The sequence below is a fragment of the Salvelinus namaycush genome, chromosome 30 (assembly GCF_016432855.1).
Source record: "Salvelinus namaycush isolate Seneca chromosome 30, SaNama_1.0, whole genome shotgun sequence".
Lineage (NCBI taxonomy): Eukaryota > Metazoa > Chordata > Actinopteri > Salmoniformes > Salmonidae > Salvelinus > Salvelinus namaycush.
Genome location: NC_052336.1, coordinates 24,871,269 through 25,015,447, shown reverse-complemented (window position 1 = coordinate 25,015,447; position 144,179 = coordinate 24,871,269). Strand labels below are relative to the sequence as shown.

At 44.0% G+C, this 144,179-nt stretch overlaps 1 protein-coding gene across 1 annotated transcript; it reads right to left on the bottom strand.

The window, feature by feature from the left end:
* Window positions 1–62,123: 62,123 nt before the first annotated feature.
* On the bottom strand, window positions 62,124–120,517 carry LOC120025073 (A disintegrin and metalloproteinase with thrombospondin motifs 18-like). Its single transcript, XM_038969508.1, has 28 exons — window positions 120,315–120,517; window positions 120,094–120,233; window positions 119,510–119,727; window positions 119,186–119,364; window positions 118,720–118,998; window positions 118,095–118,283; window positions 117,018–117,070; window positions 107,755–108,074; window positions 92,670–92,937; window positions 91,959–92,158; window positions 91,661–91,744; window positions 91,403–91,553; window positions 90,459–90,564; window positions 89,175–89,312; window positions 88,882–89,035; window positions 87,823–87,918; window positions 87,104–87,252; window positions 79,358–79,530; window positions 77,556–77,686; window positions 77,206–77,329; window positions 76,183–76,427; window positions 70,044–70,164; window positions 69,332–69,458; window positions 64,658–64,862; window positions 63,621–63,815; window positions 62,993–63,226; window positions 62,401–62,533; window positions 62,124–62,254 (listed from the first exon to the last, which is right to left on the bottom strand). Exons 1-28 carry the CDS (start codon window positions 120,515–120,517, stop codon window positions 62,124–62,126), a joined length of 4,746 nt encoding a protein of 1,581 aa, XP_038825436.1.
* Window positions 120,518–144,179: the final 23,662 nt, after the last annotated feature.

Here is a 144,179-nt window from a genome sequence, read left to right as displayed (position 1 = left end):
TAAGGAATTTTCTTCCAGTAGCCATCATGTGGTGCTATAGGTGGTGCTATCTTGGTGGGGGGGGGGGGGGGGGGGGGGGGAATGGAACGTGAGATGCATGCCAGCAAAGCCACTACACAACACAACACTATACAATACATTAATTGCACTATACCGGTGACAAACGGTGCCCACAATCTGTTAGGGCTTACATAAAGCTGTCCCAACAGCAGTCCCAACATCTTACGACTGCTACACCTGGCTATCAGCGGAGCCTTGTCTTGCAGCAAAACAGTTCATTCAGCCTCATTTACTTCCTTTTGAAAAAACATAGCTGATATGGCTGACTTGCTTAAACAAATGTGGTTTCTAATGACAATTGGCACAAGCGAATAAGAGGCAATCCGTAATTTTGATTAAGACATTAATGAGCGAGCTTGGACGGACGTAGTCAATATATCTATTTGTTTAGCACTTTTGAAATGTACAGCGACAGGATTCAGAACATGCACCGTTCTTACAGTGTTCTCCTGTACACCAAGTCAGAACCGTAGGATAAATAAAGGGGGCATATAAGCAGACAATAAAAGCTCCTACAATATTCAATGATTACATTTCTCTAAAACAGGTTATAGGCTACATGTGCACCACCAAGTCAGAACAGTAGGCAAAATGAAGAGGGGTAAATACACCAAATTGCTAGGGTGAGGCACATGGGCTACTGTACTAAAAGTCTTACTACACAACATACACTTAGTATTACTTAGTATCTTAGCTACAGTATACATAACTCCCTGGCATATTACATAATTTATGCAGCAGCATACAATACATTTTTGGACTCAACTTGTTGTGCTGTGCTCAATTGAACAGGAAGGTGGCGCTGCAGTCAAAGTCTGGCATTCGCCTACCGAGTGGCGCAGTGGTCTAAGGCCATTAGAGATTCTGGGTTCGAGTCCAGGCTCTGTCGCTGCCGGCCGCGACCGGGATACGCATGGGGCGGCGCATAATTGGCCCAGCATCATCCAGGTTAGGGGAAGGTTTGGCCGGCAGCGATGTCCTTGTCCCATCGCGCACTAGCGACTCCTGTGGCGGACGCAGTGCAGGCTGACACGGTCGCCAGGTGCACGGTGTTTCCTCCGACACATTGGTGCGGCTGGCTTCCGGGTTAAGTGGGCATTGTGTCAAGAAGCAGTGCGGCTTGGTTGGGTTGTGTTTCAGAGGACGCACGGCTCTTAACCTTCGCCTCTATCGCGTCCGTACGGGAATTGCAGCGATGAGACAAGACTGTAACTACCAATTGGATACCACAAAATTGGGGAGAAAAAGAGGTTAAAAAAATTATGATAAATAAATCAATTCTGGCATTCTCTAGATTTATGGTGCTTTCAAGACAACTGGGAACTCGGAAAAAAACAGGGTTGAATCATGATATCGTCATTGATCTTCAGATCGTAGCTCTAGAAAGAGGCTGGATTTACAATTCCGAGTTGGATGACAGTTCAAAACATATTTTCCCCGTCGGAGCTTGTTTATTCCCGACTTCCCAGTTGTCTTGAACTCACTGAAGTCAAGTTTTCACAGTTCCGAGTTAACAGTTGGTTTGAGCGTGACACAAATCATGCTTCATTGACAGCATGGCCAATATTGAATGTTTATCATTTTAAACTTGGAAAAAAAGCCCCTTAATCACAGCCACTCCACTGAATAGCAGGCTAGTGATTGCTTTGCCATGCTTGCAGTTAGCCACTGTCACTGATTCCTTCCAAACCAATCATTGTTGAATTTGCGATTTGTGTAATGATTAATGTCCAATGGCTGATGAGCACCAATACGTTTTAACTATAATTTCTCTGCGTTATTTCTCTGCATATGACAAGGATTAAAAAGGATTTGCCAGTAGATTGTCAACTTGATTCATGATGACTGCTGACTAAGATTTTGAAAGTATGATGTTGACATGATCAGTCCAATCAAAGCTACTGTACATATGTGATTTGATGTAATTTTATATGTGGCCAATTACCTTGAGCCTTCTTGGATGGGCACTTCTAATGTAACTCTATGGCAGCACCTAAGGGGCCAGAATGTTCTAGCTCTATGCTTAGACTTGACGGTGAAAAGAAGAAATTAAGATATCTTAAAAGTGGGGAAGAGACTGAGGAACATTCTAGAAGAATAATATGTCATCAGGATATACAGAGATATGTGATGTTTGGTGCCATAGATTGTGATAGGATCATGGCAGACTGACTGGCAACTGTCTGAGCTATGGGTAACAACAAAGAAAGAGGACAGCCTTGGGGAGAACTTCTGGAGCTGGAGAACTGACAGGAGCATATGTTTCCAATTAGAACCATTGCAGATGGATTGGCTTAAAGGTTTTGGATCATTCATATAAAGTAATCACCAATAACCATGTGGTGTAACACTTCCCAGAAATTATGCCATTCTTGGTGATCAAAAGCCTTCTTTGCATCAAGTGAGAGAATTGCATTATGAGACTCAGCACTTTCTGATGTTTCGATGACATAGAGGAGGCGGCGAACATGACCAGCCGCAAGGCTGGATCCAGGTGCAGAGAGGAGACCAGACCAGACGAGGAATCAGCAGTTATGTATAAACATAATACTTTACTGAGAACCTGTAAAGGAAGGATCACAGTAACACAGGGAAACCAACAACCGCCAAGTCTCAAAAACTCACTCAGGAGACAAACTCACACGGCACATAATTCAATCTTCAGCAAAGGACTACAGAAAACACACCTCTTTTAACAGGGAGATCATAATGAGTAATAGGACACACCTGGGTGTCGTTAATGTCTCTAGGACGGTCTCTGCCGCCCTCTGGTGACAGGTGGAACCATGACAGTTTGGTCATTATGAACTAGAATGGTCAGAAAGGGTTTGAGGTGAGATGCCAACATCTTGGCATACAGTTTACTGTCTGCATGCAGCAGAGATAGGGGGCAATAGTAGCTAAAACATTCAGAAGGGTCTTTGTCCTTCTATAAAAGCAATCAAATAATAGCAATATTATCATTTTGTTCGTGACAGCAGAGTGAATCATATCTAATAAGAATGGACGTAATTGGTGCCAGAACCTGATGTAAAATTCAGGTGGTATGCCATCCAGCCCCGGAGATGTACCTTTATTCATATTTTGGGTGGTATTTTTGTTATACCTCTGACAGTGTTATAGCGGCATCTAATGAGTGGAAGGCATCCGAGGAAAGGCATGAGAGCTGTAAAGGGTTTAAAAAGAAATTACACGCTTGTTCACTGTAGGTCACATCTGAGCAGTACAAATTGAAATAACTAATGTCTGAAATGTATTATTAATTTCAGTTGGGTTTGTAGTAGTGCTCCCATTAGGTAATTTAATTGACGCAATGTTTGAAATCAAGTAAATGACTAGGTTATGCACTATTTAGATGCACATTTTGTCTTGTTCTATGTGTAAGGAAATTTGCTCGGTGTCTAAGTAACTGGTTGAGATATTTTGTCAGTAGCTCTCGCTGTAAAATTAAATCTGATGTGGCGGTCGTGCATATTCTGTTCAAGGACCGCTATTTTGTTTTCTAAGGCAAATGCAATGCTTTTATCTTTGACAAAGCCCTTTACAGCATTTGACAACATGCAAGGATCCTCCACAGATGGTTTATCAATACTTATAAATTTAATGAATTGCTCTTCCATTTCTCTTACGATTCATTCGTCCTGCAGTAGGGTTGAATTGAAGCGCCAACGGAGAGCTCGGGTTTTCCCACCAGGGAAACAACATTTTACAACTAACTGCTCTGTGATTGGACAGTGCCACATGTAAAATATCAATGTCAGTTGACTTCCCAATTAGATGCCTGGAAGCAAAAATATAATCTATACAGAAAATATTCTACATTATGTTGTGATGAGAAAAAGGTACATTCTCTGGCAGATGGATTTGTAGTATGCCAAACATCGATGACAGCACAGCGCAGCCCATTTTCTCAGAGCTGAGGATGGAAGTAGCTGTTTTTTTCCTTCAGTTAAGCCAGCTCTGTCCAATCCGTGTAGCCAGACAGCATTAAAGTCGCCACCTATGATTAGGCTGACAAATCAAGACTTAATGTGGTTAGCTCCATATAAAATTTCATGTAAAAAAGGTTTGGTGTATAGACCGAGACCATTGCTATATTCTTTCCATTTAACATCATTTTGATGTAAGCTATTCTTCCCTCAGAATCGTTCCCACCTCAGAGATTGATGCACTAAAAGAGCAGACTGTCAAGCACAAAATACAAGTTTTAGCAAAAATGTGATGGATCATTTAATTAAGCTCATGTAGTTACATTCACAAGGATTATCTAAACTTCATACCCTCTTCACAGTTCAGGATTGGATACAGCAAGTTCATGAACATTCATTGCAGTTATTGGCATAACCAGTGGGCAAGGACAGTCTTTGTTTGTAAATAAAGTTAGCTAACCAGCTGGCTGATCACAGCCTTCTTCCTCCAGAGACGTAACAAACTTCTTTGCTTCGAATATGTTGTGAAAAATACGTTGTTCAGCTCCATACACCAGCTTGATAGTAGCCAGGTACAGAAGGAAAGCATCGTAGCTAAAGCCCCTCACACGGTTCATGATCAGTTCGCTCTGGTTGCGGCACTTGTAATTGGCTCCAAACCTGAGAGTGAAACCCGCGATCTCCACAGGTGATTTCCTTATTCCTTGAGGATCCTGTCTAGGGCTGTGAAGCACAGGCATTTCATGACCAGGACTCTGGGAGTAGCCGTTGATTGTCTAGACTGGCTGATTCGGTGTGCCCTCCTGATTTATGGCTGTCCAGACAGGGATGGGAACCATCTGGGAAGGTTTTCAGTCAGGTAAGCCAGTGTGTTGTTATTTTCTTATCCTTCTCTCAAGTTGATAATGCGTTGATTATACCGTCTATTTCTGTCCTCGAGCATGGATCATTTTGCTTAAAAAATTATTGATTTTATCAAGGCACAGTTTCTCAGATTTCTTTACCACCGCCTTTAGCTTTGCACTGCCAGAGTGCAGGCCCTGGATGTCCTCGGTATGCTGGACTAAACATCCCCTTCATACTGTCCAGCTTGTTCTCCGAAATAGCAAATTGTGCCTTCGATTTCTCCTCAGCCACTTGAAAATACTTTTCAAGAGTTGTCTAGATGAATTTGGCTAGGTTGAGGTTGGCGGTGGAGCTGCCAGGTGTGTTAGATTGCTCTGGTTGTGGAGAAATCGCAGGTGGATCATCAGGTGGCTCAGCAAAGACGGGCTCTTGATTGGTGTTGGCTGTGTCTTTCATTGTGTTTCTTAGCAGCCATTTTTGTTTTTGTTGTTAGCATTTTAGGAGCAATGTTCAAGTTTGTAGCTTGTAGTTTATAGCTTGTAGAAGGGGTAGTTTGCCTAAAGTTTGGTTAAACAAAGGGAGATCAGGGAACAGATCTATTCCGCCATCTTACTCATGCCACACTGTTGTATTGTTGTAACTATGTGTTCCAATGTTTTACCTTTACACCAGTTGTCCTCTTTAGTCCCTGAATGAAAACAGATCGAAAAGGATTATTTGCAACATTTGTCATTAGCTGGCTAGCAAGATCACCAATTCAGGATAAATCCTTCATAATTGACACATTCCTGAATTTACAATTAGTTGTTCGCATAAACATGACGAGATCACTTACCATCTAGCTAGGTAGCTAACGTTAGCCAATGGTAGCTAGCTTGGCTAGAGGGATGACTCGGCATTGAATGTCCTGATAGAATTTAACATTCATATGAAAGTATGTATGTTGATTAACATATTAACATAATTTGTTGAATAAATAAACGTAATATTCAAATTTCACAAAGTTATTGTTTATTCTTCTAGAACAATGTTGCACATGAATTGGCAGTTTTGACGTCGCCAAGGAGCCTTGTCATGATGTCATCACGCTATGCGTTACCTGCCGCTGGGTTCAAGACAATTGGGAACTCTGAAATCTTCAGTCCTTATGCTGCGTTCATAAACAAGTGAGAAGGTGGTATTTACTACATACGACCTCTGACATCACCCACTAAGGAAATGACCTCGGCAGTTAAATGCAAAAAACCTGTATAAAAAACAATATATTAATATGTTTTTTGACACTTTAACTTTTTTACAACCATGATAGCTGTGCTTTTAGTTTATGGTTGACGCAGCTTGTTGGCCATTAGCCCTTGATACATTAGACATAAGAGTCATTGGGCAAAGGCCGTTCTGTACAGTTTTGTTTAGAGCCCTGGCGTTCAGTCTGAACATTATCATGCATCACTTGCAGTTTTGGAAGCATAAGGACCTTATCTTTCATATCAGCGAGAAATCATTTTGAAAATACAAAAGGTTACATTGATACACAACTTTATAGGGTTAGTGTTAGTGTTCCCACACGGCAATATCTCCATGTCACAGCATGTGTTTTTTATTTATTTTTATTTTTAATTTTATCCCCTTTTCTCCCCAATTTTCGTGGTATCCAATCGCTAGTAATTACTATCTTGTCTCATCGCTACAACTCCCGTACGGGCTCGGGAGAGACGAAGGTCGAAACACATGCGTCCTCCGAAACACAACCCAACCAAGCCGCACTGCTTCTTAACACAGCGCGCCTCCAACCCGGAAGCCAGCCGCACCAATGTGTCGGAGGAAACACCGTGCACCCGCCCCCCTCGGTTAGCGCGCACTGCGCCCGGCCCGCCACAGGAGTCACTGGAGCACGATGAGACAAGGATATCCCTACCGGCCAAACCCTCCCTAACCCGGACGACGCTAAGCCAATTGTGCGTCGCCCCACGGACCTCCCGGTCGCGGCCGGCTGCGACAGAGCCTGGGCGCGAACCCAGAGACTCTGGTGGCGCAGCTAGCACTGCGATGCAGTGCTCTAGACCACTGTGCCTCCCGGGAGGCCCACAGCATGTGTTTATTGAAGACAGAGGTACCACCTGTGCTAGTTATCTGTCCAGCATGCTCCGAACACCTGTGTGTAACAGAAAAAGTCCATCAGAAACATGTTGTCGCTGGAAAATACTGTACACTGCGACTGTGAAAAAGCCAGTTAAATCAGTGTACAGTAAGTGTACAGTGCATTCGGAAACTATTCAGACCCTTTGACTTTTTCCACATTTTGATATGTTACAGCCATATTCTAAAATTGAGACTGGTGTTTTGCGTGTACTATTTAATGAAGCTGCCAGTTGAGGACTTGTGAGGCATCTGTTTCTCAAATTAGACATTCAAATATATTTGTCCTCTTGCTCAGTTGTGCACCGGGGCCTCCCACTCCTCTTTCTATTCTGGTTAGAGCCAGTTTGCGCAGTTCTGTGAAGGGAGTAGTACACAGCGTTGTACGAGATCTTCAGTTTCTTGGCAAATTCTCGCATGGAATAGCCTTCATTTCTCAGAACAAGAATAGACTGACGAGTTTCAGAAGAAAGGTCTTTGTTTCGGGCCATTTTGAGCCTGTAATCAAACCCCCAAATGCTGATGCTCCAGATACTGAACTAGTCTAAAGAATGACAGTTTTATTGCTTATTTAATCAGAACATCAGTTTTCAGCTGTGCTAACATAACTGCATTATGATCAATTAGCCTTTTAAAATAATAAACTTGGATTAGGTAACACAACGTGCCATTGGAACACAGGAGTGATGGTTGCTGATAATGGGCCTCTGTACACCTATATACATATTCCATAAAAAATCTGCAGTTTCCAGCTAAAATAGCCATTTACAACATTAGCAATGTCTACACTGTATTTCTGATCAATTTGATGTTATTTTAATGGACAGAAAATGTGCTTATCTTTCAAAAACAAGGACATTTCTAAGTAACCCCAAACTTTTGAACAGTAGTGTACCTACATACAAATATACATAAACATGGATACAGTTGAAGTCGGACATTTACATACACTTAGGTTGGAGTCATTAAAACTCGTTTATCAACAACTCCACAAATTTCTTGTTAACAAACTATAGTTTTGGCAAGTCGGTTAGGACATCTACTTTGTGCATGACACAAGTAAGTTTTCCAACAATTGTTTACAGACAGATTATTTCACTTATAATTCACTGTATCACAATTCCAGTGGGTCAGAAGTTTACATACACTAAGTTGACTGTGCCTTTATACAGCTTGGAAAATTCCAGAAAATTATGTAATGTCTTTGGAAGCTTCTGATAGGCTAATTGACATAATTTGAGTCAATTGGAGGTGTAACTGTGGATGTATTTCAAGGCCTACCTTCAAACTCAGTGCCTCTTTGCTTGACATCATGGGAAAAATAAAAATAAATCTGCCAAGACCTGAACGCCATGTTCATCTGTACAAACAATAGTACGCAAGTATAAACACCATGGGACCACGCAGCCGCCATACCGCTCAGGAAGGATACGCGTTCTGTCTTTGTTGCAAAAAGTGCAAATCAAGCCCAGAACAACAACAAAGGACCTTGTGAAGATGCTGGTGGAAACAGGTACAAAAGTATCTATATCCACAGTAAAATGATTCCTATATCGACGTAACCTGAAAGGCCTCTCAGAAAGGAAAGAGTGGTGTAACATCTCAGAAGTGTCACGTTCTGACCTTAGTTCCTTTTTTATGTCTTTGTGTTAGTTTGGTCAGAGCGTGAGTTGGGGTGGGTAGTCTATGTTCTTTTTTCTATGTTATTTTATTTCTGTGTTTGGCCTGGTATGGTTCTCAATCAGAGGCAGCTGTCGATCATTGTCTCTGATTGAGAATCATACTTAGGTAGCCTGTTTTCCCCATTTTGGTTGTGGGTGTTTATTTTCTGTTTTAGTGTCTGTTCACCTTGCAGAACTGTTTCGTTTTCTCCTCGGTGTTATTTTTGTGTAGTGTTCAGTTTCAATGAAATGATGACGAACACTTACCACGCTGCTTTTTGGTCCTCTTCTCCTTCACCAGACGAGAATCGTTACACACAGCAAGAACTGGCAAACCTGGTACGGTCCATGAGGAGGTGATGCACTGCAGTACTTAATGCAGCTGGTGGCCACACCAGATACTGACTGTTACTTTTGATTTTGACCCCCCCTCCTTGTTCAGGGACACATTACTCCATATCTGTTAGTCACATGTCTGTGGAACTTGTTCAGTTTATGTCTCAGTTGTTGAATATTCTTATGTTCATGCAAATATTTACACATGTTAAGTTTGCTGAAAATTAACACAGTTGACAGTGAGAGGACGTTTCTTTTTTTGCTGAGTTTATATTACTTTTTGGATCACAAAAAATGCTACTTTTACACTACCATGTAGTTTAACATTAACATGGTTTAACAGGGATGTGGACATATCCCCAAAGACCCATCAGACATAACCCACCAGCTTTATTTTTGCACCCCAGTATTTCTACTTGCACATCATCATCTGCACATCTATCACTCCAGTGTTACTGCTATATTGTAATTATACCACCACTATGGTCTATTTATTGCCTTACCTCCCAAATCTTATTTCATTTGCACACACTGTGTATAGATTTTTCTATTGTGTTACTGACTGTACGATTGTTTATCCCATGTGTTACTCTGTGTTGTCTTTTGTCGCACTGCTTTGCGTTATCTTGGCCAGGTCACAGTTGTAAATGAAAACTTGTTCTCAACTGGCCTACCTGGTTAAATAAAGGTGAAATACATATCTTTTTTTAAATAGTGAGGAAACAGCAGAGGGAGCAGCCCTCTATCCACATCAACGGGACAGTAGTGGAGAAGGTGGAACGTTTTAAGTTCCTCGGCGTACACATCACAGACAAGTTGAAATGGTCCACCCACACAGACAGCCTGGTGAAGAAGGCGCAGCAGCGCCTCTTCAACCTCAGGAGGCTGAAGAAATTTGGCTTGTCACCAAAAACACTCACAAACATTTACAGATGCACAATCAAGATCATCCTGTCGGGCTGTATCACCGCCTGGTACAGCAACTGCGCCCACAACCGTAAGGCTCTCCAGAGGGTAGTGAGGTCTGCACAATGCATCACCTGAGGCAAACTACCTGCCCTCCAGGACACCTACACCACCCGATGTCAAAGGAAGGCCAAAAAGATCATCAAGGACAACAACCACCCGAGCCACTGCCTGTTCACCCCGTTATCATCCAGAAGGAAAGGTCAGTACAGGTGCATCAAAGCTGGGACCGAGAGACTGAAATGCAGCTTCTATCTCAAGGCCATCAGACTGTTAAACAGCCACCACTAACATTGAGTGGCTGCTGCCAACATACTGACTCAAATCTCTAGCCACTTTAATAATTAAAAATTGGATGTAATAAATGTATCACTAGCCACTTTAAACAATGCCACTTTATATAATGTTTACAATGCCTACATTACTCATCTCATATGTATATACTCTACTCTATACCATTTACTGCGTCTTGCCTATGCCGTTCGGCCATCGCTCATCCATATATTTTATGTACATATTCTTATTAATTCCTTTACACTTGTGTGTATAAGGTAGTTGTTATGAAATTGTTAGATTACTTGTTAGATATTACTGCATGGTCGGAACTTGAAGCACAAGCATTTCGCTACACTCACATTAACATCTGCTAACCATGTGTATGTGACAAATAACATTTGATTTGATTTGATTAGTACACATAGTTTGGTTTTAATCCAGAGAGGCTAGAAAAAGTATCTAGATCCTGTATGAGGCTGTGGAGGGTTTCTAATTGTGGATTTAAAAGAAAACATGAATCATCAGCTTACAATGATACCTTTGTTTTTAAGCCATGGATTTCTAATCCCTTCATATTTTTGTTGGATCTAATTTAATTTTAACAGCTAACATTTCAATGGCAAATAATAAATAAATGTGCCGAAAGCGGACAACCTTGTTTTACTCCTTTTGACAGTTTAAAACTTTCTGAGATGTAGCCATTATTTACTATTTTACACCTAGGTTTACTATACATAACTTTAACCCATTTTATAAGAGATTCTCCAAAATTGAAATAATCCAGGCATTTATATATAAACTCAAGTCGTACTTTATCAAAAGATTTTTCAAAGTCAGCTATGAAAACCAGGCCTGGTTTCCCCAATATTTCATAGTGTTGTTGTTTCCAGTACTTGCCTTATATTATCTCAAATGTATTGTCCATGTAAAAAACCTGTTTGATTAGGATGAATAATATCTGACAAAACCTTTTTAATTCTATGTGCCAAGCATTTAGCTAGAATTTTTGCATCACAACACTGAAGTGTAAGAGGCCTCCATTTTTTTAAATGGACTGGATCTTTATATATACCACTTGGATCCTGTTTCAGTAATAATGAAATCAGACATTCTTGTTGAGTGTCCGATAATCTACAATTTATGTGGAAGTGGTTAAAACATTCAATAATGGTCCTCTGAGTATATCAAAAAAAGTTTGGTATACCTCCACTGGTATGTCACCCAGCCCTGGAGTTTTCAAGGACTTAAAGGCTTTAATTGCATCAAGAAGTTCCTCTTTTGTAATTTGGCCTTCACATGAGTCTTTCTGTACAGCTGTTAATTTTACATTATTTACAGGAAAAAAATCCATACAATTAGCTTCGGTTAGTGGAGATGGTGGAGACTGAAACGAAAACATATGTTTAAAGTACTTTACTTCCTCTTTCAAAATATCGTTCGGTGAATCATGAGTAACTCCATCATTTGTAACAAGTTTTAGTTCAAAAAAATTGGTAGCATTTCTATGTTGAAGATTGAAAAATTATTTGGTGCATTTTTCCCCATATTCCTTCCAGTTCGCTTTATTTTTTATAATCTATTACACTGGATCTTTCTTGAATAAGTTCCTCCATTTCTTTTTGTTTTTCCTCTAACTTACTCTGAGCCTCTATAGTAGATTGTTTTTATGGCTATCTATCTGTACTGTTAGTCCTTCAATTTCCTTTGTTAATATGGACTCTTTTGACCTAAATTGCTTTTGTTTTATAGATGAGAACTGAACTGCGTGGCCTCCTAGGGCACATTTAAAAGTGTCCCATACTATAAGGGGATCTGCTGTACCTATGTTATGTCAGAAAAAGTCAGTTATAAATTCTTCGGTCCTAGTTAAAAACAAGTTATCATCCAGTAGGCTTTGATTAAATTTCCAATATCCTCGCCCACATGGAAATTCTGCGAGAGTAATATATAATTATGTGATGGTCCGACCGCATTCTGTCCCCTATCAACACTTTTTAAACTTTTGATGCCAGAGAGAATGTCATAAGAAAGTAATCAAGACGACTAGCTTGATTAAGCCTCTGCCATGTATATCTCACTAGGTCAGGGTATTTAAGTTTCAGAGTATTCATGATATACCTTGGCCTCTTGTGCATTATGCCTGTATTGTCTGATAATCTCACTGTTTTAATATCCAAACATTCATTGAACATTTAAACTTGTTTCCGCTGTGACGATAATCATCAACACTTGGGAGTAGTTTTTCAAACAAACCTTCATTACTTGTTATGACATTTGCCTAATAATGATAATATTTGTCTGCTGTTTTCCGAAAAGCAGGAAATTAGTATGAGCAGCATTGAGGCAAGACGAGCATCTCCCTTTCAGACCTTTCATTCTCTTTCTTCTTCAAAGGAGCAGGGTGCTTATGACACTGAGATGAGAGTCTTGTATTCCTGAACCTCTTGCCACAGAGTCTTTCATGCCCACATTTATGTATCAGTGTCAGCGCTGGGTTCACCCTGGTTTCAAAAAGACTTTGAGCAACTTTCACAGTCAGTGCTGAGTTCTGACTTTTTACCTGGTTACCATAAAAGGAAATAAAATAAAATGTGAGGGCCTCCTTGAGTGAGGTGTTGCAGTGCCTACCTTCTCCTCATGAAAACATGTATTCCAACAGAGCTTGCTCACACTGGCACACACGCACGCACACATGTGCCAACACACTGAGACATAAAATGTACCTCTAACAGTGAAAGTTCTAAAGACCACAATAACTTTGTTCATGAGATAATACCTAGCCTCTACAGAATTCCTTATGCATTTGGCAATTAAGGACACCTGTTTAACTGCCCAATTAGCTCATCCATCATTTAGGATAAAAATAAGTGAAATCAAATCAAATTTTATTAGTCACATGCACCGAATACAACAGGTGTAGGTAGACCTTACAGTGAAATACTTACTTACGAACCCCTAACCAACAATGCAGTTTAAAAGAAAAATCTAGATAAAAAATGCAAATAAGAATAAGGAATAAAAGTAACAAGTAATTAAAGATCAGCAGTAAAATAACAATAGCGAGACTATATACAGGGGGGGGGGGGGTACTGGTACAGAGTCAATGTGCGGGGGTTAGTCAAGGTAATTGAGGTAATATGTATATGTAGGTGGGGGGCAATGCAAATAGTCTGGGTAGCCATGTGATTAGATGTTCAAATAAACCAGAGCATATTTTCGTATCTTAACCTGTGCACAGGTGTTTAAATATAATGTGTTGCATTAGTGAGTCACTACACTACACATCTGTCCTTGGTTTTGTCCTGACCTCCTATGTGAAGAGGTTACCGAACATTTGAAGTGAGATACCTATAAGTTCATGTTTAAGAAGTTGAACAAATATAAAAGGGAGAGGCAGATGCTATCAAGCAACAACATTATGTGAAATTCTTTTTGCATTTTTTAGTATGGTATGTTTCAGGGTGGATTTCAATATGCACTACATGACGTCCTTGTATGACATTATAAACAGCATAGCCACTTGTAGCCGTATTCAATTAAAGCCATTTGATTTTACCAAAGAAATGTGAGTCATGAAAGATGCACCACAATTTCTTGAGGATTAGATAGGATGTTGACAATAGCAATGCTGTTTGACGGAGGTACTGTGAGTCAAAGTGGAGCTACATCAGAGTTCTATTTCATTTTTCAAGGCTAGATCATACCATAATTCAGCAGATGCTAAGGGCCTTTCAAGAAAGAAATTGAATCTGGCCTGAAGACGAATGAAACTCGTTGTACTGAATAAATGTCAATATCAATTGCCAGAGTATCTTGACATACAACACACATGGTCTTTCACAGCATATTGCGATTGTACACCATAATCACCTAATAATATATGAAAATGATAACCTGGAAAGGCCTCACAGCTTAAGTGCATTTCGGCTCTTGGTTCTGTTCCCTATCACCTGTACCCCACTGTGCTCTGTGAATCCGAAAAGGAAATGTGAACAGCATGCCTGTGAAATGGCATTTAAACAGAGCTTTTCCTTTTCTAATTGCTCACAGGCTAATAACGTTGTTGCTTTAGAAAACAGACTGCTCTAAAGAAACCTTATAAATGCGTTCCACATTGTTAGACATTCCACTGTCTTTATTTAGTGTCCACAGTAGGTTCACTGCCCAATATTAACATACATCTACCCCATTTTGTCTTTTATAATTCTCATTATTTTATCTGGTGAGTTTCATTTAGAATGTAGTTCTTTTTAGTTTCTGTAATTTCTTTCATTGAAAGGGTGCTCTTTTTTTCATCTGCTTTGACTAATGGCAAGCTCATTGCTTGTTATATTTGACTTATCTGACAAACAGTGTGTTGTGTAATTTCAACGCAAATGATCTCATTAGCTTCCTTTGATATAACTTGTGTCGGCTTGAGAGAGATGAGGAGTAGGAGGAGAAGGAGGTGCATGTCGGGGAGAGGAGATAACAGTTTGCCTGCTCAAGCGTAGGGTTCAAACGAGTGTTTGAGGGAACAACCTGTTTTCTCTTGATAAAGTGTATGATTCATAAACCACAAAGGGCATTCCTGCCCGTATCTTGATGTAACTGCAGCCATGTTTCAGGTTTGACAGGTCAATCTCCATGACAAACATTGCTTTTAACAGAGATCTCAGTGACAGACATGGTGGTAGGGGACGAAATTGGTGGAAAGAAAGTGGGGGGGGAAAATGGGCAGACAATTGTTCTGAGAGAAAGTGCAAAGTGAGCGCAATATGGCAGGCATAAAGACAAAAGCTCAAAGGTGAAAGTAAGTCTGAACTGCATCAGAGATATGGTACAGCATGCCATGAATACAAGCTCACATTCTCACACACACCTTTCACAGAAACCCACACTGTTCATTAATGCGGCATCTCACAATCTCTTTTGTTCTGGTTTAATTTCACTGATCTGAGGCGATAACATTATAGCGCCACCAAGTGTTTGGAGGAGGTATGGTAAGATGGAAATGAACAAAGAAGAAATATACCATGTGCATGTATCCAAAAGTACAGTTTCTGGGAGGTGAGGAAAATAGTTGGTGTTCTCGTAATATGTCCGTGTTTTGTATAGGCATTTTGTAAATAAATAAAAACGAGTACATTTTTGTATTTGTATTTTTTTTTTTACATCATCACAAATGTCCACATAAGGTTATACTGTGTGTATGTGATAATGCATGTCATAGTACCACTTCAAAGAAGGATTCCAATACTCTGGTAATTTTAGGTCAGCCTGGCCCAGTCTGAAAGGAGCACATTTGAGAGGTATTGAGCTAGGTCAGAGAGCTCTACCCTCTTAGGGATCACTGTGCCCTCGTCTATTTCCTGCTCTCTCCAACCCCCCTACTCTGCTCTCTACTAGTCAATCTTCCTTCTCATATTTTTTTTCTGACTTCCTCCTGCCTACTGAAAGAGGAGTCACAATTTTAGCATGGCTCTGAAGAAGTCGGATGAAATAGAATACCAAATACATTAGGTGAAAGGTACTGCCGGTACTGATGAATGCCAAATCGACCAGCAATCATGCTGTTGGGGAAATTGATCCCAGCTTGGTCATTTCTGTGGTGCCGGTCAGCGTGAGCCCTGCTGCCTGCCCTGTCACAATAGTATGCTCTGTAATATGTCAGTTGTCACACATGTTATCACAACGTCAGTTCCAAGGTTGTAGCTGTTCATGCAAATGTGAGTTGATTGTGCTAGTTCTAATCTAAGTGGATTCTGCCTACAGAACCCTGTCACATTTACTCATGTTACCCATGGTGCTGGTCTTCTGGGTTTGCAGTGTAAATAATACAGTTGTATCGTTCTGCAAATTACCAAAGAACTTATCACTTATTCATTGTACCGTATCACAAGAACTGCTCAAACTGTACAAAAGCTTTTAATAAATCAGAGTCTTTTGTTTAATGAACTTGGAAGAGTACCAGATCTGAAAATTAACCAACAGTGTTTGTTTTTCCTGTGAGTGTCCGCTTTCCACTCTCTCTCTCTCTGCAGAGAGGGTGAGCTGGTGTTTTGTTTGCTGGCTCTCTTTTTGATTTCTCTCTCAGCTTGGTTCTACTTTCATAAAAGAATGAATGTGTTCATCGTGAGTCACTGGGAGATGTGGCTCACCAGGAGACCCCATGAGAAAATTATGGAGCTTTTTTGACAAATGCATATGCACAATGGAGGGGCTTACAACGTAGAGGTGAGCCCAGACGGGTCCACAGGCAAAACACGTGTGCACGCACGCACACACACACACACACCTCAAAAGTAATTTAGACGATCGAAGAGCAATGGGAGTTGTGCTATATTTGAGCCCTCCACAGTAGACCTGCAGTAATTGAAGACATGTCACGTATGGTCCTGGATTTAATTGGCCAGTCTAACTCTCAAATGTCATTTGAAGTGCAGTTTGGGGTCCATCTAAAATGTAAACACACAGCAGTTAAGAGACTGAGTTAACGTCGCAGCGCAGTACATTTTTAGGAGCTCCCTTGAAAATGATCATCTGCTCCTTATTCGCTGCTGCCTGTATGACCCTGGCATCCATTTTCTGCCTGGCTGAACCTGATTCTGATCTTTGGCCACAGGGCTCTGAAACTACAGGTAGAGTATTCCTTTAGAGTGTGTGGTAGAGAAACCGGGAGACTGATACCCAAGATATAAGAAACCTTAACCTCGGTTTCATATCTAAACCATGATGAGAATATATAATGAGAACAGATGTTTTGGTATGTTTTTTTAGCTAGTGAGTAGTCCTCTGAGTACATGTGCTCCATAAATGTAGTCATTGAGTAAAATTATAACCACATAGGCAATAAGTAGGAACAGTGGCAGATTAAGGTATAGGCGACATGGGCAGCCGCCCAGGGCAGCATCTTGCCGGGGGCGGCACATGGCGCCGGCACAAAAAAAATCGGAATGGTGACATTTGCCCCATCAGTTTTCTGTCGCTCATTTGTACGTCACGTCATTGATATCATGTCACCGTGTGGGACTGTGGGTCAGTTAACCTTGTCGGAGTGGGCGCCCTGATTCTAGTTTGTGAGCTAGGCAGGCTACTGCCTGGCAAGGTCTCCTACTCAGAAGTACGAGCAGGGGAGGGGGGCGGGTGTAGGTTGACTTCAGGTCTCCCCACTGGAAGCCCAAGGTAGGGGGAGTGGGGGAATCTATCAAATAGCGCACCTCTAACTTTGTACAGTACTAATGCAATGAGTAAAATCAGTCACACGACGAAATGCTACAAAATAAACCACAATTCATTCATAATACTGTGAATATATAGTTTCACAGATAAATTGTTGCATTTTTTTCTGGTTTGTGCGAAATCGTTAAGAATGACATAAAACCAGTCTGCACACCACCAAGGTGAATTGGTTTAGTCTTGACTCTTGGTTGACAGTGTCCACAGTGGATGATTATGTCATGTGCTGAGGGTGATGGAGGTTGTTTGTATCGTTCTATAACCAGGAATATATCTTCCATATTCTTCTCCTTTTAGCAAGCAGTTCCCCTTGTAGTACTGTCCAGGGCGTATCGTTTTATTGGCAAAGAACCCAATCCTGCAGACGGCTGATCGCTCCCTCAGCCCACCAGTTGTGAGCAAGTTAATCATTTTAGATCAGGCTAAGAACATCCCCCAAGGGGAGGCTGGGGTTCTGCTGTCGAGGGATTATTCAAGTTTGGGGAATACTGTCCCTTTATCGCTCACCAGCTTCTTTACAGAAGCTCCTCTCGGGCTGCCTGTCAGTTCAAAGCCCTTGAGTTTGGATGGTTTTATCAATGGTGATCCTCCCACTATTACATAGACCCCCCATCTCTCTCCGCCTTCCCTTTTTGCTGATAATTCCTCATTGTGAGAATGAAAAAAAGTTATCACTGTTAAAACCTGGGTAATTTTGAGCTTCACTTAGTAATGGTTCCTTTTTTCTGTCTGTGGCCTTGTCCCACATTCCAACCTCGCCCGTACCAGTATGCTGACATGGTCTGTGCTGAAATAATATTATTCATTTGTGAATCGTGGCCTATTCTCAGCCAGCGGCACCGGCTGGTACAGTGAGACAGTAGTTTGCAGCGAAATGCATCTGAGGGCCATTGTACTTACTGAAGGTTATCGTCATTTTCTTCTCATCCCCACTCTATAAACTCATCCTTTTCTCAACAGAGGATTAGCACATGTATTATCTGTGTGACCTCAGAGCTGAGGGTCTGAGGGCCATCCTGTCTATGGTTTTTAATTCCCCAGGGGGCACAGAAAGGAGGGGAAGCAGTGTCACGTGGAGGGTAAGCAAACCAGACCATGAGCTCAACATATCTGGATGGGGGCACAGAACGGGAGAGTAACAAAGGCCTGGATTTTGATTGGCAATTATAGTGGAGCCCAGGCACAATGAGGCTGTGGATTTTATTTTTGTCTCTCTGTCTTTTAATCACATTGCGCGCCCTCTCAGACAATGAATTCATGTCCCACTTTTTCTTCTTCTTTTTTTCATGTGGCTTTAATAATGGTGGGTAATACAATTTACAGGCACGGTCTTAAAATTTAAATAAGGAGACTGAAGGAATGAAAGGCTCGGGATGTCTGTGGAGAGTTGCTGGTGCAGATGGGAGAGAGGAAGAAAGTGTATAGGGATATGATAAGCCCACACTCTTAGATGTCAGCCGGGGAGTTCAGGTAGGTTTTTAAGCACACTGTTTATTAGCTGCAAGTTTTGCCCTTTTATTCTTTTGTGGTTAGGGCTGATCATGATCAAAAGACTCCGATGAATCATGTACGATTGCCGTAGGATAAAAACTGAAATAAATAAAAGTTTTTACGGTTTTACCTTTTGAAATCTGAAAAGTTGCTTCAGAATAACTGACAGAAATACTTATATTTAATTGATCGCTAGGCCTAGCATTCACTAGCTAGCAACACTAGCTCTGTTCTGGCTGTCTTTGAAACACTATCACTATATGTAATTATACTCAACATCCCAGTTCTCCATATCAGCATGGATCCACAGAGAGAATCCAGAAAAAAACTTGTTACGTTGGTAAACCGTAAAGGCAAACTAAACTCAAATTAAGCTCTAGTCTGCAGAATAATGTGCTGTGATTATGTTGGCAATGCAAGGGTTAACATCTAGCATCTAACCTAATAATGTCCCTGTCCAATACATCATCCCTGAATTCGATTAAAGCTGTGATTTATTTATTTGTTTAGCAGTGAGACCCTGCTGTCATTATTTTCTCTGGTAAATAATTCAATAAAAATGTCAGCTCCCTCTCTAGTCGACATTAAAATGATGTGTAATAAAGATAGTGAAGCCATGCAGCAGCACACGGGTGCAGTGCTCAGGACTAGCACAAGAAGCAGCAATAACCCTTGTTCTTAACTTCTCTCTACGTATGGGCAGCAGTTGTCTTTTGATTGTTACTGCTGTGGGACAGAGAGGCAACCACCAACCCGTGTGTCCCTCTGCACCTCTTCTTTCTAAGCCGGCCCACCAGGAGCCAGTTCTAATCTCTTGTAGGTATGGGGAAGGCTTTGGAGCGGCTGGTTGCAAAAAAAAAGCCATTGGCACTCAGGGGACCATTTCTCCTCTAGAAGTGGCTGCTAGACAATAATTGCGGCAAGTCTGGTAGGTGAGAGGGAATATGACAATCTGAGATGGCAAATAGATTTTTGCTCTGCATGGAGCTGAGGCTCACATAAACAAGGAGAGAAAAAATAATTAGTTGAATGGGGAGAGGAAGCTGGTGTTCAATTGAGCAGGGTGGTATTGTATCAATTCCTGTTGCAGAAAGCATACAAATATTACAGAGAGGTATTTCAGACGCCTCTCAATAGGAATGTTTCATCACACAGAATATAATTCCCAAACAATGTTGTTAAAACAACCTTTCCTCGCAAATTAATATAGTTTCCCGTTAAGATACATCTATTTTTTTTTTTTACTTCAACTGCTTGGAAACTATGGGGATTCATACAATTGTGGCATTCCATTTCAAAGATTCAAAGAAACGTACACATAGCTTTCATAGCCTTCAATACGGCATATTTATCGCTTCAGTATGGTGGAGGCCTGACATTTTTCTTCTGAGGTTTTCTATAGGTGTCGTGTCATATTGTGCTCATCCAACACATTTTTCTCTTGCGGGAAACCCATTGTCTCAGTAAAAAGCATCTCATTTTATTCTTCGACTTGTTTACTTGTTTTAATGTGACTGATGCTTGCTTTGTTGAACAGTTGTGGAGCGTGACAGTGCTGTGCCGAGCTTGTGTAGTTTGGCGAAGAAAGGGAGAATTTTACATTTGATGTTGGGGACTCTTTCATATGAGACTTAATGACTCATCGCCAGCTGCCATAATTGCTCTTTCTGATTTTAATAAGAAATTGGACATAATACCATCTTAATGTGCAGTGTCGTGAACACTGCATTTTAGAAATCCTTCCCTTTTTAGCTATGATAATAACGGTAATTACAAAGATTATGCTTTAATTGCTAGGGGGATAAATTACGTTTTTTTTTCTCCCCTATCTACCAGCTCTCTCATTGTGTAGTCTTGCAACAGGTTGCATCAGACATTAAAGGAATATTTGAACATACAAACTGGTCATATACAACTACAGCAATGTCAGAATTCAACAAATGATTGAGGATTTTATTCAACCTGTATGAACCTTTACTGTTAAGACACATTTTTTCATTGAAGTTCTTGCAATTTCAGATTAAAAAAACAAAAAAATTCTATCACACATATGTATCTATTGTTACTGGTTGTTAGCTATAACCTCATCATTTGAAATCAATTATTGAAAGAGAGCTGTCTGGATGTAACACACAAAACAATATAATCTACAGTAACGAGATTTGTCTTAATATCATCCATTTGTTTGTTTGTTTCAACATGTACTGGATGGAACATCTGAAAACAATGTTCGACCTTGGAGTTAGTTATTTTTGCCAGAATGCAATCCTGGGTAAGAAAGACCAGTGTTTGCAATTAAAATTGAATCTCATTACGTGCTTCTTTGAAGAAATAGGGAAAAATATTTACACAACGCACACACATAAACACACCGACAGATTACTCTGTCATACACACCTAGACTGCACATTTTTCTATTCCAGACCAGTAATTATGAACTTGGTGCCATCCGTTTGACAGGCTCATTCCTCTCCTCTTTGAGGATATCTGACGGGAACATCACCTTAGAGCTGGGGTGTCAGCTTTGAAAACTGTCTGATGGCTCTTCAGAAAGAGACCTCATGCCCGTGGTGAGGTGAAAGCCTATTGTTTTGTTTATTTAATATCAACAGTGCCGTGACAATCTCAATAAAGGGCCATTGGGCTTCTTTATCTGCGTTACGGCACTGGGGATTGGTGTCATTGGAATTCTCCCTATTCAGGCTTTGAAAGCATTTTCTCCTGAAGCATGTGAGGGGAATACAGTTGAGTTTCTGCCACAAAGGGCATTGCATTAAAAAGCCATACCTCTGCTGGGTGACCTTTCACTGCACTGGGAGGTTGGCAAATTCCCTTTGGACACCTCGTCTGGCACTGTGATGGGAATGGCTCATGTGGTCAATAGATTCCAAATCAGGGATTCAAGGTGCAAAGTCAAAGACCATCCAGGCAAATGGCAACTTGTTTTGAGCCATTTCTATTGAAGCTCTCTCTGGGTGACTAGATGGTATGAATGCATGTTGGGGGCAAACAAGACTAAACGTATAAATTAAGACCCCACAGGAACAGAGGATGCTCAAACTGCTTCCTGCTCTGTTGCTAAGACAGATGTCCTCTCGAGTCTGTGCTCATTCAAGTAAGGTAAGCATTTCACCGTTAGTCTACAACAGTTGTTTACGAAGCATGTGACAAATAACATTAGATTTATTCGATTTTATTCTAAATGCATGCTTTTTAAATACATGAATCTGCTCCATGTACTGTATCGCCATACAAAGTATTACATGGTTTTATATAGATTTTGCTTATTCTTTGCGAAGCCCTATAAAATTGATTTGTAGATCTTTATGCAGATTCATCTTTCGATCATGGGGTGCCGATGATGTCAACAGATTTCATTGGGCATGTACTAACAGCCAGGGCCGGCCCCAAGCATAAGCGACATAAGCGCTCTCCTAGGGCCCCAGGTATATATATATTTATACTTTTTGGAACTCAATCTGTTGAGAGTCAGAACAGTAGAATACACCAGGTTCATTTTCAACATTTGTTTTGCGAATCAGCAGTTTTTTTCTTGTTTGGTCAGATACTGACAGTTACTCAGTTAGCCCATGTCAGCTAACAATTTTTTAGATTGGTAAATTAGTCTAGCCGGGCCTCCCGAGTGGTGCAGTGGTCTAAGGCACTGCATCGCAGTGCTAGAGGCGTCACTACAGACCCGTGTTTGATCCAAGGCTATGTTCCAGCCGGGCCGCGACTGGGAGACCCGTGAGGTGGCGCACAACTGGCCCAGCGTGTCCAGGTTAGGGGATGCTTTGGCCGGCCGGGATATACTTGTCCCATCATGCTCTAGCGCTGACTTCGGTCGCCAGGTGTTCGGTGTTTCCTCCGACACATTGGTGCAGCTGGCTTCCGGGTTAAGCGAGCAGTGTGTCAAGAAGCAGTGTAGCTTGGTAGGGTTGTGTTTCGGAGGACGTATGGCTCTCGACCTTCGCCTCTCTGAGTCCGTACGGGAGTTTCAGCGATGGGACAAGACTGTAACTACCAATTGGATATCACGAAATTGTGGAGAAAAAGGGGTAAAAAAAAGTACTAAATAAATAAATAAAAATTTGTTTAACCATTTATCTAAACTTGTAGTAATCTTGGTCGAATTATCGACCGGGCCACTAAAATGTTTTGCCTGTGAGGTGGTGGGGCCCCCCAACAAAATGTTGCTTAAGGCCCCCAAAAGGCTAGGCCCTGCTCACAGCACACGGCAAAAGCCTTCACACCTCACCTATAATCTTATATTTACACACTTTACAATTGGAGGGTCTACATTGTCATTATGAAACTGGAACCTTACAATTTTCTGAATTAACAAGGTAGATACATCAAACATTTCTTGCCTCATTATAGCTTGTAATGTGTCAGTTGTAGGTTTTAGGGTTGAAGATTGAGAGAAAAGAACAGGAATTGCACTTAATCCTGTGACAATTTAGCGTTTCAGCATGCATGTGACTTAATGAGTCATGGGACAAGATGAATAACCATACATACATCGCTGTAGAAATTTTTAAAAGAAGCTTCAAAATATGCTTAATCCTGTTCTTAAGTGTTTTGAAGGAAAGCATTACTGTCACATTTGTTTTCGTAAATACATGCTGAATCTGTGCATTTCTCTATTGTATTCGACAATGGGATATCATAAACAAGATTATGTTAGACATCAAAATTTGATATATTTGGTACATGCTGGAGAATAATTTTCCCACTTGAGATAGTCATAATTATGTAGAAAAGATGTTACCATCACCCTTCAGGGATCAGGACATTATTTAATATCCAGTCTTGTGGTAGGCCTACAGACACTCTTCAAATGAGCTCACTCACTCAGTCACACATTAGTATATCAGCTAGATAGACACATAATAAGACCGACTCTAATATATGTATTCAACGTTTGTTTTTGTGACATAACAAAAGGAATTTTATGAACGTCTCTTAAGGCAAATCATTGTTAGTTGTCAGGCTCCTGTCCATCATTATCCATGTCTCTTTCAGTGCACATTATCAATATCACACAATACCCAATGTGGTTGAACATATCCTGACGCCTCAAGGGGAATCAGAACTGGTTACAGAAATCATTTTCTTTCTCGTGGAATCTTCCAAGTTTCTTATGTCTGCATAGATTCACCTTGTCTCATGAACCATATCTTCCAGGCCTTACTAGTATTAAAACAATTATATCAGTGTTCACCTCAAGCTAGGCTTAAAGTGTTTTTACCTTGTTAAAACAGCACGTTTTTTTTATAATTAAGATCCCCTGCAGCTGTTGTTGACCTATTCCTCCTTGCCGAGAAACTGCTTCGCAGGGAATCAAAGGGAAGAGTTCCCACCTCAAATGTTAATCACAGTCTCTTTCCTGAACTGTTAGCAGCATGAGTGGGCTTGCCGATGGTGAATATGTGTGAAAAGAATGCAATCTTTGTACTTGATCTATTTTTCTCCCCCTGTTCACTTAGTGAAGACGTAAGGACTCTCACAGTCAGGTACATTTGGGCCTTAATGATGTCATGGTGAGGCCAGCTCGATGCTGAGCTGACCTTGATGAACACATACTTTGTTTTTACAGATGCAATTCTGTACAAAACATTGAGACATCTATTGCAGACGTTATTAATACAATTCTCTCAGAGCCCCAATTAAATATACAAACATGCAGAAAGACTCAAACTCTTGGTATGCACCAACCACCTGAGAGTTGGCACTACCTACTGTATGTATATGACTAAAGAGTTCAGCACTGACACTGTAATGACACTTTCTGCTCACATGAGGTTAGGAGAACATTTCTGGGGCAGATGTCCTTGTCAGCCAAGAAGATAGCATTAGCAACAATGATCAAATCCACTGAAGATCTCAAATTCACTAGCTTCATATTCGGCTGTGTGTATGTAAGATCCCAATATGCCCGTAACTTAAATGAACTGTCAGAGAAGAAACAGATTCTACCAAGAGAGTTGAAAATCAAATATGAGTATGCAGAATACTCAGAAATGCCAGAATATACAGAATAGATATCAGATGGATATATTGAACAAGCATATCCCTCGACTCAGGCAACAAATAAATGAGTCAGGCTCTCTCTCCCTCTTTCACCTTCTTACTTCCTCTCTCACTCACACAGCTGCATGCACCTGCACAACCGTAAGCACAGCCACTCTCAAATACACACACTACTGTAATTCACACACTGTTTTGCCAAGTGTGTTGTGTGAGCCAAAGTGAGATAGGATTAGGCAACAACAGAGCACAGCAGCCAGGGAGAACATCTGGCCCTCATCAGGGTGGATCAACAGGGGGCTTGGAACAGGGCAGCAGATGGTGGAGAGGTTTCCACACAATGGGGAAAGCCTCCCAGCCCAGACCCACAATCCCGACACACACTTAGCCTGTCTACTACTACCGGCTAACAAAGACAGACCCATAGTAACTCAATGAGCATCTTTCTACCTCTGTCATACTCCAAAAGAGAAGAGCATTACAAATTCACACATAAATGCAACCTCGTTCACTTTGGAAGCTGTGGCAAGCTGACATTTTCAACAACACTTATTTGAGGACCTAAAATGATCAACGTTGAGAGAGAACCAGGTACTTGATGACAATAAACATAAGGGTTTGTTTTGTTTAATTCATTTTTAATAACCTTATATGTCTCTGTGGTTTATCTTTGAGTTAGAACACCGTACACAGTTCAGGAAAATGAAAGGAAAAGCGTTATATAGCATAAACAAGGGCACAGCAACTGATTTTCAGCATCCATAAGATCTATGTTATGGACAGCACATAGTTTCACATAGAGTTTACATGGGAGGGGGGGATATGGCATTTTCATAAAAATGTAGGTAAAATGTGGTAATTAAAAGTGTTAATTTCCTCATTTATATAAAACATGACTTTCTAATTAAGCAATTCTGTCATTTAAATGGCCGTCAAACTAGAATTGGCAGGGGAAATTGTATTGCTCATGCAGTGAGTCATTCCCATTCAACCTCTAGTATCTTACACTGTCAAATGTCACAGCCCTCTTCCTCAATTACTATTGGAGGCCTAAACCAAATTGGTTTGAGTGAGTAATCTGTGAGCAATCCGTGTTTGCTGAGGCTAAGGGAATGAGACTGAGAGGCTGTAGCAGCCCTGCCTCTAGGCAGCTGCTTTCTGCATTCCAGAATCGAGCAAGAGCAATTAACAGTTCTATTGCCTTTTCCCAGCACTTGACTGTGTTTGCTGTGTGCCATTAGCAGCGGGTATCACCTGTCAATGGACGCCCAGTCTCCCTGCCTCTACCCAGCCCCCAAGACTCGAGCTGTGATTGATGACAGGTCAGCCAGAGACAGCCCTCTGAATTTTCTATTCTTCCACAGGGAAATTTCTCATTTCTTAGAAGTCCATTTCCATTTTTGCAACAAGACAGCGTGCTAAGTTTATATATTACTCTGGTCCCAGGCGCTGAATTGTGATGAATTGTGCCACACATTGGACAGGAAAAATATTAATTTGTGGAACTTTATTGTTTGCTTTTTTTCCTCCTTGTCAGGGGGCCTACTTACAACAAAATGTAAATTTAAGTTGGCATGACATTCTTATTCAGATAAACGCAACGGAGCCTTCCCTGCGGTACCTACACCGTTAAGACTGTCACTTTGACATTGTGTTATTACTGGGGTCTATAGCTTTTTAAAATACAAAACTTGTATCCTATTTGACGCGGCATTGGCTTCAAAGGGGTTATTTGTCATCATACAGATTTATGCTGTCATTCGGAGACATTTATATCACTTTAAGCTCTTTGGGTGTTCTACTTGTGGATAGCAATACCTCAGTGACAACAGCCTAGAATGAGACTGCAATGATTGTGACTGCTTTAATGTTATAGCTATGCTCCAAGAAATCAGCATCTGGTGATGAGATGTGGCCAATACCACTCCTATTGACTTTAGTAATCTACAGGTTCAGTATAGGGAGATGGATTTTTTCCATCTGGATTTGGAACAGGAATAAGTAAACATACTTTGAGAGAGATTTAGAGTTCTATGATTGACAGTGTTATCCATCTACACACCTGCGGACGTTCAGAGAAGCCGCATTGCACAATTGAGTTTTTCTACCACAAAAATAAATAAACTTGCCCTCTGTAGTTCTCTAACGTATATTTACCTCCATAGACGTGAAACAATTCCCATCAGAATAGATAGTGAACTACTTTTCTTTGAGTGTTGAAATACGAATGTTGAATACTAGCTGACAGGGTTACAAAGGTTTTGTCCCCTGACGCCCTGATGGTTGCAAATCGATTCCTGACACCCCTGCCAGCCGTGATCTTGTCATATCCCGACATGGAGGTCTGGAGAGCAAGAGACCATAAAAGCTCTCATTGCATCCAAAAAATAAGTAAAATCATACTACTGAACACACTAAAATAAATAAGGATTCCAATGACTGCATTACTAGTGTGTCCAGAAGTGACCTAATTCAGCCATCATTATACTGTAAGTACATTTTCTTCCTACAAATTGCCAATTTCTTAAGCTAACCATGGTCCACCTGGGGGCAGGAAGAGTATGTTTAAACATGATTTACAGCAAATTACTTCCACTGGAGGGCACAGGGCTGCTGTACTGAAATCACACTGGAAAAGTGAAATGATAGAAATATATGTAGAATATGAGGATACAGTATATCATCTTTCGGATACCTTGGCTCTACAGTATATGTCCAATCCTAGTCAGACTGATTATTCCACTTGTTTACCCACACTACAAACTAAACTGCAGAGGCAGCATGAGTCTACAGAAGTATGAATGAGGTTTGTGTCGGCGCTTTCTGGTGCATAAGGGCTTGATGCACATGTAGTGTTTGATGACGTCCACATTACACCCCATTGTGAGGAAAAGTGCTGAATTAGTCACCTGGTCTAGAGAGCAGACGTTAGTACTAGTGGGCCTTGTTTCCCAGAGCCTTCCTAGTGGGACGTATCTTTAAGTGTTTCCCAAAACACTATGGCAAACGCTCTCTTTGCGTGGTTGTTTGGGAAACATTTAACGATGATAGAACATTTTGTAGATGCTAATGACTGCAGGAAATGAAGATGCAGAAAATTAAGCCCTGTTAATTTGTGTCTCTTTTAAGAAGGAGTGTGATAGGTGAATATTGGTAGTGCAGGCTAGAACCCAGTTTTGGTCGTCTGGGTTACAAACCCGCATTTTGTCTTGGTCAATTAGTTTTGATCGAAATTTTGAAAGATGAACCCATTTTGTAATGTAATTTGTAGCGTAGTATCGTCTTTATACATAATCGATTCCTACTATTCCTCTCACCCTCTTTTTCTCTCTCGCACACACCCACCCACCCACTCACACACACAAACACACACAAGGGAGCTGACAGAATGCTGTTCCCCCGCCCCCTGAGTGCCCTTCTCAGAGCCTCTGTCAGGACATCTTACTGCTGCCCGGTCTGAGAAGGCCACACAGCTTTGTCACCTAAAGAAATAAAAGTCACAGTTGATTTACCTGACGAGGGCTCTTTGTTTGGGCTACCCTTGACCGCGTACTGTATACCTTTTCGGGCTGGTGCAATGTTCCCTCCTTCCTGCCCTAGCTCTTTCCTTATTCAAAGGGTGCTCTGTTTTGGCAACAGTTCAGCTCAGTGGTGCTCAATCTTTTTAGAGGGTGATGTGGATTCTGAAGGTTCCCTGTGACCACCCACAACCCACAATCCCCCCCCACCCCCCCTCCTCCCAGCCTCACACACAGTCAAAGTGACATTTCCTCAAGGTTGTGGTATGCAATGGTTGATCACTTGCATGACAAATAATCAGTATTTATATGATACAGAAAACCCTGTAGCAGAACAACACATCTGTAATGTACAGTGTAGATGTCTCTTGGAAACAATTAGATTTCAACTATGTATGTGCCCTGTGGTCTTGGTAATGCATGGGTCACAGCCCTTGTCCGCTCCTATTCCCTCCCTTTAGTTCAGAGCCAGGCTCAGGGTTTTGCTTTCGCAGTTCACATAGTTTACATAGTTTAACTACTGTTTTTGCCTCTACAATGTCTTAGACAGCTTTGTCTATGTAATGTTAAAGGTCACAAGCCATGTTACGTCTGCATGTTAATTGCTTTGTAGTTGCTTATAGCATTGTTGGCATAACAAACTTTTCCTGGACAGCTCCGTTACATCATCCCAGAATCAATTGTCTAGGATCGAGGGCATTGAAAAGCTACATTGGGAAAAAAATGAAGGGATAATGGGAAATCATTCACTGGTATTGGACATCAAAGATACTAAGACTTTCAGTGAGCACTTCATGGACGTGTGATGACATTCAAGGCACATTTCTGTCTCATGCGCATTATCTGCATTCAAACCCAGACTAAGCCGACCATCTCTGAATCACTCAGATTTCCTCAAGTTTATGTCCTGATGTAATTGTGTTTTATCGATTCGGCTTTGCCTTGACACCTGGATATCTCAGTAAACGGGCTGCAAAGACACAGTGGGTTTACCTGTATGAATAAAAATAATTCAACGTAGGTATTACATTTCTGAGATTGACTTTCAAGTGTTGATCTCCCCCCTCTGCAAGTGTTATTGATGTTACCAGACAGCAGGCTAATGGGGTCCTATACTAATGCTTTGTTAACCTACTAGGCTGGGCATGCCCTATTGGGCATTCTCTTCTAAATGAAATGTATGGAATATATTGAGAAAACATTAAATTACTGTACATATTTGTAATCTGGATCCACATGTCATCTTTGGCACACAAAGTTGAATCTTCTCTGAAATTGATCATATGCATGCTAACATGTAACGATTTTTATAAAACAGAGTTGCCAGAATTACATTCCCTAGTGTTGTGTTAGTTCAGTAACAGGGTCAAGCCAAGGCATTTCAAAGTACTGACAAAGACACACCAGTAGGCTGACTAGCCATTAAACCACAACTCAGATAGACAGCAACAGAGATATCCCTCAGACCCACATCAGCTCATTCCCTCTCGATATATAATACAATAAATTGCCATTTCTTATCTCCAATTCCTTTTTTTTCTGTTATTTTCCTTGAAGTGCTCGTGTCTTTCATGGTTCCAAGAAGGGCTCGTGAGCTGCAGTCTGTCACTGGGACCAAGAGTCACAGGGCTTTGAGAGTGGAGCTGAGACTCCATAGGGTCCTGAGATTGCTTTTGAACACAGATCTACCTGCACACTCGCCAGCAGTCGCTATGTACATCTTAAAGGCGTCCTTAAAGTGCCCTCTTCCTTGCTGCAGCGAATGGGAGCACGCATTAAGGGGATAGCTTAAAAGGCAGGTAGAGCCCTTGCGTGTGTGTGTGTGTCTCCAAGGTAATTCCACAACAATGTGGATGGACTTCAATGGCATCCAGAGCATTAATGATAGATGTAAGTCCCAGTTCTCAGTTTTATTGACTGTCCAGTCAACAACTCAAGAGGCTTTGCCCTAGTAACTCCCTCAACCACAATTACATCGCTGTAACTAACCATCAACTGGAATTATCTTACTCTGACTTCAGAGCAGACACATTCTCCTTCCCCAGAGGACACATGGCTAGGGTTTGACTGTCGAAACTACTCACCTTTGTATTTGTATTTGTATTTATTACGGATCCCCATTAGTTCCTGCCAAAGCAGCAGCTACTCTTCCTGGGGTTCAGCAAAATGAAGGCAGTTTATAGAATTTTAAAAACATTACAATACATTCACAGATTTCACAACACACTGTTTATTCAATGGTTAATAACAATTTCCAATAAATTTTTCTCAAATAAATACTTAGATAATACTTGTGGTTGTCTGCCATGGTCTGAAAAACAACAAGAAGGAGGAGGTAGGGAAACGTATTGTAGAGCGAATACTTTGTCCTACCAGTGAACGGGATTGGCCCTTGGAGAGCTGAGCAGTGTCTGGCAGTGAAGTCAGGGGGAAAAATGGTGTGGCAGCATAAATTAGCACCTGAGCCCAGAGAAATCTGATCCACTGTGCCGAGCACATTCTGATGGCATCTGTATGCTCAGAGTCATTCCATTATCACACCAGAGGAAAAACACATACGTGTTGGTGCCTGTCTGTGTACGTGTCCTTTAAATATAAACCGTTGTTCCAGTAACATGGTACAACATGGGTGGCTCTTTTCCAAGTACAGAGGCCCACAGTAATATTCTCCCTCCATTTATCAATATTTTCCAACTGATTTCCTTAACCGTATTTGCATGTATTCGGAAGCTTTTAAAAATACAAATAAATGTGTTACTCTGTATCATTAAATATAATGTTACACAAGGGTGTCCTTGGGTTGGAACAGGGATATTGGAAAAATTACCCTGAGTAATAGAGTGTAGAAGTTAGTGCTAACATCAGACTGTGATTCTCTTGTTATTGAGTGTTTCATATTGGTAAGAGTTTAAGTGTTGTCGGAACTAATAGAGCTGGTGCTGCGATTGGTCCCTGGGGCAGGAAGAGGCAATACTCAGAAACTAAATCTGTAGGAGGCTGCCTTCTGCAGAGCTAACTGATGGACTTTGAGTAATTAGAGCTGCTATTTCCAAAATGCCTATAAAAGAGTTCCTTTACATCTGGTCTGAGATGCTTTGTTTATTAAAACAATATTGGAAACCTGATCTTATACTACCTGGATGTTAGGCTGTGCAGAACTGTAGTCAGACGTCTCATCATTAATATGACATGTATTTGTCTAGAGAGTTGTTTAAGAATTAATTACCATGCTTTCTCATTCGTGAAAGAGTGATTTGCCAGGTGGAGCTGGATGAAATGAATATGGAGGGATGGGCTGAAATGATATTGCCATGATAAACACACGGTCGGACCTGATCCATCAGAGAAGACAAGCCTGTAGATGTGAAATACACCAGTAGTGGCTCCTCCTATTTACATGAAATGATTAAATGTGTCCTTCATGGAGAATGCCAGAGTATTGGACAGCTCCCATTGACTATGCCGTCTTGCCTCTGTCGGCTGCACTTTGTGATGTCTAAATGTTGCCTTGACTGACTGCAGAATCTAAGAGAAGAGAGTAAGATATGCTAGAACAGCACTAAATACGGAGTTTTAATAATAAACCTTCAGTACTGTTCTTCAGAAAGTTCTCGATCAATACTATTCTTGAAAAGCAGACTTTTTTTACGGCAGTGAATGATAATTTGAATTGATTCCAATAGATCCGTGTCAAACATTATTCATCTTGTGGACAAAAGTATCCCTATGGCAAAATAAATATCTGGATTGCAAGCAAAGAGGCATGAGAGAGTTAGCTGCTTGCTACTGGCATGGTCTAAGGTTCATAATGAGAGACTGAGAAAAAAACATGGCCAGATATCACTTCCCTCCACTGAGATCATTTATTAGCCTGTCAGCCGGCATCTCGTACTTAATTCATTCCACAATCATTTAACTAAGTGCAAGAAGTATTTACATGTTTAATGCTGCCATAAACAATATTGACCCTACAGGTACACAGTTTTCAGAATTACAAACTCATTGCCTAGCAAGCAGATCAAGTTACAGAGATATGTACATTGAGTGCTTTTTTCCCTCCACTATGGAGACTTCTGTGATACTTTTCCAGTTCCATGGGGACATTTTTTATGGAGACATTAGTAGAGACACTAATATCTATCTTAATAACAAAACTCTAGTTCATCCAGAGTCTGTGCTACGAGATAGAAATGATATCATAAACATGATCGGTCTGAGGATCATGTGTCAGTTTCATCACAGAGCTTAAAGAACCTTAATCATATCAGACGAGTGTAAGGTTTTATATTCCATCCGCATCACTTATTGTGCCTGATAATCCCACCTCAATGAATGAGCTGAATATCAGAAATGAATTACTGCCAGACTCTGTCATATCATGCTGTTGATGCCGTGGATTTATCACGCTGGGTTTATTTCTGCCTTTGCCTATGGAGCCATTGTATTGCCTGGGTCTCTGCGGTATGACTCCTAGGTAATAGCTCCGTAACTTGGCATTTTACAAGCGCGAATGAAGCTACACTGGGGACATTTGAACAGCGTGAAAAAGACAGCACATTGTACAGACTCTATCACTCAAATGTTTCAACTGTCACTGATAGCGCCATTGTTACTCCGTCTAATTGTACTACCTATGTATTTACAGGGCTGTTACGTTAGCAAGTAACAACCATTCCTCTAATAGCTTAAAGTCACATGCTTCTACATATTGGATTTAAAGTCGTGTTGAAGAAAAACAACAGAGTGTGACGCTGACTAGTGCACCAAGCAACATAAGAATCTGCACTCACAGCTGTGTCAACAGACTACTGAAACGTTACCATTTTTAATATGTCTACATATTTACTGTTTTGGGTCCAGTCTGTGGCGTGTTGCACTGGAAGTGTGGTTCTGGGAGGCGATAATGAGAGTATTTCTTGTGGTTCAGCGTGTAAACACTGGAGGAGACTGAACTCTGGCAGTAGCCATTCCCATTTGGCTCAATTAGGCCTGAAACTGAGACCATCAATGGCACTGGCCTTTATGGGAGCACGGCTGTTGGCGATTGGTGGTGCACAGACCAAAACAAAATGGGAACAATCAACGTCCATAATTAGTTGGCCTGAGAGGGTGCAATGGTATGTTTGGTATGTTTTCACTTGGCTTAACCAAGCAGAGAAATTCAGATGAATGCATATAGCCTCCAGGAAAAGAAAACAAAGCATTGCCGTTACCCCAATATCGCATTAGCGTCCTACATATAGGGGTAGTCATTCCACAAATTGAATTCCATGGGAGCGGTTGGATATGATGAAAATCTAGAATCATTTTTAGATGAGGGTTTAGGGGCAGAAGATGCACAGGGAGTGAGAAAAGCACAACCTATCATCCCCTTTAATGTGGTGTCAGTATGGAAACATGGGGACGGTTGGAAGCTTAGCCCAGCACCAGGGTGTCTGAGATCTGGATTGGGATGTGAAGGCTTTTGGCAGCCTATGGAGAGAGCAGCAGATGTGACAGAGGATTGCTACCCTGTCTCCTCCACAGCATGGCCTTCACACTCCCTTCTCACTCCTGCCTGCCCTAGCCTGGGTGAGTTCATTGGCTCTGGGCCCTCTTCCTCAGCACAGGGCTTCTAGTGGGGCAAATCAATGGTCATTTGACTGTGCTACTGGTGGGCAATGAGGAGTAGGTGGTGTGAGGTTTGGGCCTCAGTACTCCTGGTGTACTCACAGAAGGTAGCAGGTCTAATGATGGAGATTATTGCATATTTGGGAATGGATGCCAAGTGGAAGAGGGGGGTTTAGGTGCCCCGGGGGTGGCGGGGAGTTGGAACTAGATCACAAAAGCTGGATTGGCAGACCTAATCCCCCACTGCCACCCCCCTACCCACCATCCACCCACTACCCCCTACCCATGTCCTGTGATACAGAGATATTAAAATGCGGGGTATAATGAAAGTGCACAAGACTTGCATTACAAGCATGGATCTGGAGGGATAATGGAGTCACTTGATGCAGAGCAGCAAACGGTATCGTGTAGCACCACATGAATAGCAATGGACTGTACCTTTTAGACCAATCATGTATAGTAGAAGTGTCTCTGGTGAGTGGTGTGTGACTCACATTTGACAGAAATTAAAAGTGAAAATGTATTAGCAATGTCGGGATATTTCCATTTGTTCCATCTCTCCCATTGGTTTCAGATCTCACTGTGTGTCATTGTGTGGGGTTCTTCTGGGGCTAAGTCCACTACTCGGTTGTCCAACAATACTGGGTTGAAACAGTATCTTAAACAAGATGCATTGTTATTAATAATTTAGTGTATTCACCTTATTTATCTTTCAATACAATATTTACTTGTTGTCAAATGCATTTCAGGGTTTTTCATCGTGAGTATTCACTAAACACAGGCTTGGCGCTACACTTTGGCAACAGTCTACAGTGTTAATGTTTGATGAACGCCACATTAGGCCAGTCTCATTTTTTTTGTCAAACTCTATTGATAACTGTTTATGGCTTTTACTTGTCATAGTCTCTCTCAGGAAGGAAATGTCTTTCCGGAGTTGTTTTCCTCTGAGGGCGGTTTGGGGGGGATTGAATCAGGCAAGAGAAAATGGGTCACTCACTTTGATCACACTGCTGCAAGTCTAATACTTCATTCAGATGGTTTTTTCTCTCCTTGTGTGCACATGCGTAGCCTACCGTGGCAAATGAACACAAACACTGATTCAATTAGCCGTCATTGGACGACCATAAGATCATGTTATTCATGTCTCTGTTTCTGTAACTACCTTGTGGCCAAAGACCATTCTGCTTAATGGATATTCATTAAAATGTTTATAGTTTCTTGCTTCTTTACACCTCATAAAGAGCGAAATTGTGTTTTCTTGCTTTTTAGATTGGGTGAGGTGGGGGTTGGTGGCCCTCCGCTCCACAGACATGTTAAACACAATTAGAGCAGTGCAGAGGGACGGTATGGCTGTCATGTCGCCTGTTATTGTGTTACAGTGGTGCCTGTTCAGACGGCGGAGTGCCCTGTATACACGATTTGCGTTCCCCTAGGGCCGTCGCTGTTTAACACGTTCAAAGCACAAACAGTGCAACGCACGATTCCATGCCGACAGAGCCCTCGCTTGTGCTGAAGTGAAATTTACAGTACGTGATGTTATTGGGCTGTAATGGTTTGGAGGTTGATTCATGTAGACTGCAGTGCTTTCGCTTGTTTACCACACAAAAGTCAAGTGTCACCAGTCTCCAGCAAAAAGTGGAGCAAGCCGTCTAGGTTTGTCTGAGGCTATTGTGTCATTTAATCAGTTCACATGACTGGTCAGTAAGTTTTCACTGTGGCAACCTTTGTCTCTATATTATTCAAATCAAATAATCATAATAAAGGGTGTATACATTTTTTTTTGTGTGTAAGATATTGGTGGTTTAAAAAATGTATAATTATGCTTATGAAATTATTCTGGAACCCATTGCAAGTGAAAAATAAACTCATACCCCGGAAAGTAGTAGCCTATCTGTTTTTAGCACGATGAGACTAATCGGACCGGCTACATTACCAAAATGCCAGAAGAAAACCCAGTGTGTAGTTTGACAGACAGCAGAGGTCATAGCCCCATTTCTCTGGCTACGGGGCAAATGTGCACAATTCGTTTGTAGGAAATATTGACAGTATGATTTGCATGTCTGCCATGATGGTGGGAAGTGGTTGATAGGAATGACAGAGAAATAGAGTATGATAGCTCCTAGAATCCTGGTGGGACGATTTAGGACAACAAATGACCCAATAAGCGCCCATAGGCTGTGACTGACAATGATGTTCAAGCTTTGTGTTTTCTGTTGCAATCATCAACCAGAAATACTAGGGTCCTATACAAGCAGTTACATTTTTTTCCTGATTCCTTTTCTGTTTAGTTTTTTCCCAAATTCCGTTTTCTCCAGGTTTCATTTTTTCCCAGTTTTCAGTCTCAAAATAACCATTTTTTCATATAAAAACCTCTCGATTTGATGTTTTATCTCCACAACAATGCTTAAACCACATCAGCAGACCACTTTTGAGGTCTGGGAAAAATCAAAGAAACCTTTCATTCAAGTGCACACAAGCCAGAGACCATTGTTTGGTTAGAGATATTTCTGTAGTGCTCATGTGATTGAATGGCCACTGGATTGATGAAAATAATCATGACATCATTCTACCAGGTACGCATAGGCTACTTTGTAGTTAACATTTCATTGAGGAGGTTTTTGGGAAAAGCCTTTGCATTTTTACCAGACGATGGCTATCAATAGCATCATCGCTAACAGCTACACAAAGGGTAGACATATACCGTTTCAGAAAGTTGCAGGACAATACGACTCACTAATGCATATTGTTGATGTCTTACAGTATGATTAACTTGGAAAATGCTTGAATTTTCAAACATGTTCGATACATTTAGTGTATTTCCAACTAAGTTCAATATGTTTTTGAACATTGTTGAATTTCATTTTAAGGTCTGGATTCCTTGATTCCGTCCGCATTCTCCGCAACGCAGGTTTTATAGCAGGTTGGCATTTATTGGGATAACTCATGTACTGGAGGCAGCTGCAGGGTAGTCACTAGCTGGCACAGCCACAAAGTCATCAAATCAAATGTTAAACCTAACCCTAACCTTAACTCTAACTTTATCACACTGTTAACCTTATGTCTATCCCTAACCTTAAATTCATTCCCAACGCACCATATTGGTCAGTGTGCTACGGGCTCCTTGGGACGTCCATAACCTAAAGCCTAATCCTAACTTGAACCACTACCCTTACCCTTACCCAAAGCTCCAGACTTCCTCTGTGGAGATGGGAGAACCTTCCAGAAGGACAACCATCTCTGCAGCACCACCAACCAGGCCTTTATGGTAGAGTGGACAGGCTGAAGCCAATCCTCAGTAAAAGGCACATAACAGCCCACTTGGAGATTGCCAAAAGGCTCCTAAAGGACACAAACCATGAGAAACAAGATTCTCTAGTCTGATGAAACCAAGATTGAACTATTTGGCCTAAATGCCAAACGTCACGTCTGGAGGAAACCTGGCTCCATCCCTACGGTGAAGCATGGTGGTGGCAGCATCATGCTGTGGGGACGTTTTTCAGCTGCAGGGACTGGGACACTAGTCAGTATCGAAGGAAAGATGACCTAAGCAAAGTACAGAGAGATCCTTGATGAAAACCTGTTCCGAGTGCTCAGGATCTCAGACTGGTGTGAAGGTTCACCTTCCAAAAGGACAACGACCCTAAGCACACAGCCAAGACAACGCATGAGTGACTTCGGGACAAGTCTCTGAATGTCCTTGAGTGGCCCAGCCAGAGCCCGGACTTGAACTCGATTGAACATCTCTGGAGAGACCTGAAAATAGCTGTGCAGCGACTTCCCCATCCAACCTGACAGAGGATCTGCAGAAAAGAATAGGAGAAACTCCCCAAATACAGGCGTACCAAGCTTGTAGCGTCATACCCAAGAAGACTCGAGGCTGTAATCACCGACAAAGGTGCTTCAAGAAGGTACTGCGTAAAGGATCTGAATACTTATGTAAATGACTACCTCATGAAACTGATTGAGAGATTGCCAAGAGGGTGCAAAGCTGTCATCAAGGCAAAGGGTGGCTACTTTGAAGAATCTCAAATATAAAATACATTTTTATTTATTTAACGATTTTTGGTTACTACATGATTCCATATGTGTTATTTCATAGTTTTGATGTCTTCACTATTATTCTACAATGTAGCCAATAGTAAAAATAAAGAAAAACCCTGGAATGAGTAGGTGTATCCGAACTTTTGACTGGGACTGTATACATATGTATATACATTAAAACAAGATACTAAGTAGTTCAAACAAGACAGTATCTTAGTAGAAAAACATATATATATTCAAATGAGATACTAATTCGTTTTAACGAGATACTAAGTCGTCCGGACAAGATCCCAGATCATTTAATGGGCCAACAAGATCTCGTGGTTTTACCAAATTGACTTCAGATTTTGACGCTTATCCATGTTTCTCCAAACATCAAATTTCAAAGTTGCTCCAATCATCAAATGTCGAAGAAGAAATGCTCCGGTTGGAACGTTAATGGATATATATGATAACAACATCCTGAAGATTGATTCTCTACTAAGTTTGACCAGTTTATTCGACCTGGAATATAACTTTTTGAAGTTTTCGTCCGACGTTTGCCTGCATCTGCGCGAGTGTTTGGACACGTGTACTACACATGCTAGCAAAATTAGCTAATTGGACATAAGTAATGGACATTATCGAACAAAACAATGATTTATTGTGGAACTAGGATTCCCTGGCACTGCATTCTGATGAAGATAATCAAAGGTAAGGGAATATTTATGATGTAATTTCGTATTTCTGTTGACTCCAACATGGCGGAGAAATGTTGTTACATCTGAGCGCCGTCTCAGATTATTGCATGGTGTGCTTTTTACGTACATTTTTTTTTAAATCTGACACAGCGGTTGCATTAGGAACAAGTGTATCTTTAATTATATGTAAAACATGTATCTTTCATCAAAGTTTATGATGAGTATTTCTGTTATTTGATGTGGCTCTCTGTAATTACTCCGGATATTTTGGAGGCATTTCTGAACATGGCGCCAATGTAAACCGAGATTTGTGGATATAAATATGCACATTATCGAATAAAACATAAATGTATTGTGTAACATGATGTCATATGAGTGTCATCTGATGAAGATGTTCAAAGGTTAGTGATTCATTTTATCTCTATTTCTGGTTTTTGTTACTACTATCTTTTGCTGGGGAAATGGCTGTGTTTTTCTGTGGCTATGTACTGAGCTAACATAATTGTTTGGTGTGCTTTCCCCGCAAATCCTTTTTGAAATCAGACGTGTTGGCTGGATTCACAACATGTGTAGCTTTAATTTGGTGTCTTTCATGTGTGATTTCATGAAAGATTGATTTTTATAGTAATATATTTGAATTTGGCGCTCTACATTTTTTCTGGATTTTGGCCAAGTGGGACGCTAACGTCCCACCTATCCTAGAGAATTTAAGTTTATGCTGTAGCAATTTTCGTCGTCGGATGAAGAGTAGTCGGACCAAAGCGCAGCGTGGTAAGTGTTCATGTTGTATTTTTATTAAAACAGAACACTAAACAAAAATAACAAAGAGAAGGAACGAAAACGAAACAGTCCTGTAAGGTGCAGCAACACAAAACAGAAAACAACTACCCACAAAACACAGGTGGGAAAAGGCTACCTAAGTATGGTTCTCAATCAGAGACAACGATAGACAGCTGCCTCTGATTGAGAACCACACCCGGCCAAACACATAGAAATAGAAAACATAGAACAAAAACATAGAATGCCCACCCCAACTCACGCCCTGACCAACCACAATAGAGACTTAAAAAGGATCTAATGTCAGGGCGTGACATATGCATTCATTCCAAATGGTTAAGGTAAGGTATACATGTGCTACACATAGAATTTCTATGAATTTCTCCCCTATTTGGAAGCTAGGTGAATTGCAACAGCAGTAGACAAATCTTCCCCCTCCCCGCATCCCATTTCCCAGTAACATGGCGGAGACTCACACTTAAACCATTTACTTTCGGTTTTGGTCCACCAGCTTCAAACAGCTGTTAAAAACAATATTTTTTGTTATTGAAATATATTTCACAGCGATGTAGATGGTAAAATGATTCCCTCCACTATTCAGTGCTTATTTTCTCACATAAACTGAAATTGAGCAAACAGTGTAGAATTTGAGCAACCAGGAAATGAGAGAGTGATTTCTACGTTGGCCATTTGACCCCATTTCCACTAGATAACATAGCCACAAAGTCAAAACAGCTTTTCTATTTTGACAACAGATGCCGGCCCGGCGGGAGAAATCAACAGGCAAATATCACAGCCAATCACAACACTGGCGGTTAAGTAATACTGTGAAACAATATCCTTCCATGATTACTGAAGATATACTATGGATATTCAAAATTACAATGCAAATATTCAAAGCAATCCTATGTGTAGCACCTTTAAGGTTTTGGGATAAGGTTAAAACAAAACAAAAATTAAACAAGTGTTTACCACTGGGATTGAAGACGCAACCCTTGGAAGGATGATGCTGAGCAGGATGAGCAACCCAGGATGTCAAAAACATTACTTTGAAATTTTGACGTTTGAAGAAACGTGGATAAACATCAGAATATGAAGTCAAAATGGTAAAACCGTGAGATCTTGTTTACCCACTTACATGAGCTGGCATTCAAAAGCAGCCCTGCTGCAGGCTATCAAATAACCTTCAAAGAATAATCTTATCAATGGATGGAATCAGTGAATGAATGTCTGCAGCAATGGTCTGACAAGCACAACTCGCGCTGCATAACAAATGAGGCCTAATTAGACAAAAGTACAATTAAGTCGTTCGAACGAGATACTAAGTCAATCGAACAAGATACTAAGTCGTTCGGACAAGATCATTCCAATAGTCTAATTTATTCAAAAAACTTGCCTTGCGCTTTTTTCACCATGCGTCACTAGTCAATGTTCGCGCATTATTGTTAATCCTGCGTCTTCTCACCTAGGTGAGAAACATCTTGGTTCTGTTTACTGATTGTTTGGGTCAGTGGAGAGACACAGATCTTGGCCAATCAACTATCCCTTACATGAATTTGAAATAAATCTGCTGGACTAGCCTACTGTTATAATCGTTAGAGCCCAACGGACTGTGAAAAGGCAACAAGCACTCTCTAAACCAGAGGATAAGCATGAGAAAGAAAGAGGGAATGAGAGATAGAATCAGGACGTTAGACTACATTTTATCTGGTGGTATTGTAGTAGCTTGATAAGTAGCTTGCTAATTAGCTTACAGGACTGCATTTGTAGGCAGTGAACTTTAACTCCATAATGTACAGTCTGAGGATGTGCTGTTAACTCAAGGATAAGATATCCTTATCACCCACAAATTGATGGAATATTTGGCAACGTCTAACAGCTTTTGCACTTGTAGCTGTGTTCTGCTCTAACCAGCTGGGCTACCAAAGTTGCAACAGGAAAGTAATGCGCTTGCTTAACGATTGACTTCTACAGGCCTAAAGCAAACTCCAAGAAACAAACGCTTCAAACTGTATTTGTATTCAACCATCATATAGAGAGGAGAAGGAGAGGGGCGCTCTGGTAGTTAATGCACTGAGGACTGGAGAGGTAGGACAAGCCTTTTAGGTTAAAAGGTTTCACACCAAAAGGAATGGGGGGGTATGTTGAAGGTCAAAACCATTGAGGAAAAGAAAGAAGAAACTTGTGGATTTGAGCTCAATCCCTGTTTCCCTGCATGTGGTAGAGGGCCCAGGTACTCTCTGGCCCTTTAATGATTAATCAATACAATACGTCCTAAATTCCCAGGCCTATCTGTTCAGATATTTAAGGGCTAACGCAAAAAAAGACCCATCATCCATCTGGAAAATGTGACAAGGAAAGGTCGATATTTTTTCTGCGAGTGGCCTGGTTACAGATTGATCGCACCTGACCAGAGCTGAGGTGATGTGCTGTTTAGAGGGAGCTGAGAGTGAGCTGCTGCTCAGACGCTCATTAAAACAGAATGGAAGCCAAACATCTGGAGCCAGATATGTGGGAATAGATCATCTTACATCCCATGATGAAAAACAGGCCCTCTGTCATCTCTATCTACCTCATCTCTGATGCTGGTATGCTCTCTATCTTAGTTACTCTGTGTTTTGTTCTCTGTCTGACTATCTCTCCTAGCACCAGTCAGTGAGATCCTCTTGCTTTAATTCTGAAAGGCTGTTTATTTGGTGTTTGAGCACTGGCAAAGAAACTAGAAAGTTCATTATGAGGGGTTTTGTGATACTTTTCACAGAGCACGGCTAGATCCCATTTAGCCACTCTGTGAAGCTGGTGACTCTCCAAGACTCTTGTATTTGATCTCTCCCCTGAGAATGTCTTATTCCCATGCTTGATGTATATCCGCATGCACAGCACCTCATTATATCAGAATCAGACGGCAACAATATGAATCACGAGCACACAGGAAAGCCAAATAACGTATTCAAAGGCCAGGCATATCTTTAAGAGACGTAAATAATAGACTTATTTGACTAAAGGGTTTTAATGCCCACTTATCCGGGAAAATGAGAAATGGGCTGGGGATTAGTCTTTTTATATATATATATATATATATATATATATATATATATATATATATATATATATATATATATATGTGTTGAGCCTTCGAATATTTTCTGCCTCATTCTTTCAAAATGCTAGCTACATTAGAGCATACGGCTAGGGATTTGCTGCATGTTGTCCCCATTTCACAACAAGCAAACGATTGCATATGCCGCACAAAGGATCAAGCTGCGATTATCACCGCAAAACTATAACAAACAATGGGCACATATGCACACAAGCACAGGCGCACGCACATGCGCGCACCACCATAGAAAGAGGCATAGCCACTTGCATGAGGCTGGTATCTGTTGAAGGACAACCATTATTTGCCATTTAGTTATGAAGACCAATCAAAATGATCAAACAACATATAATTCAAGATTGTAAGAGTTCATCAATCGCTAGCTACCTCTTTCATCTATAGTATTCACAAAGACCATAAAAGAGGCATGATCTAACAACAATAGCACACCTCACTCTTAGAGGAACCAAGGTGATGCACTGCCATCTTGTGAAAGAATGATAAGTAGACCTTCGATCTCAGAGTCTGAGACTATAATGGAAAACCTGGCAGCCCTTATCCATTAGCTGCTCCTAGTTTTAGGTAACATCGAATGTTAGGGGTTCTTTTATGTGTGTACACATTCTTTGTCCTCATGCTTGATGGATTCATCTACAGCTCCTCGGCTGTGTCTGTGTTCCACTGTTCCTATCCCTGCGTGTTGCAGGTAAGTCGGAGGTGTTTTATCCCCACTACTGTCATAGCAATGGGACTTAAAGCTCACATGAAAAGACCACTTGGAACTATTTTGATGTGCATTAGTATGGTAATTGTGTGCTCTGTATGTTAGCCTCTCATCTGTGAAAATGTCAAGGCTAATCTGTCTGATTTCTAAGGAAGGGAGTGATGATTAACAACAAAACGTGCTGTGTTTTCCTGTAAGTCTAAAACAAGGGACGGAACAGGATCCCTTGGTTATCAGATTCCATCCACAACGCCAGCTTTTAGCATCTCTCTATCCGCTTTCTCACTCACTCTCTCTCTCTTTCATCCCCTCTCAGTCTGCTGCGTGTGCAGTAAATCAGACTTTAAGAGCCATAGCACTGATGCGCTCTATCAAAATCTTATTATCAGCCTGCACACACTTTACACTGGATTACTATATTCAGCTGCACATAATGCATCTGTGCTGGGGTTATCTACATGGACACTCTCGTTAAGAGAGACGGGTAGCATTTACAACCAGGCTCACACAAATATCCAGCCCTACGGTACAGTATGTTGCTGTGTTAAAAGTCAAAGGAGGGTGGTTGGATCGCAAATGAAACTCTCAGCATAGCAGAAGGAGTTTTTAAAATGGCTGAAATGACCACACAACCCGTGAATGGTGCTGCCCGTACCGCTCTTGATTATAATACCCAATAAAGCAGCCAGAGGATGAGCGAGCACAAAGCCAAGGTTAATGTGGAGATGGAGGGTGGCGATACACACACTCACAATCGGCGAAAGGGACCCTGATGACTTTTCATTTCCAATGTTCATCTTGTTATCTGTAATTGTTAAGGGATGATATGAAAGAGTCAGAGGCGCTAATAACCATTTGTGTGACAGCCCCGCAAATTGATGCTTATGGTCCACCACAGACGAGCAGAGGTCGAGGGAGAGAGGCTGTGGGTGGGAGGAGAGGTAAAATGCAACACAATTATGAAAATGGTCATTACATAATGCAATTTTGTTGCATTGACAAATCATGTGGTTTTGACCAGGCAAAGGTATTTGCAATGAAGATGGTAGACTGCAGGGCCCTCAATAAAGGCACACTCATAGTGCACACAATAATGATGTGCTATTATTATTAGAGGATGTGAACATAAGATAAGTCATGAAAAGAATATTGATTTAAGAATTGGCGCTGCTGAAATCCCAGAATTCAAAGGCTCTCCCATTAATATCATTTGTGCCAATGCTCTACTCCTTTACTCAGCCCTAATGCGGTTAACATACATCTCTAGTGAATTCACCAGTTTAATCATTATTCATTATTAACAGGTTTGATTACTTTGTTGTTGAGTTATCATTTAGATAGTGCTATAACACTATACTTGCCACTACTGAGCCCGATCCACCATCCTCTCTCCTCCTGTAATGCATAGTATCCAGAGCTGGTCTCAGAGCTGGTCTCAGCTGCTGCTGTCTCCACCAGTGGATGAAGTGTGGGGGAAAGGTCAGTCTAACTGAGGAAGTGGAGAACAGACAGATTCTAAAGGTCTGTGGCATTGTCAGGGTGTCTGGGAAGGAAAAATAATAACAGTGGATGTGGTTGACACATACTGTATGTTTGTTCATTCGGGATTGGTTTGACAGCTGTGATGTCATAGCATAACACTGAAGACTATGGTGGGCTTTCTGGAATTAGAAATCACATTTGCAGTCACAAATATTTTGACTTGGGGATCCATGTTAGATTCCTCCCAGGTCTCTGTGGGGAAGAAAGCTGTGATCACTGAGGGAAGCCTGGAGATATAATATAGAACATGGTTTTCCAGCTGCAAACACAAATTAGATGTGGATAAAAATAGATACATAGAGAGGGAGGAGATGGTTGTGGTCCCAGAAGATATCAAATGTGTGTGTGTGTGTGTGTGTGTGTGTGTGTGTGTGTGTGTGTGTGTGTGTGTGTGTGTGTGTGTGTGTGTGTGTGTGTGTGTGTGTGTGTGTGTGTGTGTGTGTGTGTGTGTGTGTGTGTGTGTGTGTGTGTGCGTGTGTGTGTTTGGTTTTACTATCCTTGTGGGGACCAGAAGTCCTCATAAGTTTAGTAAAACAAGGAAAATTCGGACAAGTGGAGACATTTCTCCGGTCTCCACAAGGAAAAAGGCTGTTTTAGGCTTAGGCGTTAGGTTTAGGGTTGGTGTTAGTAGTTAGGGAAAATTTGATTTTAAATGTTTTGGTCCCCACAAGGACAGTAAAACAAACATGTGTGTGCAGTGTTGTACCACTAGAGACCGGTCTAGGACTTGAGTCCGGTCTCAGTCTTGTCTGCGGTCTTGGACAATGATGACTCATAATGTCTTCCCGAGACCACCAGCGGAGTAAAAAACTCATAATTATCAGCCCCCGTTCAGTCAACGCATAAAACCGCTTTGTTAGGCCAAATATCCACACTCTTTTCATGACACATTTTACACATATTCATAAAGTACTCTTCCTACTTTACTCATAACGAGTGGTGTAAAGTACTTCAGTAAAAATACTTTAAAGTACAACTTAAGTATTTTTGTGGGGTATCTGTACTTTACTATTTATATTTTTATATTTATATTTTTGGCAACTTTTACTTCTACTTCACTACATTCCGAAAGAAAATAATGTACTTTTTACTCCATACATTTTCCCTGACACCCAAAAGTACTCGTTACATTGTGACAGGAAAATTGTCCAATTCACACACATCCCTGGTCATCCCTACTGCAACTGATCAGGCAGACTCACTAAACACAAATGCCTCGTTTGTAAATTATGTCTGAGTATTGGAGTGTGCCCCTGGCGAGCCGTCAATAAAAAATAAAAAATAAAAAATTGTGCCGCTGGTTTGCTTAATATAAGGAATACTTTTAGACTTTTACTCAAGTGGTATTTTACTGGGTGACTTTTACTTTTACTTGAGTCATTTTCTGTTAAGGTATCTTTACTTTTACTCAAGTATGACATTTCGTACTTTTTCCACCACTTCTCATAAAATTACTGTCCTTTACATTTTGGAGGGAAAATATCCTCATACCTTGTCATGCTTGTCGGAATTTCCTTGCTCTGCTAGTAGGGGAGACAAGGGAAAATTGGTTGAGAGTGACGCGTTCGCTGAAGGGAAACCGGGGGAAGTTGTAGCATATTTTGTATTGTTATCTATTATTTATAGGCCAGATTTAGTTAGTGATCATTTGTAAAGTGGCTTTATATTTCTCAGCATGCATTTTCCTTTACCATTCTGAATGGCTAAAGATTCCATATTTTCCACTGAAATATGAACACAGAAATACTGGATTTACTGCATTTTCAACTCTTATTATGGTGGCGATATGACACAATTACAATCATGGTCTTGGATTGGACTCGCATTGTTGCAGTCTGGGTCTTGACTCGGACTTGCCCCCCTCAACCACCTCCCAGTCTCGGTCTTGACTCAGACTCAATTTGCTCCGACCTTGATCTTGACTTGGTCTCGCTTTAGGTGGTCTTGAACACATCAATGTGTGTGTGTGTGTGCGTGTGCGTGTGTGCGTGCGTGCGTGCGTGCGTGCGTGCGTGCGTGCGTGCGTGCGTGCGTGTGCATGCGTGTGTGTGCGTGCGTGCGTGAGTTAACTCTCTGCTCCATAGGTTTATAATTCCAATAAGTCCATAAGTCAATAAGTAGCATAGTAGCGGCTCTCATCTAGTTAAACCATACATCTATACACTCTTCTCCCTTTCTCCTAGTTAAACCACACATCCATACACTCTTCTCCCTTTCTCCTAGTTAAACCACACATCCATACACTCTTCTCCCTTTCTCCTAGTTAAACCACACATCTATACACTCTTCTCCCTTTCTCCTAGTTAAACCACACATCCATACACTCTTCTCCCTTTCTCCTAGTTAAACCACACATCCATACACTCTTCTCCCTTTCTCCTAGTTAAACCATACATCTATACACTCTTCTCCCTTTCTCCTAGTTAAACCACACATCCATACACTCTTCTCCCTTTCTCCTAGTTAAACCACACATCCATACACTCTTCTCCCTTTCTCCTAGTTAAACCATACATCTATACACTCTTCTCCCTTTCTCCTAGTTAAACCACACATCCATACACTCTTCTCCCTTTCTCCTAGTTAAACCATACATCTATACACTCTTCTCCCTTTCTCCTAGTTAAACCACACATCCATACACTCTTCTCCCTTTCTCCTAGTTAAACCACACATCCATACACTCTTCTCCCTTTCTCCTAGTTAAACCACACATCCATACACTCTTCTCCCTTTCTCCTAGTTAAACCACACATCCATACACTCTTCTCCCTTTCTCCTAGTTAAACCATACATCTATACACTCTTCTCCCTTTCTCCTAGTTAAACCACACATCCATACACTCTTCTCCCTTTCTCCTAGTTAAACCATACATCCATACACTCTTCTCCCTTTCTCCTAGTTAAACCACACATCCATACACTCTTCTCCCTTTCTCCTAGTTAAACCACACATCCATACACTCTTCTCCCTTTCTCCTAGTTAAACCACACATCCATACACTCTTCTCCCTTTCTCCTAGTTAAACCACACATCTATACACTCTTCTCCCTTTCTCCTAGTTAAACCATACATCCATACACTCTTCTCCCTTTCTCCTAGTTAAACCACACATCCATACACTCTTCTCCCTTTCTCCTAGTTAAACCACACATCCATACACTCTTCTCCCTTTCTCCTAGTTAAACCACACATCTATACACTCTTCTCCCTTTCTCCTAGTTAAACCACACATCCATACACTCTTCTCCCTTTCTCCTAGTTAAACCACACATCCATACACTCTTCTCCCTTTCTCCTAGTTAAACCATACATCTATACACTCTTCTCCCTTTCTCCTAGTTAAACCACACATCCATACACTCTTCTCCCTTTCTCCTAGTTAAACCACACATCCATACACTCTTCTCCCTTTCTCCTAGTTAAACCACACATCCATACACTCTTCTCCCTTTCTCCTAGTTAAACCACACATCCATACACTCTTCTCCCTTTCTCCTAGTTAAACCATACATCTATACACTCTTCTCCCTTTCTCCTAGTTAAACCACACATCCATACACTCTTCTCCCTTTCTCCTAGTTAAACCACACATCTATACACTCTTCTCCCTTTCTCCTAGTTAAACCACACATCCATACACTCTTCTCCCTTTCTCCTAGTTAAACCACACATCCATACACTCTTCTCCCTTTCTCCTAGTTAAACCACACATCCATACACTCTTCTCCCTTTCTCCTAGTTAAACCACACATCCATACACTCTTCTCCCTTTCTCCTAGTTAAACCACATATCCATACACTCTTCTCCCTTTCTCCTAGTTAAACCATACATCTATACACTCTTCTCCCTTTCTCCTAGTTAAACCACACATCCATACACTCTTCTCCCTTTCTCCTAGTTAAACCACACATCTATACACTCTTCTCCCTTTCTCCTAGTTAAACCACACATCCATACACTCTTCTCCCTTTCTCCTAGTTAAACCACACATCCATACACTCTTCTCCCTTTCTCCTAGTTAAACCACACATCCATACACTCTTCTCCCTTTCTCCTAGTTAAACCACACATCTATACACTCTTCTCCCTTTCTCCTAGTTAAACCATACATCCATACACTCTTCTCCCTTTCTCCTAGTTAAACCACACATCCATACACTCTTCTCCCCTTCTCCTAGTTAAACCACACATCCATACACAACTCATCCCCTTCTAACACAACCCAGAGGCTGCCTTCTCCTCTGCCCTGTGCTTTCTCTTCCTAGAAACAACAAGGTGACAGGAGGATGTCCTCCTACCTCCTCTGTGGGCGGTGCTGCTGCTGTGACAAACAGCAGCATGACAGGCCATGTGACATGGTGGACAAGTAGCTGATGGGCACTCCACGGTAGGCTATAAACCCTGTCAATCTCCCAGTGTCAGCCACCTCCAGTCTCCTACTCCGCACAGGCAGCCTAGCCATTAACATTTCACAAAGTGCACCAAGCCACATTGATTATGAGCTCCCACAGCTGGTTAGCCAGATAATCCCACATCCCTCCTGGCAACGCGCTCCATTCTCCACACCTTTATTAATGGTCTATTTTTACATTGTGCTGTGTAGCCAGTGGGGGGCGGTATGGGGGTGGTAGGGATGAGACAAGGGAGGTCTCCAGGGTGTCTGGAAAGGTCAGGGGAGGTAAAAAGTCCTGCAGCCCCACCGGGGCCTTGAGCCTGGACTACCTGCTGAATTGGCTCCCACTCAAGGCCCCCTCTTTACATGGAGCGAGGACAGGAGAGTAGAGGAGAGAGAAAGACGGAAGAAAACATTTTTTATCTCCCCTACTGATAGTTGGTATTTAAGGAGAAGAGCTTTCTGAGATTGCTTTCTAGCTCTGCATATGGATGTGGCGTTAAGAGTGCTTACTGACATGCGGAGGGGTGTCTGGGGAGGACTGCATGATGCAAAGAGAGCCTCTCCAATTAGAGGCTCCTCCACATCACCGACACCTGGTGGCCTGGCCCATTCGCCACGCCAAACGCTCCTTCATCCCTCTTCATCCCTCTCTCCTCTCCTCAGCCGCTGCCGCTATGCACACCCACCTGCCCTCCGTCCAATCACCTCTGTGCAGATTCAACCCATGCCGCTGAAAGCAAGGGCGACATTAGTTTCCCTATTTTTCTCTCTCCATAATAAATAAAGGCGCCACTCGGTGTTGTTTTTCTCCTGCAAATTGATGCCTGTCTCGTCAAATGTTGTGAGAAAGAAAACACAGTTATTTTCAAGCTGTAGGGAGTATGCATATGTCTCTGTGTTTCATGTGTTTTCATGTGGGACAATACAGCTTATCTGTCAGCTTCTTGTTGTACTTCTGTTTTCTTTGACACAATGAGTAATACACATCAAATGAAGCACTCTGCTCATCGTGTCATTATTCTGTTTGTCACGCACCCATCGGAATTAGCAATTTTTTTCTCGTGCCGGGTCCTGTGTATTCCATTCTCTATGGAATTGGGCCCTTTAATGAATTATATTGTTTTAAAGTAGTGCTCTGAAATGACCTCTGCGATGTTAAATTGAATATCGGTGGCTACATGAAACAAAGGAAAATGTTGACAAAGTTATCAACAACATTACTGAAAAAGTAACTTGTACGGATGGAGGGTGGATTTTCCACCTTCATTTAGAGCTGATGATAAATGATGACATTGTCTTGACTGGATGCCAGAATGAGGGCAAGAATGTCTCATCCAGGCCAGATTAATGGAGGCCTCGGTATTATCAGCCTGAGGTGAAATATTGTTGAGTCTTTGTCCATCATTAAACATTAATAATGGACAGAGTGCTTGGCTGGTCTCGTCTGTATCCGGGGAGGGGGGGGGGGGGGTTGGTTAGGCAGGCTGCGTGTACTGGGGAGGTGAGGACAGAAAGTCATGACCCTCCTGACATCCTCCTGTGCCACCTAAAGACTGTACAAAGCAGGGTGTTGTATTATTTTCCTTTTCCCAGCATGCAATGTGGTTTAAACCCTGCACGGTCGAGGTTCACTAGTGTTTCGATAATGTCCTCCCACTGGCCAAACCACACAGGGTGTGAGTCGCATATGGAGATGTGTATAATTTTCCTATTTCCAGCATTCAGCCTGGTTAAGTGGACGCGGCTGCTATAGACTTTAGCCTGCTGTGGTTTGCCTGTCATTTAGATGCCATTTTCTTTCTTTCTCTCCTCATCTCTCCCTCCCACTATCTCTCTGGGGCCCTCTGACAGCTGTAAAGGCTTGTATCAAGGTGTTGACCTCCACTGCGCCACCGCCCCCCACCCGCCTCCCTCTCCACTTGCTGACGCCTCCCGCCAGCTCTCCCTCTCAGACACGGCTATCTGGAGCTGATCCTCAGCAGCAGATAACAATGTCTTTTATCTATGGGTTACCAGCACAAAGGGACCTCTGCATTGATCAAATGCCAACCAGCTGATGAGTCCTCAACAGACTGCTTTTACGCAGGCTGCGTCACCGCCTGGGGAGAGGGTGTTAAACGTGTACAGAAAACACAACGCTTCAACTCAAAGGTGTCACAACTCTTAAACTACCTGCAAGAACTGTTCTGGAGCATTAATGAAGGAAGATCGTTTGTCAGCTTAAGCTGAAAGTGCAACTCCACTGCTGTCTTACCCTAGCACAGAGATACAGTGCCTTGCAAAAGTATTCATATCCCTTGGATTTCTTCACGTTTTACTATGTTACGAAGTGGGATTAAAATAGATTTGATTGTCATTTTTTGTTAACAATCTATACAACATACTCTGTAATGTCAAAGTGGAAGATTTTTTAAAAACATTTGTTAAAGATTGATAGAAATTCAATAACTAAAATATAGTTGTTGCGTAAGTATTCTCTCCCTTTGTTCAAGCAAGCTAAATTAGTTCAGGAGTAACATTTCAGGAGTAAAATTTGGCTTAACAAATCACATAATAAGTTACATTGACTCACTCTGTTATTAAATAATAGGGGTTGACATGATTTTTGAATGGCTAACCCTTCCTCTGTCCCCCATATAAGGCCCCTCAGTCAAGTGTTGAATTTCAAGCATGTATTTAACTACAAAGACCAGGGAGCTTTTGGAAAGCCTCATAAAGAAGGGCATTGGTTGGTACATGGGTAACAATAACAAATCATACATTGAATATCTCTTTAAGCATGATCAAGTTAATAATTATGCTGTGGATTACATATTAAACCACCCAGACACATCGAAGATACATCCTTCTGAACTGAACTGCAAGACAGGACTGAAACTTCTCAGGGATGTTACCATGAGGCCATTGGTGATTTTTAAACAGATACAGAATTAAATAGCAGTGATGGGAGAAAACTGAGAATGGACCAACAACATTGTAGTGACTCCACAGTAATGACCTATATGACAGAGTGAAAAGAAGAGTACAAACATTCCAAAACATGCATCCTGTATGCAACAATGCACTAAAGTAATACTGGGGGGGGGGGGGGCGACACAGCAAAGGAATACACGTTTTGGCCTAAATGCAAAGACGTTTGGGGAAAATCCATCACAACACATCACTGAGTAACTGCCTCCTTATTTTCAAGCATGGTGGTGGCTGCATCATGGTATGGGTATGCTTGACATCGGCAAAGACTGAGGAGTTTTTCAGGATAAAAAGAAACGGGATGGAGCTAAGTATAGGAAAAATTCTAGAGGAAAACCTGTATCATTCTGCTTTACAACAGACACTGGGAGAGGAATTCACCTTTCAGCAGGACAAAAACCTACAACACAAAGCCAAATCTACACTGGAATTGCTTACCAAGAAGAGAGTGAATGTTCCTGAGTGGCCAAGTAAAAGTTTTGACTTAAATCTGCTTGAAAATCTATGCAAGACTTGAAATGGCTGTCAGGCCATGATCCCCCAACATCTTGACAGAGCGTGAAGAATTATGAAAAGAGTAATGGGCTAATGTTGCACAATCCAGGTGTGGAAAGCTCTTAGAGACTTACCCAAGAAGAATCACAGTTGTAATCGATGCCAGAGGTGTTTCTAACATGTATTGACTCAGGGAGCTGAATACTTAAGCAACAACTACAAATTTTTCCTCCACTTTGACGATACAGAGTATTTTGTGTAGATGGTAGACTTTTTTTTTTATTAAATACATTTTAATCTCACTTTGTAACACAATAAAATGGGAAGAAGTCCAAGGGGTATGAATACTTTTGTAAGGCACTATAAAGCATCACTGTCTGAACCACTGTAGTCTGTCAGTCCTGCTGTTGTTGTCAGATTTAGGTGTTGGGGAAGCCCAATTGAGCACACAGTTAATGGAAATGGCATATAGCGTAATAATGCCATCAATTCCACTCCGGGTCCCATCAATTCAGCTATTACGACCTGTACTAGTCTAGTCCGTCTTTGATGTACTGCTATGCTTACGTGTGCATAACCACACGGGAGTTTTTTCTCTCTCTCTCTTTTCAGATGTTGTCAGAGGAGTGTATGCATGACGGTGAGGATATGTACAGTACGCATGTATGAGTTCATATGTGCACATCTCCGTCTATGTTAACACGCCGTCTGGAAGTCATCTCTTGCGACTAGATGTCTTTGGCATGAATTAAAGCTTAGCCATAAATCGGGAACCTGCGGCAACAGAGGGATTGGCGAAGAATGAGAATCGTCCCTTGTGGTCTGAACAGTCTAAATCAACATTCACCTTCCCCTAGTATCTGCCCTCTCTCAGTGACTTGCGCCTCTTTGTGTTCCAGGCTGACATTCTAGAGGAGAAGGCATAAATAACATATGGGGAAGGATGCAGTGACCACCAAAGCTCTTGGGTATTCAATGATCAAGGATGCTGCCAGAATAGCAAGCACTTCCATCTCCCAGAGCACAAGTGGCTCTTTGGACTTTATAAAAAGCTCAATGGTGCTTTGGTTTTTGTTCCAGGGAGAGAGAGAACAGACACATTAACATTCCACCCACTTATAATGCCTGTATTGAGATCTCTGATTAGAACATGGTGTCATTTTGTACCTGCCTAATACTGCGGGTAATGGTTTGCCATAGAAATACGTTGTGGAGCATGATATCATCTGTGATTATACTTCTCTATGAATTGAGTTGCTATTCTCATCCCCTTATGAAAATGTCACAAATGACAGGAGAGTTCTCACAGTGGGCTCCTCATGTACAAACATGCATCACTTTTGCGGCAGTTTGTCTTTCTCTCGTCCCGTTGGAGGCAGCAGGAAGAATTGACACAACAAAGTAACTCTTTTGGTTCTTTACCATTGATTTAGTTGAAAAACTAATCTATATCTCCTGCTGATTTCAAGCTCTAAATAGCTGTATTTGGGTGCTTGCCTTGCAATCATTCCACAACAGCATGCAAGTGAACTTGTGTAATTAAGCTCCACCATCCTCTGTGAATCCCATCCAGGGAATGGGACTTTAATTCTACACTAATTGAGGCCCTCGCAGGGGACAGGCAAGGTATCAATGGCTCCTTGAGGGTTGGTGGACTGCTGAGAAGGAAGATTACAGTGGGTAACTGGTTCTCCACAGCGCAGTCAGACATGCCTACTCACCACCAACTCCCTCCACCCGTCCCCAAGGTCTCATATAGGAAAACCCGAGCCTCGACCAAAACAAACCATGCATATTGGCTTACGAGAAAGTTAATGATTGTTTATTCTTTGTTGTTCTGAGAAGTAGGGGAGCAGGTGGGCTGATTGATTGGCTTAATTTATGCTGATATCTATTGTAATTGTTACTGTTGTTGACAGCTGTTCCGTCAGCTCCAGTGAGATGGTAGACCATAGGGAGCTAGAGGCACCCGCTGATGCTATGTCTAATAAGCGGATCCATTTGTAAATATGATTTATTTATTCAGGAGTTATGAGAGGTGTGTATGCTTTGCGTTTTGCTGAGCCAATGGGGCTAAGCTAAGGCATGCAGCCCCATCAGAATTGTCTCCTTAGTTTTTGGTGACAGTTGTTTTGTGTGTAATAACATCGGCAAATAGCGTCGCTGCAATACCTCGTTGCTTTCATGCTCACTTTACCAGAGGTGATGTGAAAAGAATTGACTGTGAGGAGCGCCTGTCGCAGGACGCCGTCATGGACGCCGTCTCCCACTTTCCCCATTTCAGTGACAAATCTGACAGCTCTGATGCCGCAGAGATTCAGGTAATGGTTTGCTGCTGTTGTCTTAGGGAGTTGTCTTGAGTTATACCTGCCTATCACACGTCTGCATGGGGGATCTTCAGAGACGCAGAGAGTCACAGGCTGCTCATAAAAATAGCTCCTGTTCTGTTCCAAGTGTTGTAAAGCATCTCTGTCAATGGTTTAGGGTTTAGTTTAGATGCTGCCTAAGCCGCATCAAGCAGGTTTCACATTGTTCTATACTTAGAAGAATGGCTTGTCAGAAGTCATTGTTTTCCAATGGAGGAGTGCAGAGGTTCAGAAAGAATTCAAGCTAAAGGCTTGTTAAAATGTGCAAAAATAATGAGAAAGCTTAATCAATAGTACAATATATCAACCTAAAAGATATGTACAGTTGAACAGTGCATGGTTCATGCACCACATACAGTAGGGCATGCGATTTTGCCAGCTTACGGTTCTCTTTGAAACAGCGTTTGACTAGTAAGCCAAGTCATTTTGCTTGCTTGGTTGAAGCTATGCTAGACCCTTTATGATTTATTGAGGTTTCTAACCATGGCCAATTACATACAAATTCTCTCCTTGTTTTGCTATGACGCCGGAGAGCACCTTGGCCCTGCAAAACAACACTTTGTTGCTTTGTTTGCATAAAAAATGGCAACCTTGTGTGATTCTTGTCTTGCGTGCTAATGTTTCCCCTTAGCGGGCAGGGTAGTGCTCCATTTACCTATTAGATCACTGGCACGCCAAAACCAAGCCCGTTTTTCCCTTATTCATCAGGGGTAACACTTGGCACAAGAATGCTCGTATGCTCTTAAAACCAATGTTTTAGGAATTTATATCAATGGAATCACACAATAACATTCCATACAGATGCTTGTCAGAAGAGGCCAGACGTTAACGGGGTATAAAGTACAGCAGTATACAAAGGTTACTATTATCAAATGGATATTATATCAAATACGAGGTGGCATGTTATCAATGAAAATTCTGATCTACAGTAGGCCTATCAGAGATAACATGCCTTTGGTTAAATCGTTGATATTTTGACTGCTGATTTAATGCTTGTAATAAAAACCAGAAACTGTGATTTTGTTTCTCAAATATTTATAGCTTATCTCTGGTTTACTTATTTATCATTTGTTCAGACAATACAGGTCACCCTGGTGAAGGAAATGGTCTACTGAGAAGAGGAAGTAGTGGACTCTGTCGGAATGTGTTTTTTGGTGAGCATTGTCCTCTGGTGGACGGAAAAGTAATAGACATGTTTGATAATGGAGTGCCTCCACCAGAACGCAGTCAGTGTCATTGTCCCCACATTTTCTCTTTATCCTTACACAGGAAATGTAGCTTACTGTACAATCAGATTCTACATTAATAATGTATCCAGTGCTTAATCATAAACGGTTGTTCTGATCCGTATGTACCCACAAAATGACGCATGGTTGGCAGTACTGTAGGTGACCCCAGTGTTTGTATTACTATGTAAAATAAATGTATGTCCTCCAAAGCCATGCATCTCTAGGGAGGGGGGTGGGCCGCTGTCTTACATGTCGGGTACACATCAGCACTTTGAAATACAACAGCGGAAATGGATCCGCTCACAGCTTTACATTGATTAATTCAAAGGTGTCAAAAGGAAGGTCTTCCGAATATACATTACGACAATTTAAGAGTCATGAAATTCTGCAGTGTGGCCTTGGAGCAGGAGAGGGAAGGCAATGCCAGAGAGAGAGAAAACGAGTGAGAGAGAGAGAGAGAGAGAGAGAGAGAGAGAGAGAGAGAGAGAGAGAGAGAGAGAGAGAGAGAGAGAGAGAGAGAGAGAGAGAGAGAGAGAGAGGCAAATCCTTTACTTCTACTTTGCTGCCGTTTCCTCTGCTCAAGGTCAGAGAGTGCTCTGCTAGGCTCGGTGGCCGCAGCTGGTGTCTACGGGGATGTGGATTGTAATCAATTCTAACATTTCAAGGGGAAAATGATGAGAACGAGTCGCTCAAAGGAAGACAGATGAGAGAGGGCCGCCACAAACATACAGATCAATAATATGCATAGCCCAAAGGACAAAATACAATAAATAACAATTTTAATCGATGAGCTTGAATGGGATTGGAGTGGAAAGAAAATGACAGTACTCTGAGAAATGTGCAGCGGGTGGACACAAACATAAAGGCATAGACACATCTGGCTTTCATGTTGATATCAAATGTCTGTTAGAAATAAAATAGAACTGATCTTGAGAAGGATTCACAACGAATCCAGATAATTAACCAGGATAATAACATTACATTTACATCATTTATTTTGTCATTTAGCAGACGCTCTTATCCAGAGCCACTTAGTGTCTCCTTCAAGTTACAGTAGTTGTTGATGCTGTTAGGACACTCTATTGCATAGTCACTGTTCAGGATATCAATGCGCATTCAGCCTTGAGTTTGTAAATCTACTATAATTGCACTTTGAAGAAATGATTGGTTCAACCTTGTGCTCAGATGTTCCTTGTGATATTATAGAGTATGCTCGTAATCCAAAGTCATACACAGGCAAGGCCACAAATGTGTCATCTAATATGCTCCTATTGTGTTTTGTAACCATGGCCATAGAACCAATTTAATTGATACAAGACTACGCCATAAATTACAAACCAAGTCACATTGACACATTAACCTTATTACCTCATGTCATCTCACTATGACAACCATGAGAAACATAGTGTATCGGCTTTATAGAAGTGTACACTCCATGTGGACAGATCACATCTTGGATCCACTCCAATCTGCCAGTCCTGACTGACTAACACTACATGGGGTGGCTCTATGGTTTCCGCTGCTCTCTCATAGCCCTGTCTTTCTGTGCTCAATGCAGCGAGACACTCTAATACCACTGGATCCCCCTATGAGGGCACTAAAGCATAGGTGTCACTCCACAAACCGAGTAGTGTTTCAGACAGGGGGGTTAATGCTGTGAGTCAACCTCTACAAAGATGTGAAGGTTTAGGAGTCAGGGTTCAGGTCTGGATTTGGAGGGTACTAGGGAGGGTGGGGGTGAAAGGCTAGAGGGGTGTTGAGGGGGGGGGGGGTCTGTGCTGACTTCTGATTCAGTCGATGTGATGGCAGCATAAAGGCGGGTGAGAAGCTGTCAGTTCCTTTAAGACGATAATCCGGGAAATCTTTGCCAGTGACAAATGGGGCGATGGAACCTGCCATCTTTAAATTACAGAAGAAAAAAAACGGGCAACTTCACCTGACAGCAACAAATGAGGCTTGTGCCTGGGCTCCTGTACAATCACACAGATCTAAACCCATCTGATGCCCTAATCCCCCTGAAATAACCCCACTGGGAATATCAGACAATCTCCGCACACCCTGTCTGAGAATGTGTGTATAAGAGAAGAATGTGTGTGTGTGTGTGTGTGTGTGTGTGTGTGTGTGTGTGTGTGTGTGTTTGTGTGTGTGTGTGTGTGTGTGTGTGTGTGTGTGTGTGTGTGTGTGTGTGTGTGTGTGTGTGTGTGTGTGTGTGTGTGTGTGTGTGTGTGTGTATGTGCGTACATGTGCACACACAAGTACGTGCTCAGTGAACTCTGTCAGACATTGTAGTGGGGATGGGAGAGGTGGCATTGAAATATGACAGTTCTCACTTCGATTGAAGTCTGCCCGTAGCCTGAGCGCTGGGAGACACAGAGAGATCACTCTCACACAGAAAAGGAGACGCTTTAGGACAGAGCTCTGTTGAAATGTGATTAGAGTGACTGTCAGAAGTACGCAGCTCTCCAAAGCTTCACCTCACAGGGAGCTCAGAGGTGACTGCCTGAGTGAGGCTGAAGGATTGAGGAGTGTGGGGGTTACCACCAAGTTACCACTTAGCTGGAGTTGGTCAGATGGCAACTTGTGCTTCACTGCCTTGAAAAACACCCACGACAACTAACTCAATGCTCAATATGAAGGAAAGAAAAAGACTGTCATCTTTCAGCTTCGAATCAAAACACAGAAACAGTGACAGACCCATTTGGATGCTGACAGAGTATATAAAGAGATACAGTACCATGTTCTTTGGAAGTAATCATCTCTACGGTGTATTTCTAAATAAATTAACTGAAGTACATAATGAGGAGAAATAACCAAAGGCTGCACTGTAACGCAGTGACAGGTCTGTATGTGAGTGTTGTTGTGAGTGTTTGGGGAGGATGGAGATGACAGAGACCGGGCTGGTGATGATGGATGAAACAGAGGGGACTGTTATGCACAGGACCATGACAAGGCATACATCCTCCCATGAACTGAGTGAAGAATATAGCTGAAAAACCTCCAACTCCCAGCACCATCACTACCCCTGAAAATCTACAAAATGGCTGCACTGATCCGCGAGGTGTTTATAATTCACCCTGCCATGCCTGCTACTCCGTAGGACTGTAAGCGTGCAGTGGAAATGATGGGGGATTCCTGCCATCATGATTCAGGTTGGATTGAGAGAAACGTGTTGATTATACCCAATCATCCCTCCCGCTGAGTGTGGCACAAAAGTATTAGGAGCATCGGAGAGGTAGGGGGAGTAAATCTTGTCATAGTTTTATTATAAAACTTTGAGAAAAAGTATTAAATATTACACTGATCATGCTCTATATTACAAGCAGCTCCCCTCTCAACCAATAGTGTTCAGTTTCTCAGATCCAATGAAACGGTAATAAATTACACACTTTTCCTGTTTTTACAGGTGAAAAGACAATAGAGCATACAACAACTGTACAGGACATGGAAAATAACAAGAACACATCTAGAAATATGAATTATGCAAGGCTGATGAAAAACACACGTAAAATCAAATATCCTCCTACAGTCCAACATGATATTTGAACGTCTATTTTGAGAGCATTCGTTCAACACCACAAACCAGGGATAATTCACACAGACAATTCACAGGGAATGGAGACTACTTGAGTGGTTTTATAATACAGGGTACCATTCCTGGCGGAAACCAGTTCATAAACATGACCGTGCGAGTATAGCAAGAAAGGCAGAGGGAACAGTCAACAGTCCATCTTTGACCCTTTGTGAGCGCCGGCTGCAGGGATGCTGTTGAGGCCTGGTGAAGGCAGAGGAGGAAGCTGTGGTATTGGAAGGAATGGTAACCTCCCATTATAATGACAGTGTTGGCTGTGAGCAGGCCAGACCAGAGACAGAGAGAGCCCTGCCCAGCACTGCCCCCGCTCAGGAATGTCCTTCACAATCATATCAGTCTTGCTCTTTCTGTCCCTCTACACTCTTCATCCCAAGCCACTGATGGAGAGCAGGCTGAGGAGGAGGAGGAAAAACAACTCCCTGGTCATGAGTGCCCCTGACCAGACCAGACCTCTCTCTCTGTATGGGGCCATCCCTCTCTGGGGAGCAGGGGGAGACGTAGGATCTTTATGATCTACAGCAAACAACATCCTATACTCTTGCCATGCTCTTCCTGTTTCTCTCCCTGCTGGCTGGAAGTAAGTTGCCTTTGCTGTCTGTACAATTGGCTATCCCATTGCCTTCCACAGGGCCACTAGTGCAAATGGGATTTACCATAATGTAGCTGCGATCTACAGTACTTCATAGCACTAACTGGTGCTAAAAATGAAGGTGGGGGTCACGAGAGAGGGAGCGGGGGAGTGGAGGGACACTGACATTTTCTCAAACAAACCAAACAGAGCTGGTCTGGATGGTGAGAGCAGGGGCAGAGTAAACAGAGTGAAGTATGCAGCAGTCCTTTTCAGAGGCCTTTGTTGGTCTGCTCTGCTCCCCCCTAATGTCTGTCTGGTCCCACCACGCCAGGCTCTGTGACTAATTAGCATTCTGAAAAAGTATGTCGAGAGAAAGTCGACAACCTCAACCCTGGCTACCCCCTCTTCCCTCCCAACTATTCCGCCAGCTCTCGCCCACCACTTCTCTCCACATCTCCCACCTGGCCAGGCAGAGGAAATAAAGCATCTTCTCTGACCCGGCCCCATCCACACCTCCCTTTACTAGCCTGCAGACATTGATTTTCATTAATGAGTGGTGGAAGTCTGGGGGATCCTCTGTGGCTATACCCAGCGCTAGTTAATGATTTGGCATCATATCTACCCGGTGTGAAGGGACCTAGGTTCAGTGCTGCTGGTCCAATAGACAGAGGATGTTTACTTATCATTATGATGGATGGGGAAAGAACATACGGTATCCCGGCAACTGTCAGAATTGCACCAATATTTTCACAAGACACTTGGAGGATACATTACAATATGGGTAAGCAAATGTTATTTTCTCATATACAAATAGGTAATGTATTCACAACATGAAGATGTATGGAATGTACACATGTACTGTAAGTACTGTATCTCGTTACACAATAAAGCACCAATTACGAACCATGACAGATAGAGGGACCAGGCCTGATAAGTGCATATGAGAGTTGTGATCAAGTTTGAAAGTGTTACATGTATAATGTACAGTCTAATGATTGAATCTGCTGAGTGTTTGTGGTAGGCATACCTCTACATGTAGAGAGCTTGAATCATGGCGCACATGCAGCACACAAAGCCCATGGTACACCTGACAAATGCGAAATAACATGTGGGCCAAAATAACTTAAAATGTCATCTGAAACCCAGATGCCTTTAAATATAATAAAAAACATTAGTGAGCTAAAATGCAGATCTTCTTAGAGCTCTTTTGATGTCGACAATGTCTGGACATACAACACATGCATTTACACAGAGAGTGTCCTGCAATCATTTGTTGCACTGTATTTCCAGTTATGAGAAGAAGCTGCTTTAGCATGAATGTCTTTGCCCACATTGCCATCATTAGCACAACGTGTCCACAAACACGGAGATGATTCTCTTTTATTTCGCTAATCACTGTTAGTCAAGTACTCCAGGAACAAAGACTGCGCCTCAGTTCTCTTATGCATTATGGCCCAAAAATGTATTTTTGAACCACAGTGTCCCTTTAGAGTTGTAGCGCATATTATGCAATTTCCCTCCAATTTGCAGCTAGAGGCTCATGGGAATAAGGAGTCCTCCGATCTTATATCTTTTTGCCACTGCAGGACTTGCAGCACTGCTGTCCGTAGAACTTGTGATTGCACACACTGTGCTGAGGAACCAGGTGACACCAGCTGAAGAAGTCAACACAGGACGGTTCGTCTGACGGAGAGAGGATCAGGGGGGTCGTGTTAATAGACGCGCGCCAACAAAAAATGTCAGACAGAACTTTACAATCGTTTCTATGAGTGGTTGAATTAGTTCACCTTTGAATGTTGGCGCAGGAGCTGGAACGTGGGCAGGTACGTGAACAGGAGGAGCAGGACAGAAGTGTGTGTTGCAGGCCCGGGATGTTACAGATCTCTGGTGGTTCAGGCAACCAGCTGCAGGACGTCCCTGTCTCAGACACTGGATAGAACGGGACTGTACCCCTCCCCCACAGGATACAGAACACTGAGAGAGAGAGAGAGAGAGAGAGAGAGAGAGAGAGAGAGAGAGAGAGAGAGAGAGAGAGAGAGAGAGAGAGAGAGAGAGAGAGAGAGAGAGAGAGAGAGAGAGAGAGAGAGAGAGAGAGAGAGAGAGAGAGAGAGAGAGGTTGAAGATTGCACATAGAATAGATTACGAATGCATACACCATGTCCTTTACCTCCAAGCTATGTCTAGGGAGAGGAGAGAGAGCCTACGTGCATACAGACATCACAGGCCCCCTGATCAAGGGGAAGTCAGATGTCAGACTGTAAGAGGTTGCCTTGGTAGATACTACATACATATACATGAATATCACCCCCTTTGGGCCTGACAACAGAGCGAGAGAGAGCGAGAGGATGCTTCACTAAATCCATATCCATTCAACATGAATCCCCATCATGTCTGGGAGAACAGGCAGGGTGGATGGAGAGTGGATATGCGTACCTGCTGCCAAGGAGAAGAGTACCAGCCCAGGACCACTGCACTGGCTGTCCTTCCTGGGACGACAAGTCGAGGCTCTGGGCACGGCCCCCTGCTGCAGGTCTGCTGGAGATCCCCAGAGGGTTTGGGAAGGTTCCTGCACCTTCTCATAGGGAAGTCTGTGTAGTCCCCCTGTGAATCCCTCTCCCCACAACGCAGCTCTCTCCTTCTGACACCTGGGCCACAGGATGTGGAGCACTGAGGAGTGAATGGCCAGAGGAGGCACCATTAGCGAAAAGAGAACGGAGAGAATAAGACAACGTGAGAACCCTCAGAGAGAAATACAGCTGGTCCCCCAGTGGAGAGAACAAGACAAGGTCAGCCCGCATCGCCATAGCAACGGTGCTCAACGTATAAAGTGAATGTCTGAAACGTTTACATTTGGTATTGAGGCTATTTGCTTTGTTCTGACGAGGGGACACAGCATCAGCACTCTGGATGTGTATGTTTGTCGCAAATGCATTTCTGTCTAGACATTTTCAATGCATGTATTGGTTTCTTTGTGCGTCGGCGTGTACAAGGTTATACAAAGTATGTGTGGGTGTGTTTGTACAGCATGTGCGTCTGTCTCTCTGTCTCCGTGAGTCACTACCTCGCCCCAGGGTGTTGTGAACCACTGCAGCCGGTCATTTTTGGGGCAGCGACGCAGAACGCAAGTCTCTTGGGCCTTGGGTTTGAGGTGTGGCTTACACATACTGTCCGGCACCACCACAGCCTTTGCTCCGGGGTCAGTGCTTCTGCAGAACACGCCGCGCTTCCTCATCCCACGCCCACACGACTTGGAACACTGAGAGGAGAGCAGAGGAACAGACGGTCTGGTAAACTCAGCCTGAACTCATACTGGGAGGCATGCTCAGAATGAGTTGCGTCTGAACCCTGTGAAGGATGCAGTCAATAAGGGGGATGTAGTCAGTGCACTGTAAAGTGCACTCTGTCTACAGTCCGAATGACCTGTGTCTAAATCACTCTGGGCTCTCTCTACAAAGAGACACACTCAACTTGAGAAGGCCTCAGAACTCTGAAAAACAGTAGAACATAACAGCGTAGGTCAGGTATGTTCGAGGTATTGCATAAGAAGGGAAAATCATTGTATTTGTACCGTATACTGTGTACTGCTTAATAAAAAACATATACGTCAGACAATGCAGTGAAGAGAAAACGTCCCTCCCGGTATCTGCGGTATCACTGACAGACAGACGTTTACAGAAACAGCAGGTGGAGATCCCAGTCACCACCGACTCAGACGGAGAACACTGTCGCTGATCATGACTAGGCATCATAGCCTCTATAAATCCGGCCATGTCTGTTTTGCCGAGCCAACTCTAAACTGAGGGACTCACAATAATGGTGTGTGATTAATGATGATAATATGATTGAAATAGTTCTGTTATATAGTACTGTTCTCAGGCCAGTGAGTATGCAATTAACCATGTGTCCAGCAGAGGGCAGAGAAGTGTTTTCTCCATGCAATAGGCCACCACATACATTTGCTTATTAATTGCAGCGTTACCTGACATATCTCAACGTCCTATATTATCAAATTAAGAGTCCCCCCCCCCCCCCCCCCCCCCCCCCAAAAATGGCAAAATGTAATGGCAATATATGGGCATGTCGTGCAGTGTGGCCTACCTGTGACCAGGCCCCAGAGCTCCACTCAGGTGGGCAAGCCTGGGTGTGGCAAGGCTGCACCTGGGCTGGGGCGATGACGGGGCACAGGGAGTGAGCCACCACCTCCTCCCGCTGGTACGTCACCTTGCGCAAGCACTGGAGGTGACGTGTCTGTTGGCCGCCCCCACAGGACTGACTGCAGGGCCCCCAGTTCCCTGTCGTCCAGCTGGGGAGAGAAACAGAGAGAGATGTGTCAGCCCGTGTAGCAAACCAACAAACGCTCCTCGAAAAAGAGTGACTGAATTATGAGGAACAGAATGGCGGTAAACCTCTTAGAGTGACCATAAACCTGCACATAATCTCAGTCACAAACACACACTCTGCAGAATAACTGCTGTACTCAGCACAGTCAGCAGGGAACCTATCCAAACAGATGATTCGGCTGTATACGTTCCCCTCCTAACCTCTGTCATAAGCGTGTCAACCACATGACGCAGATCCCTAATCACGGCAAGGAACCACAGATTTCCTACATTTATTTTGGGTCTAAACACACCCATCACTCTCTACTCTGTGCCCACAGGAGGAACAGAGACACACGCACACACATACAGGCATATACACACGCACCCACACTCACACAAACATACTGCACATGTGCTGTAACAGCATCAGTGCCCACCTCTGCACGCAGCACACACACAAGAATCTAAACATAAACATTACATCCCTGGGGCAGACCTCCCAGCCACCCAGGACCTCTATACCAGGCGGTGTCAGAGGAAGGCCCTAAAAATGGTCAAAGCCTCCTGCCACCCAAGTCATAGACTGTTCTCTCTGCTACCGCATGGCAAACGGTACCGATGCACCAACTCTGGAACCAACAGGACCCTGAACAGCTTCTAACCCCCAAGACATAAGACTGCTAAATAGCTAGCCAAATTATCTGCATTGACAATTTTTGCACTAACTTTTTTTTTTAACTCATCACATACGCTGCTGCCACTGTTTATTATCTGTCACTTTATTCCTAGTCATATGTACATATCTACCTCAATTACCTCGTCCCCCTACACATCAACTCAGTACTGGACCCCGTGTATATAGCCAAGTCATTGTTACTAATTGTGGAACTATTGTTACTTTTATTATTACGTGTTTTACTTTACTATTATTTCTCAATTATTTTCTCTCTCTGCATTGTGGGAAGGCCCGTAAGTAAGCATTTCACAGTGAGTCAACACCTGTTGTTTACGAAGTATGTGATTAATAAAATGTGGTTTGATTTGTATACAACATACTGAAACACTGCAAGGTTTCCACCATACAGTATAAGGCTAACCTTATACAGCCGACTCTCACGTTCAGTTAACCCCTTCGCCCAACTCTCCTCTCCCCTGGCCTGGTCTGGTCTGGCTGTATGGAGGGACAGGATGCTACACTCAGTGGCTCCACCAGTTGTGGCCTTCTGGTATCTATGGATCATTCTCAGCCTCTGATGAAAGCAGCCTGCCTCGAAAATAGACTGTGTCTTGGCATTTTGGGGCAAAGGGAGATTAGCGCAAATGACTGCTCTGACAACCACATGACCAGGGGCAAGGAGGACGGACAGCTGACTCAGTCGAGTTCTGAAGCTCCGGTGCCGACCAGCCACTCCTACTGCCCTTCTGTCAGACCTTTCATTTCCCTTCAAACCCAGCTCTGATAAATAAGAGAGAAGGCTTAAACTGCAATTTTGAGGGGAGAAACACAACCCGTCTAGCAAAGCACCGGTTCAGATTTCTATTCTCTTTTTTTCCACTGCAATATAAATTTAAATATGTGCTTCAATGTTGGCTTAGCTGTAATTTCTATTTCTGGAATCTTTCAATAACTCGCATATATCCAGCCATACAATTTAACTTGAAAAATGTAGGGAATATTGAGAAATACTGGATGGCTTTACATTCATGCAGTGGTTACATTTTACTGTCATGGTAGGGGGTGCATTTCGCTGGCATACGTTGACTTTTCATCGGATGCATAATCTGATTGATAAATTACTATACTAACAATCTGTTCAAGTCTAAGGTAGCAGTGAAAGATCTTGCACAGCAACCAAAAGCACCTCAGGTTAGAACTTCAAGCACCATTCTAAACAGCAGTCTCTCCGAGCACCTCCTCCTCCTCCTCCCTGCTCTGGGCCTGCCTGCTGATGTCTCCCTGTTTCTCCCATTGTTTAGTGCACGTGCCACAACTACCCAGGAAGAGCCAGGTAAGTAACTCTACAGCTGCAGCCTGCCTACAGGGATCTTCTTCAGAGCATTAAATAAACTATAAACTAAATAAATAATCAAGTCAAATAAATAAAAAGGGAAGCAAAAGTAACATTGAGAGAGACAGACAGAAGAAAGTATAGAGAGAGAGTAGAAACGGATGCACCAGGGGAACTGCAAAACTCTTTAAGGCATTAACATTGATCTTTCCGGTGACATCCTGGGCTGGCAGATAAAGTTGGCTGCTAGTGGGCCTCGTGGTGTTTGATCTCGCCATGCCCCATACTGCACAGAAGCCAGTGGCCCTTGCAGGCAAGCCTGCATTGTCTGGTTGAGTCTCGGGCCCGAGACCAGTGCTGGGGCTGGAGTTGCTGGATTCCTGGCTGGCTAGACTGATCTGGCCCTGTGTGGATCCAGACTCTCTCTCTATAATAAAACATGGACAGACCTGTCAGCACTGCAGATAGTCGCTGGAAAGAGGCCTCTTTTACGCTCCTCCTTTTCTGTTTTGATAGCATGCCCGTACAGTTTGGAAGTATTTGTAAAAGGTGTCCCATAAATCCTGACACTTAATCAGCAGGAAACAGGGTCCCCTGATTCAGAAGTCTGGTACTGATGAACAGGACTCTGCTCTTGGATTTATGTTGATGATATCATTCACCTGGACGGTACACTTCCTCTCCAGCTCACACGGGGGGAGGTCATTAGTGGTCTGGTCCATTTAAACTTTTCCCCTGATAACAGATATAGTCTGACCCAGATTACAGGGAAGAAACCCCCCTCTCAAATGGTGGGAGCCTCACAGAAAAACAGTGGCAGCATGTTTAAGTTGTAACTGATAGCGCCCTGGCTGGTTATTAACCATCTCAGGCGGGCAGCACAGTCTCGGGTCTTAGCCTTCTATCCAGTGACAGAGCCGCCTGTGGAAATGTGACGTGGCAAAAATGTGACAGCAGCACATACCACAGAAGAAGAGAAGATGATCTCTGTGCTGCTGTCAACTGTTGACGACGTTAGTCCCCTGAGCACAGAAGAAAGTGAGTGGTTTAAGTGGTCTAGGACCAGGCCTACAACATGTCTGAGCGATAATGATGTAGAATAGAATGATGTACCAACGCACTCCCCAAGATGCAACAGTACCGTACTCACACAACAACATACACAGCAAAGGCACTCACGGACTCCCAGCAGGCTTAGAGTCGTTTCAATTACCCACTGTTATTGAACGACTTGTCAAGATTTGGACAGGGAAAGCTGCACTGGTTACTATTGTTTCTTTACGGAAGTCATATGGTCCTGATTTCCACCTCACCCACCATCACTCATATACGCTGTACTGTAACGTGAGTGTAGGGGTGGGACTTCAGACAACACAGGCAGACGACAACGAGGAGAGGATGACAGGCGGGTGGAGAGAGAGAAGACGTTTGTCATCTCTTTGTCTGCGTGTCGGGCTCAAAGAGTCTCTCGACTGACGGGTTCATGGCTGTTCCTTTTGATGCAGGGGCGTCGTAAATCGTGTCCCATAGGAGCTGAATGGATTGTCACTGGAGCAGAGCTCAAAGTGAAGCCCGTTCAATATGCCAACTTTTATTTGCAAAGTTGAGAATAGTATCCAGTGACTGAAGAAAATGGTTGGTGTTTGAAATAAATTCCTCGAAGGATGAGACCAACCAAAATGTCTGAAAGGATTGCTGGTGCCCAGTAAGTGTCTGGAAATTACTTTTACTGGTCTGTCGTGGTTGTAGAAAATTGTTGACTATCCCAATTTAGCAGACAGTCGTTAATAATGGGCTAATAAATTCCTCTGTGATCTCTGTCTGTCTTTTTCTAGCATCTTCATTCGTTCTCTCCGGTGGTGAAGACCGGTCATTGAGGAGAAATGAGAGGCTGTGGTGGTCTTCTTCAGAGCTGTCTCTGTGCTGAACCTTATCAGTGGAGCAGTACTCAGACGGCCAGGTAGAGTGAAGCTGAGCATGAGTGGGGCTGGGGCGGCTCTCTGTGGCCTAGAAGCTGTGGCTTTGAGCGGGGGCCAGCGCTGGGAATACCAGGCCGGCCTGCCCCTGTCTGGAGGGTATGTTAATCCTGTTTGGTTTGGGAGCCGGAGCCTTGGGTAGGGAACGTACAGGGCTCTCCAGCAGGACGCGTCAGGGAGAGAAGGCTGAGTAGTCCCTGCCCACAGTAAAGAGACCACACCAGTATCCCAGACCAAGCCACAGCAGCTCGCCAATGGAACTACTGCACAGACAGTAGGCTGAGGTTGTGGTATGTGTCTGTCAGAAAGAGAGAGAGAGCGAGAGAGAGACAGAGAGAGAGAGGGACAGAGAGAGAGAGAGACAGAGAGACAGAGCGAGAGAGAGAGAGAGAAACAGAGCGAGACAGAGAGAGAGAGAAACAGAGAGACAGAGCGAGAGAGACCGAGAAAGAGAGAGTTAATTACTAGGCTGGGCAGGGCTGCGTGTTGCACAGGTGAGAGCTGAGCACTGGTCTGGTCTGAGGGTTGCACTGTGTCGAGTTGACTTGGGTCCGCTGATCTTGCAAACAGATGGCCTTTGTCGAGATCTGACCTGAAAGAGAGAAAAAGAGAGAGAGAAAGAGAGCGAGGCAGAGAGACATCATTCTTATCAGTTTTCCTTGTGTTTTACAACCACTGAAAAGGTCACACAAAGCCCACTCTCTTCTCCCGTCTGAGCAACACGGGAGGGCTTGACAACTAAAGTAAAGTATGAACGAAATAGTGACAGGGTGCAGATAGCGATCTCTGCTCTAAGCTTGTCTAGAGCTCTCCGTCTGCTCTGTCTGCTGTCACCCTCCCTACGGGGATAAAGTGAATGGAGTAAGGGAGCCACTGATCCAGGCTCACATATAACAACACACACACATTCGCTGACATACATTGATGAGTGAATAGGACAGAGTACTCAGGGAGGTCTGTAAAGGACCAAGGGGAGACTGTGCAACCTTTTCACTGTCGCTTACAAAGATGCTTTTGATAAGCCAGAACGCACTTCCTGCCACCCCAATGCACGCACACACACACACACACACACACACACACACACACACACACACACACACACACACACACACACACACACACACACACACACACACACACACACACTCATGGACTTCTCTCATCCAAGGCTCACCTCCAGCACACGGGGCAGAGCAGTCGGAGCGAACCACTCCCCATGTGTAGTTGGGTTTCCTTTCACTGCGAGGCAAGGTGTACTCCCACACCACACCCGGGTTCTTACCCTGCAGCAGGATCTGAGGGAGAAGGAGAGAGGGGGAATATGACAGTGAGGTAATGGATCCGTCTTAGCAACTCGACAAGTGTGGTTAGCAGTCATTCCCCTCCCCTGCCAAAATAGACAAGTCTAAGCATACCCTGAAGTGGTTCCAAGCAATGGACCATAGAGAATGACAATGAAAAACTAAGACAAGTGAAGTGGCAGGAAACTGGTGACTTGGTGACAATGGCGTTGTGGAACTGTGTGTGTGTGTGTGTGTGTGTGTGTGTGTGTGTGTGTGTGTGTGTGTGTGTGCGTGTGCGTGTGCGTGTGTGTGTGTGTGTGTGTGTGTGTGCGTGTGCGTGCGTGCATGTGTGTGTCTGTGTGGCCCTTGTGAGGGTCCGATAGACAAAGCTCTGTGACTGAACCGAAAAGTGACCGCTTGGCAGACCTAGATGTTGAGTCATGGAGCACAGGCTGGGGTTGCTTCTAATGGAGTGGAAAGCTCTCAAAATGAAGGGCTGCTTTGTTCCCAATAGACTTGGCCATAACATTTTGGGGACAATATTCAAACCAAACTGAGGGATTTGTTGACAATGACCAGCAGCAGTGACACTGACTTAATAGATTTAGGCATGCAAGCAAATAGCAAATTCTTTACCTATGACAAGTAATTGTTTCTCATATCAAACGCTAACATGTGTCTCAAATGTTGTTGTGTATGTGACCCAGAAAGAGATACACACACACACACACATGCTTTTAAGAGTTTTACCAGCTAAATGTGCTAACAGCCTCAGCCCTCACTGTAGATTATCAATATTGTAGTCTAACTAGAGTAAAGACAGGGGGTTTACACATAAATACATCTGTACTGGGACCAAATAAAATGACTGTGCATCTGTACATCTGTCCCGTGGGCACGGTCAGCGATATGAACATTATGTGCATCCGGATAGCTCAGTGTGCATCCAAAGCTCAGTGAAGCAGGACATGAGAACGTGAGACTGCTCTGTACTGAGTTGTACGGGCTCCAAAGGCACTCTCCAGTGAGTCCACAACAGGTAACAGCAACCGAGAACCTCGGCAGTAGGCATGGTGAGAACCAAATTGGATTGAAAGAGTTATCAGAGGAGTCGTTGCAGAGAGGGTTTGGGGGAAAGAGAAAGTGAGGCGGAGAATGGTGATTTAGCTAGAACTTAATAAAGCGTTAAAGTCATGTGTGATCACTCTCCGGCCTCTAGGTCACCAGGCTGCTCGTTACGGCCCACACCTGTCACCATCGTTATGCGCATCAGACTCACCTGGACTCCATCACTTCCCTAATTACCTTCCCTATATATGCCACTCCCTTTGGTTCCTTCCCCAGGCGTTATTGTTTCTGTTTCTGTTTCATGTCCGTGTGCTGTTAGTGTTTCTTGGTTTGTATTATGTTGTGTTTATTCATTAAAACACTCACTCCCTGAACTTGCTTCCTGACTCTCAGCGCACATCGTTACAGTTAAGCTGACCCCCAGAGCTTCCAGGCTAACTATGTTGCCCTGGAGCTGTGCCATTGGACCCTCCACGACCGGTCCAAATATACAGCAAGCACGGCAAACACAAGTTCCAGAACGTGACCCCAGGGGCTCCCCGGTCCATCTGGAGCACAGAAAGCCACCTGACATCAGACACAATACGAGACAGCCCTCCCTGACCCTGCCTGCCTGTGAAAGTCCACAGCCCTAACTGCCCTCTCCCCACCTCCACCTACATCCAAGCCTCAACCTAATTCACAGTTTTTTTTATTATTTGTTTTTTTTATTTCACTTTTATTTAACCAGGTAAGCCAGTTGAGAACAAGTTCTCATTTACAACTGCGACCTGGCCAAGATAAAGCAAAGCAGTGCGACACAAACAACACAGAGTTACACATGGGATAAACAAACGTATACTCAATGATTCAATAGAAAAATCTATATACAGTGTGTGCAAATGTAGTAAGATTAGGGAGGTAAGGCAATAAATAGGCCATAGTGGTGAAATAATTACAATTTAGCATTAACACTGGAGTGATAGATGTGCAGAAGATGATGTGCAAGTAGAGATACTGGGGTGCACAGGAGCAAAATAATAAATAACAATATGGGGATGAGGTAGTTGGGTGGGCTATTTACAGATGGGCTGTGTACAGGTGCAATGCTAGGTAAGCTGTTCAGATAGCTGATGCTTAAAGTTAGTGAGGGAGATATAAGTCTCCAGCTTCAGTGATTTTTGCAATTCGCTCCAGTCATTGGCAGCAGAGAACTGGACGGAGAGGCGGCCAAAAGAGGAGTTGGCTTTGGGGATGACCAGTGAAATATGCCTGCTGGAGCGCGTGCTACGGGTGGGAGTTGCTATGGTGACCTGTGAGCTGAGATAAGGCGGGGCTTTACCTAGCAAAGACTTATAGATGACCTGGAGCCAGTCAGTTTGGCGATGAATATGAAGCGAGGGCCAGCCAACGAGAGCATACAGGTCGCAGTGGTGGGTAGTATATGGGGCTTTGGTGACAAAATGGATGGCACTGTGATAGACTACATCCAATTTGCTGAGTAGAGTGTTGGAGGCTGTTTTGTAAATGACATCGCCGAAGTCAAGGATCGGTAGGATAGTCAGTTTTACGAGGGTATGTTTAGCAGCATAAGTGAAGGAGGCTTTGTTGTGGAATAGGAAGCCGATTCTAGATTTAATTTTGGATTGGAGATGTGCTATGGGTGAGTCTGGAAGGAGAGTTTACAGTTTACAGTCTAACCAGACACCTAGATATGTGTAGTTGTCCACATATTCTAAGTCAGAACCATCCAGAGTAGTGATGCTAGATGGGCGGGTGGGTGCGGGCAGTGATCGGTTGAAGAGCATGCATTAAGTTTTACTTGCATTTAATAGCAGTTGGAGGCCACGGAAGGAGTGTTGTATGGCATTGAAGCTTGTCTGGAGGTTTGTTAACACAGTCTCCATAGAAGGGCCAGAAGTATACAGAATGGTGTCGTCTGCGTAGAGGTGGATCAGAGAATCACCAGCAGCAAGAGCGTTGATATATACATCGTTGATATATACAGAAAAAAGAGTCGGCCCGAGAATTGAACCCTGTGGCACCCCCATAGAGACTGCCAGAGGTCCGAACAACAGGCCCTCCGATTTGACACACTGAACTCTATCTGAGAAGTAGTTGGTGAACCAGGCGAAGGAGTCATTTGAGAAACCAAAGCTGTTGAGTCTGCCGATAAGAGTGCAGTGATTGACAGAGTCGAAAGCCTTGGCCAGGTCGATGAAGACGGCTGCACAGTACTGTCTTTTATCGATGGCGGTTATGATATCATTTAGGACCTTGAGCGTGGCTGAGGTGCACCCATGACCAGCTTGGAAACAAGATTGCATAGTGGAGAAGGTACGGTGGGATTCGAAATGGTCGGTGATCTGTTTGTTAACTTGGCATACGAAGACTTTAGAAAGGCAGGGTAGGATAGATGTAGGTCTGTAACAGTTTGGGTCTAGAGTGTCTCCCCCTTTGAAGAGGGGGATGACCGCGGCAGCTTTCCTATCTTTAGGGATCTCAGACGATACGAAAGAGAGGTTGAACAGGCTAGTAATAGGGGTTGCAACGATTGCAGCTGATTTTTTTAGAAAGAGGGGGTCCAGATTGTCTAGCCCAGCTGATTTTTAGGGGTCCAGATTTTGTAGCTCTTTCAGAACATCAGCTATCTGGATCTGGGTGAAGGACAAGTGGGGAGGCTTGGGCAAGTTGCTGTGGGGGGTGCAGAGCTGTTGGCCGGGGTAGGGGTAGCCAGGTGGAAAGCATGGCCAGCCGTAGAAAAATGTGGTGCTTGACTGCTCTCTGATATGCCACAGTGGTTTCAAACAGACAAAAACCAACAATCTAACAACATCTCAACTTGCCATTCTCACATAATTAGAGTAGATTAATGCCTATGAAAATAATCATTAATACTTTGTCCCCGGGTATATTATTCATTTCACTGTAGCTCTCATTAGGCTAAGGGGAAAATGATGATGAATTACAGTGTGGCAGACATGGCTACAACTCCCCAGCATCACCTGCTGCCTGCCTGCTGCCCAGGTCCACAATCCTCTGCTCTGGACTGGCATGACCCCACCGAACACTTTGCCACAAGAATGTGAACACAGAGAATAAGCCCTATTCTATTTCAAATAACATCCCTAGAGCTCACCATATGTTATGTCTCGTTTCTCTCCGCCTTTCTCCTTCCATTCTCCTGTCTGATTAGGCTATATACATGAACACTGTCAGAGTTTACCCTCACCACTCTTCAACATTTGTTTTCATAAATAGTTTCTAGCCGAGTCAGGGTCTCAGAACATTCAATAATGTTCTAGTTTTCCACGACAGCATAAAATATCTGCCAGGCTCAGTGGAAATCAGTTTCCTTCCCCTTCTGTTGCATTTCTAATTTGGAACGTATTTAAGTCTCTCTCTCTCTGTGCCCTGACCCAAGCTTTTCAGATCTATACAGTTCAATTGCAGAATTCTTTTAATCTTTTAATCTGTGTCCCTCTCTCTTCTTTTTGTAATTACGGAACATACTTAGAGAGATTAATGTCCTCTCATTTGCAGATCAGCGACCTGCTACTGCTAACCCTGCTAGTGGACACATGACTCTCAGGCTACATGGGAGAAAACCATGTCAGTGCAGCGAGCAGCATGCTGTTACCACGCTGAGAATGGAGCACTAAGCACTTTAAAGTCGATCGAATCAGGTCAGTTCAACTGTGTGTGGTGATGTAAAGCTAACAAAAACACATGTCTACATTGGAACTACACGGTCAAATCCCCCCTTTCTGCAAAATGACAAAAATTACTAAAAGGCATTCCAGGGATTTCACTATGGCATTTCTCGCATATTTATAGGCGCTGTTTAAACTTCAGCTCTCAGTTCACAGGTAGCCCGAGGCCGAGGGCCTTGTCCAAACTAGCTTTTACATGACTTTCACCTTGCCTTTGGTGGATAGATAACAAACCAAACTTTCCAAACTCACCTGGTTTTCCCCCTCTGTTTCTAAGTTCAAAGGGCATGTGAAAAAAGCTTGCCACCATTTACATAGCTATCTGAGGAATATATCGTCTACCTCTCAACACCCTAACTCTTAAATATACAAACTAAAGCATGACCAACCTTGAGAGTCACTTATTCGCCAAGGACGATCAATAACATTCAACTGTCAGGAGCTTAATTTCTATTCTTTTCGACCATCAGTTGCAGCAATGTGTGACGACAAGTAATGGCTTTTGCTTTTACCTCAGAGCTTAGGCCTCTGCTCTGACAGACAAAGATAATACATAAGAATGTGCAGAGCGTGTGCAAACTGTGCAGTGTCTGTGTCCAACCAGTTGCTATGTCTACATCTTTATTAACAGCACGTTTTAAAAGGAAAATACTACTTCACAGGATCACATACTAGGGCCTGTGACACATAAGGTGAGGGGTCCGCTTTGACCTGGATGGTGAATATGGAAGCATGATGGCCCGTTTAGCCTAATGGACCCCTTTTTCTCCCTTCTCTCTCTTCCTCTTTCTCGCTCTGTCGGTCTCTCTCTCCCCTCCCCTCCCCTCTCTCTCTCTCTCTCTCTATCTCTCTGTTGGCCACCGCTTTGAGATGCCTGACACCTCTCCCGCTACTCTATTGAAGTTAAAGCCGCCGGCCTGGTTTCAGATAAATCTTGCGGAATGTGCAGATTTTGTTTCTTCTTTTGCATGAAGTGCATGATTCTGGAAGTTCAAAGCGCATGGCGAGCTGTTTGAACCCCAGACCTCTTGATTTTAGAGATGAAAGCCCCGACGACATCAGAATCAGGACACAATTAATCCTGAACAGTAGCCTTACTCCCCTGTACCACTCGTTGTTGTTGGGAGTTTTCTCTTTTTTTCCCGCCCACCCTGCACTACAGCCCGGCCTTGTTTTCATCTGAGTGAGCGTCCGAGCCCTGTGCCAAGGCCCTGTCACCGCTAATTCGCTAACGGACGTCAGGGCAGACGGGGACGGAGGGGCAGCTTACTTCAAAGACCAGGGTCTCATTAGTGGGTCCAGCCGTGTACAGGCTCTCTGGGCGGTTGAAAGAGCGCTGATAGTCAAACACCGTCCCACCGAACTGGAACTTTCCAGGCCAGTCCACTGTCCAGTCCCCTGTCAGATAGTACTTCCTCTTCAGGGTGCGTACAGCCAGGTAGCTGGTGGAGATCTCCATCTCCTGAACATGGATGCTCCGTGCTCCAGGTGGGATGGTCACCATGGCGTAGTATTCTGAACAGGGAGAGAAAGAGCTCATTTACCTTCTGAGTCAGGAAATGTATTTATTAGAGATTAATCTTTTTTTCAACGTGGCAACACTCATTACAGTGGATACACAGAGCACAATTTGTATAATAATCCCAAACAAGCAACAGACTGTCATGGGTATATTCAAGTATTTTATTGGGATGAATTCTCATCAAGACCAAACACAAAAAAGTAGATTACCAGTGCAAAAAACACCTTCAAACGAAAAACTTTCCCTGGTTTTAATCTTACCTTTGTGCATTGAATTACAAAGTGTTTTATATAACATGATCATATGGTGCAATGTTTTCAGTAAAGACGTGAGACAGTAAGCTTAATTCACTGAGACAGCATAAACCATTATAACTCTCTGCAGTACACAGCTGCCCTGGTGTAACGACGCATGCAAGCTGCCACATAAATAACTTTCCACTATATTAGAAGCAACCCCAGCCTGTGCTCCATGACCCAACATCTAGGTCTGCCAAGCGGTCACCTTTCGGTTCAGTCACAAAGCTTTGTCTATTGGACCCTTAAAGGGCCACACACACACACAGTGATCTGGAAAGGTTGCTTTTAGCCAGTTGTGAGAGTAGTAGTATGAGGTCTGGAGGAAGGGACTGTCTCCCCAACAGTGGCATCTGCTAGAGAATTCACCCTGTCATGTTCAGATAACTCTGCCCCAATAACACTGTGCCAGAACTGTCCTCGCCCTCTCACCCACCGACTCAAATTACCCTGTCAGTCTTCTCGTTTGACATACCGTTTGCTCTGTGCTGGAGGACGTAATGGCCTTTGAAGAACTTGCAGGTGGAGTTGTCCCCTCTACAAACTCCACAGGCATCCAGAGTTGCCTTAGAGCCCAGGACCTGGTCACAACCCACCGGCTGCAGGATGGAAGTAAACAGAAGGAACTTAGATAACACAGAAAGCATACTGTGTTCTATATCACATTCAGTTGACTTAGATGTAGTTTTATTTTTATTTTTTATTTCACCTTTATTTAACTAGGCAAGTCAGTTAAGAACAAATTCTTATTTTCAATGACAGCCTATGAACAGTAGTTGATGTGTTGCTGTACAGTACATCACGTTCCTCAAATCTGCAGTTTACCTCACAGACTCCTTCGATGCACACGTCACCTCTGTGGTCTGAGCAGGATGTCCCATCCTTGACTTTGCTGGCCATGGCAAAGAAGAAGGCAAAGTCCTCAGCGATGCAGTACAGCTTGCAGATATCCTCAGCTATAGAGGACATAGAGAAGATTTAACAGGTATTATAAACAAGATCATGGAAGTAATTCTGCACCTGTGCATTAACCAATTCCTCCTTCCCAAGTGTGAGTTTCCAGGACTGTATAGAGAGCACAAACCTCCTTATGGCCTCTCTCTTTGTCACTGGTACACTCCATATTACAATGTGGGGATTAAGACAGGGCTATGGTAATGAAGGAGCCGCACTCGCCAATTGATGAGGCAAGGTAGGAGCCAATCGATGGAGTACTGGTGAAGAGTGTATACAGGGTTCTATTGTGTTAACGGTGCATGTCCACTGCAGTGCAATGTATGGAACCTCTGGGGACTGAAGGAGCACAATTCACATACGTCAGACCTGAAAGGCTGTTACAAATGGGCCCATGAAACAGGGAATGCAGAGAGGGCAGCTTCTCCACAAACCTCACACAGAGCTCCAGACATGGGCTCCGGGTTCTACTGTACAACACAGTAACAGTCTAATGACAGGGTTGTTACCAACAGCATGACAGCCTTGGGGACACAAGGGCATCATTATCTGACCAGCTTCAGTTTTGACACTGTCTCTGGCTATTCAGATTCCTTCCATCTTTTCTTCATGCCAATCTCTTACATTACTGAGGATGTGAACCACTGAACGCATTCCAGGAGCATCTTATGGATTTCTATTTGACATTTCACGTTAGTAATTCACATCCGTAGGCCAAGGCACTTGATTTCAGTAAGCGTATTGGATCTGGTGCTTAGAGCCCAGTTAGACCGGGGTAAGACTGCCTTTACCTCCTGGTACCTCGGCTTGTCCGCTGAAAAGATGCCAAGGTCAGACACCATAGGCTGCCCTGGGGGCAGGGCCTTAGGGAGTGTCCCTCCACAGGGAGAAAGAGAGAGGAGGGAGAGCGGTGCGGAAGCACTCTACAATCAGCCTTTAATTAACGGAGGCGACCGTTCACCTCAGGCCCCAGGAGGCTTCTCAGGATCTGCTGCTTGCATCTTCATAAATCAGCGTCTCGCAAAGGTAATGGGGTGACAGCCAAACTCTCTATCTCCTTCTCTCTCTATCTCTCTTTATCTCTCTCACACTCTCTCTCTCCCTCCCTTCTCTCTCACTCATACAGTATGTATGTTGTAGGCACAGGTAAAACCTGCCTTAAGGGCTTCCTTTATAATATATTCTTTCTCCCTGAGAGAGAGCGGGTGGCTACATGTTTCCCATGTAGATTAGACTGACAGGTTATCCACAGCACTCCCAGTAGACTGGCACATTGATATGGTGCACATGAGGCACATTTTGGGCTTCAGCATTCAAATTAGTAATCAAGGTTTGTCACAAAAGATTTAAAAAGATTTGCAAAGTCATCCAACATATAGCCTAATTTGAGAGTTTTACAAGAATAAACAGGACATAAAGTTCTGATCAATGTGCAATGTTAATTAAATGCACTTTTAACAAGCACTGTATTTAACTCGACTGTGTTTTCTTACATCTCTTGATTTATAAAGTCGCTCTCATACTTTTGGATTTCCTATAAATGTACCTCTTGGGGGTACGGCGAATCTATAAAAGCTGGCTGAATGAGGTGCATTCTAGATGTACTCTATTGGCTCATTCAACATTTACCCTGTTCCTAATTACAGGGGGAATTGAACAAATAGTTGCCATACCTTCCACCTTGGTGTAGGGCTTCCATTTGTAGTACCAGCCCCTGAAGGGTTTGCTGTTGTACTCAGCACACTGCTGGGCACGGAAGTCCACTCCGCTTGGCTGGCACGGCTTTGTGTTACACAGCTGGTTGAGACGAGCGGAGCCCTGGCAAAACTTCCCGTTGTGTTGTGGCCTAAAACAACAGACAATTAACACATGTAGACCCGACACAGATGTGACATAGGTTAGGACAGGCGTTCTCTTCTTCTCATGTTCAACACATGGGGAGAAGGGACTCAAGCCAACATTTCTAGGGCCCTGTATTGACAGTTTCAAAGCAGAATGAAATAAATCACATTTAAGACTCAGCAAGATCAAGTCAAGACCAAGTATACAACGACAGCCTCAAAACAAAACTACAAATCAGGTTATTGGGTTTTCATCCAGATTCCCAACCACTCCTGTGAAGATAGCAGCCACAAGTATCTCCACTCAGCCACATTAATAGAAAAGGCCTCTGTTCTTAGAAACAACCTAACAGTGGAGGCTGCTGAGGGGAGGACGGCTCATAATAATTACTGGAACGGAGCGAATTGAATGGCATCATGTATTTGATACCATTCCACTCATTCCCCTCCAGCCATTACCACAATGTACTCCACAATTAAGGTGCTACCAACCTCCTCCGGTTTCCCTGTTGTGAGCCTGATAGGCTGTTTTAAAGTGGAGCAGTGCACTTCTTGGGCAGGCTTCCACTGCCTAACCTCAAAGCAAATGAATCTCCGTTAGGCTCTTCCCGCTGGAGCAGAGCCAGCATTCACTTACAGCTAAGTGAATGTGTGGGTGTTGGTGTTTGTATGTGTGCTTGTGTTTTTACACATGGGGAACAGTGTGTTGTTAAATGAGAAGGAAAGTCTTCCATGATTCATTCAAGTAAGTGAGTGATATGTCTTTATTTCAAAAGCCCTGGGTAGACAAACAGTTGAAGTCGGGAAGTTTTTTTGAGTCATTAAAACTAATTTTTCAACCACTCCACAAATGTCTTGTTATTAACAAACTATAGTTTTGGCAAGTCGGTTAGGACATCTACTTTGAGCATGACACAAGTCATTTCCCAACAATTGTTTACAGATAGATTATTTCACTTATAATTCACTGTATCACAATTCTAGTGGGTCAGAAGATGACATACACTAAGTTGACTGTGCCTTTAAACAGCTTGGAAAATTTCAGAAAATTATGTCATTGCTTTAGAAGCTCTTGATAGCCTAATTGACATAATTTGAGTCAATTGGAGGTGTACCTGTGGATGTATTTCAAGGCCTACCTTCAAACTCAGTCCCTCTTTGCTTGACATCATGGGAAAATCAAAAGAAATCAACTAAGACCTCAGTAAAAAAAAGTGTAGACCTCCACAAGTCTGGTTCATCCTTGGGAGCAATTTCTAAACGCCTGAAGGTACCACGTTCATCTGTACAAACAATAGTACGCAAGTATAAACACCATGGGACCACGCAGCCGTCATACCGCTCAGGAAGGAGACGCGTTCTGTCTCCTAGAGATGAACGTACTTTGGTGCGAAAAGTGAAAATCAAACCCAGAACAACAGCAAAGGACCTTGTGAAGATATATCCACAGTAAAACGAGTCCTATATCAACATAACCTGAAAGGCCGCTCAGCAAGGAAGAAGCCACTGCTCCAAAACCGCCATAAAAAAGCCAGACTACAGTTTGCAACTGCACATGGGGACAAAGATCGTACTTTTTGGAGAAATGTCCTCTGGTCTGATGAAACAAAAATAGAACTGTTTGGCCATAATGACCATTGTTATGTTTGGAGGATAAAGGGGGAAGCTTGCAAACTGAAGAACACCACCCCAACCGTGAAGCACGGGGATGGCAGCATGGGGGTGCTTTGCTGCAGGAGGGACTGGTGCACTTCACAAAATAGATGGCATCATGAGGTAGGAAAATTATGTGGATATATTGAAGCAACATCTCAACTTCCTGACTGATGTCTTAAAGCTTGGTCGCAAATGGATCTTCTAAATGGACATTGACCACAAGCATACTTCCAAAGTTGTGGCAAAATGGCTTAAGGACAACAAAGTCAAGGTATTAGAGTGGCCATCACAAAGCCCTGACCTCCATCACAAAGCCCTGACCTCAATCCTATAGAAAATGTGTGGGATGAACTGAAAAAGCGTGTGCGAGCAAGGAGGCCTACAAACCTGACTCAGTCACACCAGCTCTTGTGGGAAGCTTGTGGAAGGCTACCCGAAACATTTGACCCAAGTTAAACAATTTAAAGGCAATGCTACCAAATACTAATTGAGTGTATGTAAACTTCTGGGAATGTGATGAAAGAAATAAAAGCTGAAAGAAATTATTCTCTCGACTATTATTCTAACATTTCACATTCTTAAAATAAAGTGGTGATCCTAACTGACCTAAGACAGGGAATTTTTACTAGGATTAAATGTCAGGAATTGTGAAAAACTGAGTTTCAATGTATTTGGCTAAGGTGTATGTAAACTTCCGACTTCAACTGTATGTGAATTAGTAGACAGTCTGTGTTAAAATGCCAACCAAATAGACATCACTCGTCATAGTCACCCAGAGAAACTCTGGGAAATATTATTGGATTTCATTGCCAAGATCAAATATGTAATCGAACAAAACAACATCAGCCCAGACACTAAACAGCAAAGCAACATAGAACTTATAAAAATAAAAAAATAAAAAAACACCTCATATTACTATCAAACCACACTCAGCGAAAACTTTCTGTGCATGATGTTCAGCATCAAAGCGGCACACATTCCATAATATATTTTACTGTCAACACTTATCTGAGCAGAGCTTACACAGAGAAAAGCATGTGCTGATAACAGTGGATTGTTACATATAAAACCTGGGTCCCGGAGCTGCCAGGAAGGCCCAGAATGACAGGCTCTATGAAAGGTGTCAGTGTAAACCTCCTGTTTTCAGAGCCCCTCTCATTTTGTGTGCAAAGATCTGGACCTGAGCTCCCAGTCTGATCCTATTAGGGCTTAGGAATGGAGACATATAGGCCCATATGTTAGATTGCTTATGAGGGATACAGACAACCAGACGTCGGGTTCTAACAGGGGTTCGGGTGCTACTTGTTTAATTCAGGGAGATGAGATGCAGTAAAGGATCATTAATTACATCCAGCCACTACATCCAGCCTCATTTTTTCTTGAGCGGATAGTCAGGGGACAGGAACATAATTACAAATCATTTGTAGTCTGCAAACTGACCGCAAGAAGCCCAAACAAATATAATATTTGACTAAAACATAATCATTTCAATCCTTGCTTACATTTTTATGAGATCACATATATCTCTCTATTATGCATGGGAATACTTTTGAACAGATTAAAAAAATTAAAATCACTTGGAGCTGATTTGCTGGTGTTTTTATAGTCTTTTATGTTAAACAATTCAATTTTTTATATATATGACATTTCCAGAAAACTTGGGGTGGCCAAATAAAATCACACACGGGCCAAATTCGTCCCACGGGCAGCCAGTTGGGGGACCCTGCAGTACAGTATCTGACCCCCTACTCGGTAGATTGAAAAAAACTTTTTGGATAGCTGACTACTCACTCACATGCCTAAGGGGGGTACCAGCCAAGTTTAACTTCTTGTTATACCCTTTTTCGTTTCTTCTCTTCTCTCTCAACAGATCCTATACCTCCAGCATCCCAGAGGGATGTTAAATCTCCCAGCGACAGCAATGAGTCCAAACTTCAGTGGACTAGAGGTCATCCTGTCTGGCTAGTCATCACCTGCTCTCTCCCTTCCCCCTCCTTGTCCTCCCTTCTCTCATCCTCCTCCCTGTCCCTCACACAGCGACCACCACGACACAGGGTCATTTCTCTCAGGCTCCTGACCACCCCTAACCACCACTGGACCTCCTACTTTGCTGCCCTGCTTCCTCCCCACTCACTCCGCATCAGTACTCCCACCTGAATCAAATTCCCGCTGGGACCTGGGCCACCCTGCTGGATCACACTCCCCTCTGTGCGGTGCGGAGCCCCCAATGAGCCCTACTGACCTCTCCCCTCCGGGCCTGCTGGACCTCCCCTATGCCAGGCTGCAATTAACCCAGGGCTCTGCAATCTGATAGCATCACAGGCTGCACACGCTGTTAATAACTGCTGTGTTTTAACCTTTGTAAAGCATCTTTAAGAGCCTGTCAGATGCTGTCGTGAAACAGGCAATCTGATCATCTCCAATCCCATGCAAGTTTATAAAGGGTCTTACCATCAAACATCAACTTATAAAGGGTCTTACCATCAAACACCAACTTATAAAGGGTCTTACCATCAAACACCAACTTATAAAGGGTCTTACCATCAAACGCCAACTTATAAAGGGTCTTACCATCAAACACCATGTTGCCATATTTATCAGGACTGTAAATGTATTTAATCTGCCAGGTGATTGCTGTGTTCAGAGGGAATTCCCTCGCTACAATTATTTTGAATTTTACAACCCCTGCAAAGTATGTATGTTATGTAGCTATCGATTTGAAACTTTTGAAACTGTCTTCAAACAAATAATGTTTACTGAATATAATTGCATAATACATTGTATAATATGTTCTGTTGTTTTTGAGGAGAGAACATATTCGACCCTAATCTGTAAACTACACGGGATGTTACAGTCTGATAGCCAAAACAAGTGGGCAGATGGAGGGTAATCCATCTTCAGAACCACAGATTATACCAAGAGGGGGCTGCCAAAATAATCTGACGGATTGCTTAAAATACACTCTCCTGTTCTCACGGATCAGAGCTAAAATGTGATTTAAGGGGACAAACAGATCCAACAGTCCAATGGTGAAATGGAAGACACTGTGCTCAGGAGGGAGTTATATATGATTCTAATATTGTAATGGACCACAAACTGTCAGAAACACAGAAAGTAGTCAGCAAAGAAGTAAAGTGCCATAAATATCATTGCTCCATACTGTACAGATGTAGGACCTTAATTTGAGCCAGTTTGCTATAGCAGGAAAATAATCCTCAGCAAGAGGACATACAAACTATTATGTGGATTATAATTAATGGACATTTGTGTAGGGGTTGATGCATTTTTCGTAAGGGAAAATCCAGTCTGTAGTTTTTAAGTGGAAATTACAAATTACAATTTAAACATCAAATACAATACAAGTTTTACATTTCCTGCATTGCAGGAAAGTTCTCCTGAAACAGGGTAATCAAATTAAGATCCTGTAGGATCTGTAGGTAAACTGACTCGTGACAATTTTAGGTCATGATTCGCCATGATTCCCAATTCGCAACATCAACCAAGATTTAGCGTCTGCTTCTTACTAAAAATACCTCTTTATTGCCCCCACCCTCCCAAAAAATCAGCATGACTCTTAAAGTGGATTATACTTCTATAGCTCCATGTATGCTAATCACTGACTATATAATGTGCATCATATGAGGGTCTGTCTGCCTCTGGCTCTCTCTCTCTCCCAGGCTGGTCCAGGCTGGATTAATTGAACAATCAGGTACAGCAGAGAGGACAGCACCTCACCAATGCCAGTCCTCCAACACAGCCTGTTGACTGGACAGAATGTTGGGGGAGAGGGAGACGTAGTTTCCAATTCTCTGCTGAGGCATGTGGGATTTTTAGATTTTTTTTGTTGCTTTGTCTGCATGTATTTATTTGAGGTAACAGTAAAACCCGTTGAGACGTTACGCCATTAACGAAAAGAGACACGTACATACGTAAGTGAGGATGGTAAGGTGGACTTCCCAAGCCACAAGTTTCCACACAGGGACAGCATAGGGACACCTGTGCCTGGGAAGGTTACTCTATCCTGCCTGTGCTGAGAGGAGATGTCCTCCATCAACCTGCTGCAACTGCTGGGAGGAAACACCTGGGCTTACACCATCAGACACACACACACGCACACACTCACGCAAACACACACACACACATAAACACTAAACTGTCCTGGAAATAATATCTGCCATTACATTTCTAAATCATAGTCTTGTTAAATTACATTTCTCAATCATCGTCTAATTGGTGTGGGTAACAGATCGTCTTATTCCTCAAAACGACGGAACATAGAAATCAGTGTTCTCAACACACTGGAAAGGTTTGAGTTGAAAGTCTATCCTTGACGCAATCAAAGTGGTTGAGTGCCTGGATGTTATCCAATAGGCATGACCACATCCCATCCTGCAAGACACAAACCTGAGAACAAGCCAGATGCTAAGATATCTAAGCCACCTGTCCATCAATAATGGCCCTCCTTCTTTCAGCTCCTTGTCCTTTTCTGAAGCAGCCAAGCCCTCCGAAGCCAAACCTGCCCTCAGGGGGACTTGTAATCTCAAATTAATCCAGAAGCCCAAGGTCAGATGCAATCTGGCTCTGCTTGAGGTTTCACATCAATCTGACTACTAGTGGGAGTACCATGCAACAAGCACACAAAGTCTGACATCAACCAGACATATTATGAGAACAATCTAGCAAAGAGACATATAGCGCACAGAAGATCTAACTGACAAACTAATGTGAACCTGAGAATTGTATCTAGCGTCGGGGCATTTGTGTGCTACGTCTCTATATTTACATTTGTGTGTGTGTTCAGTGTCTGCCTCGGCTGTGAATGCTTGAAGAAGAATAGGTTTGTGTTGCCCAGGGAAGTCAGAAGATTGGGCGAGTAGCTTGAGGCAGAGCATTGAGTAGCGCTGTGGGCTGAGCAGGTTAAACTGGCATGAGAGAGAACTCTTTAATCTGGCCTGCTGTCTGTTTGTAGACTGACAGATAATAGCGTTTAATGGGCTGACAGCCAACTGGCAGGCAGGCAGCCAGGCAGGCCACGCTCTCAGGTGCTCAGTTAGTAAGTCAGGGGGAGCTGACTGGGAGGAAGGCCATGTTTACCTACCCTGTTCTGTTTGCACCGAGCAGACACACTGTATGTGGAGCTCTTCATGTTCACCCAGTGCCAGTCTAGGCTTGTTATGGTAGGAGAGAATGGGGTAAGTTGTGCCAAAGGGGTAAGTTGAGCCTTCCTTGTACACAAAATGTATTATTCAACCAAATATTTCGACCAATCATAATTTCATGGCGTCATGGAAAAAGTGGTAAGCAAGCTAGGTCCCAAAAATCAGATTTTCACCAAGTCAAATTAATTTAGTGTGTTAGACGTTTCAAGTAGATATTTTTAAGACTGTTTTATACACCAGTTGGGGTCTCTATAAGTGTGAATATGAGGTCTTAAACCTAGCATGAAGGTGCATCCTTGTAGCTGTGTGGGCTAATATAGTAAAAATGGGGTAAGTTGAGCCAATGGTCGAGCCAAGGGAAAGTTGAGCAAATCGTTCTATTTTCATCACAGGCGTAATGCAAGGCATTATCACTGGGATGTGAGGTAACAACAGGGCCTAGCCTATGTTAATTTGTAGACGGCTTAACTTACGCTGTAGTTCTGCCAAGATACCACTTTTTTGGGACAAGCTAGGGTTTCAAAACTGTAATTTTTACATGAATTCTGATTATTTCCAGGGATACACAACATCCTGAAATATATTTGTTAAAAATAATACTATATTTCCCATGACAGAGTGATACTAAATAAATAAAAAAGCTCAACTCACCCCACTCTCCCCCAGTAGGTTATGCATTAAAATAGCCCAGAGTGAGATTCTAAATTAGCAGTGAACTCTTATGACCCCACCTGACCCCCTAGTATGGCTAACAGTACTGTACCTGGGGCTGCTGCAGGATCGCTCCCTGTACATAACCCCTCCCCCACAGGTCCTGGAACAGTCCGACCACTCAAACCATCCTGACCACTGACCGTTGACAGCTCTCGGACCGTGGTCACCATACTTCACACACTGGCCTCGCCGACACCACTGTTGAAAGAGGAGAGAGAGATTGAGAGAGAGAGCGAGAAAGAGAAAGAGAGAGAGAGAGAGCGAGAGAGAGAGAGAGAGCGAGAGAGAGAGAGAGAGAGAGAGAGATGAGGGCGGGGTGGAGAGAAAAAATTAAAATGTTGAGTTAGTATCGGTGGTAGGATCTTTGGCTTGCCCCAGTGCTGAGGTTCCTGGTTTGGGTGAATGCCCAGCACCACACCTGGAGACCCAGGCCTATCTGAGCCAAACCACACACTCACACACATCACCACCTTTCTCTCTCTCCCACTATCATCTTTCACTGCGGGAAAATAATAGGAGCCTTGTGTTCTTATGGGACATTTAACAATGCACAAAACGCTCCTGCAGGTGTGTGCATATGTGGATTTGCGAGTGAACCTGTCTTTTGTGCTTGTACCTTGGGCATTTGTGTAAGCGCCCCTGTGTTTTTTTACGTCTGTGTGTTTGAAAGTGTGTTACATTGAGTGATACTGTTAGATGTAAATCCCTGTCTCCTTCCATCCCGTTCACGATGGGCAACATTGCCATGGAAACAGATGGTACACTTACCATGTCAGTCCCACAGCTGGTGCCCTCGGCAGCGGGCATGAACTTGGTCTCACACCGGTGACCTGTCCTGTGGCACCACAGTGACTTACAGATGTCCTGCCGAGTGACCAGACACACCAAACAGTGAGTCCAGCATCTGCCTCCCCTCAACAGAACACCACCACTACAACACCAACACCCCACTGCCATGGTTACAAGCAATAACCCCCCCATTTCCAAAAAACCTGTCAAAACCAATCATTGTATTCCCTGAAACACACTATTCATGTATCTTTTATTCCTTCCCACAATGCAGCGGTAAGTATGGAGAGATGAGGCATTGGGAGCCAGGCAGTGGACCTGTGCACGCTGGCTTGCCGCCCGATTGCATCTGGCAGACAGCTAGCGAGACCGGGGTTGTGAGAGAGCTGGTCCCCCCGTGCTAATCTAGCTCTGCAGCAGACTGACTGGGCTAGTGTGCCACGGCCAGCCGTAAGAGCAGAGCACGCGGCTAATTAGCTCTCCTCTGCACCGTGCGAAACGACCGCAGAATCCCAACAGGGGGAAGAAACACGGGGAGGCAAACATCCCAAATCCTTGTTAATTAAGATGTAGAGTCACCTACATCGAGGTTCAGGAGACGGGTTCAAACTTAAGGCTGGGGTTCAGGAGAACACAAAAGGTTGTATGGGGGATATACAATGGCTCAGGCTATACCATGAGCACTAATCCTACAGATGGACTGGCGTGGATGTTGATTTCCCACACACAACCTCCTTTTCTTGACCCGTTCCTTATTCATGCTGGATTTGCATGTCAATGCATGTCTTGTTGAATGTAGTATAGTGGAAGGTTAAAGAGGCCCATTCCCTTAGGATTGTGTTCAAGTTTGTTGGACCCGTTTTGAATACTGTAATTGGAGGTTAAATACGGCTGTTTTGAACAATATAATGGTTTGTCCCACAAAGATCATGCAAATTAGATAATACTGGGTTAAACCCTACCTATGTTTCCCAGTAGCACACTTGTCAAACAGTTTCGTGCAACCCACTAACGAATGTGCCTTTCAGTGTCAGGTACCTTGACAAAGTCCAGGTTGCACAGTTTAGCCTTGGAGCCAAACTGCCACTTGCACTGTGTGTCAGCATCATAAAGCTGGCCTGGGAGCTTCTCTGGGTATTTATACTGCCCAATCTGCCTGGGCTCATCCACCAGACACGATGCTTGAGCTGTTCTGTGGAGTAAAACCAAGAAACACTGAACAGGACAGGGACCTATCATTAAAGACTAATAAACACAAACAGGTGCATGAGAACCACACTACATCATTACATGCATGGCAGCCATATCAGAGGTCAATTTATAAGGCTTACCCAAGGAAGCGGCTGAGGTATTGGCGACTACAGGCAGACCAGGAGAAGACCCCGTTGTTTCCTGCCAGGGTTGGAGACATGATGTTTCCTTCTGCTTTCCGACAAGGATTCCCCTCTCCATCATGGATCATCCCAAAACTGCCATAGAGACAGATCATTAAGAAGGAGAGAGAGAGAGCGAGAGAGAGAGAGAGAGAGAGAGAGAGAGAGAGAGAGAGAGAGAGAGAGAGAGAGAGAGAGAGAGAGAGAGAGAGAGAGAGAGAGAGAGAGAGAGAGAGAGAGAGAGAGAGAGAGAGAGAGAGAGAGAGAGAGAGAGAGAGAGAGAGAGAGAGAGAGAGAGAGAGAGAAAAAGAGAAAGAGAAAGAGAGACTGTTAATGTCCAACCTCACGTCAGACCTCAACTGGTCAGGTTGGAACTCTTACCCTAGTAACCTTAAAACATTTTAGTTCTATAAAACTCGTTAAGCTCCATGGAGTGTGATGGGTCACACGTTTCTAACATAGCCTCACGCTTGGTTTAGAAACATATGCGTTATAAACAGGCATGTGTTGATATAGCATTAAAAACGCTTAGGTCTACCCTCCTACAGTACAGTACATAGCTGAGGTTCACTAGTCTGTAAAAGACGACGTCATCTATTTAGAAATGACATCTCCTCAATTTGTCAGTGATTAATGGTGTTTGGCCTGGAAATGGTTTTCATCTGAACAACGTGCAAATTCTGGGATTGATTCCTATTCATTTGACCAAAGTGATTAAGCCATTGAAATTGACAGGAATTCTGACATGTTACCAGCTCGGCGTATCGAAGGAGCAGGTTCTTTCCCGTTTGTGTTGAGAGAGTGCCAAGCAGACAAAGGGCTTTACCGTAATAATTCAAATCTCAAATGTCAAGTATAAACAGCCTCGTATCTCGATGGAAACGTGTAAACACAAACAGAGCATACCCATCGCCTGTGGCACTTTATATGGTTTCACACATTGTCATGGAGCAAAGTAAATGCTTTGCTAGCGTAATGCTATTGTTTCGGTCGGCATTTTTTTGCTTTAAATGGACTCATCCTTCTTTGATGTAGCACTGTAAATTAAAGCCATCACATTGCTACTAAGCTTTGCATTTGTTACGACTAATGTCGCACGAATACACTGTTATATAGTAACAAGTTCATCACCGGGTACTAGGTGTTCTCCCGTTGTCCTAAAATATATGGCGGTCTATTCTGCTCCATGTGAAGGTAAAGCTAATGGCTAGTGCTAATAGTGAAGGGCATTGATGGACTTACTTGTGGCCCGATTCATGAGCGATGGTGAAAGCTAAGCCCAGTCCTGTGTCTTCATTAATCGTACAGCTCCGGTATTTACTACACATTCCACTTATAGGAGCAAAACCTGCAGAGATAAGCAGAGGAAGAGGGAGAAGGAGAGGAGGACAGGTGTAAAGTTAAAGAGTCTTGTCAGGGAGATATCGGGCTCAAATATGTATTCATACAAAGCTACTATGTCTATCTACAAAAACCATCAGACAACATAACTGTTCTGGGAGAAGGAAGGCCGTAGGCAGTGTTACAAGACAAACTTATTTTTGATACAGGCATGTATCAGTGAGCCAAGACTGCTGTTACATGGCAATAAATGCAGTCTTTACGGTTTAATTGGTCCACGGACAGCATGAACGCTATGTATTGTAGCATGACAGCGGTGGGTTGTATTACAAAGAGCATATTTAAATCAAGGCCTTGCTTGCTCCTCATACTGTACGTCCCAAAGTGCATACTTGTGGTTTAGGGCCATTGAGAGTAATTAATTATACTGTAGTTGGCAGATGCTTCAGTTTTAACTGATCTGACAATGCTGCCAATTGTTCACACTATTGAAGAGAAGGAGAGAACAGGATGGGTGTAAGATGTGTGTAGGGTGTGTGCATGTATGTGCGTGTTAGTGCGTACGCGCATGTATGCATGGCTATACTTGTGTAAGTGTATGTTTGTGAGTTTTGACAAGGGTGTATTTAGTGTAGGTGAAATCCCTTGCCGGAGGGAGTCCAGGCAGAGCATGTAGGATCCTGCCCACCCTGGAAGTGACCCCATGACCTCTGGTGCTGTCTAATCCCCCAGCAGCACCATGACTAAGGGCTCTAATCTCCAACAGTCACTTTAGGGGCCCTGGCTGACCTGCTTCAGCCCCACCCCCACCCCACCATCCCCTCCCTCCTGGGGTGAGACCTTACCCAGGGTGTCACATGGCTCGTTCTTCCAAGAGCAGATGTCCAGGCCGGTGAGGAGCACGGCATGGTCGTGGCGCTTCCCGATCAGGCCCGACTGCCACTGGCAGAAACTGTTGAGAGACTGGTCGGCGTGGTGGTTGATGGACAGGCCGAGCTGAGGAGGAGACAGACAGGAAGAGATCAGAAGGGGAGACTGGAGAATTCATGACGTTGGGGAGGCTGGTGATTTTATTGTCAGGCACTCAGATCGATGTGACTCACTGGATCTTGCTCTAGAAGAAGCAGGCTGACCACCACAATGTTGATATCAGTTCCGATGGTGCCGTCTTTGAAAAGGCTGGAAACCTGAAACAAAACAAACCCAGGTTGACAGTTTGAGATTAACATTTCGGTTCAAATGAATCGTTGCTAAACATTTTGCGTGAAATAAATACATAAATCATGACATTCATTGTTCGTCAAGGATTAGGCCAGGGTTTTTCTTTAGGATAAAACCTACTTCGGGATATGTTACATGACTGATGACTGACTGACTGACTGGCGTCCCTCCCCTGCTCACCATGTTCATAACAGTGAGGACGTAGGTGGTGACGTTCTCTCTGCCGTGTTTCTCCAGCATCTTCCTGTCTGCCACCACCAGCGTTTCCACATTCAGGCCCCCCACCTTGTTCGATGTGATGGGTGATCGCTTCGCCCTGCCTGGGAGCTCAAACTCATCAGGCATGACGAGACGATCCTCAGCAGGGGGCTTGGGAGTGTCTGCAGAGATATGGTAGAGGGATAGAGGGCAGGTAGGGAGGGATAGAGATATGAAGAGAGAGAAAGAGGAGACAGGGGGGGAAATGCTTTGAAAAGGATCTCAAATGACAGCTCCTCCTTTTTCCTGGAACTTTCCCTGATAAGAGCACGGGGCCGGCAGAGCGTTGAAAGAGCAGGAAATATTCAAAGTCATTCTCCTCAAGCTGCTTGCGTGTATTCATTTCAATAAAGGCCAGCTACTTTATACCCTACACTATCTTAGCGCTTTTTCTTTCAAAGTACATTATACACATTACATCATAAACAATCAGTAGTGGAACATTTTGACCTTTATTTTATATTTGTTATTGCACTGTTATCGTTCTGTTTCTGTGATAAAACTACAATGCATGTCGCTCTACCATCTCTACTATCACTGTCCTGTACAAACAGTCCCACGTGACTGTAATGTGTTTTTCTCACGTGAGCCAATCAAAGGCAGTCATAATAATAAGGAAGTTCCCTTACATACATTGCTTGCGGCGTCCACAGAAGTGTTGTCTCTGCAGCTTCCCGTGCTGGTAGTCGTGGTGATGCTGGTGATGGTGCTGTAGATATGGGTTGTCAGGTTGCGAGTTGTGGATAGATCCCTGGCCACCATGGACTTTGTGTTCAGCCGAGCGTTTGTAGACCACGTGTGGGTGGTGTCCACTCGGGGAGCTGTAGTTGTGTTCTGCAGCTAGGTGCTGGGGCAAGGGGGCGATGAAGTACTCATCATCAGACATCCGGATCAGACCTGACTGGAGAGCACAGATACCCCTGGGCATTAGATGTATTCATCAACATTAAACATTCATTATGGGGGATGAAGATGAGAGTCGGATCAGTAATAAGTCATGTAGATTGTCATGTGTTAAGGAATGGTGTAAGTAAGAGGTCTGTCAGCAGTTCCTAGATAAGGCCCGAAGGGACATAAAATAGAGAGGAGTCATCTCAAACCAGACACAGACACAAGAAACCCTGGGACAAGGTGCTGTCTCCATAGGTGTTTCCATAGGTCAGGCTCCCACAGGGATGTGACTTACTGTCTGTCAGGATGATAGAACCGGGTATCAGAGGTATTCTGGGGTAGCTGCTCCTCAACACAGGATTCCTAACCCAGAAGGGTAGTGGGTTCAGAGACCATCTAGCACCAACTTTTACACTGTAAAGGGGTTGCTGTGAATTTGACAGTAACTGACAGGCAGTTCAGTGGCAAGTAAAACGATGTATTTCATATTACAGTACACCTACTGTAATATAAATATGGTATCAAAGCAAGTACTGTGTAATGACACACAGTACAATACTGCAGAATTGACTGTATTATACTGTACAAAAGTCAATGCTACCGTAATCAGAATGAATGAATGGATAAATGAAATTCATTGAGGGGAGGGGTTTGTATTTTACAGTATTTTACTGTAAAAAATATGTATTTATGCATATTTGGTATTTTATATCACTTGCCCTTCTAGAGGCCTCAATAACGGCTTTCAAACTGGCAACTACAGGGCAAAACAGACAAAACGGACATGGCAAAACACTTGCTGCCACTGCAATCTGTCCCCTATACATTTTAAATTGATGGGGTACTATAACCACATAGGAGTTAAATTTGTACAGCATTCTCACTCATTGGTGCAACAAATATAGCCTCCTACAAGGCACGCCTCAAAATATGTTAATGCACCATTAACAAAAATTCTATGCACCCCAAAAGGTTTTTGGCATTCCAAAGATACGGTAACCAAAGGTGAAAACATGAAGCAGACCAAACTTTTTGGTCCTTTAAAAAGTAAGTAAAATATTGGGTGCTATAGCTTGGAAAATAAATACAAGTGACTCTGAATGACAACATAATGTTCGTTTCCAACATTTGGGCTGTTTTCCTAAAGAAGTTAAATCCGCATCGTGTTTTGTTTCCTTGCCACGATACTAACTAGTATTGTGATACTTGTATCGTCCCGGCTCTAGTATTCTAGGAACAGTACCATTCTAAATACAGCAATTCTTTCCTCGTCCACAACATTTTCCCACAATGCACCATAATTTGAAGTAAGTAAAATGTTTGAGTATTTTACAGTTGATAATACCCCACAATACTGTATAAATTACAGTTTTCAGTTACAGTGTAGTTTACCTCTCAAACACGGCCATAAAAAAACTCCTGTGCACAACCTAAGTACTGCTAGTTGCCATGGATACAGCTGTCAGATACAGTGAAAAAAAAAAAAAGTAGCATGATGCAAGACAGCTTTATAGATGATAGTGCAGTCAGAGTGTAACTGGTAAAAGGTTGTCAGAGAAGTTCCTAACTAGTAGTGTCTAAAATGTTTGCAGGTCAACAGAAACAACAACCCAAAGTGAAAAAGTCCCTTTTGAACAGACCTCTGCCAGAAACTGTTCTTTAATAAACCAGCTCTTCATGTAAAGGATTCCAATACACTCCAAAGAAAGGAATAAAGTGTTGAGACAACCTCTCGGAGACTGCCTGTAAAAACACATTAAGGCGGGAGGCCATTACTCTTCAAGCATCAGCATGGTCCTGTTGACGGAGCTAGCACTGGAGGGGACTGAATCAATTTGATTAGCGAAAAGAGCCGAACACAGCGGCATTCACTTTCCCTTTACATGTTAGAGGAGGGCTACGATGTATGAGATTGCCTCTCTATGGAACCCTGTCAGCAAGCCAACAACTGATTGAAAAGATCCAATATTGTCTCTTTGTCATCCTTCGAGGCAGATCGTTCCCTGTGGTGTGTGTGTGTGTGTGTGTGTGTGTGTGTGTGTGTGTGTGTGTGTGTGTGTGTGTGTGTGTGTGTGTGTGTGTGTGTGTGTGTGTGTGTGTGTAGTTTGATGATTGCATGGAGCAATAGGTAGGGGAGAAAGGGGTTTAGGTTCAACTCAAAAGTAATAATATCCTTTCATAAATTAGGCAAAGGTCAATCAAGAACAGAACATAAGGCACCAAGCTACTGTAACACCTCTGAAAATGCATTTGACTTACTCACTAGTCAGCTTTCTGTCTATGGGCCATGTGCAACTGCTTCAGCACCAAGTCCTACATTTGGAAATCCATAGCAATATGATCAATCTTTGAAAGTTTGACATATAGATACAGAACACCTTTCCAATTAATAAAACATTTATAATACATCAACTGTAGATTCCTTATTTATACATTACACTATATGGAGGTGTAAAAGATTATTTCAAACATCACCACAGGCTGACAGTTTTATTTATACTGAAAATAAATATAAATGCAACATACAACAATTGCAAAGATTTACTGTTCCAGTTCGTATTGTCACACCCTGATTTGTTTCACCTGTCTTTGTGCTTGTCTTCACCGCCCTCCAGGTGTCGCCGATCTTCCAAATTCTCCCCAGTGTATTTATACCTAAATCGATGGGAGGCTTCGAGAAAGTAGGAGGGAGAGGGAATCTGTGCCCTGAACGCCCTCGTTCGCCTTTGATTCCCACCTCGCCTCTGAAGAATCCCGGAGACCCCCGAAGTCTACATGTCCGAGTGAACCCGACGTCACCCGAGTTCTCTCTGGAATCACCGAGGGCTGCCGAGGGCTCCTTCGGAGTCCAGGCACCTGGGCAGGGCTAGATTGACTCAGAGCTGTCTATATTGTGGAGCTATGGGACATTTCATAGCTACCTGCCCATTAAAACCCCAGGCTCATCAAGAAGGGGCGAGTACTCTGGTGGGCCCTACGGGTAACTTTTCCTCTCCCCTTACTCACACCCCTTTCCATGCCATCCTGCTGTGGGGGAACCAGTCGAAATCTCTTTGGGTACTCATCAACTCTAGGGCCGATGAGAGTTTTATGGACGCTAACCTGGCGGCCGAGCTGGGTATCCCCACTCAGCCCCTCTCCATTCCCATGGACGTTAGAACACTGGACGTGCGCTCTATATGCCGGGTCACTCACAATACCACTCCCATCAACCTAAGAGTGTCAGGGAACCACAGCGAGGCAATCCAATTTATGCTGATTAAGTCTACTCAGGTTCCTGTGGTATTGGGATTCTCTTGGCTCCAAAGACACAATCCCATCATAGACTGGACTGCTGGTGCCATTATGGGCTGGAGCCCGTTCTGCCACGCCCATTGTCTGAAGTCAGCGCAGCCTGCCCCAGGACGTCTTCCTGTGGGCTCGGAAGTTGCCCCGGACCTCTCCACCATTCCTGCATATCCCGAGCACCAGGACCTCCGGGAGGTTTTCAGTAAGGCCTGGGCCACTTCACTTCCTCCGCACCGACCCTATGACTGCGGGATCGACCCTATGACTGGCTTCCCCCCTGTCTGCACTCACCTCTCCCAAGGTTCCATTCACATGGTCCCCAGCTGGGAACTCAAGCATCGCTTCACCACTGCTTCCATATTGGTTCATCCTGACCCATCCCGTCAGTTCGCAGTGGAGGCCGATGCTTCGGATGTCGGAGTGGGGCTGTCCTGTCCCAGCATTCTGCCCTGGACCTGAAGTTACATCCCTGGCGTTGGAGGGGTAGAAACACTGGTTGGAGGGTGCGGAACATCTGTTCATTGTGTGGACGGACAACAACAACCTGGAATGTCTCCGCAACGCCATGCGTCTCAATTCCAGGCAAGCTGGGTGGTCCCTGCTTTTCACCCGGTTAAACATCTCCCTCTCCTACTGACCAGGATCCAAGAACATCAAGCTGGATACGCTGTCAGGCCTATACACCCTCGGACCCTGAGACCATCCTTCCACCTCGTGTCTGGCGACGGTACTCGGCTGGAAAATAGGGAAGCAGGTCCGTGAGGCACAGCGTTCCCAACCGAACCCCGGGGGGGGGCAGATAACCGGATGTTTGTGCCTGACGCTGCCCACTCCTCGGTCCTGGAGTGGGCCCACTCCTCCAGGCTTGCCTGCCACCCGGGTTCCCGTCGGACCCTGGCCTTTGTGTGGCAACACTTTTGGTGGCCTTCCATGATCCCGGACGTCTCTGCGTTCGTTGCCGCCTGCACGGTCTGTGCGCAGAACAAGACTCCTCGGCAAGCTCCGGGTGATTTTCTTCAACCACTTTCTGTCCCTTCACTGTCCCTGGACCTCGTCACAGGTCTTCCCCCATCTGATGGCAACACCACCATCATGACAGTAGTGGACCGGTTTTCCAAAGCCACCAACTTCCTTCCTCTCCTCAAGCTACCCTCTGCCAAAGAGATTGCCCCAGCTCATGGTTCAGCACGTCTTCTGTATCCATGGACTCCCGGTGGACATGGTCTCCGGTGGGGGCCCTCAGTTCTCGTCCTGGTTCTGGAAAGCGTTCTGCACGCTCATTGGGTTGTCGGCCAGCCTGTCCTCCGGTTTCCACCCGCAGTCCAACGGCCAGTCAGAGCGAGCCAATCAAGAACTGGAGACGACTCTTCACTGCCTTGTCTCCGCCAAACCCCATCACCTGTAGCCAGCAACTCGTGTGGGTTGAATTCACCCTCCACACCCTCCACTGCTCTGCCACTGGGCTCTCGCCTTTCGAGTGTTCCCTGGGGAATAAGCCCCCTCTCTTCCCAGAGCAAGAGGAAGAGGTCGGCAAACCCTCGGCCCAGATGTTTGCCCGCCGCTGTTGCCGTACCTGGAAGAGAGCCCGGTAGACTCTTCTCAAGACTACCTCCAGGTATCGACGACAAGCAGACCGCCACCGGACCATGGCTCCCTGGTATTGTCCCGGGCAGAGGGTATGGCTGTCAACTCGTGAGTCCCGCAAACTTTCCCCCCCGCTTGAAGTTGTCCTTGATGTCCTTTGTTTTTTTTACATTGTTGTTTTCTGTTTTCCTTTGTCTTATCCTGAGATCTGATACATATAAGGAAATCAGTGAATTTAAATAAAATCATTAGGCTCTAATCTATGGATTTCACATGACTGGGAATACAGATATACAGTACATCTGTTGGTCACAGATACCATAAAAAAGCTAGAGGGATGGATCAGAAAACCAGTCAGTATCTGGTGTGACCACCATTTGCCTCTTGCAGTACGACACATCTCTTTTGCATATTGATCAGCCTGTTGATTATGGCCTGTGGAATGTTGTCCCACTCCTCTTCAATGGCTGTGCAAAGTTGCTGGATATTGGCGGGAACTGGAACACGCTGTCATACATGTCGATCCAGAGCATCCCAAACATGCTCAATTGTTAATTATGTCTGGTGAGTATGCAGGCCAAGGAAGAACTGGGACATTTTCAGCTTCCAGGAATTGTGTACAGATCCAACATGGGGCCGTGCATTACCATGCTGAAATACGAGGTGATGGTAGCGGATGAATGGGACGACAATGGGCCTCAAGATCTCGTCACGGTATCTCTGTGTATTCAATATGACATCAATAAAATACAATTGTGTTTGAGGTCCGTAGCTTATGCCTGCCCATATCATAACCCCACGTTGACATCACCAAACCACTAGTCCACACGACAACATACATGTGGTCTGCGGTTGTGAGGCCAATTGGACGTACTGACAAATTCTCTAAGATGCCGTTGGAGGCGGCTTAAGGAAGAGAAATTAACATTAAATTACCTGGCAACAGCTCTGGTAGACATTCCTGCAGTCAGCATGTCAAATGCACGCTCCCTCAAAACTTGCGACAACTGTGGCATTGTGTTGTGTGACAAAACTGCACATTTTAGAGTGTTCTTTTATTGTCCCCAGCACAAGGTGCACCTGTGTAATGATCATGCTGTTCAATAATCAGCTTCTTGATATTCCATACCTGTCAGGTGGATGGATTATCTTGGCAAAGGAGAAATGCTCACTGACAAGGATGTTAACAAATTTGCGCACAACATTTTAGAGAAATAAGGTTTTTGTGCATATATGAACATTTCTGGGAACTTTCATTTCAGCTCATGAAACATGGGACCAACACTTTACATGTTGCGTTTATATTTTTGTTCAGTGTAGTTTTGAATGAGTTAAAGTTGAGCAATTTGCAACAGCACTCCAGTTTAAGGTTTGCAATATAAGACAAGAACACAGTTAACATTAATCTGGCAGCAACGACCGCATCCAAGACGTTCTGGAAGAGTTTGCTGTGCTGTGCTAGCTGAGCGTGCATTTATCGCAGTCCGTGAAATGTGTCATGTTGCTGTAGAATGAAGAGGCAGGGGTTTGGTTTATTTCCGCCTGGCAGAGCTACCAGACAGACAGGCTGATAAACACCCTGGCCTCTGACAGACCATCAGTTCACTACTGTGGATGTTCATGTCAGCAGGGTAAGAGAGCGTTAGACAGCGCTGGTGAGCAGGATGTATCCACCTGGCCTCGTCCACAGTGAGTTACAAACAGAGGAATAATGGTGAAATGGACTCTGTAAGCATTGGCAGACTAGGGGAAAAAAATATGTATTTTCTTTTGGTCAGCACTACTATATTATTATGTATTACCTAGTCACTCGTTTATGTGATGATGTGATTTCTTGAGACAGAGAAAGAACTGAGTGAAGAAAGGTGAAACCAGAAATTTAATTTTTGTTTGGTTTCCCCAAACTGCTGTCCTTTCTCCCATTTGATGACCAAGTTAAGCAGTTCATTCCACTCTCTGACCATGTCTGAGATCGTTGACTAGAGTGCTGAACCTCACACATTCTGTCTGGCCATGGAATGCCATCTAATCTCACCTCCTACTCTCCAAATCCAGCCCAAATAGCTGTGCATTGTCATCCACACCCCCCAAACCCCTCACACCCCATGACCCCTGTCCATTCTTTATGTGTGACACCCACCTCCCCCTTCACCCTCCTGATCCACATTTCCCCAGACTAGCAGGTGGCAAAGTAAACATAGGCGCACAAAGGGGAAGCCATGCAGAAGCTCTTGTTGTGAAAACAGTGGCGGGCCATGGCAGACTGCCACCATGCACAGGCATCCGCTCCCAGACTCCCACCACCTGGGACAGGACAGGGGGACAACGGGGGTACTCTGGGGAGGCCAAGTCCACCATAATCCCATCCATCTCTCTTCCCTCAGGACCTGACAGAACCACCAAACCACCTCGTATCGCTCGTTCCTCCCCCGATGAGGATCAAAAGGCCCTGTGTGTGACCCAGGGGCTCTTGTCAAACTTGGTTCTGTTTCTCCCATGATAGTAATGGGCAGTAATGGCTTCGGGCGTCCGTCGATGTCTGTCAGCCTCGTTCTCTGTGTTGCTCCAGTGCTTTGTTGAGGCAGAGTGATTTCTCTTTCCGACTGATGGGTTTCAATCAAAAGGGGGTTTACACTAAATGCAGTGACGTCTATTTTGGCCTAGCCTCAGGGTACCTTGTGTGCCTTGCCTTCCTGTGTCACATTTTCCTCCTCGTTCTCTAACGTGACTTCGGCAGAGCCCCACAGGCCTTAAAACACTGTGTTCAGACAGAGAGAGAATAACCGTACGGGACGTCTTCAGCCCAGCTGGGCAGCCAGAACAGCCAGGACCCCTCCCTATGAACCAGCCTTAGCTAGCCCCCGACACAGGCCATAATCTAGGAGTAGACCGTGTGAGGACAGAGAGCAGGGAGACACTGACAAACATGGTGAGGATACACAATGCTATACTGGATTTAGAAACCATTCCATTGGCTTAATAGCCACAAGACTTGGGTGCAACCCTCACTGTCATTTCATTACACTTTTCCACTGCACTGTAAAGATCTGGCAGCCTGGTCAGTCTAGTGCCTGCTCCAGCCCTTTGAACTGACGAGTTTAGGGATCTCACCAACTAACTCACAGCACACTGTCAAGCAATATAGGCCTATGCATGGATATATGGATGCTATTTGTATAAATCTCTGCTATGCATTACATCAATAAAGATATTATATTTTCTGCTCATTTTTGCAGTGGTGATAGTAGTAGTAGTTCATCCCAGATGAGCCCATTTTTAACATTTGCATATGTTTTGTAAAGCTACCATGAACTAAGCTTGTGGCATTAACAAATCTGTCAGCGACAGAATTACTCACACAGACTGAAACTGTAAAAGAGACAAAGATGGAGGAGACAACGAACCTCTTCCAGGTTCTAACCCTCCAGGTTCTAATCTGCTAACAGACTGTGTACAGTCTGTTAGCAGATTAGCCTGGAATCTCGCTAGCCACTTCCTGTTGTAATGTGCCTCCCCCCCTTTAACCCACAACAAACGTTAACAAACACCCTGGAGCAAATCCACTGTTAGCTAGCTAGCGCTTCCCATTGTCTGCCAACCCCACACACCACCTCACACTCAATTATCACACATGTATTCCATTTGTCTCAGAAACATACCACACTTTACTATAAAATATCTAATAACATCTTCCAGCAGTTAGCAGTATGCTTGATAATGGGAGGAAATTGATTCCATCTGTCGAGATGTGGTGCGTCTCCTTTCTTGTTCTGCCTGAAATGTATGTGAGAGTCCTGCGAAGACTAGTAGAACTGTAAAATGAAATGTAAAAGTACAACACTGAAGGGACAACGTGCAAAGAAAACATAAACATACTCGTAGCCATAAAATATCAGTCATATCAGATACTAATACCTCAATGTACTGTATTTTTTCTGGCAATACATGTAATACATGTTTTGCTATGTATAGTAACATGCTGTTAAATGGATGTTATTCATGACAACATATATCATCTGAAAAGTACTTGAGATGTATTGAATTTCACAGGGAGTAGAGAGACACCAGGTCCTCAGACTTCAGGGAAAGCTGGCATATTGATGTGGCAGACCTCTAGTGATCTCCTTAAATGTACACTTGTAAGAGTTACACAGATTAGAGGGAGATGTCCTCTGTTAAACGCCAGTCTATTTCTCCTCAGACCTGCAGACATCAGACGACTCTCCCCCCCACCACCATTCTCAGATCACAGGATAACATGCACATGGTTACTCTGAGTTGACAGTTTTCCGAACCCAACAGTCTACATGTTGGGAGTTAGCTAATACACCGATGGTCTGAGGACTTCCCTATGGAAGCTATTACAACATGACTTTGCGTTTGCTTTCATGTGGTTTTCCGAGGCCTGTGACTACATACTGTAACCTTACACATTTCGACCATGCATGTTTTCAGTGTAAGTACGGGACACAATTTATAGCTCGTTTCTTAGGATCTGTCGCGGGGGGAAACGTAATTAGCTTGTCTTTGTGTAAACTGTAGCTGCTTTTAAGGCTCCCAACCATGACATTATATTTTAAAGTGCTTACATGCCGTTAAAGACTGGGAGAGATGTGTGAGAAACCCAAAGCCAGTGATTATAAAGCTCTAAAACATATCTGCACTCCAGCTCAGCGTTACATGTGACCACAGTGTCGGCGAATGCAGACCAGAGCATCCACATCACTCAGCTTCTGTCAGCTATGGTAAAAGGATACAGGCCATTATCAGTCCAAAATACAGCCCACTTCTGTGTGAGCGGTCTATGTCTCCATGTCTATCATTCGACCTGGCCCATAATGATTTGAGTTTGCCTCAGCGTTAGCATAGAGCATTCCACAGAGTGTGTGGCGTCACTAATTGCCTTTAAAGAGCATAGACACCCACTGAGCAGCCCTTGTTCTCCAAATAAAGCAGAGGTGGGCCTGGAAACACCAAGGCTAATGATGTTATACAGCCCCCTTATCAGCTGAATCGAATGGGCAAGGTTCAACTCATTTTCCTGTCAGACCAGTTGGGACCAAGCAACTTCCTCTGACAGTGGATGACGACTCTGCAGGTGGCCAAGTTGGGAAGTCCACTATTTCTGGCACTCGGTCACTCCCAAAATCACAAGAGGTCAGAAATAGAGAGAAGAAGAGGATATGAGGGGAAAAGAGAAATTGATAGAATCTTAAAGTAAATGTGGGATATACTGTATATGGTTCTGTGTTCAATTTAAGCTAACACCTTTACTATTTCCATTGTTTCCAGTACCCTGCCCTGAACCTCAGACACTGTCACTAGCCGGCTACCATACAGTACTCTACCCTGCACCTTTGAGACCGTTGCCCTTGTACAGTCATTGAACACTGGTCACTTTAATAATGTGTACATACTGTTTTACCCACTTTATATGTATATACTGTATTCTAGTCATGGCTCATCATATATAGCTGATTGGGGACCTTATTATGGATGAATGTGCATTTTCTTTCTGCTTGCATTTTGTATTTTCTGTAATTTCTGTAAAAGAGGCCGTGGTCTCAGTATAACTCCCTGATAAAATAAAGGTTAAAAAAGTATACATTTTTTTAATTGACTGCTATACACACCTTTTCTATTCATATACTGTCAATACACACCATTCACATACATATATATTATTTAGTTTCTGGACTCAGGTCCGGAAGCTAATTTCCTGCAATTCTGTCCATTTTGCTATTGGGTTTTGTGCTGTGTATTTCAATAATTTATTCTCTCATTCTAATATTTTTAATACTGTACATTTCATTTTATTTACACTGTTTATACACACCGCATATTTTTTTATATACTGGATTCTTGACATAGCTCACTCTAGTATATCTACAACTGTACATGTAATTCCTAGAATATCTTGTGTAAATTCATCCAGTGTAGATACGTAGAGATTGCACTTGGATTACTGTTACAGTGCTATTTGGGTTGTTAATTGGATTCGTTATGACATTTCTTAATTTCTTTATTTTTACTTTTTGGATTATGTGTGTATTATCTTGTATTGCATCGTATTGCTGCACTGTTGGAGCTAGAAACACCAGCATTTAGCTGCACCTGTGATAACATCTGCAAAATCTGTGTACGCAACCAATAAACATTGATTTGATTTGTTCTGCAACCATGTTTGTGCACAAATGTTCCCTAAAGCAGCCACACCGGTCAAAACACTATCCTCATCTCACAACAAGCCAGAACCGTTGTTGGAAAATAACATATTGTCTAACAAAAGCTGTACTGCATCTACTGTGCTGACACAGACGGGTCGAGGAATATGTATGGATTCTGCTTTGTGAAGTGACGACCACTTCAGCGCTCCTCATCCGTCTCGCGTGACAAAACCCGAGCACAATGCCTGTGACAAGAGCAGAATGGCGAGGGCCTGGCTGGCCCTCTCCTACTGGCATCTAGCGGTGGGCACTACATCACTGTCACCACAGAGACCACCAGGGAATCGCCCTCTGCAGCGCTCACAACACGACCGGCTCACGTCGTATGTGGCATAACAGCCTATGAGTTATGAGAGGGACGAGGGAGCCATTGTAACTACAGAGGCCCAACAGACGTTCCAATTTGTCCAGTCCTCTTATGAAAATGGACAAGTACAAATACCCAAAGCCCTACCTGAGAATCCCTCATCATGTATCAGGCTCAGCCCTACTCCCTGTATGCCCTGCATCCATATGGAGCCCATTGTGGGGAGATGGAGCCCATGGGACACTGAGCAGAGAGAGTTGTGGTTTACAGTAGGTCATATGAGGTGCTGAGAAAGAACTGATCTGCAGCCATCTTGTATATTTCAGGCCTGTGCTCTCCAAAGAAAAGTTCACTCCAGGACAATCATTTATGGCCACCACATCACCTACGACTCATGTTTTGTAATATATGCAGGGTTATAATAATCCCAATAATAATCCCAATAAACCGGTTATATGACCAATACCACACCACGGGAAGGGAATGACTGTCTTTTTTCACACAGCGGAACGTCCTGCGACTTAAACCTCGTCGAGACAGACAAATGTGCATGTCTGCTGATATGTTTCCATTCCTCAGTTCATTGTTATAATGGATATCACAACTGTCCCTGAGTGGTACTCCACACGCTAGGGTGTCAACGACAACAATAAGGCACTAAGCAAAATAAACAACTTGCTTTGAGGTGTCTGAGAGCAACAAGCTGGGGAATGAGAGAAAGAAAGGGAAAAGGGGGAGGTTTGTTTTCACACTCATCCCCTAGTACCTGAGGGTCATTAAAAAGACCCCTAGTACACATCCAAACAGACTCAATTACCCCCCTAATTAGAACAGGTCTACAACTCCACAGGGGTTGTGGGAAAATAATACACCTAGACCTCTCAGGCTAATTTCTAAAACAAAGAACAACAAAACCTTGTTCTCAGAATATATGTGGTTACCGAAGAGAAAGTGACCTGCTTCAATAGGAAACACTGAAAGGAGAGATGTCACACAGTGACCACATTTACATGAGCACAGTATTCCGGATGGTGGCTCATATCCCGGTTTTGGTCTTACTCGGGATAAGCTGTTTACATGCACCCGCTCACGAGTATCCCTGTATCTGTAAATAAACAGAATATTCCTAATTTAAGATCATATGGGTTAAATGGAATATTAACTGAAATATGGACACTGACTGTAGGCCTATAACCTCTCACATGTAGAGTAATATAATATTAACTCTTGCAGAATTATGCATTTCTTGCTGTAAAATTATACAATTTTTTAAAATTTTGTCTCTGCAACAGGAGTGGAGAAATCGGATTTCTTTCTTTCAGCATCTCTTGAGAAAACGTGAATGCGCGTGTAATGTGTTATCTTTGACGCTGTTATGCAAGCAGACTATTTCAACCACATACAATATGCGCCCAAGATGAACTTGAAGTCTTATCAGAAACGTGTTTCGTCGTTTTCTCAGCTAACACTTCAACTTTAAAAGGTGTGGCTGTAACTGTATAGACTAGAGAGACATGCATCCTAACGTGGAAGAGGGGGCTTGGGAAAGGTCATGGTCGAGTTTGTCATGGTCGGACACGCTTAGCCAGAGAGCCGGAATCCGCTGAAGGGGCAATCTAATGGCTCAACAGCCAAACAATATAGCTGGTCCACACACCAATGCTCCCACCGTCCAATAAGATAATAAATGACATATTAAGGAAGGTCTCAGAGAGTGCATCCAAGCCTACTGGTCGTGGGCTGGAAGAGTTCTTGTCGAGTTCAGTTCAGCTCTTGGGGACTGTTCCTTGTGAGGAAGGGCTGGCTCTGTCACCCAGTGTACAGAGCGGTGGCCTGAGGAGGACACCAGAGCTCTAATTTATCTCTCTAAAACATTCACAGAGGAATGGGACAGCAGCTTTGAACTTGCACTACAGAGGAACTGAGACCAGCACGACCCTGAAAGAGAGAGTGACTGAGGTCACCCACCGTGATCTCTGGTACCAGAGAATGCAGGCAGAGAACTCCTGTGTGCAACCAGCAATAGCTGTACTAGTTTTTAAAAAACTGGTGTCTTTAAGTCATTTGAGGTCAGCAGAAAAGAAAAAAAGAGAAAATACTATTGACACACAAAGGAAGTACATGTCCTTCTCATGAGGAATGCAATTAAAAACACCATGTTAAATTATTCAGGATTTACTAAGCAAATCCCCTATCCCCGGTCTTAATACAGAGTCTGCCTGTTCTTGATTTAAAAACAGAATCCCCCTCCATCTGCTAGGGGCATGATGCTGTCAAACAGTAGTTAAGAGAACCAGCGTGGGCAGACTGACCGACCGTGAGCCTGCCTGTCTGTGTGCCAGCAGTGGGGACCTACTGTACACTACCACAGAGAGGGCCTCCATAGGCCCATAGAGAGAGCAACCATCCTCCCTAGGAGCGCCACTCCAAACTCGGAATGAACATTCTTCTTCTTGCACAAAAAAAATCAAGCTCTCACCCAAACAGGCTGCCAGTTATCCTCTGTTTCCAGGCAAAAGAAGCTGCTGAGGATCAACGGGGGATGAATGGGTCCTCATTTGTACTTAATCCAAAGCTCCTCGTGAAAGGGAGATGACATGTGGGGTTAAACTCCTCCAGGCTATGCACTCTTTCAGTGTAACAGACAAATCTTTCCGGTGCATTTTTTTCGATCTTCCCCTTTTTTCAGTTTTAATGTACTAGTGTAAAAGTAGGTATTTTAATGTGGCTCTCCCTCCTTTCCGTCTGAAATCTAAAAGTAGAAGCACATTTTAAGAAACGGTGGACTAAGTGAATTTCTGATGGCCATCAGGTCATCCTTGGGGGAAAAAAGAAAATGGGGCGAAGAAAACAGATCAAAGAGCCCTTCCAGTCTATTCAAATGGATCTGCTCCCAGATTACATTGTGTCCTTGCACAGTTTTAAAAGAATGGGTCACTGCTGTTTTATTGTGGAGAAGCTACTACTAACGAAAGGGACAATACAAAGACTAGCACTGCCAGCCAAGCGGCTGAAACTTCACCCTGGGTTTAATTGCACTGAACAAGGGAAATGGGGAAGCAGGGCAAACAAGGGACAAAAGAGCAGGCAGCAGAGGAGGTAGAGGCTATTGGCAAAAATAAAGGTATGTTTTATGGAGGCCTAGTGTCCGGGGTGGGACATGTGATCTGCGTGTCCAACCTGACGGAGGAAATAGTGAGAGAGGCACTAAGGCCAGCAATTTAAAAAACAGAACGGTCTCTTCTCCACCCCCCCACCCCCCCCACCCCTCACAAACACACTCTTTTTCTCTTTCATTGCTTACATTGCATATTATAAAGGTGGTTTGACACAAGATGTAATCCATGACAAATCACAAGAATAAAACAAGTGTATGTTTCCTAACACAGGATAAAGTGTAACGACTCAAGGGGACACTTACCAAGCCAGAACATGTAGATATGGCTGCAGAGGAAGCTGTGAGGTTGCGTATAAATCCCTGATACAAGCAGTCCTGATGGGCTGGCTCCTGTGCCAATGTGGTGATGCCCTCTGTCCCCAGTACCTGTACTGTGAAGCCCTCTGCCACTACCATGGAAGGCTGTAAGTCCAGGTGCATGTCCCACCCGAAGGCAGATAGTCTGTAGTGTACAGGGCCCCCCATGGACGGCAGGGACCTCTTCTGCCGGCCTCGCCGCAGCATATCGTGAGACACATACCCACCCTGAGCATCCACCTCAATTGGCGTCACAAACACGTAATCTGGAGGAGAACGACAGAGACGGTCACTTACCAAACCCACATCCAATGGGTTCATCTTATTTGCACAAAGCATTTGCACAAATCTCAATTCCCTCTAGTCTAATTATACTGATCACAGTATAATTGGTCAAACAGTGTCATAATATTTAACTGATTTATGAGGGGAGTATTAGACATCATCATGTTTCAGATCCAAAAGTCATAAACTTTATTCCACTATCATAGCCAATATCAATATAATAAACATTTATTCAATAAGAACACGAAGACACCCATTATTTAGGAACAGTATCAGACGCCACGTAGGCCTAATAGGAACGCCCAGAAACAAATCCAGATCGTTTTTTACAGTCACATCCACTCTCACTGGTAAATCAAAGAATGTAAATCATCTAAACTAGACTCGCCCCGTATCCGGCTGCTCAAGGAGGAAACTGCCGCTTCTGCAGGGAATTCCTTCACCGGCATAACGCGCGTGGCTAAAGTTAACCAGCCAAGAAGATGAGAGGCAGTATGCGCGCAAGACACCATGAGCGCTTTAACTGGCGACTCATCGATAAACATGACACACCAAATACAAGTAATGCGTTTTATTATTTCTGAACAGTAGCTATGTTATTGTTTCATTCTAAAGGACTGTAAAAGTTACAGGCTGTTGCAGACTACAATGCTGTTAGTAAACATTTTCTTATCAGTTATGGAGAGAAGTAAACAACCGGCCCGTGCAAAATACGAACCGTGATTCAGTCCACTGGTGTCACTGGCAAAAGTGGACGAAACAGAGTAAATGGAATGTGAGCAGTAGATATGCAGCGTCTGCAAAACGACAGGTAGGAACAAGTTAATGGCACAACAAGCGCAACAGTGTACTGTAACAGGCAGCCTACTGCAATTTAAACGTATATCTGATTATACAGTTGTCACCTGCCTTCAATGTGTTCCAGAACCACAGAGTAGATAAAATCTTCACTGATGTGCAGCTGACAAGTGGGATAGGCAAAGTCCATATCAAAAGAAAAAGGCAATCCATGTTGGCATGCAATATCCTCCTCTGTTACCTCCTCAAAAAACACAGAAGTAATAACCTGCGGCAGCGCATAATGCAACTGTAAGACATTGCTAATTTCTTTAGGTGCCTTTTACATATAAGCACGTCAAGTCCGCCGGGTCCATTTGGCTGTGCCTGGAGAGGTAAAGCGCACTCGTGCGTCTTTCTGAAACAGGTAGCAAATCGCCGGAGTGCTGACTGTGCTCTCTATAGTGAACAGTGACAGTCAGCTCCTGCAGACTGTAAAGCAGCAGTAGCACCCGCGGGTGGAAACGAAGCGGGGCCAATCAGCAAAGAGCATCATCATCTCTGAGATGAGTAGCCTACTGTTGTGTAGGAAAGCTCTTAACTCTCTTTGGCTCAGTGTTGAGTTGAACAAATTCGTGCTCCCCACACAACCCACTGGGCAAAAGCGGTTTAAATCAACGTTGTTTCCACGTAATTCAATTTCACGTTGAATCAAATTGGATTTGCAAAAAAGTCATCATAAGGGCATTTCATTTTTTTTTCACCCAGTTTTGAGAGCTAAATCCAATGACATGATCATTTTTTGTTGTTGATTACACGTTGAATTGACCTTAGTTGACAACTAACCAAATGTAAATCAAAACAAGACGTTGAACTGACGTATATGCCCAGTGGAAATGATATAGAGATTTTAAATGAATATTACAGGTCGAAGCAACTTTCCACACCAAGGAAGATACAGAAAGTATTTGATTGGATGCGAATTGCGTAGCCTATAATTCAAGGTCAGATTTTCATTCCACTTCTGGAGTCTTATAAGAAATTGCCCACCTGACTGACCTTTGTATGAAATGTAATTATAATTTTTCACTTACTTTTTTCAAGTGTCAAATGTCATTTTTGCAAACGTGTTTTTTTCACTTGTCCAGTGTGTGTTTACACGTGATTTGAACACTTGTTATGATCATTTTGCACTTGCTTTTTCCAAGTGTCAAATGTCATTTTTTGTTCACGTGTTCTTTACACCTGTCTAGAGTGCATTTACAGGGGATTAGAACGCTTGTTATGGTCATTTTTACACAAGTTTATTATACCTGTTCAGCCTAATGGGTAAGTAATGGCGTTTTTGTAGTTGTTTTTGGATAATTGCCGAAAACAACTTATTTGGTAGAATTTAAGCATTTATGTATTGAAAAAAAGCACCGAATTTTTTTTCTTCATTTTAATTAGCTATCCATCATTGTTCCTTGTCTGAAGTATCAAGCACTAAGTCCATGTGAAAAAAAATGATGACACTTCCCATCCACAGATGGGATTGTTTTGAGAAAAGTACCTACTTTGTTTGATAAATAAATTAAAGCAATAATAGTCACTATACTTTCCAAACCACAAAGGCTGGATTAAAATGTTTTCTTAAAAGGAATTTATAAAAAAGGAGGCAGCAGAGGAAAGGACCAGGGTGCAAGTTCTGGTTTCTCATGAATTCTCCCTTCCTCCTCCAATGTATTCCATATTGCCCACTTCCTCACCAGACAGTAGCAACAAACTATTTTAAAAAAGGGGCTAATTTCATTCATCTACAACATTTAAAAAATGGTAGTAGACCTTTACAGTAGACATTTCCCCGACCATAGTCTAGCTCAAAAATAATGAGACTGTTTCAGTATGTAAAAAGTAACAGTACAAAACATACATTATTTTAGCAAACATAAATTAATAAGTGAGTTTTGACTGAATACATATTTAATAAATGTTTCAAAACAATACAAAATTACTCACATCAGGCATAAAAAAACATTAGAAACAGAATAAACTCAAATAATGATGTATTTATTTCTGATGTAACAGTTGTTCATGAAGCAAACATTGTATGACTTGGTGAAGATGTAGAGAAAGAAGCTGCATGTTTTCCTCCCCCTCCTTCATGCGTGGTGCTTGTTCAACATAGCATTTGGAGATTCCTGTGAACATCATCAGTCAAACATGAACAGCAACATCTTCCTAACAAGAATTTAGACCAGACAATTCAACAGAATTCAGTCTTGTTCTTGTTGATGATTGGTACAACATGAGACAGATAGCAAGTAAGCAAGGCATGGTATATCAGACCGTATACCACGGGTATGAGTCAATATTACTTGTTTACTGTTGGTAACCAGTTTTTAATAGCAATAAGGCACCTTGGGGATTTGTGGTATATGGTATTTTGCACCGTTTATCAAAAGTGTTGGAAAAACTTGTCTATAATCAACTGACTGGCTTTAGACCATTCCAATCTTGTGGGCCGGCTAAGGGGTATTGGTGTCTCTTAGGGGTCTTTGGATTGGTTTGGCCTGGGTCTTTGGCCTACCTCTCTCAAAGAGTGCAGTGTATAAAGTCAGAAAATCTGCTGTCTCAGCCACTGCCTGTCACCAAGGGAGTACCTCAAGGCTCAATCCTAGGCCCCACGCTCTTCTCAATTTACATCAACAACATAGCTCAGGCAGTAGGAAGCTCTCTCATCCATTTATATACAGATGATACAGTCTTATACTCAGCTGGTCCCTCCCCAGAGTTTGTGTTAAATGCTCTAAAACAAAGCTTTCTTAGTGTCCAACAAACTTTCTCTACCCTTAACCTTGTTCTGAACACCTCCAAAACAAAGGTCATGTTGTTTGGTAAGAAGAATGCTCCTCTTCCCACAGGTGTTATTACTACCTCTGAGGGTTTAGAGCTTTAGGTAGTCACCTCATACAAGTACTTGGTAGTATGGCTAGACAGTGCACTGTCCTTCTCTCAGCACAAGCTGCAGGCTAAAGTTAAATCTAGACTTCGTTTCCTCTATCGTAATCACCCCTCTTTCACCCCAGCAGCCAAACTAACCCTGATTCAGATGACAATCCTACCATGCTAGATTATGGAGACATTATTTATAGATCGGCAGGTAAGGGTGCTCTCGAGCGGCTAGATGTTCTTTACCATTCGGCCATCACATTTGCCACCAATGCTCCGTATAGGACACATCACTGCACTCTATACTCCTCTGTAAACTGGTCATCTCTGTATACCCTTCACAAGACACACTGGTTGATGCTTATTTATAAAACCCTCTTAGGCCTCACTACCCCCTATCTGAGATATCTACTGCAGCCCTATCTACTGCAGCTCCTCTTTTCAGTTCCCTGCAGCTAGCGACTGGAACGAGCTGCAACAAACACTCAAACTGGACAGTTTTATCTCAATCTCTTCATTCAAAGACTCAATCATGGACACTCTTACTGACAGTTGTGGCTGCTTTGCGTGATGTATTGTTGTCGCTACCTTCTTGACCTTTGTGCTGTTGACTGTGCCCAATAATGTTTGTAGCATGTTTTGTGCTCCTACCATGTTGTGTTGCTACCATGTTGTTGTTATGTTGTGTTGCTACCATGCTGTGTTATCATGTGTTGCGGCCTTGCTATGTTGCTGTCTTAGGTCTCTCTTTATAGTGTTGTGTTGTTTCTCTTGTTGTGATGTGTGTTTTTGTCCTATATTCATATTGTATTTATTTATTTATTTTAATCCCAGGCCCCCGTCCCCGCAGGAGGCCTTTTGCCTTTTGGTAGGCCATCATTATAAATAAGAATTTGTTCTTAACTGACTTGCCTAGTTAAATGAAGTTTAAATAAAATAAAATCAAATATGGCCAATACACCACGGCTAAGGGCTGTATCCAGGAACTCCGCGTAGTGACGTGCTTTATAGCTAGGTTAGCCAAGTTGAGCAAATAAATCTCAGCTTGCTAACTAGCCAAGCCAACGAATTACACAACAAATATACACAAAGTAAACAATTATTTTCCAAAAGAAAGATAGTCTCAACCAAATGACAAGTACAAAGAACTATTGCTCTGATCCACAACGTAACAACCATTAGTTACAGGCTAAACAGAAGTATATTGCTATCTAGCTAACTAGCCATGCTATTTCAATGAAAATAAGCTATCTAGCCAGTGTCAGCTTTATAGTTGTAATGCTGTGGAAATAGTTGTTTTAATTTCTTCCTCCATTTTCTCACCAACAATTTGACCCATATTTAGAAACATCTCCTCTCTCCCTGAGTAAGCGATTCATCGCAACAGGCTGGAAGTCAAATATATATATGGTCAATATACCACGGCCAAGGGCTGTGTCCAGGCACTCCACGATGCATCGTGCTTAAGAACAGCCTTTAGCTGTGGTATATTGACCATTCGATCTCCAACTGTCACATAGTAATGAACGTGTAGGGTTCGGGAGTCGGGACGAGAGAGGCAGGCAGCGTTTCTCAGCCAGTCGAAATCATGAATCAGCTGGCATCATTTTTATGGATATATACAAATAACTCTCAATTGAAAAAAGGTCATACCAAACAAAGTGCAGCTAGTTTGCAGTCTTTCCAGCTTCAGTTTGAAGTTATTGTGTTAGCTGTGTTGTTGGCTAGCTCCTCGGAACAACAGTGCCCTAATTAATTTTCTATGCCAGGTGAAATCGTGCCTCATTAGCTCATTGTTATGGATGCATCCAAATAAATGTCTCTAGAAAACAGCTTAAACGAATGCAGGTACTTTTGTTATTCTGTCTGCACTGTTTGACATGACTGTATGTTAGCCGTAGTTGGCTAGCTAGCAATCAAGGGATAAGAACGTTGCCAGCTAGTATGACAATGGAACATTTAGAATAAACAACCGGGTCGCGTCCATAGATGCAGAACAAAAATACTGAACGACTGGGTCACGTCTCTGGCAACCGAACCAATAGAACAAACGACCAGCCGGCTTGGGTAGCAACCCTACATTTGTTTTCGGGACTATATCTTGTGGAAGGATGAAATAGTATGAATAAATTCATCAAAATAACATTTTTAATGAAAATATGTAAATCATTATTTGAATATGTTGGTAACCCGTTGTATAAAAGTGATAATCCCAAAGAAGCTGGTGTTTGGAGGATATATTGGCACAGTTTGCCAAACCAATATGTCCTCCAAACACCAGATTCTTGGGCATTATCACTTAAATACACCATTGCTATTTATGGATCTGTGAAATTTACTTTGAACTGGACTGTTTACAGCATGGGCGGTCATGAGCGGTTTTGAAATCAAAGCGAGAGCTGCGTGTAGAGTGATTGCTTCCTACAAGAGCACAACACATGTACATCTTTGAAAAACAAGTCAGGTAAAGAGCATTTGTTTGGTCTTAAAGGGGTAGTGGTGTAATGGGAGACAGGCTTGAATAAGCTAAGTAGTGTAACGGTACTCGTCCTCGTCTGATGACGAGTATGAAAGATCGGACCAATGTGCAGCGTGGTAAGTGTCCATTTTAATGAAATGCAACTGAACACTGAATGACAAAACAAAAAGAGAAATGAACGAGACTGAAACAGTTCTGTATGGTAAGACACAGACACAGAAAACAACTACCCACAACCCATAGTGGGAAAACAGGCTACCTAAGTATGATTCTCAATCAGAGACAACGATCGACAGCTGCCTCTGATTGAGAACCATACCAGGCCAAACACAGAAATACAAACATAGAAAAACAACATAGAATGCCCACCCCAACTCACGCCCTGACCAAACCAAAACAAAGACATAAAAAAGGAACTAAGGTCAGAACGTGACAGTATCCCCCCCCCCCGGACCCCACTCCGGACCCCACTCCGTCCGCAAAACCTGAACCTATAGGGGAGGGTCACCGCGGTGGCGGCTCTGGTGCGGGACGTAGACCCCACTCCACCATAGTCTTGGCCCACTTAGGTGGCGCCTTTGGAGCGGCGACCCTCGCTGCCAACCTCGGACTGGGGACCCTTGCAGCGGGCCCCTAATAGACATCAGACTCCGGCAGCGCCGGACAGGCGGGAGACTCCTCTGGCAGCTCCTGACTGACGGGCGGCTCTGGCAGCTCCTGACGGGCGGCTCTGGCAGCTCCTGACTGACGGGCGGCTCTGGCAGCTCAGGACAGACGGGCGGCTCTGGCAGCTCAGGACAGACGGGCAGCTCTGGCAGCTCAGGACAGACGGGAGAACCTGGAGGGAGGAGACGGAGAGACAGCCTGGTGCGTGGGGCTGCCACAAGACCCATCCGGCTGGAGAGACCTACAGGAGGCCTGGTGCGTGGAGGAGGCACCGGATGGACCGGGCTGTGGGGGAGCACTGGAGATCTGGTGCATACCACTCACACCTCTCCCTTAGGCTCAATGCCCACATTTGCCCGGCACGGGTAGAGCGCAGGCATAGGACGCACTGCACCCTCCCAGCTCCCCGGAGACACAGCACGCAGAGCCGGCGCAGGATACCCTGGGCTGAAACGGCGTACCGGAGACCAAACACGCTGGGCCGGCACAATACGCCCTGGCTGGATGCCCACACTCGCATGGCACTTGCGGGGGGCTGGCCTATAGCGCACCGGGCTATGAGCACGTACTGGTGACACCGTGCGCTTGACAGCATAACACGGTGCCTGACCAGTACTGCGCTTCCTCCGGTAAGCACGGGGAGTTGGCTCAGGTCTATCGCCTGACTCCGTCAATCTCCCCGTGTGCCCCCCCCCCAAAAAAAATTGGGGGCTGCCTCTCGTGCCTGTTGCGCTGCCTTACCTCATACCGCCGCCGCTCAGCTTTCGCTGCCTCCAGTTCTTCCTTGGGGCGGCAATATTCCCCAGCCTGTGCCCAGGGTCCCTTACCGTCTAGTATCTCCTCCCAAGTCCAGGAGTCCAGAACCCTCTGCTCCTGGTTACCACGCTGCTTGGTCCTTTTTTGGTGGGTGGTTCTGTAACGGTACTCGTCCTCGTCTGATGACGAGTATGAAAGAAATACAAACATAGAAAAACAACATAGAATGCCCACCCCAACTTACGCCCTAACCAAACCAAAACAAAGACATAAAAAAGGAACTAAGGTCAGAACGTGACAAGTAGCCAATAGGCAGGGTAGCATAATTTGTCTGATTCTCTGTAATAATGGTATGGGAATAATAATGTGTTTTATTTTGTAAAGTGGTTTCTTGCATCAAACACCACAACAACATTTTCAGTCACCTCCTTGTCTGAAGGACAAGTGGATAAATGGCAAGCCCAGCATGTTTTTTTCAAAAGCCTCATGGAATGTAGGCCTATATTGAACACCACACATTGGGTGCTACTGTGGGCTGAATGATATAACAGCTATTTCCATGTTAGAAAGTTATGGGAGACATTTTCTCCATTGTTTTTTTACTTAGAAAACTAAGTAAAAAACTGTAAAAAACAGTTCATTACAGAAACAGGGGGGCAGGCAAACGACAGGTCATGGGCGAGGTCAGTAGTCCAGAGCAGAGTCCGAAAGGTACAGAACGGCAGGCAGGCTCAGTGTCAGGGCAGACAGAGGTCAGTAATCCAGGGTGGTGTGACAAGGTACAGAACGGCAGCAAGGCTCAGGGTCAGGGCAGAATGGTCAAAAACCGGGATAGCTAAAAAACTGGAACTAGAGAAAGACAGGAGCATGGGAAAAATGATGGTAGGCTTGACGAAACAAAACTAACTGGAAACAGACAAACAGAACACAGGTATAAGTGCACTGGGGATAATGGGGAAGATGGGTGACACCTGGAGGGGGGTGGAGACAAGCACAAAGACAGGTTAAACAGATCAGGGTGTGACAGTACCTCCCTCTAGGGTCGCCACCTGGCATCCTACCTGGGCGCACAGCTGGTTGACCCTGGTGCCAGCGTTGAAACTCAGCGGTATGTCCCTAGCGGGGACCCAGCACCTCTCCTCCGGGCCATAACCCTCCCAGTCAATCAGGTACTGGAATCCCCTGCCCCGCGGTCGAACCTTCAGGAGGCACCTCACCGTGTACACCGGTTGGCTGTCAATAAGACGGGGAAGAGGGGTGGGCCTAAAAACAGGAGACAAAGGGCTGTGAGACATAGGTTTAATCCTAGACAAACATCTGGGCCGAGGGTATGCCGACCTCTTCCTCTTGTTCCAGGAAGAGTGGGGGCTGATAACCCAGGGAACACTTGAAAGGCGAGAGCCCAGTGGCAGAGCAGGGGAGGGTGTTGCAGGCGTATTCAACCCACACGAGTTGCTGGCTCCAGGTGGTGGGGTTGGCTTAGAAAAGGCAGCGAAGAGTCGTCTCCAGGTCTTGTTTGGCTCGCTCCGACTGGCCGTTAGACTGAGGTGTGTGGAGGACAGGCTGGCCGATGACCCAATGAGCGTGCAGAACGCCTTCAAGAACCGGGACCAGAACTGAGGACCCCAGTTGGAGACCATGTCCACTGGGAGTCCATGGATCCGGACCATGAGCTCAGCCGTCGCTTTGGCAGAGGGTAGCTTGGGGAGAGGAATGAAGTGGGCGGCTTTGGAAAACCGGTCCACTACTGTCAGAATGGTGGTGTTTTCATCAGACGGGAGGAGACACATGATGAAGTCCAGGGATATGTGAGACCAGGGACGGTGAGGGAAAGGCAGTGGTTGAAGGAGAACAGCCGGAGCTTGCCGAGGAGTCTTGTTCTGCGCACAGATCGTGCAGGCGGCGACGAATGCGGAGACGTCCGGGACCATGGAAGGCCACCAAAAGTGTTGCCACACAAAGACCAGGGACCGACAGGAGCTTGTGTGGCAGGCAAGCCTGGAGGAGTGAGCCCACTCCCAAGAGGCAGACAGCATCAGGAGCAAACATCTGGTTATCTGCCCCCCCCCCCCCCCCCCCCCACACACACACACACACCCCGGGGTTTGGCTGGGAACGCTGTGCCTCACCGACCTGCTTCCTTATTCCCCAGCTGAGTGCCATCGCCAGGCACGAGGTGGGAAGGATGGTCTCGGTGTACAAGGTTGTAGGGACTATAGCGGCTTGACAGCGCATCCGGCTTGATATTCTTGATCCCGGTTGTTAGGAGAGTGAGAAGTTAAAAAGCAGGGCCCACCTAGCTTGCCTGGAATTGAGGCGCTTGGCGTTGCAGAGATATTCCAGGTTCTTGTGATCCGTCCACACAATGAACGGATGATCCGCCCCCTCCAACCAGTGTCTCCACTCCTCCAATGCCATCTTCACCACGAGAAACTCATGGTTCCCCACATCGTAATTCCTCTCCGTGGTGTTGAGGCGATGGGAGAAAAAGGCGCAGGGATGTAACTTGAGGTCCAGGGCAGAACGCTGGGATAGGACATGCCCCCACTCCGACATGCGAAGCATCGGACTCCACCACGAACTGACGGGACGGGTCAGGATGAATCAATAGGATTCAATAGTGGGAGCTGTGGTGAAGCGGTGCTTGAGGTCCCGGAACGTCCGGTCCGCAGCTTGGGACCACGTGAACAGAACCTTGGAAGAGGTGAGTGCAGAAAGGGGGGAAGCCATGGTGCTGTAACCCCGTATAAAGCGGCAATAAAAGTTTGCAAATCCCAGGAAACGTTGCAGCTGCACTCTGGACATAGGCTGGGGCCAATCCACCACCGCTCTCTACTTCCCGGGATCCATCTGTAAATTCCCTACAGCAATGATGCAACCAAGGAAGGGGATGGTGACTCGATGGAATTCGCATTTCTCCGCTTTCACAAAAAGCTAGTTCTCCAGCAGGCGCTGGAGGACCTGTCGGACGTGGAGCACATGTTCTTGGGCTGAGTGGGAGAACACGAGGATGTCACCGAGGTAGACGAAGATTCAACCGGTTCAACATGTCACGGAGAACGTAATTGACCAAGGCCTGGAACACAGCTGGAGCGTTGGTAAGGCCAAATGGCATGACCAGATATTCGTAGTGACTGCTGGCCATGTATCCGCACCAGGTGGTAGGCGTTCGAGAAAACGGTGGTCCCCTGGAGTGGCTCGAAGGCCGATTCTTCACCGTGATGTCATTGAGGCCCCGGTAGTCGATGCACGGGTGCAAGGTTTTGTCCTTCTTCTCCACAAAGAAGATCCTGGTGCTGGCGGGTGAGGCAGAATGACGGATACACCCTGCAGCTAGGGAGTCCTCGATGTAGGTCTCCATAGCCTTGGTCTCCAGACCTGACAGAGATTACAGTCGTTCCCGGGGCGGTGTGGTGCCTGGGAGAATGTCAATCCCCCAGTCATAGGGTCAGTGCGGAGGAAGTGAAGTGGACCGGGCAATACTAAAAAACCTCCCGGTGGTCCTGGTACTCCCTGGGTATGGCAGAGAGGTCCGGGGCAACTTCTGAGCCCACCGGAAGACGTCCCGGGGCAGGCTGCGCTGACTTCAGGCAATGGGCATGGCAGAATGGGCTCCAGCCCATGAGAGCACCAGCAGTCCAGTCAATGAGGGGATTGTGTCGCTGGAGCCACGAGAATCCCAATACCACGGTAACCCGAGGAGACTTGGAATTGAATAGCCTCGCTGTGGTTCCCTGACACTTATAGGTTGATGGGTATGGTATTGTGGGTGACCCGGCCTATAGAGCACCCATCCAGCACTCTAACATCCATGGGAATGGAGAGGGACTGAGTGGGGATGCTCAGCTCAGATGCCAGGGTAGCATCCATAAAACTCTCATCAGCCCCAGAGTCGATGAGCACCCGGAGATATTTCGACTGGTTCCCCCACAGCAGGATGGCATGGAAAGGGCTGTGAGTAAGGGGAGAGGAAAAGTTATCTGTATGGTCCACCAGAGTACTCGCCCCTACCGGTGAGCCTGGGTCTTTAAGTGGACAGGAAGACACAATATGACCAGTAGTTCCGCAATACAGGCAACTCTTTGTGTGAAGCCAGTGTAGACATTTGGCTGGGGATGGCCTAGCTCTGCCTAGTTGCATCGGCTCGGGAAGAGGTGAATCGGCAGACTTCGGAGACACTAGGGGGAGGTGGAATCCTTGGGCGGGCGAATGGAATTGGATCTTCTCTCCTTCCTACGTTCCCGTAGCCGCCCATCGATCCGGATGGTCAAGGCAATGAGTGAGTCGAGATCCGCCGGTAGTTCCCGGGCTGCTAGTTCATCCTTAACTTCCTCCGATAATCCGTGCTAGGAATGTGTTGAACAGCAATTCCGTGTTCCAGGCACTCTCACCTTCCATTGTGCGTAAATCCACCGCATAGTTTGCCACACTGCGGGAGTCTTGCCGAAGCTGGAGTAACTTCCGGACAGCCTCTTTCCTGGACAATGGAGAATCAAAAACCTTCTTCACCTCTGCCACGAACTCCTCCAGACTGAGGCATACAGCTGACTGTTGTTCCCACACATTCGTAGCCCAGGTGAGAGCCCTTCCAGACATCAGCGTGATGAGTTACGCTATCTTCGAGTGGTCCGAGGGGAAGGAGGAGGGCTGCAGCTCGATGATGAGAGAACACTGCGCGAGAAATGCCCGACAGGTTCCTGACTCTCCAGCGAAGCGTTCCGGGGGAGGTAAGCGGGGTTGCCGGGAAACTGGGGTGGCCAGGGAGGTCGTGCTGCTAACAGCCGGGTTACTGAGGGGCTGGGAGGTTACCGTCATGGTAGGCTGCCTGACAGACAACCCACGGAATTACTCCAGCAATGTGTGGCGGCCAAGGTCTGGAACCGTTCCATAAGACCACAAAGCAACTCCTCGTACCTTCCAATGCTGGCTCCTTGGGAGGAGACGGTGTTGCGGAGATGGTTCAAGTCTGCTAGGTTTCTTTGCAGCAATCGACCATGAAGGCCTGATTCAAGCAATTTCTTCTGAAAGGTTGATGTTGAGATGTGTCTGTTACTTGAACTCTGTGAAGTATTTATTTGAGCTGCAATTTCTGAGGCTGGTAACTCTAACTTATCCTCTGCAGCAGAGGTAACTCTGGGTCTTCCTTTCCTGTGGCGGTCCTCATGAGAGCCAGTTTCATCATAGCGCTTGAGGGTTTTTGTGACTGCTCTTGAAGAAACATTAAAAGTTCTTGAAATTTTCCGTATTGACTGACCTTCATGTCTTAAATTAATGATGGACTGTCGTTTCTCTTTGCTTATTTGAGCTGTTCTTGCCATAATATGGACTTGGTAGTTTTACCAAATAGGGCGTTCTTCTGTATACCACCCCTACCTTGTCACAACACAACTGATTGGCTCAGATGCATTAAGAAGTAAAGAAATTCCACAAATTAACTTTTAACAAGGCACACCTGTTAATTGAAATACATTTCAGGTGACCACCTCATGAAGCTGGTTGAGACAATACCAAGAGTGTGCAAAGCTGTCATCAAGGCAAAGGGTGGCTACTTTGAAGAATCTCAAGTGTAACATATATTTTGATTTGTTTAAACCTTTTTTGGTTACTACATGATTCCGTTAGTTATTTCATAGTTTTGACGTCTTCCCTACTATTCTACAATGTAGAAAATAGTAAAAATAAAGAAAAACCCTTGAATGAGTAGGTGTGTCCAATCTTTTGACTGGTACTGTACAGTATGCCATTTATGGCAAACAAGAGGTACAACTTGCTGTATGTGATTATTTATGGTGGCTGGGGATTGACTGTGACATTTGTGCACCATGCTTGATCCTCTGCAACTCTTTTGTTGTCCATCAAAGCCCAGGGATCATCTTCAAATGTATATGTGTGTGGAGCTGTGCTATGTCTTTTTGCCTCATTCAACATTAAAAAAAACTCCACCGGCAGGCCAATTAGGCATTGGAAATATCTAAAGGCAAGTCTGTTTGTGACAGCCCTTTCACAGACTATACTTCACAACCAGACAACCAACCTTTCCGCTACTGGAGTAGCCCCAGCATCATTCCGGATAGGATAACATCCCAGTTAGTCAATGGGTCTCTTTGGTATGCAAGCTGATTTGCTGAATGCCTATAGCTAACTGTAGAAATAGAAACTGATCACCCCAGAGCCCCGATACCCTGCCAATTATATAGGAAGTATATTACCCTTGTTGCTGCAGCTTTCCCAGAAAGACCAGTTAGCTGTGCAAGCTGGTCAGGCCCCAGAACTACAACCACAACTGGATACTTTGTCTCCTCACCCTTTGAAGACACTCTCATGTCCTGGTCACCTCAAAGACTTTGAATCAACCTTGCACACTTAGTTTTAGTATGGACTATAGGGCTGTACATAAACACTACTGTTGGATAATGTTTTCTTCCCTGTAACTTGGTTATGTTACTATGTGCTTGTATTGTGTGGAATTGCCCATTGTTGATATGCTGAGATTAAGCATGAACACACATTGAAAAACTAGTTTGCTTCGGCTATTCAAACACAACAGAGGTATGGCAGTGCCACTTATAGTCCTAGATATACCAAGAGCCTTATGACACCATTTTAAAGACAGAATAACACAATACAAAAAGAACAAGGGCTACTTATATGCAGGCAAAGGTGTTTGAGTGTAAACATGTTGGCCATATCGGATTCAGAATCAAATTTACACAATTCTGAAAAATGCCTCTCATTTACAAATGTCATATTTACATGTGATTTTACCTCCATCAAATGTTATTATGGCAGCCATATTGCATTTGAGGCTAAGTATAAAGTTAATCTGTGATAACCCCCTGACCTAATTGCAAGACTAGGGGATAAAGATACAAAATCCTTTTAGGAACCTTGAACCCCCAAAAATGTTATTTCGATGTCTGAGCCCATTTGTTTTCCTTAGAGCTGATTACAATAGCCACAACATCAACAAAAGTGTACCTGTATGTATTTTTGTAAGGCAGGACCGTACTGCACTGACTGAGAACACATTTGTCCTGGAAAGTTGTCTATTGAACAGCTACCCAAAAAAATCATAAATATTCATAGGTGGTATTTCCACATATTGTATCTGTGTGTTTACAGGTCTATATTTCCAAAATGCTTTAAGATATCCTAATGTTGTTTGTTTCTGTATGCAAGGCAGACAATTGACTACTTGTATTCTAAATGTCAGCATTATCAAAGCTTGCAATATGTATCCCACCCCCTCTAGCCAGGCTTTATTCTGCACTGAGTTAAAGGGGTGTGTCACAATCTATCAATTGAACCCCTTTTGCAGTAAAATATTTTTACACATCTATCCAGTTCATATATGGAAGACCTTAGAGATATGGAAAAACATGGTTGTGGTTTGTTATACCTCGGGTAGGGGTATCAAACATTTTTGTGGGCCTTGCCACTAGCCTATTAGGGAAAAGACAGCTGCACCTCGACCAACCAGCTTCACTCACTAGACCATGTGAAATTATTCAGAATCAGAGTATTTGGCTATTCATGTGTTATAATATTACTGTGGGCTGTATGGGTAGGATGTTTTCCACTAATGATGTGACGCAGTCTAGGCCACCTGTAGCACACTGACACCTCAGCTGTAGCTACCCATTACCTCTCCCTCCACCAACTTTCACATCTGTGACCTGTGTCACAGCAAGTCCCCTGAGCTCCTGCCATGTCTGGGAGCTGACAGAGGACAGCTGTGACAGGACCATCTTTAGGTGTAGCTTACTTCTACGGCTCTCTGTCAATAGCTTTTCAGCGTCATAAGCTCCCTGCTGTTATTTGGTATTATAGACCGTATTTACCATAAGGTTGTGTACCTATGATTGGCAATATTATCTTTTATGATTCGTATTAAACAAAACTGTATACTTAGCCCCAAAAAAATATGCCAGTTTATGATATAATAAAAAATATATATTGTTGCAGATATTAGAGTTAGGGCTAAAGTCTAAAATACATATGATTTTCTTCACCTTATCCAAGTTTTAATCAGTAATTGACGGGATTGTGAAGGGTCCAAAAGGGTTCTTTGGCTGTCCCCATAGGAAAACCCTTTTTGGTTCCAGGTACAATACTTTTTGGTTCCAGGTACAACACTTTTTGGTTCCAGGTAGAACAATTTTGGGTTCCATGTAGAACCCTCTGTGTAAAGGGTTCTACATGGCACCTTTTTTCTAAGAGTGTGGTTGTCTGTGCTGTTAGGATTTCAAAAGTACTCATTCTGAGATAATGCGGTTGACATCGGCGGTGTCAGGCCAGTCACCCACAGCCCTCCTAATGTGCCCAACCTATGGAACTGTTAAATTGCAAGGAGGACGGAGGCCAGGAAAACACATTTTGCTTTGACTACAATGTGGTTGTTTACCAGATGGTTCTTGTTTTCCAATGTTTCTCTTTCTTCTCTCTTTTCAGTCCTGACAATGTAGGATAGAGTGGCCACAGATGGCCCCAAACTGAACAAGGCCACACCACACCACTGTGTTCACAGATGAGTTTATATACGGTACGCTTGACCAACTGTCCAAAATGTCCCAAATGTTAAGAAGTTCACCCAAGCCTCTATGTTCATTGGAGCCTGTCAGACAGCTAAGTTGTTTGTTTCAGGAGAGGAATACAAGATATCACATTACGAATACATGTAACCAGTGTGGTTCTCGTGGGGACGGATATAAAATCCCAGAAACCGCAACAGGACATGACATCTGATAACAAAAGACATGATTAGCTTACATACTGTGAACCGAGAGCTCTCACTTGCTGTCATTTCAATATGCAAAGCGTATGCTATCATAAGCAAACCACAGCAGTTTCCTCAGCATTTGCTCTGCGAGCTGGCAAAGATAATTAGTGAATTCTGTTTTGAATCAAATTATTTACCCAATAACACAAATACTCAATGAGGTCATAACCAAAGAGTAACCTTAGAGATTTTTTGCCAGTTTTTCCCATTCTCTTTTCCTCCATTAGTTTTGTTAGTTTTTAATTTGTTTGTTTGCTTATTGTGTGGTAGTCCCTTTTCCAGCTGTGGCTTGAGTTCAGATTCTTGTGTCAGCATCCGTATACTGCTCCCTGTATCTGCTCCTCATTTACGGTCCTCATTCCCTTGTAATTTCATTGCTGCTCATATCTGCAAGCGTTTTGGGGGGAGGAGTTCTGCTATTTCTCCTAGATTTTATTTTGGGTGCTTTTAGTGGTTGCCACTGTGGCAGCCATATGTTTGCCTGTCACTCAGTCAGTGCTCGTCCTTTGCCCTTGTGATTTTCCGTAACTGAGCAGAAATAACCCTGTTTTGTCTGCACGACATACCACCGATGCCATATGCTTTTTGCCATTGAGCATGCATGGAATACTTTCAATTACTTTTTATGTACTTTTGAGGAGTGATGTTCGACTTAGATTAATCACTGTTCGTATATAATTTTTAGTGTCTCTCTAAGTCAGGATTCAGTCATGGTCATCATTTTCGGGAGATTCACTGAAGAACACACATTAGCCGAAGTCAAATGATATACTGTATAGGCTAACCTCAGCATATATCCTAATTGGATCCTATGTACTTAACACTCCCAACAACCACACTTGTGTTATGGGATCATCAATCAGAAGATGTGACATGAGCACACATTGGGAGGAGGGGTACGGTGGGGGGTCTCTCACACTGTTTATTTTCTCTGTCATTGAGAGCCCAAACAGTCTACAGGATTCTGGGTAATTGCCTTTCAAGACTGACCTCCAGGCTTAACACTTTATCCTTACGATCATCCCAGTTATCCCCCATCCCAGTTATCCCAGTCTAAATGGCTGCTGAAGACCACAGCCTGACTGTTATCTCATCCAAAACTCAAGATCAAATGTTTCAGGGGAGACAAGACTCACCTTTTATGTAAAATGGTCAATGTCAATGACAATGTCAATGTCAATATTAAGACAGTTTTGGAAACTTTAGAGTGTTTTCTATCCTAATCTGACAATTATATGCATATTCTAGTTTCGGGGGCTGAGAAATAGGCAGTTTCAAATGGGTACGTTTTTTAGCCAAAAACAAAAATATCGCCCCCTAGTCTTTTAACTCTAATGAACTTATCCTCTGCATTAGAGGTAACTCTGGGTCTTCCTTTCCTGTGGCGGTCCTCATGAGTCCCAATTTCATCATAGTGCTTGATGGTTTTTGCGACTGCACTTGAAGAAACCTTCAAAGTTCTTGAAATGTTCCACATTGCCTGACCTTAATAGCACAGACTCTCATAGACCACTGATCAACGTAATTATCTGGAGAGTTGAGTGTAGCTAGGATGATGTTTAGTTTTAAGGTGGTACATGGCAGGTGTTGTTTCCTGAATAAACTATTTGATCTAAATTATTTTCCCAAGAAATTGTGTCAAGAATCACAACCAAACACGCAGCAGTGTTACGACATAGTATCATCTCCAAGGGTTTATTACTGCAAAGCAAATTAAAGGAGTTTTGCTTAGCAGTAGAGAGAACATTTTTAATTCAGAGTGTGTGGTGGGATTTCCCCCGTTTTACTTTGATCTTGAGGCAATTATAGGTTTAAAAATATTTCATTACTTTTAAGCCAGATGTCAGGAGAAAGAAATTGCCCATTTCCTTTGATTCAGCACTTTTTTTCTCTCCATCTTTTATGTCCTCAAACAAATTGAAGAGCTAACTGTTTTGTGTGTGTCTGACATGTTTCACTGAGCAGTTTGTCACATAGCAAATACGTCACAGCTGACTGAACCGAAACATTTAAGCTACATGACGAGGGAGTAAGTCACACAGCCAGCATCACTACAGCTAGGTACAATACAGACATGTCATTTTCACATGCCTACTTACTGAAAGAGGGTTAAAAGGCAGGGTGCATGATAGATTGATGATATTCCATCTAAACGTTCTTGATGCAAAAGTGTATACAAACATAAATAATTATACACTTCTATTTTTGACATCGAGAGGAACGGCCTGGTGGCGGCAGTGCATTGTTTACTGGCATACATGTTTGGTCAAGATGGGAAGAAAGTCGTACCGCTTCGGCAGACTGGGTCATGGGAACCCATTATGTCCCATTATGTCTGGAGAAAACCAAACACTGCATTCCATAGTAAGAACCTCATACCAACGGTCAAGCATGGTAATGGTAGTGTGATGGTTTGGGGATGCTTTGCTGCCTCAGGATTCTGCTCTGTATCAGAGAATTCTACAGGAGAATGTCAGGCGATCCATCTGTGAGCTGAAGCTAAAGCGCAGCTTGGTCATGCAGCAAGACAATGATCCAAAACACTCAATCAAGTCTACATGAAAATGGCTAAAAAGCATCAAATTTGAAGTTTTGGAATGGCCTAGTTAAAGTCCAGACCTAATCCCAAATCAGATGTTGTGGCAGGACTTGAAATGAGCAATTCATGCTTGAAAACCCACAAATGTCGCTGAGTTAAAGCAGTTCTGCTTGGAAGAGTGGGCCAGAATTCCTCGACAGCAACTTCGGAGACTGATCAACAACTACAAGAAGCGTTTGGTTGCAGTCATTGCAGCTAAAGGTGGCACAAAGAGTTATTTAGTGTAAGGGGGAAATTCCTTTTTCACACAGTGGAATTGGGTAATGCATAACTTTGTTAATTAAATAAATAAAATAAAAAGTATATTTATTTTTTGTCACTTGTAAACTCAGGTTCCCTTTATCTAATATAGGTTTTGGTTGAAGATCTGATAAAATTCAGTATCAAAAATATGCAAAAGTAGAGAAAATCATAAAAGGGGGCAAATACTTTTTCACGCCACTGTCTGTGGACAGTGGCTTCACTCCAGCTCATGTAGTTTTCCTCTTTACGTCACTTTTACGAATGTTTTTCCGACATGACCGGTCAAATTCGGATCAAATATAAAATGGGACTTTTAGCTGGAAGGATGAAAAAAGTTTGAATGTTTAACAGCAACAGACTTCTACAATATTCCCTTTAAACATCAACACAAATGAAAACAATAAAACAAGTTACTGTCACAAATAATATCCAGCTGAATGATTTAGTGAGAAAAGTGCCAACCACTTTTTTCCAACACATTTGGGCTCGAGGGCTCTTAAACGTACTATAAATGATGTGATCAGAAAGCGTACCATTTGGCCCTGGTCCAAACCATCTGGGAATCTTTGGTAAGAGGCACTAGAAGTAGGACCTAGACAGAGAGTAGAGCAGTACCAGGTCCCAGACTGTACCTGGCGCTGTAGGTGGGCCCAAGGCCTAGGGGGGTGGGCTACACCAGCTAAGCCACCTGGCCTCCACCTGGCTCAAAGACAGACCCCTCTCAAGTGCATTGCCGCTCATCTCACACTTTGATGCAAACAGACACATACACGCACACAAACACCCATACTGATTCACTCATTTTTCACGTTGTCATAGGAAACATATATAGAAACATATATAGAAACATACACTACACAGCAAGCACACATAGAAACCAATGATCAAAGGAATGAGAAATAGACTTTCATGTGTTCTTGTTTATCCATCTCAATGTAAATTGCACCAGCATGACTTAATGATTGTTCAAGATTTTTATTATGAGTGAGTCATGTACTGTCTCCAGCTGTATTGATCCAACATGAATCACAACAGTTGTCTGAAGGACAAGTCCCTGTGTTTTTCTAAATGCCTGTGCATGCATTTATAGAGAAACTTTATAGGAACCATAATGATGCATGACGCTCAAATAACCCATATTACAAAAAAAAAGCCACTAAAAAATTTGGAATGAATAAAGGCTGTAATAAAGCAAAAGTCATGCCATATTGTTCAATTACTCACTATAGTCAAGCATAGAGATCATTGAACGGTCCCTCTCTGATTACAGGCTACAGCATAACAGTAAAGCTGTACAGTAGATCATATCACAGCATATGGTGGAGTCTGACTGACCCAACATTGTCCCACTTTAGTGTATGTATCGACTGGTCTTCCTCGGGATTTATGTCCAGCTGTACATGTAACCTTCTAGGTACATATAAACCTTTTAGATCTGTAATCTATTCCCCTCTGGTTGGATAAGACCATCTTTGATCACAAGCTGGCGGAGAGTGGATGGGAGGGGATCTGATTTAGGAGTGTTGAGGAGATCTATACTGTATCTATACTGTTATACTTTTTGGGGGGATGTAGTAAAATAGGTTGATAAAGAATGCATGTCACTTAAAGTACAAGTGCATCCAGTGTGGGTCTTCTACAGACTCCCAATATCTATAGTAAGAATGAATCTCTCCGTACACTGTAAGAGAACTGACCACTCTCCCTCTCACTGGACTATGGCTTAAAGTCCTCATAGCTCAGCTTAACATTTTTCCAACTGCTGTGGGGGACAGAAACATGACCGCGCAAAATGTTAATACATTGTTTCATTTGCATTAGCCACGGTCCAGTGGTGGAGTCGTGCCCTGAATTTGACTGTTTGTATGGCTCACTTCCCACCTACTGCACCAACGAATGACCAACTGGCAGGGCTGCCTGCAGAAATGTCCTGTCTTAACCGTGAAAACATTACTCACATCTAATCAGCCCGACCTGTTCGATCCAGGCTCCACCATGCAGATACATCGACATTACAGTGAAACCCTGCTATTTTACAACTTGGATCTTTTCCTCATTGATAGATAGTGAGGTGACAGTTAAATAGTCTAATCAATAACAACATGGACAGCAGAGAGAGACCTCTCCTTTCACAATCTTCCCCGGAAGATTTCTGACAAATTAGCTTACTGAATAGGGCAACACTGTGTTAAAATTGGATAAACTGACCTTTGAGGACTTTGTTTTTTTTCTCGTTTTCTTTATTTTGTCAATCTCCACGTGCTTTCAGGAATGGGATTTGGGTTCCATCTTTCCAGCTAGAGTGAGAAATTGCAGCCAATGTGGGTGTTTATTTTTTCTAAAAATGAAGATAAAGTATAGGTTTTGGCCTTTGAAAGGCTGTGTTTTGTGGATTTGAGGTCGGATTCTAAAAGACTGAATTAACCACTTCAGTGACTGGTGAGAGATACATTATAGAACCTATGTCCATTAGTTTATGGAAGCCAGTTTGGCTAAAAACTGTTAATGCATGTTTAAGTGTGTGTGACTGGAATGGCACGATGAGTTTGAGCAAGGCCTTTCCTTTACCGCGCCGCCACATCTCCAACTTCAGTACCGATGAATTCATAGGATTATTTTTTCTTGTTTTATTAAGAGGAGATTGCGAAATAATGTCTATCTATAAACGTCATTTATATGACAAGCAATCCTGCCAAAGGCGCTGTGGTACGTATGATTTCTGTTTTATGCATTGCGAGGAATGGTTAACATCTTTTAATTTAATTTCAATGTATAAAAGGCTGTGTAAATCTAACTGTTTTAGGTTACTCCTAAAATAGTCCACTTTTCATACCTTGTAAAATGGAACGAGGTGCATTAGAAGTTCTGTGTATTTTCTCTTTACACGTCTCAGTGAATTCATAGGATAAGGTGAGGTGGTTTGGGGATAAATGTCCTCAGTTGATTCCCCATCTTAACAGACATTCAGATAGAGGCGACCAAGACATCCGCATGGGAGGTATGTCCTGAGTCTTATTGCTAATTCTGTCACATTCAGAATATACATACCAGGGTGGCATTTACAATTCTCTGAAACATAATACTACTTCCAATACCCTTGGGCCCAGTTCAGCTGAGATCCCCCTTCATTCAAATGCCACACACACAAGTGCGCAGGCACACGCACGCACACTCTTAGCGCAACACACTTAGCTCAGGAAGTTTACTGAAGCATGAACAAGTAATGCTTTAATAACCATCAGCTTGGATCACCAACTAAGTTACAAAGTTGTAAAGTTCAAAGAAATACTTTGTCAATATGACAGCAACCAAAACAAAATAGACACAGTAATATTAAGACGCAACACACAAACACGCATGCACTCATTAGCAAAGATGAATATATTGTAACAAATTAGATTTCAATCTTTTTATTATAGTCCCAAAATAAAGTAAATATACAGTACCAGTCAAAAGTTTGGACACACCTACTCATTCCAGGGTTTTTCTTTATTTTTATTATTTTCTACATTGTAGAATAGACATCAAAACTATGAAATAACACATATGCAATCATGTAGTAACCCAAAAAGTGTTAAACAAATACAACATTCTCTCAACCAGCTTCATGAGACAGTCACCTGTAATGCATTTCAATTAACAGGTGTGCCTTGTTAAAAGTTAATTTGTGGAATTTCTTTCCTTCTTAATGCGTTTGAGCCAATCAGTTGTGTTGTGACAAGGTAGGGGTGGTATACAGAACATTGCCCTATTTGGTAAAATACCAAGTCATTATTATGGCAAGAACAGCTCAAATAAGCAAAGCGAAAGAACAGTCAATCATTACTTTAAGACATGAAGGTCAGTCAATTACAAGAACTTTAAAGTTTCTTCAAGTGCAGTCGCAAAAACCATCAAGCGTTATGATGACATGGGCTCTCATGAGGACCGCCACAGGAAAGGAAGACCCAGAGTTACCTCTGCTGCAGAGGAAAAGTTAGAGTTAACTGCAACCCAAATAAATGCTTCAGAGTTCAAGTAATAGACGCATCTCAACATCAACCGTTCAGAGGAGACTGCACGAATCAGGCCTTCATGGTCAAATTGCTGCAAAGAAACCACTACTAAAGGATATCAATAAGAAGAAGAGACTTGCATGGGCCAAGAAACACGAGCAATGGACATTAGACCAGTGGAAATCTGTCCTTTGGTCTGATGAGTCCAAATTTTTGATTTTTGGTTTAAACCGTTGTGTCTTTGTGAGACACAGAGTAGGTGAATGGATGATCACTGCATGTGTGGTTCCCACCGTGAAGCATGGAAGAGGAGGTGTGATGGTGTGGGGGTGTTTTGCTGGTGACACTGTCAGTGATTTATTTAGAATTCAAGGCACACTTAATCAGCATGGCTACCACAGCATTCTACAGCGATACGCCGTCCCATCTGCTTTGCGCTTTGTGAGACTCTCATTTGTTTTTCAACAGGACAATGACCCAACACACCTCCAGGCTGTGTAAGGGCTATTTCACCAAGAAGGAGAGTGATGGAGTGCTGCATCAGATGACCTGACTTTCACAATCACCCGACCTCAACCCAATTGAGATGGTTTGGGATGAGTTGGACCGCAGAGTGAAAGAACAGCAGCCAACATGTGCTCAGCATATGTGGGAACTCCTTCAAGACTGTTGGAAAAGCATTCCAGGTGAAGCTGGTTGAGCGAATGCCAAAGGTGTGCAAAGCTGTCATCAAGGCAAAGTGTGGCTAATTTGATGAATCTAAAATATATTTTGATTTGTTTAACGCGTTTTGGTTACTACATGATTCCATATGTGTTATTTCATAGTTTTGATGTCTTCACTATTATTCTACAATGTAGAAAATAGTTCAAACAACAAATAACTTGAATGAGTAGGTGTGTCCAAACTTTTGACTGGTACTGTATAATCCTAACTAAAGTCCCAATGGCCAACATAAATAAAGATGTCCAAAATCCAAGAAGAGTCCTAGATCCAAAAGTAAATCTCAACGCAAAGATATGCAAAATTAAAAAATACATCTATATCCAAAAAGGTGTTTGCATGCCCTCTTAAAACGAGGTGCTACCGATATTTTAAAATTAAGTTTGTTTAACCTTGCAAGTAAATGTTTAACCTTGCAAGGATTTTATCATTTAAACCAGTACAACAGCACCTTCAGAAAGTATTCAGACCCCTTGCCTTTTTCCACATTTTGTTAGGTTACAGCCTTATTCTAAAACGTATTGTGGCAGACCAGGGGGTTTGGTTAAGATGTTTACACAGATCACACACGGACAGAGTAGGATTAACTCGGTTTCAAGGGTGTTTATTTAAATAATAAATCAAAAGAAAATGATAGGTCTCCCCATGAGACCCTCTCCGGGATACCGTCTTCTGGGCTCCGGGTCTTGCTGTATCCTGTCGGGCACAAAAACTGAACTCCCTCCTTTTCGCTCAGGACCGTCTCCAACTATACGGAAGTCACCTTTCTTCCCCCAGTCCCTTTCCTTGTGTGCTGCCCTTCTGGCAGCTTTATGGGACTCGTACAGCTGGTGAGCAATCAGCCTTTGATTACTCACCAACCACAATCAGCCCCAATTAGTCTTGGCCGGAGAGCCCGTTGAGACCTGGCACGTCCAGCAGAGGGAACCATCGCCCCTGGTGGCTGACCTGCTGTACGCCACACACACCCCTCCCCCTAGCTCTCTCGGGGAGGGGGCTGTCATGAGTGCGACGTATGTCTCCCTTCTCGATATGGCATCCGCATTTGCATGCTTCGCCCCTGACCTGTGCACAACAGAAAAAGAGAAGCATTGAAGGGACAAGAACCACCTGGTGACCTGATCATTTGTGTCCCTTCCCCTGGCCATCCAGACCAGGGGAGCATGGTCATTGACCAGGGTGAAGTGGGTACCTAACAGGTAATACTTGAGAGTGTCTACCGCTAGACACTCTTTCTCAACAATCAAGTACTTTTTCTCTCTAGGTATTAGCTTCGGCTTATGTACATGATGGGGTGTTCCTCCCCATTGTGTATCTGAGACATGGGACAAGGGTCGGTTCTGTCACATGCATCCGTCTGGACCAACATCGGCACCTGGAAATCGGGTGTTACGAGAATCCTTCAGGCGCCTGAATGCCGCTTCTGTCTCGTCCACTATAGCTGGGGATAAACCGGCTATAGTATCCTGCCAGTCCCAGGAAGGACCTGACCTGAGTCTTGGTGCGTGGAACAGGCTAGTCACGTACCGCGTGAACCTTCCTCTCCTGGGGCTTGACGTTCCCCCGTCCGATCAAATACCCCAGGTATGCCACCTCCTCGAACCCTAGTTTGCATTTCTTGGGGTTCGCTGTCAACCCGGCTTGCCTGAGGGCGTCCAGCACCGCCTGTAGGCGCGTCAGGTGTGCTTCCCAACCTTGGCTGTGGAGGATGATATCATCCAGATAGGACGCTGCGTACTGCTGGTGGGGTTAAAGTACTTTGTCCATCAGGCGCTGGAATGTGGGTGGGGCTCCGTGGAGACCGAACGGGAGCACCCGGTACTGATATAGTCCGTCTGGTGTCGAAAACGCTGTCTTCTCCCGGGAGTAGGCTGTCAACGGTACCTCCCAATATCCTTTGGTCAGGTTAAGGGTGCTGATGTACCGGGCCTTTCCCAATCGGTCGATGAGTTCGTCCACCCTCGGCATGGGGTAGGCGTCGAACAAGTTGATGTCGTTCACACCCAGGAAATCATTACAGAAACGCAGGCTACCGTCCGGTTTGGGCACCAACACAATGGGGCTGCACCTTGCACTGTGGGACTCTTCAACGACCCCCATCCTCAGCATAGCCTCCACTTCCTGCTTCACGGCCTTCCTTCGGGCCTCCGGTATCCGATATGGCCGTTTTCGTACTGTTTCCCCGGACCGGGTACGGATGTGGTGTTCAATGAGGGTCGTGCGGCCCGGCTTCTCGGAGGACACCGCTGTGTTCCGATCGACGAGCTCCCTGAGCTCTTGCTTCTGTGCCTGGTCGAGGTCCTCATTGTTCGGGACCACCACTGGTACCGTTGGTGTCCTGTGTCCCGACCATAACCCAGCCAAGGCTGTCTTCTCGTGACACTTCTTCAACAGGTTCACGTGGTAAATCTGTTGGGGTTTCCGTCTCCCCGGCTGCCGTACACGGTACTTGACGGGTCCCAGCTTCTCTATCACCTCGTATGGCCCATGCCATGTTTCCAGGAACTTACTTTCGGCCGTGAGGATTATTACCAACACCCTGTCTCCCATCTGGAATTCTTGGGAATGGGTTCCCCGATTGTAGACCTGGGCTTGGGCACGTTGGGCCTTCTCCATATGTTCCCTTACCACTGGCCATATGGCTGTCATCCGCTCCCTCATCGTCTCCATGTGCTCTACCACGCTGCGTAAGGGGGTCGGTTGGGCTTCCCACACCTCCTTGGCGAGGTCCAATAGGCCGCGTGGCCTCCTCCCGTAGAGAAGTTCGAAAGGGGAAAACCCAGTGGAGGACTGGGGTACTTCTCGGATTGAGAACATTAGGTGGGGTAGTATCTGGTCCCAGTTCTTCCCATCCTGCTCGATGACCTTCCGCAGCATTTGTTTGAGCGTTTTATTGAACCGCTCGATGAGCCCATCCGTCTGCGGGTGAAAGACGGCGGTCCGGATCTGCTTAATCTGCAGGAGAGAACACAAATCTTTCATTATGCGGGACATAAACTCAGTACCTTGGTCTGTCAGGATCTCGTTCAGGATGCCCACCCGGCTAAAGAGGTGGAACAGCTCAGCGTTGATTCCTTTGGATACGCCGCCTATATGGGAATGGCCTCGGGATACCGGGTGGCATAATCTACTATCACCAGGATGTACCGGTGTCCTCGTGCTGTTTTTACCAGGGGTCCCACTATGTCCATGGCAATGCGTTCAAAAGGCACCCCGATGATCGGTAGGGGGTCCAGTGGGTTTCGGAAGTGTGCTTTTGGGGCAGTAAGTTGACACTCCGGGCAGCTGCAACAGTAGTATTCCACGGCCCTCCTCATCCCGGGCCAGTGGAACCGGGCGGCGATCCATTCCCGGGTCTTTTCCACTCCCAGGTGCGCCCCCAACAGGTGGGTGTGGGCCAGCTGAAGAACGGTTCCCACGTACCGTCGGGGCAGCAACAACACCTCTCGAAGTTCCCCCTGTTGGTGCGACACCTGATACAAAAGGTTATTCTTGATTAGGAAATGGGGGTATCGCCAGTCACTCACCCCCAGAAGTAGCTGTCCATCCACCGCTATCACTTGGGCTGCGGCGGCTTTCAAGATCCTCCCACTGGGCCGTCCCGAATTGTCCCCTCAGTTGGCCCCCAGCGGGGATCTCGACTGGCCCCTCGAAATCAAGGAGGGGGAGGCTGGGCTCCTCCTCCAGTGGTTCCCCAGGGGGGTCGGGTTCCGGCGCCCCCTCCGACTCTGTACCCGTAGATACAGGTTGGTCAACCGGTTGCTTCCGGGCCGCACAGGCGATGGGACGTCCCCGCTCTCTTCTTCGGCCGGCTCGTATCTTTTTCTTCAGCTCGTGCCCCCATAGGGCCGTGAACAGTGGACAATCCCGTCCCACTAGGAGAAGTACCGGCAACTGTGGTACTGCACCCACCATCATCTGGCAGCTCCCTTGTGGCGTCATGATGTTGGTCCATACGGTTGGATACCGCTTTGTGTCACCGTGAGCACAGGAAATGGACATCTCCCTACCACGTTCGGTCTCCTGGTTCAGCAGGCTCGTGGTTATGAGCGTAACCATACTTCCAGAGTCTAATAAAGCTTCCGTGTCATGTCCGTCAACCTTCACCGGGACCATGGGTGCAGTTGATTCGTGGTGCGCCCAACAGGAGGTGACATAGTTCACGTCGTGACCCACCTCGCCTCCGGGGCTTGCTGATGGCATCGACTCCTCTCGAGCCGGGAAATTCCAGGCAATGTGCCCCCGGGCGCCACACTAATAACACCTCCTTTGGTCTCCATATACCTGGGGTCGTCGGTAGTGGGTCGGCCCTACCCCAGCCGTCTCTCCACGGGTTTGCGGTCATTTGGCCCTGCCGACTGTCGGTTCGGGGTACACAGCCGTGGGGCTGTCCTTCCGTCTCCTCGAACGGGTAGCCGACTCGGCCCGGCTCCCACTCAGCGGGGCCTGAGTGTTCTGATGCGTCTCCACTGCTTTCAGGAGGCCCTCCAAGGTCTGGGGCGTGCATAGACTCGCTGCCCTCTTCATGTCGTGGGATAGCCCCCGTAAGAAATGATCCAGGACCACTTTGTCGAGGTTGGAGAGGGTGGATACGTCGTTTAGGAACCATGCCCTGGTGTCGCGCAGTAGGTTGCTCATCTGGGCTTGGGGGGATGCATTGGCTACGAACCTCCAGTCGTGGAACAGTTGAGCCCGATTAGCCAGGCTGTACCCGTAGCGGCTGAGTATTTCCCGTTTGAGTCCGTCGTAGTTAGCCGCCTGTTCGTCATTCAGGTCCCAATACGCCTTTTGGGCATTCCCAGAGAGGAACAGGGCCAGCAGACTTGCCCACTTCGGCTTTGGCCATCCTTCCCGTAGTGCTGTCCGTTCAAAAGTACAGAGGTATGTTTCGATGTCATCGTCTTCCATTAGCTTGATTAAAAACTGGTTGGGATGTGATTCAGGAGACGCTCCTCCTTGTAGCTTCCTGATTTCCTCAACGAGGCGGATGTTTTGTAGTCGCTGTTCCTCCAGCGTTCATTGCTGAACCAACTGTTGTGCTTGTTGGGCCCGGACGAACTAAGCTATCAACTCGTCCATGCTGATGCTGCATAAACGTCAACCCTGATCTGACCACGTTATCAGAATTCCTTTTTTCTCCACCACTTGTGAAACCAGGGGGTTTGGTCAAAACGTTTACACAGATCAGACACGGACAGAGTAGGATTAGCTCGGTTTCAAGGGTGTATATTTAAATAATAAATCAAAAGAAAATGATAGGTCTCCCCCATGAGACCCTCTCCGGGATACCGTCTTCTGGGCTCCGGGTCTTGCTGTATCCTGTCGGGCACAAAAACTGAACTCCCTCCTTTTCGCTCAGGACCGTCTCCAACTATACGGAAGTCACCTTTCTTCCCCCAGTCCCTTTCCTTGTGTGCTGCCCTTCTGGCAGCTTTATGGGACTCGTACAGCTGGTGAGCAATCAGCCCTTGATTACTCACCAACCACAGTCAGCCCCAATTAGTCCTGGCCGGAGAGCCCGTCAAGACCTGGCACATCCAGCAGAGGGAGCCATCGCATCGTGATGTAGACTCCGTCTGCCATCAGGCCTCGACGAGTCTCCCCCTGGTGGCTGACCTGCTGTACGCCACAGTATTGAATTGTTTTTTCCCCATATCAATCTACACACAGTATCCCATAATGACAAAGCAAAAACAGGTTTTTAGAAATGTTTGCTAATTTAATCAAAATAAAAAACTGAAATATCACATTTACATAAGTATTCAGACCCTTTACTCAGTATTTTGTTGAAGTACCTTTGGCAGCAATTACAGCCTTGAGTCTTCTTGGGTATGACACTACAAGCTTGGCACACCTGTATTTGGGGAATTTCTCCCATTCTTCTCTGCAGATCCTCTCAAGCTCTGTCAGGTTGGATGGGGAGCGTTGCTGCACAGCTATTTTCAGATCTCTCCAGAGATGTTTGATCGAGTTCAAGTGCAGGCTCTGGCTGGGCCAGTTAAAGATATTCAGAGACTTTTAATTTTTTAACTAGGCAAGTCAGTTAAGAACAAATTCTTATTTTCAGAGAGAATTAGAGAGAGCATAGCTAAATTCACACAGGACACCGGATAACACAGGATAAATACTCCAGATATAACAGACTGACCCTAGCCCCCCGACACATAAACTACTGCAGCATAAATACTGGAGGCTGAGACAGGAGGGGTCAGGAGACACTGTGGCCCCATCCGATGATACCCCCGGACAGGGCCAAACAGGCAGGATATAACCCCACCCACTTTGCCAAAGCACAGCCCCCACACCACTAGAGGGATACCTTCAACCACCAACTTACCATCCTGAGACAAGGCCGAGTATAGCCCACAAAGATCTCCGCCACGGCACAACCCAAGGGGGGGCGCCCACCCAGACAGGAAGACCACGTCAGCGACTCAACCCACTCAAGTGACGCACCCCTCCTAGGGACGGCATGGAAGAGCACCAGTAAGCCAGTGACTCAGCCCCTGTAATAGGGTTAGAGGCAGAGAATCCCAGTGGAGAGAGGGGAACCGGCCAGGCAGAGACAGCAAGGGCGGTTCGTTGCTCCAGAACCTTTCCGTTCACCTTCACACTCCTGGGCCAGACTACACTCAATCATATGACCTACTGAAGAGATGAGTCTTCAGTAAAGACTTAAAGGTTGAGACCGAGTCTGCGTCTCTCACATGGGTAGGCAGACCATTCCATAAAAATGGAGCTCTATAGGAGAAAGCCCTGCCTCCAGCTGTTTGCTTAGACATTCTAGGGACAATTAGGAGGCCTGCGTCTTGTGACCGTAGCGTACGTGTAGGTATGTACAGCAGGACCAAATCGGAGAGATAGGTAGGAGCAAGCCCATGTAATGCTTTGTAGGTCAGCAGTAAAACCTTGAAATCAGCCCTTGCCTTAACAGGAAGCCAGTGTAGGGAGGCTAGCACAATTTTTTTGGTTCTCGTCAGGATTCTAGAAGCCTTATTTAGCACTAACTGAAGTTTATTTAGTGCTTTATCGGGTAGCCGGAAAGTAGAGCATTGCAGTAGTCTAACCTAGAAGTAACAAAAGCATGGATACATGTTTCTGCATAATCTTTGGACAGAAAGTTTCTGATTTTTGCAATGTTACGTACAGTGGGGCAACAAAGTATTTAGTCAGCCACCAATTGTGCAAGTTCTCCCACTTAAAAAGATGAGAGAGGCCTGTAATTTTCATCATAGGTACACTTCAACTATGACAGACAAAATGAGAAAAAAAAAATCCAGAAAATCACATTGTAGGATTTTTAATGAATTTTTTTGCAAATTATGGTGGAAAATAAGTATTTGGTCAATAACAAAAGTTTATCTCAATACTTTGTTATATACCCTTTGTTGGCAATGACAGAGGTCAAAGGTTTTCTGTAAGTCTTCACAAGGTTTTCACACACTGTTGCTGGTATTTTGGCCCATTCCTCCATGCAGATCTCCTCTAGAGCAGTGATGTTTTGGGGCTGTTGCTGGGCAACACGGACTTTCAACTCCCTCCAAAGATTTTCTATGGGGTTGAGATCTGGAGACTGGCTAGGCCACTCCAGGACCTTGAAATGCTTCTTACGAAGCCACTCCTTCGTTGCCCGGGCGGTGTGTTTGGGATCATTGTCATGCTGAAAGACCCAGCCACGTTTCATCTTCAATGCCCTTGCTGATGGAAGGAGGTTTTCACTCAAAATCTCACGATACATGGCCCCATTCATTCTTTCCTTTACACGGATCAGTCGTCCTGGTCCCTTTGCAGAAAAACAGCCCCAAAGCATGATGTTTCCACCCCCATGCTTCACAGTAGGTATGGTGTTCTTTGGATGCAACTCAGCATTCTTTGTCCTCCAAACACGACGAGTTGAGTTTTTACCAAAAAGTTCTATTTTGGTTTCATCTGACCATATGACATTCTCCCAATCTTCTTCTGGACCATCCAAATGCTCTCTAGCAAACTTCAGACGGGCCTGGATATGTACTGGCTTAAGCAGGGGGACACGTCTGGCACTGCAGGATTTGAGTCCCTGGCGGCGTAGTGTGTTACTGATGGTAGGCTTTGTTACTTTGGTCCCAGCTCTCTGCAGGTCATTCACTAGGTCCCCCCGTGTGGTTCTGGGATTTTTGCTCACCGTTCTTGTGATCATTTCGACCCCACGGGGTGAGATCTTGCGTGGAGCCCCAGATCGAGGGAGATTATCAGTGGTCTTGTATGTCTTCCATTTCCTAATAATTGCTCCCACAGTTGATTTCTTCAAACCAAGCTGCTTACCTATTGCAGATTCAGTCTTCCCAGCCTGGTGCAGGTCTACAATTTTGTTTCTGGTGATTGGTCTTGGCCATAGTGGAGTTTGGAGTGTGACTGTTTGAGGTTGTGGACAGGTGTCTTTTATACTGATAACAAGTTCAAACAGGTGCCATTAATACAGGTAACGAGTGGAGGACAGAGGAGCCTCTTAAAGAAGAAGTTACAGGTCTGTGAGAGCCAGAAATCTTGCTTGTTTGTAGGTGACCAAATACTTATTTTCCACCATAATTTGCAAATAAATTCATAAAAAATCCTACAATGTGATTTTCTGGATTTTTTTTTCTCATTTTGTCTGTCATAGTTGAAGTGTACCTATGATGAAAATTACAGGCCTCTCTCATCTTTTTAAGTGGGAGAACTTGCACAATTGGTGGCTGACTAAATACTTTTTTGCCCCACTGTAGATGGAAAAATGCTGTCCTTGAAACAGTCTTGATATGTTCGTCAAAAGAGAGATCAGGGTCCAGAGTAGCGCCGAGGTCCTTCAGTTTTATTTGAGACGACTGTACAACCATCAAGATTAATTGTCAGATTCAACAGAAGATCTCTTTGTTTCTTGGGACCTAGAACAAGCATCTCTGTTTTGTCCGAGTTTAAAAGTAGAACGTTTGCAGCCACCCACTTCCTTATGTCTGTAACACAGGCTTCTAGGGATGGCAATTTTGGGGCTTCACCATGTTTCATCACTCCCCCTAACTGGGAGGGGGCCAGAGACAATTACTCGATGCCTACACATCTTTCTAGCTGATTTACACGCTGAAGCTATGTTGCGCTTGGTGACCTCTGACTGTTTCATCCTAACATCATTGGTGCCGACGTGGATAACAATATCTCTATACTCTCTACACTCGCCAGTTTTAGCTTTAGCCAGCACCATCTTCAGATTAGCCCTAACGTCGGTAGCCCTGCCCCCTGGTAAACAGTGTATGATCGCTGGATGATTCGTTTTAAGTCTAATACTGCGGGTAATGGAGTCGCCAATGACTAGGGTTTTCAATTTGTCAGCGCTAATGGTGGGAGCCTTCGGCGTCTCAGAACCCGTAACGGGAGGAGTAGAGACCAGAGAACGCTCGGCCTCTGACTCCGACTCGCTGCTTAATGGGGAGAACCGGTTGAAAGTTTCTGTCGGCTGAATGAGCGACACCGGTTGAGCATTCCTACAGCATTTCCCTCCAGAAGCCATGAGAAAGTTGTCCGGCTGCGGGGACCGTGCGAGGGGATTTATACTAACGTTACTATCTGTACTTACGGGTGGCACAGACGCTGTTTCATCCTTTCCTACACTGAAATTACCCTTGCCTAACGATTGCGTCTGAAGCTGAGCTTGCAGCACAGCTATCCTCGCCGTAAGGCGATCGTTATCCTGTATATTATGAGTACAGCGACTGCAATTAGAAGGCATCATGTTAATGTTACTACTTAGCTTTGGCTGTTGGAAGTCCTGACGAACCATGTCCAGATAAAACGTCCGGAGTGAAAAAGTTGAATGAAAAAAAGTTGAGTGAGGGAAAAACAAAAAATATAAACGGTAATTAAAAAGTAAAAACCGTAAAGTTGTCAGGTAGCAAAGTAAGGTTGGCAACAAAACGCGCAGCAGCACATAAACAAGTCTGCAATTCAGGCCAAAGTGTTTAATCTTGGTTTCATCAGAACAGAGAATCTTGTTTCTCATGGTCTGAGAGTCTTTAGGTGCCTTTTGGCAAACTCCAAGTGGGCTGTCATGTGCCTTTTACTGAGGAATGGCTTCTGTCTGGCCACTCTACCATAAAGGCCTGATTGATGGAGTGCTGCAGAAATGGTTGTCCTTCTGGAAGGTTCTCCCATCTCCACAGAGGAACTCTAGAGCTCTGTCAGAGTGACCATCGGGTTCTTGGGCACCTCCCTGACCAAGGCCCTTCTCCCCTGATTGCTCAGTTTAGGCCGGCGGCCAACTTTAGGAAGAGTCTTGGTGGTTCCAAACTTATTCCATTTAAGAATGATGGAGGCCACTGTGTTCTTTGGCACCTTCAATGCTGCAGACATTTTTTGGTACCCTTATCCAGATCGGTGCCTCGACACAATCCTTTCTCGGAGCTCTACGGACAATTCCTTTGACCACATGGCTTGGTTTTTGCTCTGACATTCACTGTCAACTGTGGGACCTTTTGTAGACTGGTGTGTGCCTCTCCAAATCATGTCCAATCAATTGAATTTACCACAGGTGGACTCCAATCAAGTTGTAGAAAAAAAGGATGATCAATGGAAACAGGAGGCACCTGAGCTCAATTTCGAGTCTCATAGCAAAGGGTCTGAATACTTATGTAAATAAGGTATTTCTGTTTTTTTTTATTTAAATAAATTTGCTAAAAATAGAAAAAACTGTTTTCGCTTTCTCATTATGGGAAATTGTGTGTAGATTGCTGAGGATTTTTTTTTATTTTTTATCCAATTTAGAATAACGACGTAAAGTAATAAAAAATGGAAAAAGTCAAGGGGTCTGAATACTTTCCGAAGGCACTGTATGTATGAATGTGCCTATCACCTCACACATTGCAATGGTGAAAAACGGTGCAGATTAAATGTGAGTACCAGTTTTCTTGTGTGAGAAACATTCTCTCTTTTTGCTTATCTAAGACAAAATTATTTTGTACAGTAATTAAACCTCAATGATCTTTGGGTAAGCCAGCATGTGCACAACTCAATTAGTATAATAATGTTGAATGGCAAAAGAGACACACGTAAACACGGGTGAGAGAGTTTAAATATGGAATCCACAGTAGGGGGAAACACCGCCACTGTCTACCCCACGGCTGTTATTGTTTTAGTTTTTATGACAAGCAGCGGTGAGGAGTGTCAGGGCGTGCTGCGCAATCTGGTAAAAAAAAGGCAGTACATACAGTATTCTTCTGTTCCATCACTGGTGCAATAATGTCAGAAGGAAAAAAAGTGTGTTGGTTGTTTGCGGTAACTTCTTTGTTGTTGTAATATTGCAAACGGACGTGGCAGTTTCACCATTAAGGATTTCATGTAGACAAAGAGATGCGTCAGAAGAATGGAGGAGAGAGAGAAAGGGTAGAGGGAGAAATGAAGAGTGTTGGCTGTGTGGGTTTGAATGGGGTATAGCTGGATGAGGAGCCAGTCTGAGGGAGGATTGTCATGAGGCTGAGCACCCTATTGACAGGCTTGGGTCTGAGTCCCAGCGGGCCGTGGGGGTGCACGCTGTGGCCTCCTGCTGGTGGGCCTTTCACTGCTCTGAATACACCCCTGCCTCTCTGTTCCCTCTCCTCTGGCCTCTAACACACACACACACACACACACACACACACACACACACACACACACACACACACACACACACACACACACACACACACACACACACACACACACACACACACACACACAGAAAGCTGCTTCGAATAACTCTGCTTATTACACACTCCTCTTTCTTCAAAAGAGGCAGAATCCTTACCTCATAGCTCAGTGTGAGCACCATCTAGGACAATACTGACAAAATGGCTTTCTTCTTCTAGGAGAAAAGGTAGGAAAATGTCACTCATATTAGCTCTAGTTGGCCCTCAGATTGTTTGGCCTGTTCAGACCAAATCTGAATAGGCCACTATGTTGCAGGAGGAAATCATTTCTATGTCTGAGTGGAAATGAGTTGGCTGTTGCACTGTGCTCTCTCTATCACACTGTTTTGACAGAGAATGGGCACGGGTGAGGAGATCTCTACTATATTTGCTGAGCTAAAGGCTATAGCAGTGGAAGAACTACAGAGGAGAGCGTGGTGAGGTGAGGTGAGGTGACAAGAGCAGTCTT

What these genes read in the sequence shown, in the direction of transcription:
- LOC120025073 (XM_038969508.1), bottom strand. Translation starts at nt 120,517, where the DNA reads ATGACGGTAACCTCCCAGCCCCTCAGTAACCCGGCTGTTAGCAGCACG. An exon ending in TATCTACATGTTCTGGCTTG is followed by an intron (nt 92,938 to 107,754) that starts GTAAGTGTCCCC and finishes TGTGCTCTCCAG; the next exon opens with TCAGGTCTGATCCGGATGTC. An exon ending in GCATCGAAGGAGTCTGTGAG is followed by an intron (nt 77,330 to 77,555) that starts GTAAACTGCAGA and finishes TCCATCCTGCAG; the next exon opens with CCGGTGGGTTGTGACCAGGT.